Genomic DNA, 144,179 nt, shown 5'->3' with positions numbered 1-144,179 from the left:
CACCTGCGCCTATCCCATGGTTCAAATTTGCTTCCCATGTGATTAGTTGTTTGAAAAATTAGAACAATTATGAAACAATGGATTTTCTGAGAACAGCTGATGAAAATATTCCACATATTGCCACCTATGTTGTATCATAGGTGAAGGACTTTGCATTGTTAATGTTAATTACCTACATCAAAAGGTTTATATAAAGATCTTCACTCATTAACAAAAACAAATAAAAACCAGCATGCTGGGTGTTGACAACTGTGAAGAAAACAAATATGACAAAAAAAAAATTGCGGAAACTAATCTGGGGGTTGGGGAGAGGACTTTCAGAAAATTCACAAGATCCGATTTTCCTGCCATAACTTTCAGGAAAATGGATACTCTTTGCTCTTTCACTCTTTTGCTTGTTTCAGCCATTTGACTGTGGCTATGCTGGAGCACTGCTTTTAGTCGAGCAAATCGACCCCAGGATTTATTATTTGTAAGCCTAGTACTTATAGTATCGGTCACTTTTGCTAAACCGCTAAGTTATGGGGATGTAAACACTCCAGCATCAGTTGTCAAGCGATGTTGGGGGTCAAACACAGACACACAAACACACACACACACACATACATTTATATATGTATATAAATATATATATATATACATATACACGACGGGCTTCTTTCAGTTTCTGTCTACCAAATCCACTCATAAGGCTTTGGTCGCCTCGAGGCTATAGTAGAAGACACTTGCCCAAAGTGCCACACAGTAGGACTGAACCTATGAAACATGTGGTTCGTAAGCAAGCTACTTACCACACAGCATTGAGTTTTTTGTACGGAATCTCACATTTTTGGTCATGGAGGATCCAATCCTGAAAAAAATTTTCAAAAATCGCATTTTCAAAACTTCAACTCCTCTCCCCTTCGTTTTTCACTTTTTCAGGAAAGTTTTTTTTTTTTTTTGCAAAATACGTAGAAAAATACAAAGATTAGGATTCTGAATAAAATTTGTCTGTAAAATTTCAATTTTTCAACAAAAAAGAATATATATATACCCCCAACCTCCTCCCCTCCGAATTCTAAGGCCTTAGTCTTCAAGCAGGCTATCCACATGCTAGAAATAATTGCCAAATCTCAGAAAACTGCAATACCATAATGAACACCTATTAGACAGTTTTTGGGGTTTTTTCCCGTTTTACTGACAGGACACTGCTGTGATCCTTTTACTGTTTCACTATAATGCATGCAGAAACAGACAAAACAACAGAGTAGATTGATTACATATTTCTGTCATTATGTTATTGCAGTTTTGTGAGATTTGGCTGTTATTTTTAGCATTGGATAGCCTGCTTGAAGGCCAAGGATTGAAATTTTGAAAATTTATTTTCCGAATTGGATTCCACGTTTTCCAAAAACGTGGAATTCTGTAAAAAAAAATATCAATATCTATCCATTTTCCTGAAAGTTAAAATAGAAGAATTGGATCTTGTGAATTTTCCAAAAGTCCCCCTCCCCACCCCCAGGTTGGTTTGCGCAAATTTTTTTTTGTCATATTTGTTTTCTACACAGTTGTTAACACCCAGCAGGCTGTTTTGTTTTTGTTAACAGGTGAAGATCTTTATATTAACCCACCAAACTTCTATGACCATCATCATTATAAAGACTGAAATCATAAAGTACCAAACAAATCCTATCAACTAAACAGGGTTACCGTTAAAAGCTCTTGCTCTCTCAGCTATTCATAACATTGGTTTCCTTCCTTTATCGTCATATAGGCTGGTTCCTCTTGTAACTCACAGTTGCTATGGGTTGAGTTTAAACCATTCCTCACTTTAGGCAATCTGACTTTATAAGCATGTAGTTAAAATTTTTATAGCGTAATATTATGATGAAAATGTTTTACTAACAGACAATATTTTATAAATAAAATCCTGCTTCAGAAATATGTGAATTAATCTGCTTATACTTTCTACACAAAAAGGTTGAGTGTATCAATGAGCTTTGCTCTTATTTGGAGGAGCAGTCAATATGAAACATTTCTGCCAGTTTAAAATATTACTACATTTTATTTTTAAATTTTAACCAAATACCAAGTAATTAAATAGTCATCACTGGAAAAGAAATAAACTGATATCATGGCAGATATTAATTATCCAACTATTTGTAAAATAATGTTTTATAAGTGAGCTGACACAATGACAGTTCTCATAAACTATTATTCATTGCATTAGAAAAATATTAGAATGTGATTATAGATTACCACATGGCCTCAAAAATAATCATCAATACATCACTAAAAGCATTGTTCAGTAGATTGTTCACTTATAGTGAACAATGACTATTATCCAGTAGAAGTTTCATATTACAAAATACTCTTGGGAAAAGTATGAATGCTATAAAATCTTACTTGTTTAACTAATACCATAACTTTATAATCTTATACTAATGTACATAACCAATATATTATCAATAATTCTGCTAAAATTCTTAAGTATGTTAATAACCATTCTGCTATCAGTTTACTATTGTAGAAGTCATCCATCCCTATTTTCACAAAGACATTTTTTGTTAATCCTGCTACTTATAGTTTACTGACTAAAATCCTCATACAAGACCAATGGTTCTCAAACTTTTCACAACATTTTATGTGCCATCCCCTCACAGTTTTTTTGATGATTTGCAACTCCCCTATAAAGTGCAGAAGAATCGACATGGAAACAAATGACATACATTCATGTGGCATAATTTCTAGTCTATGAAGCACACTGCCCATTGACCCACAACCCTGAAAATCACAACTTAATCCAAGCAATGCCCCATTAGGATACCATAAATACACATGCACATATGGGGAATCAGTTGATCAATTAGTAACAAAACAAATGAGAAACAAAAACAGTCCAAAAATATCTTGAGCATCCTATATTGACAACTGCAGAGAAAGAAACCATGGGTCATGCACCAAAAACTACAGTATATATACGTACATGACAGTGGTTCTTGGACTTTTGTCATCACCTTCTCCTTTCACCATGTTTGGGACGCTATCCCTCCCCATTTTCAGGTCACTCCTCGTACTGATTATCCAAGAGGTGCATATAAACCAAATTTCAGCAGAAGAATTATAATAGCATCCAAAAATGTACTGAAGTTTCTGCCAATTGGACTGCAAGTATGCACGGAAAATTACACAATTTGAATAGAAGCACCATCTTCTCCTCCTCCTCCTCTGAAGGTTTGCATTCCTTTTCCTGAATCCCTAATACATAACATGACAAAAGAAATTATATAAGAAATTATTTATTCACAAAATGGACCATCTATCATTTTATATACAGCAAAGTAACCAGCTCTGTTTAAGAGAGAGCAGCCTTCATTTCTTGTGTTACATCCAGTTGGTTTTATGACATCCAATTGATTTCATGATTTCCTTTTGAATGCAAGGAAAGTGGAAAATGCAGTTTCATACTCATAGATGGTTGGAAATAGCATCAGTACTTTAAGAGACATCTTTACACATCAAGATATGACCATGCCATTTCAATCCAACAGTCAGAACAGCAGTTTTCACAGGGAAAAATCATTTTGTATGTCAGCCATGGACCAAATCAATGAACTGCTCTTGAATTAAATTGTCTTCTGCTGGCAGATCGCTAACAGAGAGTACATAGGGGCTCCTGATAAAGTGGAAGTATTTGTCAAAGTCATGAAGATCAGGAAAATAAAGAGAATTTGGCTCTGCCAAGAATTGATACATGTTGTTGCATGAGTTCATGAATATCGTCATTGACTTGAAGCTTGTTTAGGAAAGGATGCAAAGTTCTTTCTATCCGACAATGAATAAAAAAATTCAAACTTCGTTTTGAAAGCAGTTAGTTTTTCATGAGAATGAAACATGGTTGTATCTTTCTCTTGCAATAAAAGATTCACTGACTCGAATATGACCACCAAAAATGCAAAGCAGATAAAATGAACATCAGAGAATTTGGCATGCAAATCTGGCTTGGCATCTTGTAAAATATCGTGGACTTCTTTTTGTAGAAGGAAGACCCTTTTGATTGTTTTTCCTCTCAAAAGCTATCTCACTTGTGAATGCAAAAGAAGCATTTCAAATTTAGAGCCACTTTTTTTACACAGCTTAGCAAACAGATGGGAGTTGAGTGCACTCACTTTGATGAAGTTCACCGCAGTAATTACGTAATTCAGAACATTTTTAACTCATCAGGCACAGTTTTTACTAATAGTGTTTGTTGATAAATTGTGCAGTGTGTACCAATAGCATCTGAGGATTTTTCTTTCACCAAAGTATGGAAACTGGAATGGCAACCAAGCATCACCAAGGTGCCAATTACATGCTTCCAGTTGATATCATGTGCCTCAAAAAATTTGTCCACTTTATTATATATTTCCCTCGTGGTAGTTTTGCTACTGAGGGTTTCACAAAACAGGAATTCGTCCTCCAGATGATTGTTATGTACATAACATACATAGATGCAAAGTTGGGCTAAGTTGGCAAAGCTGTCATTTCATCAAGCTGGATTGGGAAAAAGTTCAAAAGCAAATTGTGAATCTTAGAGATCAACTGCAACAGAATGTCATCAGACAGCTCAGTTATTTGCCTGCTAACAGTATTATTTAAGAGAGAGAGAGACATACTTTAGCTTCTGAAGTTCAGAATTTCCTAGCATATTCGATATGATATCCTTGCAGCAAGGCAATATCAACTCTTCGCTGATATTGAGGGCTTTTTGGCAACAGCTAATTTCTTTGAAACCTCATAGGATGTTTTCAAACCAGCCATGATGTCCAGCAAAAACATTTCTGTGTCAGCAAGTTCAGATTTCATCAATCTGTCAGCTTCACATCTGAAGAAGTCGACATTTCTATTTATTGAACAAGGATACTTCATTTCAAAGTGCCTCTTTAATTGCTGGGCTTTAATGAGATAGATGCCAAAGCCTCAGAGCACAAAACACACTGTGGTTTCCTTCTCCATACCAACAGCACATGCATGACCTACCAATATATCCGCATGCTTTCTATTGGTCAATCACACTTATTGTATGACAAGTGTGATGAGCCAATGAGTCTGTAGGAGTGGCATGAGTTTTTGAGGCTAATGATAAAAAAGTATGATAACATGTGAAAAACATGAAAGTCTTGAAATTTTTAAACTTAACTTACTTGTTTTCATGATACTTCACCGTCCCTTTGCAGTCCTGCTAAAATTGCTTCATGGTCCCTTAGGGGACTATGGACCCCAGTTTGAGAACCACTGTACAAGACAATGAGAGTTTGAGAAACCATTAAGTTAATGGCACACACTCAGGTTGTAGTCTACAAATTTTGTGACCTCAATGTACTGCCTTTTGACAGTGAGACCTGGATCTTCCACTCTGGACAAATGTGTCATCTCAATACCCTTGGCCAATATAGCATGAGTTGGATTCTGTAATTTAAGTTTACTTCCTGAATCATGGCTTGTGCACAGGCATCAGAACTGTGCACAAGGCAACAGTGATGCATTCACTGGCTGGGCCATGTTCACTGCTTGTTAGTTAGGAAAATCTCAAAAGATTTGCTGTGGGATTGTCATTTTACAATCAAAACTCAGCTTGACTCTTCACTGAATTTAATATAAATAGATTTAAATTCTAGGGTTGCCTAACCACTCTTTGTTAATCAAAATCAGTCATTAAGATGATGTTAGTTGTTTTCATCACTACAGATGTAATTTAATTTAAATATAGTTTCTTGATTCATTACATCAAATATGTTAACTTCCCAATTACTAAATGTGTGATATATATGATATGGTTCTGGAGAATCTATTACAACAAGAATGATTCAATGAAAACTCAACTTGCAGGAGAAATTAATCAGAACTACTCAAAAATTCAAAAATTAAGGAGATTGCATCAATGTCAAGAAATGGCAAAAGTAATTCATAAATAACAATGATGTACATATTCATTCTTGATATGTTCCAACAGATGAGAGCATGAATATGTTAATCACTGTTGTACTTCATCTTTGGAGAACAATTCCTCTTTTCAGTTGTTTATAAGACACTTGATTACCTAAATGAACTGAGTGTGATAAAAACATATTGTCTGAAATACGAAGTTTGTCTCAGAAGACAAACTGCAACAATGATTAGCCTCTTCACATTCAAATCTGCCAGAATATTTTAAGAATGAATATATACATCATTGTTTTGAGTCTCACTATTCTCCATGCATATGACAATTTATAACAATTTATAAATGCACTTGAATAAGGTTACTGTTATGCAAAGGAAATATGTTAACATACCTTATACAAAGCAAAAATGCTATAGACTAAAACAAGAAACAATGAAGGAACTCAACGAGTATATAATAGAATGTGTTGATGTACAGGTTGATGTAGCAGAAACAAACAGAGTGGAATATAAGAGAAATGATGGAATTAGGACAACACTATACGATCAAAAGAGATGAAACAATAACAGAAAAGCTATGTATCAAAATAAAATGAAGTTTACTGTTACTGTTTAATGTGTTTTACTTTTCTAGTGTTTACTGGCACTCTAAAATACAAACTAAAAACCAAATCACTTAAGTTAGTGCTCTACAGGTTTAAATGCATTTTGTAGCTTGGCAAGTGAGAAGAATTTCTTGACATTTTTATACTGTATGCTTGCTTTCCTGCTCACTACTTCAATAGCAGCAAAGTACTTTTGAGATTTGTTTTTCATATCACAAGACAAGTTGGAAATGTTTTTGGCAGGTGTCGATTCACTGATCACATATATCGCAATTACATCAATGTAGTAACTGCCAATATATTCCAGTATGCCATGTTAAATATAACAGCTCACTTCTTATAAATACTCTTTTTCCATTTGTTTCTCATTGATTATGGAAAGTAGTTTAAATGTGTTAAATTTAAAGAGAATAGTTAGTTGCATTTAATTTCAGTGTTAGTACCAATTCCAAAGAGATTGGCAAGGGGAGTGGCACTGAATGAGATACAATAATTCAAATATCTTTAGGAGAGATCATTGTCCAAAAACCAGTGCTGCTTAGTTCTGGATTCATATTAAGCAAGTGTGAGATAAATCTTAGACTGGAAAGAATGATGTTGTATAGTAGGTTTTATTTGCATAATGTACACACCTAAGAGCTAAGTAAAGTGAACTCCATAGAAATGACTTGCCTGTCCAACCATACAACAAATTTTTGGCATTAGATATTTAACGCTCAGATATTTAACTCTTTCCAATTTACACACTACTATATGAATAAATAAGTAGATAAAACATAAAAGAATACTGTAAGAATTTCTTAGAAAGTTCTTTCAACAGTTTACATATGTTTACATAGTTTCATCAAGTCTGACCAACGCTGATATAATTTTTACAATATAACTGTGGGTCTCTTCAAAACGAATATATCCAACACTAGTTCCTGAAATTTACTAAATTTCAACAAACCATAGAATAAGTGGTAGACTACTATTTAACAAAAATTTAATAATAACACTATTGGTTTCAAATTTTGATACAAGACCAGCAATGTTGGGGAGGGGTAAGTCAATTACATTGACCCCAGTGTTCAACTGGTACTTATTTTATTGACCCTGAAAGGATGACAAAGTCGACCCTGAAAGTATTTGAACTCAGAACATTAAGTCAGAAGAAATGTCCTGGCTAAATTTGAAGAAGAGCTGTGGAACATAGTTAGGGACATCAAGTTCCACAAACATTCCATAAGAAGGAACCTGCACCTTAGGAAATTACACTAAATAATTGAAGAAATTAAGAGCAAGCCTGGAATATTAGTGCACTAATACAGGGAATGTCTACCACATGGATTATAATGATTACAACAACCTAATCACAAAGGAAATTGTAAAGGATTATGGCAGAGAATACGTTACTTCTAAATTAACAAGGCCAACAAACAGATTGTGTGAACTTTGTATAGATGATAGAACTGAACCATACAAACCTAGGACACTGAGGATTATTTTAAAAGACCATGAACCTAACTTTACCACTAAAGACTTGGTCAGGCTTATTTGCCCTTCTAAGTTGGACATAAGAAGACTAAGTAAACTGACAATCGACATGTACATACCCATATTTAGAAATAGGATTATGCTGGATTTACAGTCAAATTCCTTTGTGGTGCTTGTGGTACTACACTAGAATGAGAGACATTGGCCAAAATGGGTATGATGCCTAAGGGATAAATGTAAATTATCTTACCTACTTTATTGTGTGAGTGTGCATATATATATATACATAAGAAAAAAATAGGATTAAAACATCCTGGCAGATATCAATAAAGCACTCAGTATTAAAAGAATTTGGTTATAAATGTTCTACAATCAGATACAAGTAAATGTAAGTAGAATACATATCCCAGGTAAATCCTCATGTATGACATGTAAATCCAAATATCCTTTTGCAGGATTTTGAGAAATTCAGAGTATTTAACTTCAAAAACACATGTACAGAGAAAAGTATATCTTTATTACAGATCTCAACTTATAAAGCTGACTATTATTTCTATTGCACTAACATATATATATGTATAAACACACACACACATGTATATAGAGGGAGAGAGAAGATATCATTAAAATTAATATTAATATCGTCGAAAATATATGTTAATACAACGTTATCAAGGTTATCCAAAATTAGTGAAATTCCAATTTAACATCTGAAAATTTATCAGTTTATAAATGCTGAAAAAAAGAATGCCTAAATCGACTTCAACCTATAACATTCCTTCTTTCAACTTATAGTCACGTGACTGGATAATGAAAATGTTTTATAAAATAAAACAAAAAATAAACATGTTGAAGAAAAGTCATTCAACTATTCGTGATAATGAAATAAAAACAGAAACAAGAATTCTACATTAATATTAATATTAATTTCCCATATTTCCATAAATCCAAAATTTAATTTTAGTACTTATGGGAGCAACTGTCTCTGAAGACTCATATTATCATTCAATGGTCGAAATGAGGAGTAGATGGACAGCCAATAACTGATAAAGGGTTGTTCTTTATGTTACTTGTCCTGTTTTACATTTGTTTCTCTTGTTTGCATATTGAACTCATTTGTTTACATATTTCAAGTTTACTGTTGATGACATCCTGTACCCATATATGCATATGTGTGTGTATATACATACATACATATATATATATAATACTTTATAATTGTATACATAATTATAGCAAGGTATCAGCTTTATACTTCACCATGCACTGCAAGAAATAGATGCTAAAGCCCCTATTACACCCTTAAAATCTCTGAGAAAAACACACCATATTGTAGGTGAGCAAAAGAAAAGTAATGAATGAACAAGGTTCAGTTAATTGCGTACAAGATCATGTTTCAAGTTTAAAGTAAAAAATATTTTACCTACTGTTCTCATCGGTGACAGTATTCCATAGGGTAAATTTTCACACTGACCACCTGGGGAAATTATTATTGATTCTACCCTTTTATTATAATTAATATTTGTATAGATTTAGTCCATGATCAAAATTGTATTTACTGTGGTCTAGATCTTAATACACTGTACATAGGTATAAAAGAAATATGTAAATTCTACTTGGCAGTATATTTTTACACGTGTGGATGGATATTGGTCATGTGATGTCACCAATCGCATGCATATTTTGAGATAGTTGTAAATTTATGCTATGGAATACTGATGAGAGCAGTAGGTAAAATATTTTTACTTTAAGCTTGGAACATGGTCTTGTATGTAGTTAACCGAACCTTGTTGATTCATTATTTTTCTTTTGCTCACCTACAATATAGTGTGTTATTCTTGGAGATTTTAAGGTGGTAATAGGGGCTTTACTGTATATTTCTTGCAGTGTGTGGTGAGGCATAAAGCCAATCCCTTGTTTTAATTATATATATAATTATAACATATTTTGTAAAATTTACCGATAGGGTTTTTATTTCTGCACTGACCACATGGTAAAATTATTATTGATTTTACCGTTTTATTATAATGTGTGCATGTATATATATATATGTGTATATATATATATATATATATATATATATATATATATAATCATATATATATATAATCATATCAAAGGGAAATGGAATTTAATTTAAATTAAAAACATTCAATTAAAATTTACATTTCCAGTGGTCTAACGTGTAAAAAAAATTTTAGTCAAAAAGACTATATATTCGTCATACGATATAGTGTATATTTAAACACATAGAGATTCCACTTATAGGGATTCTACACGTTAGGAAGAACAGCTAAGTTCTATAACCATAAAAAATTCGGGATAAAATTCGACAGGAATAAATTTGGAAATGAAAAAAATTTACCATCTAGTTTCCTGGATCAATTGGTTTCTAATCATCTTTTAGTGAGTCATGGAGAACTAACAAGGTTTGATTTTCTTCAGCAGGTCCAATCTAGTGTTAAACATATCCACACGAGACAAACAAGGCTATCTGTCTCGTGTTCATATGAACTAACTTTTCAAATTTACTGCGCAGACACAGTCCTTCGTTGGCTACAATGAAAAACTACCAACTTATTAACTGAAAATTATCCAAAAACTTACAGTATTTAATCATATCAAAGGGAAATGGAATTTAATTAAAATTGAAAACATTCAATTAAAATTTACATTTCCAGTGGTATAACGCATAAAAAAAATTTTAGTCAAAAAGACAATATATTAGTCATATGATATAGTGTATATTTAAATACATAGAGAATCCACTTATAGGGATTCTACATGCTAGAAAGAACAGCTAGGTTCTATAACCACAAACATTTCAGGATAAAATTCGACAGGAATAAATTTGGAAATGAAAAACATTTCCCATCAAGTTTCCTGGACCAATTGGTTTCTAAGCATCTTTTAGTGAGTCATGGAGAACTCACAAGGTGGCTTTGTGGTTATAGAACTTAGCTGTTCTTTCTAGCACATAGAATCCCTATAAGTGGATTCTCTATGTGTTTAAATATACACTATATCGTATATATATATATATAATATATATATATATATATATATGCATATATAAAATATAAATAATATATATGCATATATATTATTTATATTATGTATATGCATATATATTATTTATATTATATATATATATATATATATTTCATATATATATATATATTATATATATATATATAATATATATATATATATATATATAATATATATATATATTACATATATATATGTATGTATGTGTGAGTGTGTATATATATATATATATATGTACATGTATGTGTGTGTGTGTATATATATATATATATATATATATATATATATGTATGTGTGAGTGTGTGTGTATATATGTATATATATATATATATATATATATATATATATATATATATACACATGTATGTGTGTGTATGCGTGTATATATATATATATATATAGTAAATGAAGGACAGAAGATGGAATGTATAAAAATTTTTAATATTTATCATGACAATTGTTTCTAGCATCCTCACTGTATTACATCTTCATTTCTTTTTTGCACCTGTGATTTTATCTTTGATCTTCTATATACATGAAGATATTTCCTACAATTTGCTGATACATTGCTCAACTGTTATTTTAATGATTTGCATCAATTTATCACCCGAGGAATCACATCTGCATCACTGAATGCTCCTGAACCAGTTGTTAAATGTACCACCCATGAAGGATTGATGCTAGATGTGTCAAAACAATTGTTGTGACTAATAATATATATATTATTGTATATTCGATCTTCCGTTTTTCATTTACCATATACATAACAAACACTGTGAAAGTGACTCTGGTTTACCAGTAAGCCACTAAATGTAAACCATTCATTTTATTACACACACACACACACACACACACACACACACATTTTTTGTGCACTGATGAGTACTTTCATATTTGCAAATTCTGATAAAGAATTTAGCTCTATATATGAAACGACTGGATGCATGAATAAACTTCTTACAACTTTTTAACATCTTATCTCCTCCATTTCTGACAAATATGATTAGATTTGTAGAACTTCATTCTATAACTTAATTATGCATTTAATATATATATATATATATATATATATATATATATATATATATATATATATATATAAATATACACACACACATACACACACACACACATTGATAGAAATGGCAAGACAACAAAGCAATGAAAGGGACCTCGATATTATGTAAATAAAGGAATTTATCTGCAAAAATAATATGTGACAATTATTCGGTAGCCATGATAAAACTCCAAGTTTCAGATGTTGGGGCAGAAACCCATGCCCCCATCTCTTCAGTTATTGGGCCATTGAAAAAAATGGTATGAAAAAAATATATATATAATATGTAAAGGTAAGATCAAGATGTAGGAAGTGAGTAGTCAGCAAAATGTATTAAAAAAACTACTTTCAGGAACAATAGTAGTTTATTGACATAGAAGGTTGTAAATTTTCACCATGTCAAAGTTCAGTAAACTGTAAAAAGTTATCGTATAGTTTACAGTTGGTAGCTTGGGTTGCTGTGTATATGAATAAAAATCCAAATTAGGGAATGGAGATGAGAATATTCAAGCTAAATATGTTTCATAGGTAGAAAAACCTTGGAAGTAGTAATTACCCAAACAAGGTGTAGCGTATCTGATATCCTCACTGTTTGAGAAACTCAATAAGAATGATCTCGTTTGAGATTACCGCCATCTTTGGCTGGTTTGACCCTGTTGTGTCCACTGATCTGATTGGTTGGCATCTAGCACGGTTTGTCTCCCTACTTATTTCACACCAGAGTGAAAACTAGCCTTTTTTATAGGGAAAAAAATGGCTTGAAGAAGCAGACCATATCCGAAGGGCGTGATTGGTTGCTTTTCACTCTGGCGTGAAATAAGTAGGGAGACAAACCGTGCTAGATGCCAACCAATTAGATCAGTGGACACAACAGGGTCAAATCAGCCAAAGATGGCTGTAATCTCAAACGAGATCATTCTTATTGTGTTTCTCAAGCAGTGAGGATATCAGATACGCTACAGAGCCCCACGCCTGACATTTTGTTGTAGACAAAATGGTGATAAAAATAAAAGTCTTCTCTCTCAAACATTAGAACGGTTTGTTGTCCTTCATTGATATCTTTTGGCACTGTATTCTATATATCCATGTATTATGGCTTCTCTTATATTTTGTTGGGGATGACTGTGTGACGACAAAAGGAGATATTTGTCACCAACTCCTTACGTACAGTCGTAAAACCCTACAAAGGTAACTAGCTCCCTGTTGAGCCAAAGATACTTTAATCAAATGAAAGTTACATTACCATTAAGGGATCTCATGTGAACTCACAAGATATTTGATATATATTTCCTATCATTTATCATTCACTTGTTTCAATCATTAGACAGCAGCCATGCTAGGGCACCACCTTGAAAAGTTTTTAGTCAAATGAATCAAGCTGAGAACTTTTAAAGCCTGGTACTTATTCTATCAATCTCTGAAGCCAAACTGCTAAGTTATGCAGACATTAACACACCAACACCAGTTGTCAAGCGGTAGTAGGCAACAAACACACACATACACATGTACGATTGGCTTCTTTCAGTTTCTGTCTACTAAAAGCACTCACATGGGTTTGGCTGACCTGAGGCTATAGTAGAAGCTGCCATGCAGTGGGACAAAACCTGAAACCATGCGGTAGGGAAACAAAGCTTCTTACTACACAGCCATGTCTGCATGTATATATTTATTATATACCATTGTTTTTTCTAATTTCTTTAAATTTTGAAATTAAAAAATATTCTGTTTATTTCTTTTTACTTACTTCTTTATTTCTTATATTTAAGAGTTTTTTTAAATGTTTTAAATTTTAACAAATTTTAATTTGCTTAAATTTTCATTTTAATTTTCAAGTTTTTAATTTTAATTTTTAATCTTTTTTTTCAATGCTTTAATTTCTAAAAATTATATTTGGCCTTCAATTTTATTTGGTTTTAAAATAACTCTAGTCCATTTTATGTTATTTTTGTTTTTAACTTTACATTTCTGTCTCTATCTCTATTTAAAGTACGCTCTTACCAAAATGTTCTCTGCCTTCCCATCTTCATATAGTTACTGCTGCTTTTCCATTCATTTTCCTATTACAATTTCCTCTCTATACTAGTGACTAACTACTAAAGATTTAAGTTGACCATGTGAGTAATTTAAACACAATATCTGGATATTATTTGACCTGATGACAATGCAATTCTTTTCGTGTGTGATGACTATCCTTTTCTCAATGCTGGCCATTCCTGTCCCTCTTTCTATCAAATGCCTCTCCTACTGTAGCCTTTCTATTCCTTCCTCTCTTCCTTTCTTTCCTTGTCACTTTAGTCCTTCTTTGCGAAATTGTCATTTCTCTCCCCTTTCCTCTTTATCTTTCTTTTGCTTACCTTATACTTATTCTTATTGCCTCTCTTTGCTCCTCTTCACATACCTGCACCATTCCTTCAGTGTTCTGCTTGGTTATAACCAGAAATGGCTCAGACGAAACTAGCATTAATTTTCTAGGTTGTTCAATTTTTCTCAACCAATCAATGGGCCGGTTGAGTTAACCTATCAATAAAGAACCTAAAAATATATAATGACCATTATATACATGCATCATACATACATGCATACATGCATACATGCATACATACATACACACATACATACACACATACATACACACATACATACATAATACATACATACACACATACATACATACATACATACATACATACATACATACATGCATACATACATACATACATACATACAAACAAACAAACAATATTGACCCTCTCAAGATATAACAAGATATAACAAGATTTGTTTCAACACATGAATTCACATCTAGAATCTTGCAAACCAAATACAAAGTTGGAATCTGAAAATATTATCTAGAAAGTATGACATCCTAATCAAATTTAACTACAAGAAAAAAACTCTAGTTATTGAGAAAAAATATAGCTTTGCAGCCATTTAGTAAAAGACCACCTCATAGATTACTTTATATTCAACTAAGTTATGAGCCTAGACAGTGTCTTTATGTAAATACTCTTTTAGTCCCACTGCCTACTTTTTCAAATGTGGTTAGAAGGAGGGACCAAAAATATAATCAGCATAAATTTTTTTAAAAACATTTACCACAGACTGTATACGAAACATGAAGTACAAAATAATTTCAGGTAGTGCCAGACACTTTAAGCATTTATCCATTGTAAGCACATGCACTTTCTCTATGCAATCCTAACCATTCTTTTATTCTTTTATTTGTTTTAGACATTTGATTGTGGCCATGCTGCAGCACCACCTTTTGTCGAACAAATCAATCACAGGGCTTATTCTTTGTAGGCCTAGAACATATTCTATCAGTCTCTTGTGCCAAACTGCTAAGTTATGGGAACATAAGCACACCAACGTCGGTTGTCACGTGATAGTGGGAGGACAAAGACAGACACACAAATACATACAAACATACATATATATATATATATATATGTTTGGATTGTATTATATATATATATATATATATATATATATATATATTTATATATATATATATATATGTATGTACACAACAGGCTTCTTTCAGTTTCCGTTTACCAAATCCACTTACAAGGCTATAGTAGAAGACACTTGCCCTAGCTGCCACACAGTGGGACTGAAAATGGAACCATGTGGTTTGGAAGCAAGCTTCCTACCACACACCCACTCTGTTTATTTATTCAATTTTTTTAGTAACATGCAAAAAAGAATCTTACTCAGATAAATTCACATGACTAGAATTGCAGACATTACAATAAGTAGAGAGAAAATTTTTTTTATTTGTTCAACATGACAGAATTATGTTTTAAAATATGTTTGAAGGATTTGTAGTCTTACAACTGAAAATAATTGCAACAGTATCCTTCACTTCATTTGAACTGATGCTGTTTTAACTGATTGAATTTCATAGACTTTTGTAATATGGCTTCAATTTTTAAATGTGAGTTGTTATAGCCCAAAGCAGTTTATTCAATAACACCTAAACTTTTAGCATATTAAATATTCAATATCTAAAATATAAGTTCAAAAATGTTCATAACATATAATAGAAGATATGTTATAGAAAACATGTCAGATTAGATGAAATAACAGTTTTGAATGTAACAAATATATTGCGCAAGATGATCTATACTGGCAAGAAGAGAAGTGTAAAATGGTTATGATAGATATACAGAGTACAAAGAGATTTGGCCAAAGGGTTGAGGTTTAAAATTTAAACAATATCTCACAAATTTAATGATCTAGGATGAAGACACAGAAAGTAAAGAGACAGATATTATGGTACAGTAGTATGAAACATTATCAAAAGCAAAGAACCAAATGTACTGAATTGGGCACATACAAAACAATGAGCCTTTTCTTTTATAAAAACAGAGTAAGCATAATTGGTAATTTTTTATAATAGAAAGATTTTCACACAAAAATGAATTTGAAAGTATAAATGGTTCAAACAGTGGAATATGTTCTGTGGTGTAAAGAAGAGAGAAGTTCTTATAAGTAGGTCATGAAACTCCAAGCGACAAAAATAGAGAAGCAGTATTGAAGAGTAGATGTGGACAGAAGGGAAGATATGGGTAAAACAGCAGTGTGCAATGATGTAAATAGGATGGGCACTATACAATATGGGAGGAAGTAAAATGTAAGTTAAGGTGCGATCATGAAAGATGTAGGTCTGTTGAAATGTCAAGAGCTGGTGGATAATGTAGAAGATGGGAGAGAAAGGTGGCTAAGAAGATGAAGGAGCTAAAGATGAAGGTTCCACTTCATAATAATATGGCCGCACACACAAACATGTTGAGAAACTATACATTTTGTTAAATGCACCAAAGAGCAGTTGAGCTAATAAAGACAGTGCCAAAGTAGCTTTAACATTCCACTTTGTGCAGTTTGAGAACATATTGTTGTGAGTAGAACCCAAGGGGAAGTGAAAAAAAAAATTCCAGTAACATACTGTAATCAGTCCACTCCAACACACCATATAACAAGAAGGTTATTATTGAGTCAAGATCCACTTCTATTAAGGGAGCCAAATCAGTTTCATTATTAGTCAAGAATAATAATATTTTCACCAAAGAATCAGGAGTAACAATTATTTGTAGAGGATAGTTAAAAAGGTATGGTACATGCTCATTAACCCAGAATGAATGTCCCACCAGAGCTTAGCAGGCATCCAAATCAAAAATATGTGAATAAAGATACAAGAAATGGTTATAACCATAACTTAGTTATTTTTGTCAATTTTCTCTGTACTTGACTGTCAATTCTAATTAACAAATTTTATATGGTACTATGCCAAACATTTCATGAAAGTGCAGAGTGGATTAAATCTACCCCCTGTAACTTTGCTGGTTCTTATTTTATCAAACCCAAATGAAAGAAATGTAAAGATCACCCTGATGAGATTTGAATGATGACAGTAATGGAGTGTAACTAAACACCATTCTGCAATCCTTCACCTTTTCTAACTGCATGCAGACATAGTATACACACATGAATTGTAAAGAAGAGTCACAACTTCATAGATTCTTTTGTAAAGAGACTTCACTCTGGTCAGGCTGATTTCAATGCTCTTGTAATACTTTCTAGAAACCAGTAACACAAACAGTGTAATTTTCTCATAATTTTCTTCTGAAGATACAAATGGAAAACTTACAATATACTAGGTAATTCTTGCCATTTGCTACAAGAGACTGCCCTCAGAAAAGGAACAATGTTCTACTACATTGCAATATTATATGATGATAACGTTAGTGGCATCCTATTTTGTACAAAATGTCCTCCTCCTTTTTTCTGCCTCCTCCTTTTCCTTCTTCTTCTCCTCATCCTTCCTCTTCCCAACTTCTTTCTCCACATTCCTCTAAATGTATTTATTGCAGCTACTGAATAACCTGGCCACCAACTTCATCTTTCTATTGGAAACAACCAATGCAATAAATGGGATAAAGGTTAAAAGTTCATGTGTTGCTTCAATTATTAGACATGCAGCCAGTTAGCCCACACAGCGATGACCTTCTGCAATACAACATACACCAACAAGCAACCACCATGACATTAGACAAAGCAGTTTTACAACAAGATTGAGAATGGTGTGACAAAAAGTTTAGTGAGTAATTACCATGACTGGCGACAAAGGGATTCTTTCTTCAAGTGACAGCGGATGTTGCATGATGCTTGTGCATGAAGTGTGAAGTTGTACGGGGACTAAACAAGAGCAAGGTATGCAGTGGTATCTGAAGTTTGGAAAGAAAAAGAAATGGGTATGCTTTCCAGATGTGAAATGTTAGCATACATGAACAACTGAGTCCATGTATGAGAAATTATAACCATAGGCTTGGGAACAGGGAGTGCAAGTGGTATAAGTGTACCCCCTATTTTTTCAGTAGAGATGGCAATGAAAATGCTCTGAGCATTTTCCTAAAAAGTTCATCACTAAAATGAACAAGCATAGAAACATTTTTGGACTTTGAAACAATACTTTTCCATCAGTGGATTTATCTTATTTCATTGATATGCAATTGTAATAATAACAATAATTATTATTAAGGCAGCAAGCTGGCAGAATTGTTACCACATCAGACAGAATGTTTAGTGGTATTTCTTCCAATCTTACATTCTGAGTGCAAAGAATACTGGGGTTGACTATCTTTCATCCTTTCAGGGTTGACAAAATAAATACCAGTTAAAGACTGGGGTTGATGTAATTGACTTATCCTCTACTCTGAAATTGCTAAATTGCTGCCCTTGTGCCAAGATTTAAAACTGATAATGATAATTATTATTATACCCATGCTTTTTGATATCAAGATTGAAAAAAATTGACATTGTTTGTAAAAAATTGGGGACCTGGGATTGTTCTCCCCTAAGCAAATTTCATTCCCATACTTATGACTATTACTGAAGTGTGTAAGAAAGGTGACTGAAGCAACACAAGCATTTGACACAGGTAATCAAAGTATAAGGAAGCTATGGAAGAGTAAAGGTTATCTTAGAGACTGAACTTCATAAAAAAGATCCTTAAAGGGGGTTGCAAATAGTAAGCTGCTATGCTGGAAAAAGACTAATCCTGCCCGCATAAACAGAGAAAACATGAAAATGAAGTGATTCTACATGTATAATAATATAAAGATTCATCACCAGTAAACATACTTTATACATCCGTTCCTCTAAACCTGCATTTGTAGTATTATTTCATATTTTATTTTAAAAAATCATGTTGCTTACAAAGAAAAAAATTCCAACTGATTTGTGAATTATGATTTATTGCTTTTTAGCATCTAATCCTTCTTTCTCAGTATATATTACAATGTCATTAGCTGGTTTGATAATATTAATACTAACAAATCTAAGTTTACCTAATTCAATATAATCAAAAGTTATTCCACAATTTCTAAATCTCTATTCACCAGCACCTTAAAATAATAAAGTTGGGAATCATACAACAGTGCATGGCTTTTGTTCTTGTCTGACAGAACAATATCAGTTTTGCTACGTTTACCCTGAATTGATGATTTTATTGGGGTGTTGCACCAGCATTCTCTGTTTTTAAAGGTGTGCATACATGCTGGTTCTGACATGCCTCAGGGCAGTCCTTCTTGTGAATAGCATTGTAAATAGTCTTTACAATAATGTCAAGCCTCAGGGGATGGTGGTATCTTGTAGACATTTTGGAGCAGATGATGATGATGTGAGTGGTATCTTCCACACTGGTATAGCAGTGAAGGTTTGATGGTATCTTTGTTCCTCTTATTTATCAGGTATTTAGTAGCTATCTCCTGTTCTTGGATAGCAAAGGTATATCCTTCTAGGTGGGACGTAATGTATCTATCACAGGTCCAGGAGAGGCTACTCTTCCTGTCTATGCAGTTGTTACCTGCTAGCTTACAGGGTATATACCCAAGTATTGTGTTTTGTTGGTATGATGCCTGCTTCTCCTCTGAAATTCTAGTGAGGTAGGCCAGTCTAACCTCCTTTGGGTCACATGAAATAGTTGTATTCTCAGAGTACCAGCACAATAGTTCTCCAGCTCTGAAGATGTTGTTGCTCTCACTTTTGAGTGTGCATGGAATGTATTCATTTTTTTCAGCAGGTATTGTCTGAGTGACACAATGTGATATTTAAAGGCTGTTTGGACTGACCTAATTATCTCTAACATTGTGAGATATGGTCTTGTTACATGTTAAAAGCAGACAGCTCTGAGTTCCATATTTTCTGGAGTCTACAGAAGTACTCTTTTGCTATTCTAACTTTAGTCACAGCACAATTGTATGCAACATTCTCATTGATTCTAAGTTATTTGTAGCTTTCATCATCAGAGACAGGGGAGATAGACACGCCATTGATGTACATGTTCTCTGCCTGGTTAACAATTTTTCCTTAGTTGACTATCTTGTATGAGCATTTATCTTGCCCAAACGCCATTTCTAAATCTTGTGAGAATGTTGTGACTAGTTCTAATTGTCTCTTGATCTTAGCGATATTACCAGCATATAACTTTAGGTCATCAACAAAACTTACATGGGTAACATTAGCTTTATTCGTTTCTGCATATCCCAGCATGTAACCTTGGCATTTTGTTAACAGGGCTGACAGGGGAGTCACTGTTAACGCAAACAACATTACAATAAACTATCACCCTTGAATATGCCTGGTGATAGCTTAATCTTTTTGTAACAATAAGTGTTGCTTTAGTAGTTGTCAGTGATAACTGTGTGGACGTTGTTGCAGTCAGACTTTCAATGGCATTCACTATAGCAGCCAATACTTTGGCAAGGTGTAGTGTTCTATCCCCCATGAGTGAAGCACAGTCAAACACCTTCTTGTAGTCCAGTCATATCGTTAAGAGATTATGGTGAGGTTGCTTGGAGGAGCTGTTCAGCACAACTCCAAACTCCTTTCTTTTCTCCTTGCCTGTTTATCAGTAGCCATACCATTTGATAGCCTTTGGACAGTTTATACATAACATTTAGGTATGCTATGGGCTTATAGCTTTTGTCCACATGAGTCACTTTGTTCTTGGGGATAAGAGTATTCCATGCAACAGTTAGTCAATCTGGTATATAAAGCTCAGTGTGCACTGTTTTTTTAAACAGGTTTGTAAGAATTTCTTCGTAGAACATGAGCTTTTTGTACCAGTAGCCCACTATCAGATCCCTCCCAGGTGATTTTCCATTCAGCAGTTTCATAATAACCATCAAGAGTGTTTCACTGGTGATGTTATATGTTTTGGAAGAGGCGTTTATGCAGTGCTCACTTCATAGGTTGTTTAACCATGCTGCATCATGGCTGTGTCATTTGATTACATTCCAGATTCTCCACCAGAATGACTTAAAGTCTTCATAGGGAGGAGCATTTACTACCTGAATGATATCACCTTTCATACTGTGATATGCACCTTGTAGGTTTTGGGCAAACTTTCAGTTTGTTATTTGCCATTCGTGTAATTTCTTACTATAGCAAAGGTTTTCACTTTACCACTCATAGATTGTTAAAGAGTGATGCGTTTTCTTGTGAGTGTTTCTCAGTGGCAGTTCCCATACAATTTGGAGAACCTATTATACAGTCATGAACTCATTTTTAGCCTTGCATTTGATGTGTTTGTGTGTATGCATGTACATATGTACATATGTACATTTGTATGGCTCCAAGGTGGCTATAAGATGTTGCACAAGCACTTATCTCTCTCTCTCTCTCTCTCTGAGTGCACTACTTCTTATAATAGAAACAGCTGTTACAAAATTCCTTCCCTCTTATCACTTGTTAATGCATATGTGTGTCAGATAAATTCATTCATTTTTTTAACCCATTAATTTTAATTTCTATTTTTCAGCAACAATTTTAACAAATGGGTCAATAATGTTTTCCCTTCATTGTTCACAACTTCTTGTCAATGTTCCACATACTTATCCATGCATTGGTAGTAGAAATAATTGGGTCTTGACTCAAGGAATTGATCAAGCCATATTTTCAGGATCTATGCTATTATTGAACAAAACACCTCACACACTTTTGGAGAGTGATTGTAAACGATTATAATCTGAAGGAGAATACAATGGGTGCAGACCTTCTTAACCAAGATCTTGAAAAGCATTTTTCGTGAAATTAGCTATGTAGGGGTGAGTGTTGTCATGTTGAAGAACTACATTCTGTTGCTGGTCAGGTCATTTGGAACTAACACATCAAATGAAAGTGACAGGTAACAGTATCATATGACCATCTCTTTAGCTTGGATTGGATGAGCTATTTCAGTCGATCTCCATTGAACTGAATAGGCTGACCAGAACATAGTGTGTCTGTGTGACTGAATTTCCCCTCCTTGAAACAGAAAATCCATTTCCGTACAGTTCTTTCTGTAATAGTGCCTTCTCTGTACACAACACAAAAGTCTCAAGCAGCTTTGGTAGCTTGGAATCTTGACTGAAAGTGAATGGAACCAAGTGCTGAAAATGCTCTTTTTTTTTCTGCTTAGCACTCCATCATCTTATGTATGAATAGCAGTAAAATTTATTCAAACTTCAAAAACAGTAAAAAAAAGAAAGCTAGAGAGGAAGAATTTGAGCTACAAAAAAAATATAAAACACTACAATGAATTTTTTTGTGATAATTCAAATAACAAATGAATTTATCTGACAATCTAATACACACATGCACACACACATGCACACACATGCACATACACGCATACAGACACACACACGCACACTCACACACACACATGATAAGAAATTAATGGCTTCTTAAAGAGTGTGTAAATTATATTTTACATGCTAAATATATCACCCTAAAAGTGATTATCACCATTAAGTTAAGTATCATAAACGTGTCAGATGTTGCTCTCAATGCTACACAGTAAACACAAACCATATAGCAAACCTAATGAAAAGCACACACATGTTAATATAGACTATTGTTCTTCACTCATAGTCTTTACACACGTGATAAAGAAATGAAAAAATATTCTTTAACTTGTCATTGAATACAGAAATCTTCAATAAGGCAACCCTATAACATTAAAACGCTATCAGATAATGGATTCAAAGTAGGAACAATAACAAATGCTGCAACATTATCCCCTTTTCTCTTAATCTTTAAGTTATATTGTTAAAAATATCCTAGCCATAATTAATAAGCATTTCCACATTAACCATTGGAAAAACTTAATATGGTATAAACCAAATAAATTAACAGAGTCAAAATTTACATGTAACTGATTCCAACAATGGATAGAAGATTCTTGAAAGAGAAGCATTACAGAAATTGTACAAAAAGTTGATATTATGCATAATTGAGAAAGATTTCATACTCCAAAACCATCAATAAACTATTTAAATATTTAAATCAGAGATTTTTTTTCTGAATGTCACTTTAAGTGTAACACTTGAAGCACTGGCGACCCATTCCATCACAGGAGTGATCTGATTAATGTTTAGCTGTTTACCTGGAACAATCACACAATTTCTCTATCCTCACTGAATAAGATTCCAGGAAATTGTGTCAGTGATCAAGTCACAGAAGTGTGGTAATTCCTTTTTGACACTACACAATACACAGAAAAAGAAAAAAATGAATGTTAACATAACAACTTTTGCATGTGCTTAAATGGCTAAAATGATATTGCTAAGAAACAATTAATAAGTAGGATTACCTGCATTGTTTCCAGATGTCCAGTGGTTGAGAGAGTGTTAAATGAGTAGCTACTTCAAATTGAAATAATTTTATAAATGACTGTTGTTTCATCAACCCCTATAAAAGTGAGAAAATGAAAATGAAATTCCAAACAAGGTCTTTGTGAGTTCTTGATTGTGTAATTGAAACATGAGTTATGTCTTTATGTTCAGACAAATAGTGCAACTGTTTAGCAATATTAATGATCACTTCCATTTTATTTCAAATAGTCTCCCTTGATATTTGAAATCCTTCATCATTTTAAATAAAAGAATAGAATTTATTCCAAATATCTTTTATATTTTTCACAGCAATTTTTACTAAGGCACTTTTATAACTTTTAGTGCACCTAAAGCTGTGAATGATTTTATAATTCTTTTAGTATTCAGCTTTATTCCTTATTAACTGAAGAAATGCATGCCAAAACTGATATGTTTAAATGTTGCAATAATGCCTTGGTCCATTCTTTACAATAAGTATTTGGTGACATAAACACTAATCTGTCATTTTGATGGTAATGTAACAGAGATTGGTAAAGTACAAAATTTATTATCTATGATCAGTAGTACATGAAATAAAATGTTTTCACCTTCATAGTTTTCCTTTTTTAATTCAGGTACAAAAAGATGCATCAATCAATCTTCAAAAAGTGTAACCTAAGTACTTTATGTGTATATGTGCTTTCAATAGGATGGGAAGTGAAACTTTTATGACACCTTTAAGTACCTATAAATTGTTGACACTCTACTCTTGAGTGGGTCTTAGTTTAGTATTTAGTAACATTAACTTCAAACACTAAAGTTAAATCAACTTAGCTACTTAAAGATCGAATTTTGACGACTTACCTTTCCCAATAAGATTTCTTGCTGGTAACATACTTCCAAAATAAGCAGATATAATCTACATTCATTGTCTGTGAGTGCATGTAGCCATATTATTATAGTATCTCTTCCAATGGTTTCAGGAATAAATTTTCTTGGATGTCAGCACTCCTTGAAAATTTATATTCTGCTATGTAGCTGCTTTTTTTAATATTCATAAAACTTGCCCCTACTTGTATTAAATGTTTCTTTCCAACTGTCTTCTTTTCTTTTTTTTTTTAAATGTCATAAAAATAAATGAAGCTTTCACACAAATAACAACTTGCATAATAGGCACGTTTATACGTTGCTTAGATCAGTTATCCATGAGGATAAATTTGGGGAATAAGTATGATCCCTCTTGCATTACAAAGATTTGTAGCTTGCAAAAACTACAGACATATAATTTTATTTAAATATTTTTTCTTTATCCATTAAAATCGTAGGTTCAGATGACTAACTCCAAATAAAATTTGAAGGCAAGCATTTAACAGTTGTTTTCTATTTTTTTTCAATTCATCAGAAGGTATTTTTTCCCTCAAAATTCTTGTTTTCAAAGCTATTCTTTAAATTAGCAGTAGCATTTTCTACAGTTCTAGCTCTTTGTGTTGGAATGGTGAATTGATGTAAGTTTTAAAACAAAGTGTTGTGGAATAATTTACAAAGTAACTAAATGACTAAATAGACAAACACTCAACTCACTGACATATTATTGATGCAGATGGCAGTAATTAGGTTTTTAAAGCAATCATTATGAATATTTTCTACAAAAGATTTTTTAAAATGCTTACTTTTATAACCAGAAGAAAACAGAGCTCTTCAAGTAGGCGATCATTAAGCATATATGCACGTGTATGTGACTCTGTGTGTGTATTTAGCATATGATCACACATACACAAACACACTCGTATAAACATATATGCATAGAATAAGAACCAGGCTTACAAAGAATAAGTCCAGTGGTCGATTTCTTCAATTAATAAGGCAGTGCTCCAGCTTGGCCACAATCAAGTGACTAAAACAAGTAAAAGAATAATTTATTATATAAAATCCGTTCTGACTGTCTGTGTGTGTCTTCTAGGACCTCGGGCATCCTCCACGTGATTACGCTCAAATTTGATATGTAGATACCGACGGTATCAGGGCGTGTATAAGTCTTGAAAAAAATTACAAAAATCGATTCCAGGTGAGAATGCGATCGATAAAGCCGTGGGAACGTGCATTTGTAAAATCGTTTTTCTTGGAATAGAAAAAAGTCTATCTTTATTTATTTTGCTGGTGTCTCAAATTTAGATTCAATCAGTGTTTCTCAAAGAGGAGGCCTATGGGACGGTCGGACAAGTTGTTTTGAGAAAATTCGGTTTAAATGTTTGACAACTCAGCACCGTCCATTGGACAGGGGGCGTTTTGCTCGTATTAATATATACATACATTAATCTAAGTATGCAATATTACAGATCCATTACATTACCTGCCAATCAGTTTCCCAGGGATGGCATGTATGGAAAAAGATGTCCATATTTTTTCAATACCTGTCTCCTCTGAATAATGCATTTATTTGACAACACTCCTATTATTTCACGTCCGATGTGAAGCTTAAAGGTAAGATCAATTGTAATGGATTGTTAATACTGATTAATGTATCCCCTCTATTGACAAGTACAAGAGTGGTAATTTTTTTATTTTTTTATTTATGGTTTCTTAGTTGACTGCATATACATGCATGTAAGACGTGTGTATGTGTGTGTGTGTGTGTGTGTGTGTGTGTGTGTGTGTGTGTGTGGTGTGTGTGGCGTGTGTGTGCGATGTACTTGCATAACAAGTGACTTGATCTGAGATCATGTGCAGAAACAAAACAATTGCAGCGTGGAAGATGTTTGTAAGCCATTTAAAAACACATAAAGCCCCTTAGTTTCACTTCAACATTTAAATTTAATTTGTGTCAAAATATTTTCGTTGTTTTGAAACCACAACAGATGTATGTGATAGTACTGAAGACCTCCTTAGCAGGATCCGCGAATGCAGCAACACATGTGACCTCAGCGAGCACATCGTAGATATCATGGATGTGGTATCACTATATTCTTCCATTGATGTAGACTTTGCTATTGAAAAATGCATAGAGTTAATTTGTGAAAGTAATATGATATTTAAAAATGTGGACATAAATGAACTGGGTCTCTTTCTGACCATAACTTGTACCGATGAATATCTTACAATAATCTGGTATATGCTTGTCCCACCGTAACAAACGAGGTAGACCACCAACCATTACCTCAGCATGCAAAAAGACCCACAGTGAATGCTGGCATGACTGGACAAAACCAGACCACTCACCTTCAGATGTACATGACATCAGAACTACTGTTGCACACACTATCAGTGCCAGCTTTAGAACCACTCTTAAAAACCATATTTTAAAGTTTAATAGTAAACTATACAAACAGATGAAAGGTGGTGCTATTGGCTTAGGATCACCAGTAATGTTGTCAACCTCTTGATGGTTTGATAGAACAGATATGTTAAGCAGTGCCTAGTGACCCGTAACATCCACTTAGCTATGTACTCTCAATACATTGACGATATTAACCTTGTCGAGAAAAGAAATATGCATATGAACATTTTACTAGATGAAGAACCGATGATGGCAACTATACAACACATATCTAACACTATCCATAGTAGTATAAAGGTTACTGTAGACTACACCTCTAAACACCCCCCAAATAGATTACCTATCCTAGATACTGTTTGTGGATTATAATCATCAGAACTGTTAAACCCTGTTTTCTCCACTAATGCTCTTATAAACCTATGGCTAATCCATTGGTAACCCGCCGTGACTCAGCAACGTTCGGTTCTACCAAAATCAACATCCTAGTGGCAGACTTAGAGTAATGAGGAACATATTCCCACTATGCCAATCACAAAAATGACAACTCATCCAACTCTACATATTCCGAATGCAATGTTCCGGTCACACTCAGTACGATAGAATTAGAGTGTACAAAGGAGCAAAAACAAGATTTGAACGCATTCTAAAAGATGACGGAAACAGTATATGCCCACTACATTGCAACAAGTTCTGGAATAGGTTTTAGAGAGACACCAACAAAAGAAATAGAAATAATACTTGGTATGATAACAAGAAGTTTCACAGTGTACTGTTTGTTGACGCTACACCTATGAATGAGTTAAGTTGGACAATTAAGAAAATTCTATGCGCAGCTGGCCTTAAGATCAAAATTGTGGAAAAGACAGGTAAGATTATCAAATCTATATTAAGTATGTCATACCCATTTGATAGAATCACGTGTCGAAATAATTGTGTAATATGTTCGACAAACCCACATGTGAACTGCAAAACGAAGAACACTGTATACGAGATTAAGTGCCAGGAAGGGGCTTGGAAAGTTCTCCCAGAGTTCTATATTGGTGAGACATCTAGGAGCATCAATGATAGGTTCAAATAATATCTGGACAACTACATTGAGAAAAAAACCAAACTCCATCTTCTATCAGTATGCTGTAGTATGTCGTAATGGCACCTGATGAAGACTTAGATTAGGCATTCTATCTACACATGCCTCTGAAGCAATGCTGAGACAAGTCACTGAAACTGTCTATATACAGGAATACAAACCCACCTTCAACCGTAAATCTGAATGAGGTAATACCCAAATTCCACTCGAGTGTACCCATCTATAATCACCCCTTTCTCTCATTTACAAGTAGAAATCCATACATGTATGTTAAGATGTGTAAGGATCTTTTGTAACACATCACACAGCTGTTACAATAAAGAGTAATTAAATAGAGCCAGATGGAAAGAGAAACAACCACATAAGAAGGATTAAGATTGCATTTATTGATATGATAAAATGCTGTGTGTGCGTCATGATGTACACAGAAATGATTGAGAGGATGTAATGAGAACAAAATGTATAGGTGTGTGTGGGCATAGGTGTATGCGCGCGTCAAGTACATTTACGGATGGCAATAAGAAGAAAACAGTGAAAATGTCCATGAGCCATCGAAGTGAGAAGTAAGTTCATAGACACAAGAAAGATGACAATACCAGTTCATGGTCAGTCGTTTTGTATTTTGACTGTAGCTATCTAAGGATAAAGTTATTGTATGTATCGATGGGTAAGGAATATAAATTTCTGGTTTTGTCAGAGAGAATATAGATATTATCAGAGTATTATGTTGGGTAGCTAATTCTGAATATGATTTGAAGTTTTTGTGAATTTTATATTCTTCACTAAACGAAATGTTTTTTTTCGAAATTCTCTAGGTTTTTAAGTTGAATAGAATATCTATGGGTACCAAATTGTTTTTAGTAACGTGGCGTCTATATTCTACACAGTTTCGATGAATAGTGGTTTTAAAGGAGATATATATTATATTAAAGGTGCCCTATTCAAATACAGATAAGGAGAGCTTTTTCCAAACATAGCTGAATTAGGTATTGATATGTCGCTTGAAAAAATCCCTCCCGAACAACAGGATCCCTATCATTTTAGGAGACATCCTAGTTATCCTAACACATATAATAACAATAAAAAGCATAGGCAAACTGGAAGAAAAATGACGAGAAAACGGGAAGCTATATTGTTTAACCTTCCCCTATCTTCCTTCGGGTTAAACATCTTCCTAAGATGTTTTTAGTATCATTGACAAGAATTTCTCTTTAGGCCACAATATCACTCTATTTTTAATAGATCCTATCTCAAACTCTCATATTCTACTAGACCGTATTTAGGATCAATAATCGCAGGGAGTAATAGATTTAAACTTAAGAATAAAGGGAATAGGGGTAGCTCCAGAATAAGAAGTAATGATAATAATATAGATAATGAACACACAAGGGCAAATAAACGGAATAAAGCCTGAAATTGTCAGAATCGTGATTCATGTTCATTTAAGGGGCTCCTGCTTAAAGAAAAAGGTGGTATACAAGACTGAGGTTGTGTCCACCAATCAACATAAGGAAGTATACATAGGGAAAAATACAGACTTTAAAACGAGATATAGAAGGCACATCAGCTCATTCTCAAATCCAGGAACGAAAAATGCAGCTGCACTGGCTACGTTTGTTAATAAACTGAAAATATAGAATAAGGAATTTAGCTTAAATTGGTTAATTATATTGGAAACCACCCTATACAGGACGCAGACTAGAAAGTGTAAATTATGTACTAATGAAACAATCAGTATAATTCGTACAGATAAGAAATTTTTAATTAATAAAATCTTAGATGTTATAATTGTATGTAGGCATAAGTATTCAGCTACGTTTAATTTTTTTTTAAATGTAGGAAGCCTAGAATTTGAACTTATGACAATGGAATGGCCTAAAATAAATCTTTACATAAAAAATCTTCGTTTTCTACCTTAGTTCAATCTGATCAACTTAGTATTTGAAATCTAAACAATTTTATTAATCTATTGTAAACTCTAAGCGTAAAATTCTTTGTATTTGACATTTTAGTGATTTACAATCTTAGCGTCCAACTTGAACCCATAAGCCTTCTATGTAAAAGGTTTTGAACTTTGAAATCGTTATAAATTATAAATTATAAAATATTTACATTAATTTATTATTCCCACCAGCATTCCATGTACATGTGTTCACTCTGTGATTGATTTGACGGTTCAGCAGTTTGTTTAAACTGTTAACTTGGGTTCAACTCAAATTATTGTCCTCATTACTCTTATATGAAAATGTTCATCCGATTTAACATTCACGATTTTATAGAACTGTACACTCTACTTTTACAAATATTTTCATCTTTATTTGCACAAATATTCTATTTTTACAAATATTTTTTTCATTTTACTAAGACTTTTACAATATCTTTAGAAACTTTTCAAAAGACCTATAACATTATTTTGAAACGCCCCGATGCTCTGTGAGTAGATAATATTTTAAAACCATTAAAAAAAATCACTTAATGTATCTCTGATGAGGGAAATGTGGCTATTTGTATTGGTTGGAAGATTCGCCCAGTACAAACACAATTTCCTTCAACGATCTTAAGTATATATACGTTATTATATACTACAGCTCAACTAACTTCATTGTTGACTTATAATACTGGAATGCTTGACATCTAAAAGTTCTGGCGAATCCGCATCATTGTATTTCGTATTCTCTCAATTTATATTTCAAGATTGGTTTGATACCATATATGACTTTTGATAAAGGAATTTAGCCTATGAAAGTTTGTCCTCCACTTTGCTTTGTTATTATTTGCTCATATAGAGCGCATTTTGGCACTTCACATTTATTTTAATACATTTTATTACATTTAAATTTCTATCTTACAATTAACTAAATTTGCATAGAATAATGGCTTCGTATTTTTTTTATAAAGATCTAAACTGTTAATATATAAAGGCAAAAGAGATAATTGGATAACTGTAAACCTACTTTTGGGCCATCCTGTATATATATGGAATAAGGCTATAATTGATCAGATTTTTAACCTCTTCTTCAATGAAGGTGCATATTTCAGTATTTAAATCTACACTACTTTTTTGTTATCTTCTTGTTAATTCTGGAGGTAGATAACTCAGGCTTGACTTGAAGTAAAAAGATCTTAATTTCTATACAAAGACTAATTAATATTCTTATCTTCTTAGCCAATAGCACATAAAATTGAGATGTAAATATTAAAAAATAGAAACAGAAAAATGTTTCATTAAGTTAATGAACTGAATAGTCTCATCAATTATAATCTTGTTGATCATTTCAACAAGTGTTTCTCAATTGGCTTGACTTTTTTATTACACTAGAGATTAAATAAAAAGAAATTTATTTGAGGACTAGAAAAGAAAAGAAAAACTCACTGATAAATGTCAGAAAATAAGTTATGAAAAGAAATATGTTCAAAATTGGAAACAATTTGTTTAAATGTTCGCTACCTTGTTTTATTAATTATATTTGTTTATAACAATACATTTTTATTGCATTAGTATCGATTTTCTAAAACCTACTTTCAAAAATTCTCAGCATACTTAGAGACCCTTTGCAATGTGCCTGCATACTGCATCACACCATATGAGAAAGCATGATTTAGAATTTTAATCAATCTGTTTTGAAATTTGGGACCTTAATGTGGTAAGCCGAAAAATGCTTATTAATTTATTATAAACTGAATATGGACATGCATTAAAAAGTGGATTTCAGTCTTTTATAGAAATACATAGGTATATATATATGTATACCTATGTATTTATATATAAAACTTACTTGGGAAAGGATGCGTGGCGTTCGATCATATAATAATATAAATATATGCATATATACATACATATATGTACATACCTATATATATATGTATATATACATGCGTATATAGGTACAGGACATCAAAAGAAACGTTGAACCCAATGAGAAACGAAAATATAAAAACAAAAACATAAAAACGAACTTCTTTCAAACAACGAAAAAAACAGTACAAGACATACAACACAAGGAATATCCCCCTTCTTCAGTTGTCCCTGTTTCATCTACTCCGTATTTCGAAGGTAAATATATATATATATATATATATGTACCTTCCAATATATATATATGTATATATACAAACGCACACATGTGTATGTATGTATATATATAAATATATAAGAGATACTGCTGTCATTGAGACCCAAAGGTGTCAGGTAATGATGAATAAGTGCTATAGACAGACCATAGTTAAGTTCCAGATTCGGTAATATTGCGAATAAAGGGTTCAGCGTGTGTATATAAGAATTTTTTGCGTATTAAGATAAAAAAACAAGGCTGTATAGATATTAGAGCATTTATAGATAGAAGGTCTTACAGCTGTTTCTAGGATATTAATTAATAATATCCCTTCATCGGACACGGTGTGAGAGGAAAGTTAAGTCATAGTTAGTTTAGATGTGATAAAAAATAGAGAGTGAGGTGGAGGAAAGAAAATAGATGCAAGATATGTATGGGTATTGAAGTTGTAAATCCGTTTTATAGGCATAATGGTATATATGCAATATTCCGATATCCTTTGAGTAAAATCCAAAAGTCCAACAGAGTTTAATAGGAGTCCTTCCAAATATAGAGTTTATAAGCAATGTAAGATTCCCATATGATTGAGATCCAGCAGATATTTAAACTTGGTCATTCCCAGTAGGAAATTTATATACAGTGTTGCAGAGTCAAAGATTTGTATTTAAAATGACCTAGAAATAGGGAGTGTATTAGTCTGGTCAAATTGAAAACAGGAAGAGAGGAATGAAAGAAAAAAAGGAAGAGAAAAAAGAGGAGAGAAAGGAAAAATGAAAGAGAAAGGAGAGAGAAGATTAGTAAAAATAACCAAATAATAAAAATAAAGAATAAAAACCCTGAAGATAGGAATAAATAGAATAAAGAAAAATTAAGATATAGATCAGTCAGTGGTCAGTGGAGATAATTTGAAAGTAGGAGCGGGGATAGAGAGAGAGCAAGGTATTATAGTGTAAAAGATAGAGGAATGGGGGGGGGAGTTAAGAGGTAAAGGAATTACCAATGTGTAGCAGTATAGTCTAATTGTGGGGCAAAGATATGAAGAACTAAGGAAATAGCAGTTCAGTGCTTAGTAATCTGAGAAAATATATATGTGAAGATGTATATACATGTATATACCAGATAAGTTACATATACAACTCTTATTGGCATGCGTATGCATGTGTACATATGTTTACATATAGCCATAAGCATGCATAGACGCATACCCTCACTCGTACATATATACGCGCGCATGGGTGTGTGTACAAACATACGAATATAGTCAGATGGTTGTGTATGTGAGAAACAAGATAGGGATTATGAGTTAGAGTGTAAATTTATACGTTATTGGGATTACCTAAGGATTATTGTGGAAATATACTGTATGGTCATTCTGGCATTTGGATTTGTGGTAGAATTTTAATGTGTGATAAAAGCGGTGGTTGCATGTGCTTAGTGCCTCGTTATGTTTATTAAGAAGTATTGGAGAGTTGTGCTTTAATGTTTGGAGAGCCTCCTTCAGGCAAAGCTTGCAGATTGAGTGTTGAGATGGGTAGGGAAGTCCTGAGTCCAATATGGACCATGATAGAGTATAGGATATATTTGCATTTCTGAGATGATGTATGTGGTTGGTGAGTGTTGCAGATTTACTATGTTTATCGTATCTAAAAGAGTGGAGATGAGTGGCATATCGTTGCTTAAAATTTTTTGTTGATCCTATGCATATGGCTGTAGAGTTGTGTAAAAGGTTAAGGACCGTGCACTTGTAGAATACATTATATCTTCTGCAATGGGTTTGTAACGGGCAGGTGGTTCCAGGACGGCAATTGCAATTCGGTGAATTTTGAGGATCGTGTTCGGTAACAGAGGAGGTAGTATCATCAGAAGAGAGGTTATAGAAGGGGTGAAAATTTCGATATAATTATTATTATTATTATTATTATTATTATTATTATTATTATCATCATTACTAACGTCATCATTACTATTGTTACTATTACTTCTGTTATTTGTCGGGGCATTATAGATTGTGGTGGTGTTCCGGGCAGTATCAGCAGAATGGGTTGGGTTGTGGTTGTGTCCAAATGTAAGGGTATCTATGCTGGATATGTATGTCTGTTGATTATTTGTATTAGTAGAGTTGCAGTTATGTGAGTTTTGATAGTAAAGAGAGAGCTTTTGCTTATTCGAGGCTGCTACAATAGATTCAAAGTTAGGTGAGTTAGAATAAGATAGTTTCAGGGTGGATCGATTAAAGATAGAATGATATTTATGTTGTCGAGGGAAGTTAGAGTCTATTATTCTAAAGAAGGATTTAGCTAAGTTCTTAACGTTGAGAATGGTGGTGTGCACCATAAAATAGAGCGACTGCCACTTTTTTAAGAGGTCTGAGAATAGAGCTATGTAAGTTGTTAGATAAATGAGTGTTATCTATCTTTCTAAAGGTGTGTGGTAAGCGAGGCCTGTTATTGTTAGTTGTTTTATTTGTTTTAGTTTTTGACCTATTGTTAAATGAATGTGTGTGGGATGTAAATTGTCTCGGTGCATTGGCTTCCATGGTCTCATCAACTGTGTGTGTTTCGTTGCGGTTGTGGTGGTTGTTGCGTGTTTGAGATGTGATTTAAGATATGTATTGTCTGAGCCTGGTATTATTGATGTATTCTATTTGTTGGGAGAAGCCGCTAGCATCGAGTGCTTGATTATAATATGGTGCGTGATTATTGAAGATTTCTTCAGTGGAGGAGAGGTCAGATATGCGGGTTGAGATTCCATTGCTTATATTATTAAAAGTGGATATGTGGTGGTGGAATGGATGTTAAGGTATTTAAGGTATTGGTTAGGTTTGTGGAAAGGAGAGTATTGGGGTGTTGATAAGTTTAGGGTTGCGTCCAGAAAGTTAGCAGTTTTGTGGGCGTTTTCGAATGTGATAGATAGGTTTAGGTTAGAAAAGAATGTATGTAGATCCTTTCTAGTTCTCTCTAAGGAGGATTTATTTATGCTTTTAGTAATTAATAGAGCATCGTCCCTATGTAGGCCTCCCTTGATATTAGGGAAGTGTCTGTGGAGCTAGTGTAGTATATAAAGTCCAACTAAGTCAGTGACCTGAGCTGAATCCGAGGATCCCATGATTATGTTGAATAGGTTGCTACGGTTGATGCTATGGTTATTGGCCCGGCACTATAGTTTGCTTTCAAAAGAAATAAGGGTTTTACGGGCATTAAGTATAATGTTAATTTTTAGTGGGGTTACGTTAGTAAAGTTCCTAGCAAGAAGAAGAGCTTGATTAAGTAGTTTAGGAGAAATAGAAGAGCAATAGTTGTTTATATCAAATTGTAAAATTGAATATGCGATTTTGTTATTTAGAAGATGGAACCGTGTAATCAATTCACCAGAGTGGAACCAAAGGTTAACATTTAATTTATCTTTAACGATAGGTACTACTTTGTCCAAAATGCTTTTGCTTACCCTTCTTAGGTCTGATTTGGTGGGACATATTAAGCGTATTCAAGGTTTGGTGATAAACTCCTTCTTGTGATACTTAAGATTAAAGTGTGGAGATGCAGGGCAATATGGTTCCGTTCGGTCATCTAATTGCAATTTCCTCATAAGTTTGAGTGGCTGTTGTTGATATTGTTCAGGGCAGATGTTGGTGCCAGCTTGTATGATTTAAGTTCTTTCCTTATCAGTATGTTGTATTCTTCAATGGTGATGGGGTCCCCTTTTTGTCCGAGAAGATGTGTAATTTGGGGTATGCAATGATCCGTTTAATAGTGTTTGAGAGCTTGTTTTGAAAGGGGGATTTGTATTTGAGAATAATCCCAATAACCTATAAATTTACACTCTAACTCGTAGTCCCTATCTTGTTTCTCACATATACAACCATCTGATTATATTCGTTTGTTTGTACACACACCCATGCGCGCGTATATATGTACGAGTGAGGGTATGCGTCTATGCATGCTTATGGCTATATGTAAACATATGTACACATGCATACGCATGCCAATAAGAGTTGTATATGTAACTTATCTGGTATATACATGTATATACATCTTCACATATATATTTTCTCAGATTACTAAGCACTGAACTGCTATTTCCTTAGTTCTTCATATCTTTGCCCCACAATTAGACTATACTGCTACACATTGGTAATTCCTTTACCTCTTAACTCCCCCCCCCCATTCCTCTATCTTTTACACTATAATACCTTGCTCTCTCTCTATCCCCGCTCCTACTTTCAAATTATCTCCACTGACCACTGACTGATCTATATCTTAATTTTTCTTTATTCTATTTATTCCTATCTTCAGGGTTTTTATTCTTTATTTTTATTATTTGGTTATTTTTACTAATCTTCTCTCTCCTTTCTCTTTCATTTTTCCTTTCTCTCCTCTTTTTTCTCTTCCTTTTTTTTCTTTCATTCCTCTCTTCCTGTTTTCAATTTGACCAGACTAATACACTCCCTATTTCTAGGTCATTTTAAATACAAATCTTTGACTCTGCAACACTGTATATAAATTTCCTACTGGGAATGACCAAGTTTAAATATCTGCTGGATCTCAATCATATGGGAATCTTACATTGCTTATAAACTCTATATTTGGAAGGACTCCTATTAAACTCTGTTGGACTTTTGGATTTTACTCAAAGGATATCGGAATATTGCATATATACCATTATGCCTATAAAACGGATTTACAACTTCAATACCCATACATATCTTGCATCTATTTTCTTTCCTCCACCTCACTCTCTATTTTTTATCACATCTAAACTAACTATGACTTAACTTTCCTCTCACACCGTGTCCGATGAAGGGATATTATTAATTAATATCCTAGAAACAGCTGTAAGACCTTCTATCTATAAATGCTCTAATATCTATACAGCCTTGTTTTTTTTATCTTAATACGCAAAATATTCTTATATATGTATATATATGCGGATTTAATGAGGTTACATTAATATTTCTTGCAGTTGCAGAGCCTAGCATGTATCCAATTTTTTTTGTAGCAGGAATGATTATGTATTTACGTATGTACATATGTATGTATTTGTATGTGTGTGCGTGCATTTATAGATTGTTTGATGTGATGTTCAGATTTTATAGGATAATTTTTTTATTAATGCCCTTTAATAACTCACAAATGGCATCTAAATTAATGATATATACAACCTTCAGTATTTACAATATACATATATATTTACTCATTAACTTTACTGTTTTCTTCAGTGTTTTACCACCTTTCCTTTCACTCCACCACAACCTCCTTTCACCTACAATACAATCACATCTACACACCATCCTCCTACACCCCACAATCCCACACACCACATTCCAACACTTGTTCATTTCCAGTACCTCAATAAACCATATGAACTCCTCACACATCTCCCCCTAAACCCATTCCTATATACAGATACCCTTCTATGTATGTACACACCTTTCTACCTAACTCTTCTCTATAGAACCACATTTATAGTTAGACCCTAAACGTTTTCTTTCTTTTTTCCCATCACCTTTCCTCTTTCTTTAATTGTTTCTTTCTTGTCCTTTTAGTTTTTGATGAATGCCAAGCATCAGAAACGTCAAAAGTTCTTTCCTTTTTTTCAAAACAATAAAATATTAACAACTTTGTTAAAACATGTCCCTCTCATTTCATTTTCTTTTCTTTCTCATTACCTGATGTGTATGTATGTCTGTGTGTGTGTGTGTTTACTGAATTACAAATTGTGAAATCATTTGCAAACTCTGCACTTTTGAGGATGTGAGGATAAACAGAAAAAGTTTAGTTATAAGAAGGGCATCAGTTTCAAATCAATGTTTCCAAAATATGTATTCATCTAACCCAAACTAGCATGGACAATTGGCCATAAAACGAACATATATATCCATTATCTTTTACTTGTGTCATTCATTAGACTGCTGCTATACTGAGGGAATGCCTAGAAGAATTTTAGTTGAACAATTCATCTCCAGAACAATTCATCTATCAGTCTCTTCTGCTGAACTGATAAGTTATATAGATGTAAACACACCAATACTTATTGATAAGTAGCAGTGGGAGATAAATACAGACATAAAGGCACACACACACACACACATATATACAAAGGTCTTCTTTCAGTTTCCATCTACCAAATCCACTCACAAGTCTTTGGTCAGCCTGCAGCTTTAATAGAAGACACTTGCCCAAGGTGCCAGGCAGTGGGATTGAACCAAGAAGAAAACTTTTTTACCACCAAGTCATGCTTGTGCCTAAAAAAAAAGTAGCCAGCAAGACACTTCAGAGAATCGATCTCTGTTCCTCTCAGATTCCAGCTCACACACTAATATACATATATACATATGCGATTTGTTTTATATTAGTTGAACAGATTTATTTCTGTACCTCAAATAAATGCTTACAAGAGTGTAGTGTACTAATGCTTATATTACTTTCTTACCATATAATTTACACACATACATATCTATGCATGGACTCTCACAAACATAGCCATTCACAAAAACACACATATACATGATGAAGCTAACATACATATATAGCTAGCTAATATGGTGCTACTTCAGAATGTCACCTAGCTTTCAAGAATAATAAATATTTAGTATTAACTAACATTCTGGTACTTTTGTCAGAACTTTCTCTGTTGCCTCATCAATTCATCTCCTGTATAAGAACCACATGGCTTAGGTTTTTGACTTGAAGACAAATGAGAAATTTTAATAGATATCAAACTGACAATTGAAGTGGTGAAAAATAAAAACCTACAATGAGTCGCCCAATCAATTCTAATTATATTGCAAGGCACTGTCTTTGAAAAAGAAAGGATGAATTAAAAGAAAATAGAGGAAACTACGAGTTGAAATTTCCCTAAGTGTAGATGTAGAAAGAATAGTAATAACAATGCTTAACTAAACAAAGAAACAAATACTGAAAGCAGAAAAGAATGAAAAAGTAATTTTTCCCAGTCTTTCACAGCCGAAAGTAAATTTTTAGCCACAGAGTAATAGTATGACTTATTTATGTTTTGTTGTTTCTATTTTGGTAATTCAGTTTGTTGTTAGAAAAAATGTGTAATGAAAGGAAGAAATGAATTCTTTAGGAATAGGAATGGGGAAATTGCTTCAAGACTTTCATTCATTTTAGGCTAATTTTATTTTATTTTTCTTCAAAATATTATTGAAATAAGTGGCAAAAGAAAGTGATGAAAAATTAATTAGAAAAAGTACTAAGTAATTTGATTTCAAGGGAAGAAAAAGAATGCAAGCTAAGCCTATGATAATTATTTCACTTAGTTTCTCATAATACAAAAGAATCAAATGAAATACAAAGCAAAAAAAAAAAAATAAATAAATAGATAAACAAAAAATATCAAAACTATGACACAAAATGTAATTCGAATTTCATTTGATGAGAAATATAGATTTTTGTAAACATTCTTAAAGGTGAGATATTAAACTATATTAATATTGTTATACTCAACAATAATGAGACATTTGTACACTTGTAAAAAAAATCAGTTAATATGTAATACTTTTTTTAATGTAAAGCATAGTTACCAGTTAACCATTGTTATATTGCATGTTAAATAAAAATACGTGGAGAGTGACTAGCATACCAAGATATTACATTTTTATTGTAATATAACTGAATTCATGATGATGATCAAATAAATTAGTGTAACTTCCATGTAGCACTTCATGGTTACATGAAAATTCGGTAAATCAGATATTAGTCATCAAAATAGTTATAATTAAAGTGATAATCCAGAAATTCCTTTTACATTCTTAAGCTCTATGATTTGAATGATCATCTCTGGCATTTCAGACCAGGACATTGAGAGAGAAAATGGGGGAGGTTAAAGTTCCTTGCTATGTAAAACTTTCAGTGTTTTAAAATTTCCAGTGTCCTTTTAAAAGATTTGTTGTCACACACAATATTGGAGGAGATGGTATAGCTTGATTGAAAATAAAAGAAAACTTTTGATTTCATTAAGAGAACCTCTTTTTAATTACTTAACCAGCAAGAAATAGATGTGAAATCTTCATTACATCATACTCTGATATCTTTGAAAAATGACTTATTAGACAAGATAACCCTGGATGTACAAAAAGAGTGGGTAATATTGGATGAAAATGATTTCATAAAACAGCATAAAAAGTTCTTACCTGGGGCTACACAACAACATGAGCATCAAGTCTGATTTCATGTTGTGAGCAAATAGTTTGACAAACCTGCTGGTTTCTAAAATCATAGGTATTTATTAAAAAAGATTTTGCATAAAGGGACATCACTGAATGAAGGTGCTCAAACATATATTAAATACACATCTCCAGAACTAATTAAATAATCTTTTAAAGCTTTATTTCAATATCAGGTTATCAGCATATTTTGCCTTTATTTTAATATGAGGGTCTCAAAATATTTCAGCTTTTGTTGTGATTAATGAAGAAAAAAAATTGAACCTAACCTGCCTGTTTAACACATTTTATAGATGTTGTCAGGGGCTACAGAGAATAGCTTTTATTTCTAAAGTCAACCACAGCTTCTAAACATTATTTTTACTCATTTGTAAAAGTCATCAGAAATTAAAATGCTATTTTAAAGTCAGATAAATGATGAGACATAGAGAGGAGATTTTTTTATGACAAGAGAAAGAAAGATTTGATATGAAGAAAGAGAGACAGGCAGACAGAGATGGAGAGAAAGAGGAAGAGAGAGATTCTGTTAAGGGGAAATTAAACTACAGACAGAGAAAAATACCATAAAATTGCATTCATTGCTGAAGAAACACTTAAGAACCGATGAAGTAGCAGTAAAGAAAACCAGCCTAATGGTAATAACTAGCATGATGGTGAACACACATATTATGTTCATCATTATGATTGTCAGAACTACTATGATGGGGATGTCTAATATTAAGGTGACAATTACGATGATGGTGATAACTAGATGTTGATAACTATTATGATGGTGACAATATGCATGGTGATCATAACCAGTAGTATGTTAGTTATTGGTGTGTTGACCACAAATAGTATAATGGTCATAACACGTATGTTTGTCATGTTTAGCATACATGATAGTGATAACAAGTATGATTAAACATCTGTTGAGTTATTAACTCTGCATACAGAAGAAAGGCTATAAAATGAAGTTGTTTTTCTGTCTAGCCATTTATTCTATTATGGCTAAACTATAGATAAGATTTTATGGCTACACTAACAAATTGTATTATCTTTCCAAATGGAATCATTTTATGACTGGCTGACTACTACAGCCTTATCATCTTTTGCCTTAGGCCACTCACAAATATCAATTTAATCACTTATCAATCAATTTTTCTCCATGTTTATTTACCGTTTTATCATTTCCATTCATTTTCATTACTATGGATATTGCTACAACACTAACATCTTTTACTATCTTCTTTCCCTCTACTTGCTAACTCTTTCATCCACTAATATTTATCTTTATTCTCCTTTATTTACAGTTACCCTTTTGTCTTCTGTTTTCACTCCCCTTCCCTTTCTCTTCAACTTTTGACTCTTCCATTTTCTCTCTCTTTGTCTTTTCTTTTATATTCATCAATTTCTCTTATACATACTAACAAATGTGTGTATGAGTGCATATGTATGTGTGTGTGTGTGCATTATATACATATAGTATTCCATCACTTCCACTTGCCTTTTCACAGATATTTCCCCCACACTGATATAAATGTAGGATAACTATGTAAGAAAAGGTTTGGGGTAGGTGCATTATCCTGTGTAACCTGTTATAAATGGAAATTGATTCTGACAGTAAGTCATTGAAGTTAAAATGAGCTTTCATGTCATTATGGAGAAGCTCAAACAAGTCAACAAATTGATTTGGGCTTCCAAGTTTACCAAGATTTGTCCAGAGAGCTCTCCTATTAACAGTATTGAAGGCATTTTTTAATTCAACAAAGAACTGGTAAAGAATAAGTAATGTTTGATACATTTCTCCTAGAGTTGGTGAGCAGAAAAAATTCATGTCCATTGTACCTGATCTAAAGCCACATTGATTCTCTGGAATGATAGAAGGGAATATCAACTTTGTTACCTGCTCAAGTAAAAGTTTTTCAAAAACCTTACCAACTACTTCAAGCAGGCTTATTCCTCTGTGTGTGTGTGTGTGTGTGTGTGTGTGTGTGTGTGTGTGTGTGTGTGTGTACCCCTTTCTTGACATCATGTGTAATTGAGTGTAATTGAGCAACCTTGCTTTCTTCCAGTCTTGCATGCACCTGGCCATGGGAAAATATTATTTTACATGAGAATAGGTAACTGTTGAGGACAAGAAGAGCATTCTGTTATGAAAAATCTACCTCGCTGAATTCCATCTGCCCCATGCAAGTAAGGAGAAAAGGAGGCTAAGTGATTAGGATGATAATAATTATAATATAATTTGTGTGTGTGTGTGTGTGCATGTGTGAATGCAGGCATTCGTGCATGCATGTCTGATGCAACAATTGTAAACAAGCACAATCTTACACATAGTGCTGTTTGTTTCCAGTTTTTCAGGAAAGCATATCTGATGATGGGAAATTTCCCCTTGCTCAGGAGCAAGTAAGGATTGGCAACAGAGAGAGCCTCTGGCAGTAGAATGTCTCTATCAACAAATTTTAACTGACTTGTGTGGGTAATGTCAGTGTGCATATATGACAAAGTATATTTGTGAGAAAAACTGGGTATTCATAAGCATCAGTTATAGTGTGCAATAGAGAAGACTGCACTTGTTTGGCCATGTAATGTGGATGTATGTAGTTGTATCAAGAGGCACTGATTTCTAAATTGTAGAGGAAACATGTGGAAGGGGTAGACCCAGGAAAACATGGGACAAAGTGGTGAGAAAGGATTTACAGATGGGACTCACAGAGGGGGATAACAAAGGATTGAAACTCCTGGCAGTTTGCTGTGAAATCACACCAAGCTAAGTAAAAGCATGGTTGTCCTTATCTACAGGTTGTTCCCTGCATCTCTCTCCAGTTAAGCATTCATAACCTTGCAGGCTTGTGGGTGCTGGTGTCACATAAAAAGCACACATACTGGTGCTGTGTAAAAGCACCCAGTACACTCTGTAGAGTGGTTGGCATTAGGAAGAACATCCAGCTGTAGAAACCATCATACCAAAACAGACACAGAGCCTGGGCAACTCTTCAGCCGGCCAGCTCCAGTTAAACAGACACTAAATGATGATGGTGATGACATCAACGACAACATATGTATAAAACACATGACCCTGGTGCTTTGCAGTGAAACTGAACCAAAAACAAAATGGTAGCAAAAGCAAATGTCTTAACTGCACATTCATACCTGTGCAATATGTTACATAAATTTGATTGCTGTAATGAGTATAAAATTTAATAATTTATGCTCTTGCTCTCTCTTCAACTGAGTTTAGAAAATGAGGAATATTTGTGCCTGGACAACAATACTAGAAATGAATGGCAAATCAATTCCTCTACTGTTGCTTATGTAACAAATCCATTTTCTGCTCTTTATTCAAAGACAAGAGCCTAAATTGTCTGACTTTCTTTACATTACTGTTACTGAGTACATTCAACATATCATAAACTCATCTTTTGAAATAGGTGATGTCCCTAACTTGCAAATATTCAGATATTTGAATATAAAAAAGAAATATCCATTTCAACTTCATATCGCCAAACTATAGCTAAACAAAATCATTAAATATAGTTTTATTATTTTATTATTCAGATATTATTTTATTGAATCTACAAGTGCAAAAGAAAGAAATACTGACCAGCATCCATTGCTACAACAATAAGGTCAAATTATACCAACTATATGGCTCAAATGAAAAACATGTTTCAGTTAACCAATCAGATCAAACAGCTTGGAATAAAGTCCCTTGCTGGTTCATTTGAAAACTAAGTTATTCATATTCTAAAAGGAGAATAATAGGGAGTTGTGAAGTTCATATTTTAACCATAATGATAAGTGATGCAAGAAGATTTCTTTTACAAATCAGAACAAAGTTCTAAAATCTCCAAAATATTACAATTCCTTCCCCTAAAATAAAAGTAAAAAACCTGCAATGAATAAGAACAAAGTCGTACTAAAGAAAAAGAAAGAACATTGTATAATATAATTCTTTGTACAGCAAAGCTAAATAAAAGATGGAATAGCTTCTTTGGAATATGACTATATGTCTAAGACAGTGAGCTATCAGAATTGCTAGCACACCAGGCAAAATTCTTAGCATCTATCTTTATGTTCTGAATTCAAATTCTACCAAGGTCACCTTTGTCTTTCATTCTTTCAGGGTCAATGAGATATGTACGAGTTGAGCACAGGGATCAATGTAATCAACTTATCCTCTACCCCCAAATTGTTGGTCTTATGACAAAATTTGAAATCTGTAAGACTCATTCAAGGTTCATTTTAGGCTAAACAACAATAATGAAAATAAGGTTTTCTTCTGTATTCATGCAGGATATATTAAACAAAATTTTGTTCTTATTGAGTAGCTTTGGTTAATTATTAAGCAGACCTATGCAAACAAATTAAATTATGACCTAAAATTTAAAGCATAAAATATATGATCCCGATATTTAAAAAAAAATATATATATATATAAATATATATAAATTTTATCTCTGTGATGCAGCACGGAATTTTGTCAGTGAACAGGTCACGGTCACAAAGCAATGAAAATATTTTGGCATATTAAATTTAAATGTTGAAGTGAATCTAATGGTTTTTGTGTGTTTTTAAATGGCTTATAAACACCTTCCATGCCGCAATTGTTTTCATTCCAACACAGGATCTCAGATCAGGCCCCTTGCTATGCAAGTACATCTCTGTAATATATATTTTTCTTTTAAAAAATAATTTTAAGATGTGATTGAACATAACAAGTATGATTACTGCTTGATGGATAATAAATATATGTTACTGGGGTTATGTACAGTTCTATACTGTATCACTTCCACACTTTGAACAATAAGATTATAGTGCTGGTGTTGTATACCACCTTTACATTCAGCAAGTTATTTGTGTTGTCTTGCACAAAGCTAACTCTGATTGAGTAGAATAAGATCAAAAGCATTGTCATCGTAACAATTCTGACATTTTAAAGGCATCTAAGACTACATTATCTAATGCCCTCTTTTCATTTTCAAGATGGTGGGACTATAATGTGAGGAGATTTGGGTGCTATTTATAACTGGATGACTGACTATGTAGAGGCTGGCTTTGTTAGGATGAATGATAATGCAACATTTCCATTGACATTTAAAACATAGAAAGGTTTATAAATAAGTATGTTGACTTCCAACAAAGTTTGCTTCACATCCACATGGTTCCGGGTTCATTCTACTGCATAGCACCTTTGACAAGCATCTTCTACCATAGCCCCAGATGTATATATAATATATATATATATATATATATCAAAGTATCATTAGAGACAGAAATCCCCATAAATTCATCAAATCATAATATAAATTCAACCATGTCATAGAATATTATATTTAATACTTACTATTCATGTTCAAAGTTGTCGACTACACATGTTTCATGAGGTTGTATACTATGTTCTTGAGACACACAGTCTCTTACAGAACCTCCCCTTACATACAATCACAATCTTCAGGTCCACCTATCCCCTATTTATAATTTTATTTATCATTATATATTACAACTTAAAGGTATATCAAATTATACAGATGTATAAATAAATTTCTAGTATGTCAAAACACATAGATGTGTAAATAAATTCAGTGAACCCTGCAGTTTTAGCCATGATTAATTAAGAATTAAATGTGAATTACGCCTAAAAAAATATATATAAATGAAAAATATATACGAATGAGAAAATGTATACAAATGTGGAAAGAAATATATACTAATGAGAAGAAAATAAAAAATTATAAGAATAAGAATTAAAAAGATATATATATCCAAATGAAGGGGATGAATAAGAAACGAATGGAAACTAATACAAATGACAAAAATTCAGGTGAATGTTACGCAAAAAATACGAATGAAGATATGAAAAGATATGAAAAAATATATGGAAAAAAATATAAAGGGAAAAACATTTAAAAATGAAAAAAATATGTATGCAGGAATTAATTTATAAATTAATATAATTAGAATTAATATACTAAACTTAATTAGTAATTTCTAACTGTGTGTCTCAAGAACATAGTATACAACGTCATGAATCATGCGTAGTCAACAACTTTGAACATGAATAGTAAGTATTAAGTATAATATTCTAAGATATCGTTGAATTTATATTCAGATTTGATGAATTTATGGGGATTTCTGTTTCTAATGACACTTTGGTATATATGTATTTATTTATTGAGAATAAGTCAACTTAATATTCTTAAGTTGAATATTTCATCCCTGTGATGCTGGAATTGATATTCCCTTATTATTATAAAAATATATATATATATATAACATATATATATATAAATTTTTGGTGTTGTATATAGTAGTGTGCTGTACCACTCTAAGGACAATGATTATAGAGTCCTGTGTAAACTGTGGTATGCTGTGCAACTCTATGGTGATAAATGTACTGTGCTGATGTTGTATACAACACAATGCTGAAACACTCTGCAGAATACATTTATAATGTAGGTCTTTTGAGCCTGTGAGAATTAAGTGTCATAGCTATATGCATAGCAATATTCTGATGGCGAAATATGAACAGTGAATTCTTAGTCTTAGAAGCAGATGCTATTTCAACGCAGTTTATTACAATTCTGTGTCTTGAAATTGTTTGGATTATGTAAACTAACAGTTTAAATGAGTAGATGCAGGTATTTTGTCCTGGTCTCTTGGTTGAACGTAATATCTTCTTCATCCTATCAGTTACAGAGAGCATGGTAAAGAAGATGGTCACTGACTTGTTTCTTTTGATTAAACCATTAAAAAAGTAGAATTATATTTCACCAGATCAATGACAATATTGATATTGTTACATTAGGAAAAGAAATAGAGGAATTAATATGATAAAATGTGGTTGCATTTATCGTGTGTGTGTGTGTGTATGTGTATGAAAAGTGTGTATGTATGTGTGTGCATGTGTATGTGTGTGTATAAGAAGTGTGTGTGTTACAGGTGTATTTAATAAATAAATGGCTGTAAGTTAGTCATACAAATGTAACTCAGTAAACAATGTTCATAAACACAATATTTGTCATAAAATTCCAAGCTAGGTATCAAAAAGAAAGAAATACTTGAATGAAAGTGCAAAAAAAAAAGAAAAAAAGAATTAATTTAAATACATTTTTATTCAGAATTGACTTAAGGAATGGTGAATACTGAATTGACTTTGAAATGCTAAAACACAGCACTACATCCCCACTCCCACCATAAGCATCCCAGAGCTTCTTTATATAAGTGGATGAAGTGACATAGAAGTAAAATATCTGGAAGTGACATGGTTAAAATGTCTTCAATTCATTGCCACATTATATCACAGTCAATGCCAGCTGCTTTTTGAATGGCGCCACTTGATATGTTAAGTTGGTCCACCTTTGAACAAATAAATATTGACAGACATTCAATACAATATTTTATTAAGAATATGAAGTATGATAATAATGACACACATGTTAACTATGGAGCCAAAACATTAACAGAATGGTCTCAAGATGAACAAATGTACATAACAATTAGGTGTCTTCTCTATTACAATCTACTTTAGAAGTACAGGCTCCCTTACACAGTCAGTAAACTCACAATCATAACCTTCTACATAAACAACATGAATGTTTACTCAACTCATGCATTATCTATTTCATGCTATTGACTTCCATCATCTTTTTTGGGGGCGGGGGGAATTTAAATGGTTGCAAAGAATATTATTGTTTTCTTCTTCTGGGAATCTGTGAAGTATATATAGAAAAATTTGGTAGATTGTAGCTTCTTAGAAATTCTATTTTACTTTCTTTCTTTAGATTTGACTTTCTTGAAAACATGAGAAACAGTTTGGTTGAGTTTTCTATTCTTTTCTTTCAAATGCAAATAACACTGAAGTTTAGTTCAGACAGTTACAACTTCTCATTCACAAAGGCCTTTAACTATATTTAAAGGCCAAACACCAGTATTCAGCAATGCTAACTAGTCATTTGTTTTGCTTTGCATGAATGTCAGCTTTTCATGAATTAATCATTATATTTTTAAAGCTCAACACTTATACCTCCTACACATATGCACTAATGTGTGTGTGTGTACATATATACATATATGGATATGCATTTATATACATGTTTATGTACACATGCACACACACACACACACATAAATGTGTGTGCAGTTATATCTAACAAGTATGTGTTTACACAAACATGGAAAGGCCATCACTGCAGAAATTGTCTCTGGAAAGAAATTCTCCTGATGTACAATGTCGGTGTGAGCTATGAATAATGTCAACAGACCAGTGGACATTTGTTTTTGCATTTATTATGCTTCATCAGTTATAAACACCGAATCCATCATTCACAGCTCACTAAGGACTATCTTTCTTATATGATATTTTAACATTAGCTTGCACAAACCAGTTGTTAACTTTTGGCTTGTCACCAATTAGGGACCATTCTAGGCATTATTATGTCAAACACACCACAGGATCAAATGATTCTGCTGGGGTATTTCAGTTGGTCGTTTATTGTTTTAGAGAGAAAGTTAATTGCTATATTTGCAACATCAAATTTTCTATTTTAATGCTTAGTTGGAAAAAGGTGACAAGCTGTCAGAACTATTAGTATGCCAGACAAAATGCTTAGTGGCATTTCATCTGTCTTTATATTCTGAACTCAAATTCCACCATGATTGAGTTTGCCTTTCATTTTCTTGGTGTTGATAAAATAAATACTAATCAAGTACAGGGAGAATCAATGTAATCAATTTCTCCTTTTCTCTAAAATCTGGAGGCCCTGTGCCAAAATTTGAAACCAGTATTAAGTCTAAAAGATTGTTTGCAGTGAAAGCAAATAAGAAACTTACATGAGTGCTTATATTTCACTGTGTGATGATAATATGTATGTTTTTTTGTGTATACCAGCATGTAATATATATTCCTACCTCCACCTTTGGCCCTTGTACCATCATTTCCATGCACATTCTCCACAATGTTTTAACCAGTCACTTCAACAATAACTCTATTTGTGTTTGTTTGATATATTCTACATATCAATCTGCTCCTTTCATTACTTTAGCCATGTCATCTTCACTATTTTTTTTTTGTGTGTGTGATATGTATATATTTACTTTTCTGTCTTCTTTCATTAACTTTTTTGGTTTCTCCTTACACAACCCTCGTTTTGCAATCTTTTTTCTTTCCCACAAATCAACCTCTCAATTTCAGTTTTATTTGTAATTTTCTTCTCTTAAATAAGAGTCCAAAGAGACGAAATATTATATTCTATATACTTTATGACATATAAATTTTCTTTGTCTTTCAAAATTTATACTGACTGATTTTTTTTTACCGTTGCAGATTATTATGTTTCATAAAATCCTGGGTGTTTCTCTTTTCTTTTAACTATATATTACATAAACCATATTTTAATGAAGTAATATTTCATTGTTAAGCTGAAAAAATATTTTATACAGAAATGTGATTTAAATTGTACTTGCTTAGTAAACCAACTGTTAAAGCATGGGATGCTGAGCAAACCAGCTGGTTAGATATAGCAACTTATCCAGGTACTATATAACCATAGTGAAAAATGCATTAAAAACCAGAAACCTAAATGACTATCTCTGAAGAACTGAAGGAAATAAATGAAACATAGAACTGCTAAGATTAAGGACAGTTATGTATTTATAGTTAGTTGTTTTTATAGCCTTTGTTTTTTTTTACTTTGGCTATGCGGTTGTAATGTGCCTCAGTAGAAATATCTACTGGTGCACAGCCAGAGATGACCCTGAGTACAACTATGATCATAAGATATTGTGTGAATATAATAAATAACCTGTTACCTTATCGACACCTGAGTAGAGGTAATACGGTTTAATGTAATCAATAAGTGATTAATAATAGAAGAATGTATGTTATTATTCTCAGTGTAAAGATGGTACATAGTCAAAGAAAACTATCAACGTCAAGGTAGGATCAACAGATCTTCACCTTACATGGCATTCTTGATCTCATTATCAATAAACTGTCCTAGTTTTCACATAAAAGTATTGATATTTTGTGTGGCTTTGATATCATCAGATAAACCATTCTATGAAGAACATGCAGCAAAATCTAACATGTTTTCCAATCTATTTAGACTAATCCTGCCAATGAACATTTTGTTATGATTTCAATTTTCCCTACCATTCACTTCGAAGTTGGTAATTTTCCTCACTAAGAAAAGCTTATACATATCAAGCTGATGCTTATGGGTGAATAATGATAGCTTTTTCATATTGATTTGGAAGCTATCTGCAATCTTTTATTTTTTAAAAAGAGGACCAATATGTGCTAAAGGAGGTGTTCCTTCCAATATTCTCAGGGATTTCTTTTAGATGAAGTAAAATTTTGTTTATTAAATAATTGTTCTTATTGCACAATACCACATTTGAATAAATCAATGTTGGATATATCATCGAACTATAGAGAGATAGTAATGCTATTATTTACATAGGGTCTACTCTTGAAGGCAATAACCAAGAGTTGGGACAGTCTCATATTGATATCCTCTATATTATTTTTCCAGTTTGGATTTCGTTTATTGTTAAGCCCCAAAACTTAACACAATCTACCTTCTTAAGTTTAGAATTATTCTTCATCAATCCACTGACCATCTCTGGAACATTTTTAATGCAGATTTGAATATAATGTAATTAAAAGTCTATTTAAAATAAATCACTCTGTGATATTCATTTCATTATTCATAATTTCAGTGATTTCTTCTGAAGAGTTTTCCCCTGTATAAACACTGGTATCATCTGCAAACATATTTTACACCTTTCATTGACAATGACATTGGGCAAGTCCTTTACAGAGATATTACAAACAGTATTGGTCCAAGGATTCATCCCTGTAATACCTCAATACCTATGTTCCCCAACTGATGACATTTCTTCCTTAAAAATACACATTGCTTTTTATTTTGTAGGTAGCCTCTGAATAAATCCAATTGCTTTCCTCTTATTCCAGTATAGTTTGATTTTTGTATCAAAATATTGCGACCAATTGTATCAAAAGCTTTACTCAGATCTATGAAGATGCTAAGGTTAAAGTCATTATTATCAGCAGATTTGTATAAATTGTTCATCAAACATCCTAATGCTAATTCAGTGTGAGTACCTTTCCTAAATCTAAATTGGTCTTCCAAGAAGATACTCTTTTTTTTTTGTTAATTTTGTATCAATTGTTAATGTCAAGATATTTTACAAGTCTTTTTTTAAATTATTCTCTCAAGAATTTTTAACAAGTATGGTACAATTGAAATGGATCATAATTTGACATGAGATACTTTTCATTTTTTTTAAACAGGTATTTATTTTTTGTTTATTTCATTTCTCAAAGAAATTTACCGATTTTGATACATTGATTAAAAATTTTATTTAATGGGTTGACAAGATATTTTCTAGAAATACTATCAATACTGTCAGATTCTTTTTTGTGTTCTTAATTAAAGATTTTACTTCAGCTTTATCATTCGGGGACATATACACTGAATTCACCACCCTTTGTTTCATGTAGCTCAAGTTCTGATTCCCTTGAAGAAAAGGAATTTATTTTTCTAATTTTTCTCCTACCTTTATAAAATAGTTACTGAATGCACTGGCTATTTCTTTGTTATCTTTAATTATATATATACTTTTTTTATATTTTCAAGGAAAAATTTACCAACTTCTTCCTTAGTTTATTTCTTATTATATTATTTAAGGTGTGCCAACGTTTCTAGAGTTTTTCTCTAATAAATTTGCGTAGTGCTGTTTTTTAGCCGTTCTTAAGCGTCTTCTGAGTATTTTATCATACCTCTTATAATAATCATGTTCTGCATGCTCAGATTTGTTCTTATAACAGTTTCAGTAAAGATGATTTTTGTACTTTATTGATTGTAATAAGCTTTTTTATAGCCAGGGTAAGTGCACCTTTTATACTAAAAAGAGCTTCTTAGCTTGAAAACATGAATCACTCCAAGATTTTATTACTTTTATTCATTATAATTTACATCTGGATCAGAACAACTCTTAACAAAACCAAAGTTGTATTGTCTTGTGAATTCTCTGAACTCATTCTTGCTACTATTATCTGTTTGTTTGTATATAATATATTTCCTATTTGTACTTTTATCCTCTAGTCGTCCATTATTAGTTATTGAGAATATTGGAATGTGATAAGATGCTTCAAAAATAATTGTACCACCTGAAGGTTAAATAAATCATTGCTATTTGTGAAAATGTCATCTATTAACATGCTGCTATCCTTAGTTATTCTTATTCCTAGATCACTACATATTTGAAGGAAGAATGCATTACTCTTCAACGCTTCCAAAAGCTGATATTTAACACTAATATTATATTGTCATCTATTGAATTTGTTATAATCACCAGCAACAAAACAATACTAGCTTTTCATTGCTATTTTGTGCAAAATGGAATTGAATTTAATGAGAAAATCATTTAAACTTTTGTTCAGGAGCATATAAATTGAAGACAATAAAAGTGTAAACATGTAAAACTAAGTGAAGAAAATAATATTGCAAAATCCTAGTTTCTTTTGGGTACCTCCCTCGTATATCATTGTTCTTGCAAATAGATGAGTAATGAACAAATTGTGGCATGTATAGGGCTATGTGTTTTCGTCTGCCATCACTTCATCAAATGTCTTTTTGTTCACGCCTTTTGCTCCGATGTATTTTTGTATGATAATTTTTTTGTCTGACTTTTTGTCGAATATAAATAAACTCTTTCAAAAACAAGGTGAAATATCTGATAGATTCACAGAACTATACCGAGCCTCATTATAGGATTGTCCTTGTCATTCTTTTTCCTTCTCAGTTAACAGTTTTACTTTCTATTTTCCCTCTCTCTCTTAAGTATGGTGCTGTTTATAGAGAGTGCTGCAAACTTAGTGTACACATTTTTAATTTACCCATCCCAAAATGACAAAATCCGTAGTATTGACCAAAAAACAAAAGGAAAGTAGTTGATGAAAGTAATTACATCTACGATTTTCATTCAAACAATACAAAACTAAGAAAAGAATACTGGATATGTGAGAAAACAAGGCTATGTTCAGTGCAAAATCACACAGTAATGGAAAACATAGCAGCAAGTTTGTGTAGTATAATAGCAGCTAACAGGAAGTACTCGCTCTCAACTTCCTCCTTTGCCTGTACTTTCAAGGACTATTCAAAGATGCTGACAAAAGAATTCTGGATTCCCCACTAATCCAGGGGCTAGAACTGGTTTTGAAATACCCAAAGAATGTTGTAAAGTTGATAATAGTGAACGGTTTCTGAGATATGATTCGGATACCGAGGATCAACAGTGCATACTAGTATTTGTATCAGAAAGTGCTCTTCAGGATATAGCATCATATCACCATTGGGCATGTGATGGAATGTTAAAAATTGTGCCAGAACAGTAGTTTCAACTGTTTAGCATTCATGTACAAGTTAAAGGTAGCAGTTTTCCATGGGTCTTTACATTACTGCCGAATAAAACAAAGCAGACATGTGAATTATTTTTTAAGCAATTGAAAATTATGCAACCTAATGCATATCCACTTGATCTCATGGCAGATTTCGAAGTTGCAGTTCATAAGGATATTTAATTCATCATTCCTTAATTCATATATAGTGGCATGTTTGTTTCATTTGAGCCAATCAGTATTTTGAAAAATTACAGATTTAGGCCTCAAAGAAAAATACAATAAAGACTCTGAATTCTCTCTTAAAATTCAATGTTTTTCAGCATTAGCCTCCCTACCGTTGAAGATGTTGAAGATGCCTATGGAGAATTAATAGACAATGAAGAAATACCTGCTGAATTTATCACTTACTTCAACTTGATTTACATAGGCATTGTGAGAAGACGTAGTGCTAGACGAAGGAGAGAACCATCTACATTCCCGATAGCTGAATGGAATGTTAATCAGTGTATTCTTCAAGATCTTCCCAGAAGAAATAATGCTGTGGAAAGGTTTCATTCTGTGATAAAGCATTTGGTGGGTGAAGCACAATTGAATATTTGGAAATTAATCAAAACTCTGAAGGAAGAGGAAGGATTCATTTAAAGTAAAATGACAAATTCTTCAAAGAGATCCATCAAATTCATATACACAATATCGAAGAATAACTAAACACCTAAATTGGTTATTGAATATGGGTCAACAAGAAAAATTGATTTTTTGAAGAGTGTGGCGTATAATTTGCATCAATTTTAAGTGATCATAATAAATCCTTAGTTATATCTTATTACTTTTTTAAAATGACTTTTTTTTAAATACATTTTACCACAGTATTTTACTCAAAACCTATCAATAAAATTCTCAACGGTTATTTGATTTTGATGTTCACCTTGTTTTCTAAAGAGTTTATTTAAAATTGGACAAAAAGTCATTGGACAAAAAAAATCATCAGACAAAAAGACGTTGGACCAAAAGACGTGGACAACGTGGTGTTAGACAAAGTGACAGTGGATGAAAAGTCTGGTCATGAGCATATATAACATGATAATGCTAAGTCGTGTAGCAACTTCTCAAACCTGCAAAGATTCTGCCATTTTGCACTGTTTCGTTTGCAAGATTTGCTGAACACTTAAGAACATAATTAATATCTCTGTATTTTTGTGTTTCCTTAAATGTACAATTTGAAGGAGTGGCAACTCATCCATCATTGATTTAACCTGATCATGGTTCTTTTCTTTACATGAAAGAAAATTACTGGAAAACTTTCTAATTCTTCCAAATTTTTCTTTTAAAAAGTGTATTGAAACCATTTGTGGGGAATTTTTTTATCACAGCTGTATCATACTTCTAATGTTTTTGTTCATGACCTCAGGATCAATGTGGTGTAACATTAATTTCGGTAAAAGTTTTTCTTGTATTTTTGTAGCGAATTGATCCTTTGGCAATGCATCAAGGGCATTGTCTGACTTTGTCTACAAGGAAATTTACAAGAATGGTTCCATTTTGATGTTGCTTTGTCTTTAGCATTGTATTTTGTATTTAAGACTTTGACTTATTTCTTTTGTCATGTTGTCAGAATCATTCGTAGATTATATCGATAAAGATGACATTAGTTTACTAGATGGTTTCTCCCTTTCAGTCATAGTTTTGGCATAATTTGTTTTGTTTTTAATTGCATCTGATACAACCTCATTCATTTGATTCATTTGCATCTTTAACTTCAAAATCTGACATGAACTATTCTTCTTTCAGCGTTTTTTCTAATAATATATATTAGTGATAGAAGCAGTATTACCACAGTAAAGTTTGTACTAACAGAACATCCACATTTAAGTAGGAATAAATATTTTCTAGCATTTGGACTTTTTCAACGAAAGTTGTCATGTGACCAAAATGAGTTTGTTTTTTTCCCCTCACTGCTTTTTCTGTTATTGCACATATCTTGTTGCTGTCTATCTGCACCTTGAAGTTCCCCTCCTCATGAGGGGTTAGCTCACACAAGATGTCAAGACTAGAATATAAAACATCATTTCTCATATGGGGATTTTTGATCTCATGACACAGATTTTTTAATGCAGTATTCATAGAAAGATAAAGCCATTTTTATTACATTGAGCACCACAATGTAATGCTTAGAGTTAAGCGCTGCAATGCAAAGGATATGCCCATTGTTGATGCAGTATTTTTTCAAGAGATATATTCCAGTATTAGTGATGGGATTGAAATCATGAACTCTTTGGCTAGTAGGATAGCAATTATTTCTAGGGCAACTTTTACAATGTTTCTCTTGAAAAATTATACTTATTAAAAAAATTTAGCAGTTTGCATGAGAAGTTAAGAAAAGAAAAAATATATATATAAAGATGTCTTTCAAAATCAGGATATTTCATAAAATTAGATACAGGAAATTATCAAAGCAATGATATTAAGTGGATATAAATTAGAAGATGAAAAATCTTACAATATTTTATCAAATATATTGGCAACTTAGATTTTTTCTTCCAGTTATTTTCCATCACTTAGAACTATTTTCATCAAAAGATTAACATCCTTATTTCCTAATATTAATTTAATTTTGAATAATTTTTGTTTCAAGACTAATCCAAAAGAGTATATGCCTGGAAGGTAACATTAACTCAACTAATTAGAAAGAAATTAGCATTTCTTCAAATTATGAAGGAACTTCAATAATGAAAGCTTTATAATTTGTTTAGATTTCAAATCTAATAGTTTCAACATCTTTAAATGCTGGTATCTGTGGAACTTAGGATCAATTTCCTTGAATTTCATATTTATGGCAATATTCAAAATACTTTTCAAGTTGAAGTAAACAAACTACATTTTTCATAACAAATAATTTTATCCAGAATTACTAATAGTTTGTTAATCATCAGCAACGTGGTTGTTAAAGCACGGAGTTAAGAAAACTTGTTAGTCTGCATTAGAAACATGTACTGTCATTTAAATTTGCCCAGTTTCATTGATCTGGTCCAATATTCTAATGCCAAATATCACATTTATTTCACTAAAGCTATAGCATTTGTAATATTGCTAATATTTTTATTAATAATTGGCAGAAGTTACTGAGTTACTCAACGGCTGAGAGTTTCAGGTTTTGGCACTTAACAAACTTTTTGCAAGTGAAAGGGTCATAAGTTTACATAACAATGATAATGGCACTTCCAGATTGCTCTGAAACAAATTATAATGACAATTACAACGTCACATAGATGATGCAAAATGTTCAGATACTTAGCCTGTAATGCCTTTTCCACAAATAAGTAGAGAAATAAATAAAGAATACACAAATAAGGAAAAGTTAAGGGTATAAGCACATTTGTGCATGTAAAAAGGAGTTTGCAGATGAATATGAATGCAGGCACATACACATAAACATACACATATTCAGATTCATGCATGCATGTTCATCAATTCATACACACATATAAAACATATAGAAACAAGGTATATAAATATACAACAATATATACACACACACATATATGTACAAACATCCATACCTGCACTTTAGGAAATTGCATATCCATATAAAAGATACCTCAATAAAGAAACACCTAAAGAAGTACCAAACCCTGAATTTTTAAGTTTTCTTTGGAACAGCCAAATGCAACAAGGGCAATTTCAGAATTATGGAGGCCCTCCTCATCAACAAATTGAAACCAGCCATTAACAACAGGAAGGAAGTACATGAAGCAGACTGGTTGCTGTAGCAACACCAGTATGCACATACCACCTTCTTCCTTCCTCCTTTCTACCCCACACATCTAAGCAACAACTTTTTCCGACTACCACGTTTTCCAAATGTCCTGAAGAAGAGGTCATAATACCAAAATATTGAAATACAAAGAGGTCAAATTGTTGGTGCTTGTATGGCAGGCGCTAGCATAACAAAAGTAGCCAAAATGTTTAGTCTATCAAGAAGTACTGTCTCGAAAGTAATGACAGCCTTTGAGAAAGAGGGAAAAACCTCCTCATTGAAACAAAACTCCAGAAAAAAACCAAATAGGGTCCATCGGATTCTTACACCAATTGTTAGAAAGGATCACAAAAGTACAGCTCCCAAAATTACTGCAGAGCTTCATGATCACCTTGAGAACCCAGTCTCCACAAAACTATTTGCTGGGAGCTACACAAAGCCAAATTTCATGGGAGGGCTGCAATCAGAAAACCACTACTTTCAAAAACAAACATTGGAATGCGTTTAGAGTGGAGTAAAAACCTACAGAATTGGTCCCTAGAGCAGTGGAAGAATGTTATTTTCTCGGACAAGTCATCCTTTATCTTATATCCAACCACCATCTGAGTATAAATGTGGAGACAACCAAAAGAAGCATTTCTACTGTTAAACATGGAGGATGTTCTGTGATGATCTGGGGGGGCTATATCTTGGAAATCCATTGGCCAATGGTTTACCTTCATGGCAGAATTAATAGTCATGACTATTTAAGCATTTTATCTGATTAAATTCATCCTATGGTTTCAGAACTGTTTCCAGAGGGAAACACAATAATGCACCAATTCACACAGCTTAAGTTGTTGCTGAATGACATGAGGAACATTCTAGTGAAGTTGAACATCGTATCTGACCACCACAGTCCCCAGATCTCAATATTATTGAACATTTATGGTGTATTTTAGAAAAACAAGTAAGGAGTCGATATTCTCCACCATCATTACTACAAGAACTGAAAGCAGTATCTTTCATTCCAAATCTTACCTTACCTGGAAACATTTATGGTTTGGTAACAGGAAGGGCATCTGACTCTAAAAGTCTGCCTTAAAATTCTGCCTGAGCCATATGAGCATTAAATCCAAAGAGTTTTTTTTAAGAGTAGATAGATGTGCTTACTGTCTGAATGAGTGCAAAACTTAGAAAGGAATGAAGTAAGCAGTCTCTGTTAGATGTGTGATGTTAGCTGGAGCACATGGGGGTAGAAACTGAAAAAAAAACAAGCATAAGAGGAATCAGTTGAAAAAGAACCTAGTAAGAACATATGATGGGTATGAAAGCTAATATTTGGTTGGAGAGAAAGTGGTGAGCATTGGTTAAATGCTTAGCAGCGGTTTGTCCATCTTTACATTCTGATTCAAATTCTGCCAGGGTTGACTTTGCCTTTTGTTCTTTCGAGGTTAATAAAATAAACATGTCAAGCACTGGGGTCAGTGTAATCAACCTACCCTCTCCCCAAAAATCACTGGCCTGGTGCCAACATTTGAAATTAGTATTTGGTTGAAGAACTGTGAAACTGCTGGATGAGTGACCAGGGAAAATATAGAAAGATGCTGTAAGGGCTGTTCTCCTGTTGCTGATCTCACAAAATTGCTGAGAGGCCACAACAAATCCAATGCATGCAGGTTAGGGGAAAACAGTTGAGAAAACAATTGTAAAATGACGAAGCTGATGGCAACAGTGGCGATGATGATGATGATGATGATGATGACAAGAAGAATGAGGAGGAGGACAATGACAATGAGAATGTTGCTAATGTTGAGGATTGCATTTCTTCTTATAAAATCAATTTTAAGTTCTTTGACATAATTGCTAAGATAAGAAGTAGGATAAATTTTTAGAAGTACTTTATAAAGATGGAAAAATATTCAAATCTTCTTTTTATATATGTCTGCTTACAACTGAATCAAAGATAAAACTTAATGTTTTTCTTACCATAATTTAGATAACTGATGAAAAATAATTTTTCAGTCGTGTCTTTAAGTGTGAGCTAGTATCTTGGCAAGCATATTTTAAATGTAAAACTCTGGTCTATAGAAAACATCAATAGTTTTTATGAGTTTGAATGCAGAATGGGTGAGAAAAGGCATTTACCACATTCTATTTTCCAGAATACAGAATCAGCAAAGAAAGAAGGTAAGTAGAACATAGATATCATAGTTAATTAACAACCTGGAAACACTTGGTAGATGAATATTGTGACTTGCTTAACATGTAACATTAACTGAGATGGATGCACCTTTTCAGAGCTGGAGACAATATTTTGTCTAAAAATATATGTGGCTGTGTGGTAATAAGCTTGTTTTCTTACCACATGGTTCTGGGTTCAGTCCCACTATATGGCACCTTGGGCAAGTGTCTTCTACTATAACCTCGGATCATCCAAAATCCTTGTGAGTGGATTTGGTAAACAGAAACTAAAAGAAGCTCATTGTATGTGTGTATGTGAGTGCGTGTGTGTATGTCTGTCTGTCTGTCTGTGTCTGTGTTTGTCCCCTGTCACTGCTTGACAACTAGTGTTGGTGTGTTTATGTACCCATAACTTAGTGGTTCTGCAAAAGCGATTGATAGAATAACTAGCTGACTCAAAAGAAAAAATAGTACTGGGATCAATTTATTCAACTAAAAATTCTTAAAGATGGTGCCCCAGCATGGCCACAGTTTAATGATTGAAACAAGTAAAAGATAAAGGATAAAAAATTTGAAGTGTATTAAAACTTGATACTGTAATGTTTACCAAAATATGCAAATAAATAAAGTACTATCTCTGTCATATCTGGACTATGATTTATTGATGGCTAAAAGTTTTCATAATAATGGCTGAATAATAGCCTGGAAATAGAAATACAATGACTATAAGGAAAGGTTAAGAAACTATTGATCTCAAGCATATGAGTTTAATGATCTTTTATTGAATCTCTCTGAAAAGCAATTTTTAACTTGTTTTACTTATCTGAATATCAGATTCTGATCCTAATTCACAATTGAGTAGTTAACAATATAGAAGGTGCTCAACTGTAAAACCAATAACTAAAATATCTCAACTATGAAGAAAGGGAATAACCAATATAAAGTAGCTTGAAGTAATGAATATTTATTTCAGTCTAAAAAAGAGAAAAGAATTTTAATTTCCCATTGATGGGAATTTTACATAACTAAAACTATTTTGCATGCAAGAAAGGAAGGGAGACAAGCAGAGAAACCCAAATGAGTTGATAGCTCTTTTGTCTTTCACAAAGTTTATAAAATTGAATTAATCTATCTTGAAATACAGGAAATGACAACATAATAAAATATAAGATATATTCACACTCGTTTAAAATTATGTCATATATTTTTAGACAATTATCCTGATCTGAAATATCCTCTATCCTTAATTACAATGTTATATCACACAAGCATAGACAGAAAATTGATTATGGACACCAGCTGTGTAAAAGCTCTGTTTCTCACAATAAATGATTAACATTTTAATTAACTGAATTTCTTCTGACATAATTCATTAACATATTAAAGTGGCAGATGTATCCATCTCATGCACATCCAGCTTAGCATTTTTGTACCAAGTTAATCTGAGCAAACAATTCCAATCTCATACAATAGATATAGACTTAAGGTTTTAAACAAAATATTGAGAGAGGGAAGAAGAGAGAGAGAGAGGGAGGGAAAGAGAGAGGGAGAGAGAGAATAGGAGAGAAAAACACATGGCTTTCTATGAATTGTTTCTAAAAGAATTTCAAGTAAAATGCAAATATGCACTTTAGCAACATCTTATAATCAGATTTTATAATTAAAATTTGACAAAAATTATTCTGTTCATTTATTATCAATTCAGTTGTATAATATCATACGCTAAACTGTTGATAATCTCTAACTTTAAATACTACTATGTGAGAAGTAGAGGGTGAAGTGTGTTGGTGTGCGACTTCAAGACAATTAGTCAAGCGGGCTTACTTGAATGAAGTCTAGGATGTTTATTTGTGTATCTGTAGCACCATTCCAGGTGAGGAAGCAACACTCAGTCATAGGTCTTATCTGAACTTTGTTGCAGGTTAGTTAATGCAGAGAGCTGAAGTACATATTAATGGTACACATGCAAACACATGTGAGTGACTGCATCACACACACAAACTCACACAGATGCACATGTGTATATGTACCATCATCCTGATGGATGCAAAGCGTTCCAGTGTTAAGAGGTGGCAGAATCATTAGCAGATTGAGAAAAATGCTTAGTGGCATTTTGTCTGTCTTTGCATTCTGAGTTCAAATTCTGCTGAGGCTGACTTTTCTTTTCAACCTCTCAGGGTCAATAAAATAAGTACCAGTTGAGTAAAGGTGTCGATGCATTCGACTTACCCTTCCTCCGAAATTGCTGGCCTGGTGCCAAAATTCGAAACCAATATTATGATTGGAGTTGAGGCAGTGAGCTGGCAGAATCATTAGCATGCCAACCAAAATATTTAGCAGCATTTCATCCATCTTTGCATTCTGAGTTCAAATTCTTCCAAGGTTGACTTTGTGTTCCATCCTTTTGCTCTGTGTGTGTGGGGGAGAGGTCTTTGCTTGGGATTGTTGGCCTTGTGCCAAAATTTGAAACAAAATATTATGACTGAAATTATAGCCATGTAGCTGAGAGGTTTGCTTTGCAACCACGTAGTCTTTGGGTTAGTCCCATTGGGTAGTGGTTTGGGTAAGTGTTTTTGTCAATAACTTGTTAAGAAGCTCATATTCTGTGTGTGTGTGTGTGTGTGTGTGTGTGTGTGTGTGAGAGGTTGCAAGAGCCAGTCTTTATGACTGCCTTTACTCTGACACAGTCTGCTGCAAAACAGTGCCTGTGTTTATGTCTCATAACTTAAAAGGGTGACAGAGGTCACCAAAATAAATACCATAAATGCAAAACTTTAAAATAAGTACCAAGGTTGATATTATGGCTGCAAGCCAAGCAATGAAAGTAAAAGAATATGAATATTACTACATACATATAAATGTATATATGAACCACACTATATACTTACTGTAAGTATGCCATGTATAACGCAGCAAATCTAACAATATATGTAGCATTAATATTCCTTACCTTTTCACAATTAGATTTAGGACTAGAAATGCTTGAGTATACATTTATGCCTAATACAGGATCTATGCTGGAGATGTTTAGGGTGTTGCAGACATGACTGTAAAATTGTGGTTTCAATTCCTGGACTGGGCAACCCATTGTGGTCTTCAGTAAAACACTTCATTTCATGTTGTTCCAGTCCCCTTAGCTCAAAGATGAATAATCCTTCAACAGACCAGTATTCCATTGAGATGAAAATATAAAAGTCACAGAATCCAAGAAACTAACCTTATGAGCTGGTTTCCCAAATTCATGGCACAGGAATGACTGCTGATACTTTTTATTAATTTTTTTTTTTTGACAAGTTCTTTGGGAATTAGTTTCACTTGACAATGAAAACTGGCAAGCTGATATGTCTTACCAAGAATTTTCATATCACTTGCTATGATATACAAGTATTATAGAATGTACATCTATTTTCATTTGTAGATTGTTGTGCGAGTGTGGTGGGGGTGCATACTGAAACTGAAAAAGAAGAGTGAAAAAGGGAGAAAGAAACTAATGGGGAATGAGAAGCATAGCTGAAGAGAGAGAGAGAGAAGGAGAAAGAGAGAGGGAGAGAAGGAGAAAGATAGATAGATAGAGATAAAAAGAGAGAGAGAGAGGGGATAGCAAGATTGCTCTTGACAGAGGTAGAGACCCTAACATGTTTAATATGCTAAGTCACTTAGAAAGAGCATACAGTACAATATCTAACCTATAGATTAGAGAAATAAATAACTATTTTGTCAGTGTGTTAGCTTTGTTTTTATGCATGTCATAGTTCCATTTTCATTTGATTGTTAATTTTATATTGATTAAACATAAGAAAAATATTGAGAAATAATAAGAAATAACTGACTGTTGATCTCTCCTATTTAATCTGATAAATATTGTCTGATTTTTAAGAATAACATTCTTTAATTTCGATTTCATTTTTGTAACAAGAAATTTTACGCTTAAAACAGCATATCAGTAAACAACTGATTAGTTGTGCTTATTGTATTCTAACATTAAATTATTACTATTTTCAACTTTACGATATCTAAACAGGGAGATAGAGTATAGGAGATTTTGTTCAGAAACAACATGGCTCTAGTGATGAGAGAAACATTTATAGTTGTATTTAATCTGTCAATAAAGATACTAAATATATATGAATAAGAATCAATGCTGAGTAAATGGTTGCAATTGACTCCACGTCTTTCTGCATTAACTACTTTGCTTCAGTCACTGACTCAAATACAGGAATGAGACAGACAAATATATTTTTTTATATCCCCTATCTGAAATAGTCTGTTTTAAATGTAACATAGATGTATGCTCTCTGGCAATCAATGTTTACAATTTCTTTTAAAAATGCCATCTCTGCTTTCTAATTCTCTCTTTCAGTTTAACTTAGGAGCTGTCAGATTATCACCTAAGCCATGACTATTCTTGAGATGTTTCGAAAGTTTGAAATATTTTTTGCTATTAGTATTTTCAAATAAGTACATTAATAAGAAAATTACTTTGGAACTATTTGTATCTCAAGGGAATTAGATATTGGCTTTAATATTAAGAATTGAAAGAAAACTAAGCCATATTTTCTTTTGTTACTTCACTGTCACCTTCATCAGACTTCCATACACCAAAAATATATTTATATCAAGGAGATATTAATTCCTCATCCAATTTTTTTAAAAGAATTCATAGGAATACATTTTTATTGCCCTTGAAGAACTAATAATGATTCTATTAAAATGAATGTGTACAGCTCTCATGGGGCCAGGAAATGTATTTAAATGAATCAATGAATTTCATAGAAATAGCATTTATATTCAATGCATGAGGATAAAAAGTAAATGACTAGATATGTGCTTGATAGCTATTTCTGACATTATCTACGAAACATGACAAGATGGTAGTAATTTTACAAAGAGAAAAGAAACATTCTGATAGTAGAAGAGAGAAATAAACGTCCAAGTTTCTGTTACTTGCTGGTTATACCATACACATACATTTATCTGATAATGACCAGAAATGCAACAGGTCTGTATTTTTTTATATATATTGATAAATAGGAACAAAAGCAGAAAAATAATTACTATAGTTCACCAAAACTCTGGTATGATCAGTAATAGCATCTTGTCAGTAGTATTTGAGGGAGAGGGGCAGAGAAATGAAGATACATTAGATTATATAATTTTTAGTAATAACATTTTGTCTTTAACCTGAAAGAAATATATTCATTAATATTCATTGATAGAAAAAACTTTTACATTATATTAATTTGCCAAATTCCATGGTTTGATCATTTCCTTTCTGTTTTTATTTATTCACATCTCTATCTTATCTATCTATATGCACACACACACACACACACACATGTTTGTACACATATATATGCGTGTGTGTGTGTATGTACATATATATATGAGTGTGTGTGCATGTGTGTGTGTATTTGTATTCTTACCTTACTGTTCTTTGGTCTTAACCATTATGAGACATTTACTAAGTGTCTTAAACAGTATCATTTTAGGTTATCAGATAACGAAATTATACCTCACAGAAAAAAATACATCAATTCTTGCATTATCTTTAAAAGATCTGATTTGTCATCAATTACGAAAATTGGTAATATTATCAAATTCACTTAAGTGTGACTGAATGCTAGTTGAGTGCAAAAACCTATTCCAGTAATAAGCTATTTTTCTTGTAATACTCTTTCTTAATATGAACAATGAAAACTAATAAGTAAGCCAAAATATACGCACAAAACAGTATTTTAGCACATTTAAGAGAAATGTTAGCAATCATCTTTGACTTGATATATATGATCGAAAGAGTACTTCTATATCAGTGCATCAAATTTTGTAGATTTTATTAACAGCTTTTTATTTTTATTTTTGTCCTTAATAATTTTGCTATCTCTGTAATGATTTTCTTGCTCTATAGATAATTATAACATTGTAACACCCAGGAAGTATTTCAGGATTACATCTTTATAACGTATCTGCATAGCAAATTCATGTATTATGGAAAAGTGGCACATATTCTGCATAAGTTTGCAAAGGTGTCAGACTTCACAATGAAATCTCTCATCATTTCTATACCATCATCAGTATTCTTTTGTATTCAAAGTCAGTATATTTTAGCTGCTAAATGGTTCAGTCTACTGAGATGTAAATAGATACTATAGACTGGAACCCATTCATTGCCGCAAGTATATGTTGCTCTATGTCATTGGCAAAATATTGGTAAGCTTCTAGTGATCAAACTAATTCCTCTTATTTCTGTGAATGAGAATGGGAGGAAATGGTTTTAATAAATTGACTTTCCCGAGATATGCTACACAAAAATATATGTTACAACTAATGACCTCCATCCTAATTAATTAAAAGTTACAGAGACATGCAATTTCAGTTCATGTTGCACTTATTAAAACCAGCTTCTTTTATAAATATATATAACATTAATGCAAAAGGTGGTGAGCTGTCAGTGTCAATAGCATACTGGGTAAAATGGTCTTTTACTTTTTTACTCTTTTACTTTTTTACTCTTTTACTTGTTTCAGTCATTTGATTGCAGCCATGCTGCAGCACCGCCTTTAGTCGAGCAAATTGACTTCAAGACTTATTCTTTGGAAGCCTAGTACTTATTCTATCGGTCTCTTTTGCCGAACTACTAAGTGACGGGGACATAAACACACCAGCATCGGTTGTCAAGCAATATTGGGGGGGACAAACACAGACACACAAACATATACACAAACACATACATACATACATACACACACACACACATATATATATATATATATATATATATATATATATATAATATATATATATATGTATGTACATATATATGCATATATATATACATATATATATATACACACACACATATATATATATATATATATATATATATAATATATGCATATTTATGTATGAGTTACTGGACATTCTGTGAACATTTAGATATAGAGAAGTTAGAATTTAAAATGTATTTATTTTCTGCAGAGTAAGAAGTTAGTTGATTCTCTTAATATATGCTTATGTTGCAGTAGATAATATGCCTTGACTTCTTTGATGCAAGTTAGGAATTCATTGATTAGTCTGCTTAGTTTACTTTATTAAAAGATTTTTTGTTTTAGTAAACATAGATTAAAAACTATAATTGAATTGAATTAATAATTCTGAAATTAGTTCCAAGGCTGAGATACATATTTATAAAAGCAGCTAATTTCAATAAGACTAGTAAAATCTGGAATTAGAACTTTATTGAAAATTCTACAACTTGGACACTAATTAGTGGTTTAAGGAATCAGTGATTGATGCAAAATAATCGATTTTGTACAGCACAAAAATAAAGTTCTTGAAAACTTTATATGTTTCCATCATTAAATTTTCTTTTTCTTTTAGTGTGTAGGTAACAAACTGTCATGTAACAATCATCATAGCATTTTTTCAATTTTATGAATAACTGAGAAGAATTTAGATCTTGTGTTACTAACTCTCTTAAGTAAGCCTGTAGAGCAAGAATATTACTGTGGTTTCTGCAACAGATGTAAACCAGTACACTTAATATTCAGTCTTTAGTAAATAGTACTTAACTTCCACAAGTAAATTGGCAATTTGCATCCCACATTTATAGATCTGATAAAAGTGTTTAATCTTGTCAACAGATTTCATTGGAAGATAATGAAATCTATTTGTCTTGACAAATGTGTTAGGATAATTAGGAATTTTCATGATGGCATGATATCCTAGATATAATGGTAATGAGAATCTAAATGTGAGAAAGTGTTAAACAGGGCTATGCTTTCGACCTAGCATTATTCTATTCAGAGCAATTTCCATTGATACTTTCTCAGATAGCCATCTTTGCATTCAAATCAAGTATTGAACTGATAAAAAAAATACTTTACAACTTCCAAAGCCTACAATTTGTTGCATAAAGGAAATGTATTCCAATATCTGAAACTGATATGTAATTAGCTATCAAGAGGTTTTCAATAGTTTTGCTTTGAACACACCATAAACACAGTAAAATCAGAAATGATCTTTCAGCTTAACCAACAAGCAGCATTTAAAATCAAGAATAGCTTATAAAAATAACATATCTTATGTAAATCCCTTGAACAAGAAGATAAATTAAATTTCAGTATGGTTAAAGAAAGCAACAATTGTCTGTCAAAAGCCATTTCACCATTTGGGAAATTGTAATCAAATGTACTACTGATATGAAATGAAAGATGACTGATCTTTTATGAAATACCAAACATGTCTTTTATAGTGTTCATTTAGCACAACAAGGATGCTCTCAAAACTCAGTAAATTTATTGACAGCTATGTAGCAGGTAAAGAAATTTGTCTGTATGGTCATGAGTTCAAGTTATAATACTACAACTTTGGCTAAGTGCTTCTGTAAAGAGCACAAAATTATTTGTCTCTGGTTTACAAACAAATTCTTCTTCTGTTTTAGAGTTGCATGTTTATCAGAAAACAGAACATCTTAAAGTAATAGCAAGTTCTCAAACAATATACAACTGCCCAAATTCTCTCTCAACCATTAACTCGGAGGACGTAATTTAAACTGTAACAGAAGTAATAGCAGAATCTGAAGAAAAATGGGATGTGGAACAGTAGGAAGATTAGACAGATTTTATATTCTGTTATTCTTTTACTGGCTTTCATCATTGGATTGTGGTTGTGCAGGAGTAAAACCCTCAAAAGTTGTAATTGATTATATTTATCTTTGTAATTGTGTTAGAATGATACTTAGTTTAATGATCTCTATTTGTTGAAGGTTCATTACAGAACATAGAAAATTACCACACAGACAACAGTGCTTGTTTTCAGATTGATGTAAACATAAACACAGACACACACAGATATATCATCATTATCATCATCAATTTCATGACAATTAGCAAAACAGTATAGTTCAACACACACTTTAATTATAAAATACCTTCATGAACTTGGCAAAATGTCTAAACTTGGTCAGATGGTCTCTCATCATCTGACTACTTCTCTGCTTAATCAAAAAGTTGCCTTTTGCTCATCATTGATGATAAGTGGGTTCTCTTTTAACATCATCATAATCATCATCATCATTAGCATTATTTAACAGCCATCTTAAATGCTGGCATGGGTTGGATGGTTTGAGAGGAGCTATTTAGGCAGAAGACTGCACCAGGCTTCACTATCTGTTTTGGCAAAGTTTTTACGGCTGGATGCCCTTCCTAACACCAACCACTTTACAGTGTGGACTGGATGCTTTTTATGTGAAACCAGCAGTGGCAGGGTCATACTTTCAGTATCCTTTCAGTATTTGATGTCTTCAACATTGTTTACCTCACTGTGAGCTCTATGTTATTGTACTTAGACATTTCTGATATGCCTTGATTGTAATGAAATCTTATAACTAAACTGTAGATGTCATCATCATCATTTTAAGTTCCTATTTCTGTGCTTGCATGGGTAAAATGAAATCTGTTGAGCAGATCTTCTACAGCCAAATGCCCTTTCAATTGCCAACCCTCACATGTTTTCAGCCAACATAATATTCCCAATAACTAGACATGCTTTCACAGAAGATTGGATATAAAGGATGACACTATTTGCATGATGGTGAGTTTCATATACAAGTAACACATGAAGTTAAAGGAAGGAGACAGTAACACACAAAATACATACATACAAATATATTCAATGGGATTCTTTCAGTTTCCATCTGCCATAATCCACTCACAAGCTTCGGTTGGCCCAGGGGCACAGTAGAAGACACCTGGTTGAAGTGGCATTCAGTGGAACTGAACCTAAGACCATGTGGTTTGGAGGCTAACTTCTTACCACACAGCAACACCTGTGCCTATCATCATCATATATATATATATATATATATATATTATATATATATATATATATAGATAGATAGATAGATATAGATAGATAGATAGATAGAAAGATAGATAGATAGATAGATAGATACATACATACATACATACATACATACATACATACATACATACATACATACATACATACATACATACATACATACATACATACATACATACATAGAGAGAGAGAGAGAGCGAGAAAGAGGGGTGCTACCTAGCACATCAGTCACAATCAGTGACAACTGAATTTTTCCTTTTTGATTTTATATATATATATATATATATACACACACACACACATACACATATATAAATGTAGGGCTAAGCAAGTTAGACAGATCAATAAAGTTTTACTATATCAATACATGAACTACAAGACATATTTACAAAAAAAATTTATGTTATATATTATACTAGCAGTATAATCCGGCCTTGCCCGGGATTAAGTTACGATTATTAAGCTAATCAAGTTCTTTATTTAAAATCAAACTAAGTAACATAGATGTCAAATTTGGGTGAAATCCGTTGAAATAAGTTATATATATTATATATATATATAATATAATATGAATATATATGAGCAACAGACACGAACACACATACACACACGTACGTACGTACACCTATTGCATGGTTTGTGCAAGCTTACATGTTCATAAACAGAAATGAATGGAAAAAATGTTGTTAAATTTGTAGATTAACACTTGCATGATTTTCACTAAAGTATATATACTACGATTATAAAATATAGTGTCTTTCAAAAACAAAAAACAAAACATTTTGCATTTTATTTTTTATGAACGTCATAACTTACTCTCTCTCTCTCTCTCTCTCTCTCTCTCTCTCTCTCTCTCTCTCTCTCTCTCCCCCTCTCTCACTTTGTCTTTCCCGTGAAACTCTCTGCTTCCTTCTTCCACTTTTCTTTATCATATTTTTTTTTGTTAGACACTGGCAAAAAAGCTAAGGCTGTTTATGAATGTTGTCATTTACTCTCTGTCTCTCCCTCTCTCACTTTGTCTTTCCCGTGAACCTCTCTGCTTCCTTCTTCCACTTTTCTTTATCATATTTTTTTTGTTAGACGCCATCAAAAAAGCCAAGGCTGATATTTTTCGTGGCTAAAAGCTATGTCTGAAAATAGATATTTATGCTACCCATGGGTCCCTTGGGGAAACAAATAAGATGACAAAACCCAGATAGGATGTTGACAAATGTCCTCCTAAAATTGGAGCGACATGTATGCTAATTTGTGGATGTGCATAAATTACAATCATGTACACACGCACACGCATCCTCCCTTTTATAGATATGACTAGCAGTATGACCCATCTTTGCCCGGGATTAAGTTGATTATTAAGCTAATCAAGTTCTTTATTTCAAACCAAACTAAGTAATATAGACGTCAAATTTGGGCGAAATCCATTGAAATTAGTTATATATATATATATATATATATATATATATATAATATAATAATGCAGGAGTGGCTGTGTGGTAAGTAGCATGCTTACCAACCACATGGTTCCGGGATCAGTCCCACTGTGTGGCACCGTGGGCAGGTGTCTTCTACTATAGCCTCGGGCCGACCAAAGCCTTGTGAGTGGATTTGGTAGATGGAAACTGAAAGAAGCCCATCGTATATATGTATATATATATATATATATATGTGTGTGTGTGCGTGTATGTTTGTGTGTCTGTATTTGACCCCCTAGCATTGCTTGACAACCGATGCTGGTGTGTTTATATCCCCGTCACTTAGCAGTTCGGCAAAAGAGACCGATAGAATAAGTACTGGGCTTACAAAGAATAAGTCCCGGAGTCGAGTTGCTCGATTAAAGGTGGTGCTTCAGCATGGCCGCAGTCAAATGACTGAAACAAGTAAAAGAGTAAAGAGTAAAAGAGTATATACATAATATAATATAAATATATATTTATATTATATATAACAATTACAATATATTTATATTTAAAATAAGTATATTGTAATTGTTGTGTGAGAAAGTATATATACTATGATTATAAAATATAATGTCTTTCAAAAACAAAAAGCAAAATATTTTACATTTTATTTTTATGAACGTCATAACTTACTCTCTCTCCCTCTCTCAATTTGTCTTTCCCATGAAACTCTCTGCCTCCTTCTTCCACTTTTCTTTATCTTATTATTATTGTTTTTTGTTAGACGCTGTCAAAAAAGCTAAGGCTGATATTTTTTGTGGCTAAAAGCTATGTTTGAAAATAGATATTTACGCTGCCCACGGGTGCCTCAGGGTAAAAATAAGTTAACAAAACCCAGAGAGGGTGTTGACAAATGTCCTAAAGTTTGAGCGACATGCGTGCTAATTTGTGGACATGCATAAATTACAATCACGTACACACATGCACACACATTCTCCCTTTTATAGATATAGATATATATACACAAAAACGGCTGGAGATTTGCAATACTTTTCCTCAACCCCTTTAACCCCCCTATTTCATTTGTATTCTGTGTGAGTCAGACCCTTTTTGTATACTTTTATGTGGAGTGCCACAATACACTCTGTAAAGTGGTTAGCACTAAGAAGGTCATCCAGCCATAGAAACTAAGCCAAATCAGACTGGATTATGGTGCAGCTCCACAGCTTGCCAGCTCTGGTCAAACCATCCAGCCCATGCCAGTATGGACCACAGATGTTAAATGATGCTGATGATACATATATACATACATTCACACACACACAGACAGAAACACATACACACACACACACACACACACAATTTACTGTTCTATAAAGGTAGGATTAACAAAAATGTTCTCCATACAGTGAGAGATAAATAAATCTGCCTAACCTCAGTGTCTCTATGACAATAAACTATTGTTAGCTCTTATTTTAAATAATGTGTACATTAAATTATATATATATATATATATAATTTCAACAATTGAGGGTAAAATTAATTAATTAATTAATCAATTTCACCAAGTATTCAGTATGCAAAGGGACCATTTAAGGCGAATTCAAATTATTACATTATATAAAAGGGCTTAGTAAAATAAATTACTTTGCCGCATACTGAACTCATTAGAAATAGCAGCTAAAAAACTTTTTAAAATATTTCTAATACTTAAAGAAAAGTATTAGAAATAGTTTTTAAAAAAGTTTTTTTAGCTGCTATTTCTAATGAGTTCAGTATGCGGCAAAGTAATTTATTTTACTAAGCCCTTTTATATAATATATATATATATATATAAAGAGAGAGAGAGAGAGGTGGTATTGTGGGTGGCACTTTGTCTTTTATCATCCTGTGATTTTGTGGTTTAGCAAAAAAGGATATATGTACCAGATTAAAATAAATACAAGTGTTGAATTGATTTATTAAACTCTTCAATCAGCCATAAACATTGTTGAATGACTAATCAGTACAGGAGTATAAGCATATATGCATGACAGGCTTCTGGAATTTCTGGTTACTAAGTTTTAGTCATAAAGTATTCTTCTTCTTCTTCTTCTTCTTCTTCTTCTTCTTCTTCTTCTTCTTCTTCTTCTTCTTCTTCTTCTTCTTCTTCTTCTTCTTCTTCTTCTTCTTCTTCTTCTTCTTCTTCTTCTTCTTCTTCTTCTTCTTCATCACCATCATCATCACCATCATCGTCAACATCATCATCACCATCATCATTATCTGATGTCTGTTTTCCTTGGTGGCATGAGTGTGATGCCTTGACAGAAACTGGCAAGGCCAGGGGCTGCATTGCATCAGGTTTCATAGTCTGTTTTGGTTTGGTTTCTATGGCTGGATGCCTTTCCTAACACCAACCACTTTACAGCATGGACTGGGTGCTTTATACATGACACCAGTGCTTTTTTTCATGTCACCGGCACCCACACCAATGCCTTTTAAGTGGTACCTTGGTATTAGGATCTCAGTTCTGTAGTGATGGGCATGTCTTCTTGAGTACTGCAATATGCCAGCATTTTGAGATCAGCCTTCACTACTTTGCCTCATGTCTTTCTGGGTCTCCTTCTTCCACACCTTCTTTCCACTTTAAGTGATCAGCACTTCTTTATGCAACTATCATCATTAATCATAAGGTTTAGTCTCTAATACTCCTGAGTACAAATGTTAGATATGTCAACTCTTCCTTCTATCACATAATAGAAGAAGGAAATTTATGTGGTTTACAATTAAATATCACCTCATCACAAGAGGAATTAGAGTCTAGTCATAAAATATCTTAATATTAAAACAGAGTTTGTTTAAGTTCACACTAAATGTGTGATATGTGTGTGTGTATTAGTGTGGTGTGGGTGTGTATAAGCCTGTGCAAGTATCTGTGTATATGCCAGTGCCATGATATACCTCTATATCATGTGCCAGTATCTCCATACATTCCATATCTCTGAATTTTGGTGTGTGTATGAATATATTGATGTGTATATGTTTGTATGTATATAATATTTCCATATAGGGAATATGATAGTGTATAGTTACCTGCATCATGCGTGTATGTGTGTGAATGTGTGTATGAATATGTGTGTGTGTGTGTGTGTTATAATTTCATTGATTAAAAATTATTAGTTTTTCTTCTTGTGTGAACGAATAGCCATTATAACAACAGGTGGTGAATACTGTTCGTATTGAAAAGCAGGAATTTGTCAGAGAAATTTCCTGATTACACAATTTTCCTAGTTAACTGAGTAATTAAATTTTGCATTTGTCTAATCCAATTATAGAAAGTGGCCAGCTAAATTGACTTTTTCTGAATATCTGAAGTTGCTACATCATTGCCACATTTTGAACTATTTAGGGATTATGCCTTAGTCAATATGCTACCACCAATTTAAATGCACTGAAGCTTAAAAGTAAACCAATGAAAGCAATTTGATACACTTCAGTAGCTCAACTGGAGAGTGAAAATATAATTGAATCATATCACAAGAAGAGTTAACTTCTCAATATATCATTGATAGTTAACAAGAGTAAAACAAAGGGCTGTGGTAGCTCAGTGAGTAAAGTATTATCAGTTCATTTTAAAAGACAGAAACAGTTTGTTTCTTGGTGATAGCTTTAAGTTCCTTGATGTGCAAGATATAGAAGACATCTCCTGACATAGTTTTCTTTAAAAAAAGAGCCAATGAATAGAAAGAATGAGGGGAAGAGAGAGAGAGAGAGAGAGAGAGAGAAGGAAAGAGATGGAGAGAGAGATGGAGAGAGAGATGGAGAGAGAGATGGAGAGAGTGAAGGAGAGAGAGAAGGAGAGAGAGTGGGATGGAAAATAAATGACAGATGAGAGAGGAGGTTAGGCAAATCTAAGTTATTTTCTGGGGAATGTTGAGGAATTTAGCAAGCTAGGATGCTGTGTTCAAGATCTTTCTTCTTTCTCAATAGAATGAAAAATTGAAGAAGATGCAGAGCTACAGAATTGTACACTATTTTCAACCAACACCACCACCACCACTGCTTTCATCATCATCAGTCATCATCATAATGCTCAATTTGCAAATCTCCAAAAGAGTCACCTTGTGTTTCTCTATGTACATGAATATATACCTGTCTTTTTATGCATAACATATCTGTCTTCATGCATGTGTGAGTGAATGTATGTGTGCTTGGGTGAATAGGTCTGTATTTGATTTTGTATGCGTGTGATTGCAAATCAGAATCCCAGTCATCATTACTATTCTATATCACGTTACACTGTTTAATGTCTCCATTACCAACAAGGAGGTGTCTTAATTTAATATCAAGTGAAATAAGACTGCACATAACATGATATGTTTGGTCCTGGACCCTTAGGGGAAAGTAGAATCATTTACCTTCACTGAAGAGTGTTTGGAAATTTAATCATTTTTATCTGTCTCTCCATAACTGTTTATATATTTTACTCTAAGCCATCATGAGAGTCTCTGTCTGGTTAATCAACTTGCTAGAAATGGCAACCAAATCTTTACAAAATCATTCTGCCATTTTATATAAAAGATGGACACAATGGATTAAGTTGACTTATCTGTATTGATGCTTAGGCAAAAATGCAATGAACATAACTGCAAAGAATTTGATCTCAAGTTGCTTAATCAGGAATTTACTCAAGTCAAGGTAGAGTTAAAAAGTAGAATGGCTTTCAGATGATCTCCCAAAACAAGTTGATGGAAGCTTTTGAGAGTGGCAAAGCATTCAAAAGGGAATGCTTAATATTTAATACTGAGTAGGTTGGCAAACTAGCAGAATCCTTAGCATGCAGGGCGAAATGTTTAGTGGCATTTCGTCCATCTGTATGTTCTGAGCATAAATTCCACCACTGAGGTCGACTTTGTCTTTCATCCTTTCAGGGTAAATAAAATAAGTATCAGTTGAATACTGGGGTCAATGTAATCGACTTACTCCTGTTTGCCAAACTCGCTGGCCTTGTGCCGAAATTTGAAATCAATATTTAATACTGAGTATTTGGTAAGAAGATAGGTAGAGCTCAAGTGCAGTACATTTGCTGTAAATCGTAAAATTGCTGTAGAATTTTACAAACATACATCCTTGGAAACAAATAGTTTTAGGCGTGCTGGCAGAAATGTTGGCATGCCGGGCGAGATGCTTAGCAGTATTTCATCTGCTGCTATGTTCTGAGTTCAAATTCCATCGAGGTCGACTTTGACTTTCATCCCTTCGGGGTCGATTAAATAAGTAACAGTTATGCACTGGGGTCGATATAATCGACTTAATATGTTTGTCTGTCCTTGTTTGTCCTCTCTGTGTTTAGCCCCTTTGGGGTAGTAAAGAAATAACAAATAGTTTTAGTTAGAGAGACAGAGAAACAGGTATCTTACATACATATATATCAATATATCATTATCAGTGTTTCAACATCCACTTTTCCAACCCCAGAAGGAATTTGTTAAGGTGGATTTTCTATAAGATGTCATTTCTTTCACCAACCTTCACTTATTTCCAAGTAAGGTGATGCTTTCATTCAACCAGACACATTTCCACAGAAGATGCAAATGAAGAAGACTGGATGCATGGTGGTGACACTCGTTTACAACCATTATGCAATGTCAAAGCAAAGAAACAGTAACACACACTTATTTCAGTTTCCATTTACCAAATTCATTCACAAAGCTTTGCTTAACCTGGGGCTATGGAAGATACATGACCGAGATCTCACACCATCGGGCTGAGCCAGGAACCAAGTGGTTGAGAAACAAATTTTTTACCCCACAACCACACCAGCACCTATATATATATATGTGTGTGTGTGTGTAGAGAGAGAGAGAGAGAGAGAGATTGTATGAAATAATTTAGTTACAAGAAAATGTCTGGAAGGTAGTTGGTAGTAGGGCACAACAAGAAAACTGCTAGAAGGAAAGCTAGGCATCAGGCATACTTGGTATTTAGAGAAGATGAAAGAAAGAAAATTATGCATGTTCCATGAGAGAAGGATTAAAGGCATAGAGTGTTCCAGATTGTAAGACAGTGAGTTAAAAAGAACTAAGATGTCACTGGAGAAAGGTGTAAATGAAATGATGGAGGGGCACTTTCTATTGCTGCTGATGACAAGAAAGCTGCATAGAAATGCTTCTATGAGAGCTTGTGAATGAAGAAAATTAGGGGATAAAAATGGGTAATTTCTTTCTGACCCTACTGAAGAGTCAGAACGTCTAATAGCAATACTGTTGTAGACAGAGCAATTAAGGAAATGAAGGTAGGAAAATCTATTTGTCCTACAGGATCATAATTGAGAAGCTGAAAATGTCTGGTTAAGTAGAATATATCTTAATTATTGGAAAAACTAATCAAGTAATGCAGGAAGATGTCATACCCCATGACAGGCATAACATTATCGTTATAAACTGTTACAAATGCAAACTAGATGTTTTAGAGGAAGGCAATTACAAGTTGTCAGACAAGGCTATGAAAGTGATGGAGAAACTCACAGTTCAACTGATCAGGAATACATTTAATCTTGACAAAATGCTGTTTTGTTTTGTCCTTTGGAGGGGTGTCGCAAATGCAGTCTTCATAAAAAAGACAACTATGGGGGAAACACTTAGTGAAGAGTCAATCACTATGCTGAACCTTCATTGACCCGATGAAAGTCTTTGACTAAAAACTATCTGTAATCTGGTGATCACTAAGGAAACTAGGTGTACGTGGATGGTTTGCCGAGGGTTGTATAAGCAGTGTAAAATGATGCAATAAGTAAAGTAACAGGTAACGAGGAGATCTGCAATGAATTTAACATGAAGGTAGAGATCCATCAAAGTTCACATCTCAAGCAGGTTTATTTTTCAACATAGACCCCCTTGTGGTCTACATAATCCTTCCATCGATGTTGCTGTGCTTAAATCCCATTAGTGAAAAATTTTTCATCTTGCTGATCAAAAATCACCACCAGGAATCACTGCAATACTGGTTCCTAACCAAATGTTCTTTCATGTGGGGGAACAGCTAGTGAGATGCAACTAAATGAGGAGAATATGAAGGTGATCAACCGGTTTAAAGCCACAGTTACACACAGCTGCCATTGAAAACCAGGACTTGTGTGCTAAAGCATTCTCCCCATGAAACATGAATTCCATAGGGAATAGACAGCTGGAGATATAAAGATTAAACAAAGAGATAGTTTTGAACAACAGTTGTTTTCAAATTGAGTTAAAAGATCAAAAGACCTCCAAATACATTCTCTCAATAAACTGCACTGAAACTAAAACAGTAGTCATGCCTACATAGAGGCACATACATATAGGCATTTACATACTAAAAAATATGCAGCCAGGTGTATATTCATACATCCACGAACAGACATACATACCACACAGTGACATTAGTATACACACAAACATATGCATATAGATGTACTTCAGTATGAACACATATAAATAGCTAAATTCATACTGAAACATACATACATATACACAATATGACTACAAAAATATGATTATACATATACATGAACATAAATCATAACAACATACATCAATATAAATGCAATATGATTATACATATACATGAACATAATTATACATATACATGAACATAAATCATAACAACATACATCAATATAAATGCAAACACACTGCCGATTATTATACAAATTTATATATACATCCATACATTTTAACAGATATAGATACATATATGCATATATACATACATATTAGAATAAAGGTATGTATATACACACATGTATACTTATAGGCAAACATATAGGTACAAATATATATTGGGTTCCCACTGTTTTTTTAATTTAAATTTTTTAGATGGTTTAATAAAAAATAGCAACTAATTAATCAATAATATTTTCAGCCTTGTTTACAACTTCATCCCAATGTTCAACAAGATTTTCAACACCTCGTTGGTAGAAATCCCCCGATTTCAACTCGAAAAATTGATCCAACAAAGCTTTCAATTCTGCATCAGTATTGAACAAAACTCAATGCATAGCATTTGAAAGAGATTGAAAGAGGTGGAAATCCGTTGGTGCCAAATCAGGAGAGTATGGCGGGTGGGGCAGCACTTCCCAGCCATGCATTTGAATGGCTTCCTTGGTTATACTGGTGAAATGAGGGTAGGTGTTGTCTGGCAGCAGAAGAACTCCATGCTGCCGATGAGGTCTTTTCTCTTGAATAGCTGTGTTGAGTCATTCCATCTGTTGAACATAGTATTCTGAGTTGACCATTTGGTTCTGTTCCAGCAATTCATAATGGATAATCCCTTCCCAGTCCCACCAATATGCACAACATCATTTTACACAGATAAAGATCTTGTTTCATGGACGGTTTCACTTGTTTACCGGGACTAAGCCATTCCTTACGCTGCTTCATATTGATGTACAGGCACCATTTTTCATTGCCAGTGATGATTCGGTAAAGAAATCGTTGCTTGAGTTGAGTGGTGATGAGTAAGCAAACCAGCAGAGATTGTGGCACGTTGATTTTTGTTGTTGTCTCTTAAAGCATGCAGAACCCATGCTCCATACTTCGGAACCTTTCCCATCAAGTGAAGATACTTCTCTACAGCAGTGTGGGAGCATCCCATTTTCTCTGCCAGTTCCCTTGTTGTTTGACAAGAATTTTTGTGTGAAAGTTAGTTTAATCGCTCTTCATCAAACTCAACTGGATGACCAGAACGAGGTGCGTCTTTGAGGTCAAAATTTCCATTTTTGAACTTGGCATACTAATCATGAGTGGTTCTTTCAGCTATGGCACCCTCTACATACACAGCACAACTGTTGTGAGCAGCTTTTGCAGCCTTAGAACCTTGATTAAAAGCAAAAAGATGGAGATGTCGAAAATGCTTGTTTTTCTTAACTTGGCGTTCCATTTTAATTATCTGAAAATAAACAAAAATTAACTAAAATTAACTAGAAAAAACAAAATAGATTCCAAAATAATTCACAAATAGAATTCTTGAAAAAAATAAATTCCAAACTTTAAAAACGCAATAAATTCCGATATTTTAAAAAACGACGGGAACTTAGTTGCGAACCCAATACATGCACATATCAATATCTTAATATAACAAGTATTTATACAGGTTCATATATGAGCATATGGATATAAATGCTATAAAGTAAACACTTCAATTAGATTGAATCTGCTAAACTTGATTATAAGAGCAAATTTAATTATGTATATTAATAAAAATGAAATGAGGTCTAAAATAGATGCAAACAAAAGTACATATATGTTTGAAGGTGTAGAATAACAGTATCATGCAGCCATTATAGGGTTGCAACTTCAATATACAAGAGATGGTTAAGGCATTAAATATAATAGAATGTTATTTGTCAACAGATGTAAAGTATCTTACAAATAGCAGAATGTCTAGATATGGTCTAGTACATTATCTTTTACTAAGGTGAGACCAAATTACAGTTAACCAAAATAACGAGTTGTTCATTTGTATTGATGTAGGTTAAACTTTATTAGAGTAGGTTTAATAATTAAGTGTTAGATTAGGTACAGTTGGCCTTATATAAGGTGCTAGCATCAGTGGGAAATAACTATTTTTGCAGACAGCAGAATGTTTGAACATGGTCTTTTACTTTATATTTAAGGTGAAAATAAATTAAGGTCTCCCTTAAATCATATAGCTTAATACATTATTAATTAAGGTAAGACTAAATTATGGCCAGCCAAAGTAAGGAATTAGCAAGTATAGATGGTGTTAATGGGTTATATGTATTCTTACAAACAGCAGAATGTCTGGATGTAGTCCACTACATCACCTATTATTAAGGTGGGACAACATTATGGGTAATCAAAGTAGGGAATTTATTCAATAACATTGGTCTAAACTATAAAACATTTTAGTATAGGTATAATAATTAAGTATAAGGCTAGGTATAGTTAGAATGTAGGAATGAGTTATATCTAAAGTGCTTGTGTCTTACAATCAATTCATCATGCTTATTAATAATATTCAATTTAATTTCATTAATATTGAATACCTCAGCTATACAGATCCCATACCAACCTATGCCACCATCTTCATCTGCATTGATTTTTAAATGTACAATCATATTGTACAGTGCATAGCATGCATATTGGTGCAGACATGTAAAATAATGAGTTATATTCTGAAATTAGTATTACATGACAAGGGCTGTGAAACAGCTTTAATCATCATGATAACAAATGGTTAAATGAATATATTCACCACTCATTATCTCCTGACCGTTTATGGTCTATATACACCTCATAAAATAATTCCATTGATTGGATCTCCTGAATATCAGCTGCATAGAACTCTGAATTATACTCCTCCCTGTTGGATTACTGTGTGGTATTATAGCCAGATCCTCTAGAAGATCTTTCTGTGATAGCCACATGACTATGAATCCATACAGTGCACAACAAATGTATGTGTGTATACATATATAGGGAGAGTCCATGAAAAAACAAAAGACGAAGACAGGTGGTGTACAAAACAAACAGATGTATAAGTATAACGCTCAGGAATTGAAAAAGTCTTTTACATTTTGAGCCTACGCTCTTCTAGAGAAAGGGACACAGAAAAAAACAAGGAGAGAAAAAAATGTGTGTAGTGGCTACTGATCTATCAGGGCGACTGCCGGACAGAAGGGTCACACAGGAGAGAGAAGAAGTAGGGAAGATAACAAAGTAAAGATGAACCCCAAAACAAAGGTACATGTGTGTATAAGAGAGTACGTATGTGCATGTGAAAGAGGTCTGGTGGTCTTGACGTGTGCGTGTGTGTATGTGTAGGTGTGGAAATGAGGAGATGGGAATTGGTCAATGCTGGTGTGTGGGTGGTGTGTTGTGATGCGATGTGTTGTGTGGTATGGTGTAGTGCAGTGTGGTGTGATGTTGTTGGGAGGTGGAGGAGGCGAGAGTGGAGAAAGCAAGGGGGGTGTGGGTTAGGCTGAGGGTTGGGTAGAGTTGGGGTTTTGGGGTAGGCAGAGGGTAGGCATAGAGATGGGGTATTGGGAGAGGGTGTAAGGGTTGGGATGGGGTGATGGGAAGGATAGGGAAGGTGGCGTAGGAATGTGTAGGGTTGGGGTGGGCTTATGGGGGAGGGTTGACGATGAAGGGGAAAGGGGAAGGTGGGTATGTGAGAAGAGAGAAAGTTAGAGAGAGAAGAGAGAAAGCGAGTAAGAGAGAAGAGAGAAAGAAAGTAAGAGAGAAGAGAGAAAGAGAGTAGGGGTAAAGAGAAGTAGGATTCGGGCAAGAGAGGAGAGGTGGGTGGGAGGAAGTAGAAGTGAGGGGGAGAAAGGCAAGGGGAGGAGGTTAGATGGAGAGGGGAGGAGAGTTGAGCCCAAATCGCATAAAGGAGCGAAGAGAGAAGATTAATCCCTGTCCACGGCGCAAACAGGAGTCAGGGTGGCCTCTGTGCAAGGACAATTTGAACATGGACAAGTGTTGCAAAGAGTGACTGGTAGAGCGGAAATGACGTGAGACCGGGGTGTCATTGCCGAGGCGGATGTCTCAGAGGTGTTCTGCGAACCGGTCAGCCAAGCAGCTTCCCGTTTGTCCAATGTACAGAGAATGGCAGAGAGAGCAGGAGATGATATTGGTAGAGGTGCAGGTGAAGGAGTCGGTGATGTGATAGGGTCGATGATGGGTGCCAGTGAGGAAGGTGGTGTTAGAGAGGTAAGGGCAAGTGCAGTAGTGTGGGCAGGAGCAGGGGAATGAGCCAGGTTGGGAGGTAGGGTTGGGGAAGAAGCTGTGGACCATATATATCTTTTATCTTTTACTGGTTTCAGTCATTTGACTGTGGCCATGCTAGGGCACTACCTTGAAGGGGTTTAGTCGAATGAATCAACCTTATGACTTATTTTTTTTAAACCTGGCACTTATTCTATTTGGTCTCTTTTGCCAAACTGCTAAGTTACAAGGACATAAACACACCAACACCAGTTGTCAAGCAATGGTGGGGGACAAACAGACATAAAGACACACACACACACACATATATATATATGTGTGTGTGTGTGTATACACACAACAGGCTTCTTTTGGTCCCCATCAACCAAACCATTCACAAGACTTTGATGTCAGCCCAAGGCTAGTATAGAAGACATTTGTCCAAGGCTCCATGCAGTGGGACTCAATCCAGAACCTTGTGATTGGTAAGCAAGCTTCTTACCATACAGCCACATATACATATTATTTTAAGTTTATCTCTGCAAATTTTCTATCAAGTACAAGAGCAAGCACTGAACTCTAAACCGTATTGAAAATCTGTTGAGATAAATGTAAAAATGAAAACTATTCACTGCTAACACAATGGTGGTCACAATATTGACCTATAGACCTTTAATGTCATTGGTAGTGTATTGGGTTGCAAAGTGGTTGAACAAATCAACCATTATTTTTTGTTTTACATTTTAAAGCCTAGTACTTATTCTGTTGGTCCCTTTTGACAAACTGCTAAGTTATGGGGATGTAAACATGCCAACATCAGTTGTCAAGTGATGATCACAAACTCAGACACAAAGTAGGGACATATACAGATACAAAGCCACACACATTCACACAAATATATATGTGTGTATATATATATATATATATATATATATATATATAAATAATTGAGTAGTTGAATGAATTATCTTATTATGGATAATTCGGTTAACCAATACCTGAGTAGCAAATTCATGTCAGAAAAACACGGTTGAAGCTACATGTCTAGGGCAGAGATCACGTGCTATCGTGTGGAAATTTGTGTGTTTTTTTAAATACAAATAAATGAAAGAATGGAGTTGAATGACAAAGTAACAAAATTCCTTTATTTTCGACATATGTTTCGAAGGCTGCATATTCCTAATTTCGAAGGAATAAGGGGTGCATTATGCCGCCTTCTCATCAGGAAAAACAAGGAACTTATGTCAGCATCAAGATGCACAAAAACTTTTAGATGACTGCCCACACGGAGCCCATAGCGATAATGAGTGTTTCTTTAAAATATTCCGTTATAAAGTGACGTCAAAAATGGATCCATTTTTGACGTCACTGCTTATAACGGAATATTTTAAAGAAACACTCATTATCGCTATGGGCTCCGTGTGGGCAGTCATCTAAAAGTTTTTGTGCATCTTGATGCTGACATAATTTCCTTGTTTTTCCTGATGAGAAGGCGGCATAATGCACCCCTTATTCCTTCGAAATTAGGAATATGCAGCCTTCGAAACATATGTCGAAAATAAAGGAATTTTGTTAATTCGTCGTTCAACTCCATTCTTTCATTTATATATATATATATATATATATATATATATATATAAATATATATATATATATATACAACAGGCTTTTTTTCAGTTTCTGTCTACCAAGTCCACTCACAAGGCTTTGGTTGGCCTGAGGCTATAGTCAAAGATACTTGCCCAAGGTACCATGCAGTGGGACTGAACCAAGAACCATGTGTTTGTAAAGCAAACTTTTTACCACACAATCACCTTGACAGTCAGGCAAGCAGGCAGGTATGTTTGTGTGTGGGTGTGCACATGCATGTTTGCATATTAATTGGTTGTGATCCTGTCAGTCATGGCCTTAGTTCAGCAATAGCTTCCAGCATGTGACTGGCTGGTAGAATACTTTGAGGGAATATTACTAAATTAATTAGATAATTCATCAAGTAATAACATTTCATTCTTCCATTATAAAATTAGAACAATTATAGAAAGATAATAGGTACTTCACAACTCCATTCCTAGAAGTAACATAAGTTACATATAGTATGTGATAAAAATTCAATCAGTTTCTGTTAACTGAGCAGTTTAAAAGCCTAGAAATGTGGTACATATTTTATGATGTAAAAAATATATAACCGATGCAAATGCTTTAATACTGAAACGTGTGGCATAGATTGAACTGCTATTATCCATTCTTTCAACTGATACACACTTACACATCCATACCCACATATACGTACACATATAAAATCATTACTGAATCAGTGATGAGAACAGTATTAATACCTAAAGTGATCTTTATTTCCTACTTAATGAGAATGTATTGTTTGAGCATCAAATACTGTGTTATTTACAGTGAGAGAAGCTCTCCTATGGATGCATGGTGCATAAATGCACACACCTTCATATAGCTAGCTGATGAGAAGAATCACCGTCTATGGACGCTGAGATATGAGTTCAAAAAGCTCTGTCTCTTCAGTGGCAGATGCCCAGTAGCTACATACAACCAAATTTTACTGCTTGTACTATATAGAATTTCAGTGACCATTCAGTCACTGATGTCCCAAATAGCCAACAGACTTATTAAAAAATAATTTTTACTGACAGAAGCAGTATTAATACCAAATGCCAATCTTTATATCCAACTTAATGTGGATGTATTGTTATAGCACCAAATACTGCATAATTTACCATGGAAGTTCCTCTCATATGGATGTATGGGGCATAAAAGTACGTTGGAAAATTTCTTCTTATCTGCTTCCCTTCTGGCTAAGAAAACTTGTTTCCTAGCATCCTGTCTGGCTATTTGATACAGTTACCTGCTACCACTACACTTCCAAGCCTTCCATGCCTGTTCCTTTTCCCTAATGGCCCTGTTAACTACATTGTTCCACCACCATATCATCTTAGGTTGAGAGGGGACTTTGCACCAGCAACAGATCTGGTGAGTAGCCCTCAACAGGTTGTCCCATAGGAACCACCAGTTGTCCTCCACACTATGTGATGTTACTTCTTCCGCTTTTTTATCGAAAGTTTCAAATAATGCATCAGTAAATCTCTGTCCATTCATACACACACACACATTTATATATATATATATATATATATATATATATATCTATACAATATGTTACATTACTCGGTAGTCAAGATAAAACTCTGAGTTTCAGATGCCGAAGTGGAAATCCACAACACCATCTCTTCGGTTATCTGGCTATTTGAAAACGTTATGAAAAAATACCGTTAAAAATGAAGGAAAATTACTCTGTTATAACTCTGCTTTGCCTGCGTACTTATACATCGCTCGCATTTTTCGTCATAAAAATTATATAAAAATACATAAAAATATATAAAAATATATAAAAATATATAAAATCTTCTTGGGACATAACACAGAAAGCATGTTCTATCCGTTTTCTTTAGGGGACCAAAAACGTAACAGAAATTTAGTCACATGTGGGCATGATCCGAAAAGCTCTGTCCTTGTATTTAGACATGTGGTAGGGTCTAAGCTGCTTTTCCAGATAAGCCATCTCTCCATGTCGCATAAACCGCACCTTCCGCTGCCATTAGCTATCAACTTCCATTAGCTATCAACTTCTGGCTGTGCCTCCATCTTGCGGTCCCCAAAAAGCCAGCAGAAATCTGGAGTTAAGTATGATCCCTGGTTTGAGTGAGTCTTTTAGGATTCTTGTGCATTCAGCTATGCATAGTTTGCAGTGTTTCATCCTGTTGATGTAGGGAGCAGGGTTTTCAAGGATTTTCCACGAGATTCAGTGTGGAATTCTGTTGTCTTTTAGTTGCCAGACACGGCTGGGCAGCGATGTTATATACCTCCTTTCTAGGATGATTGGAAACACGTTTCTTGAATGAACTGTGGATGCATGATGTCGGTGCTGTACCCATTATTATTGTTTGCTATTGATGCTGCTACGGCTGATGTTGTGGTTGTAGCCACTGATGACGTTGATGTCACCGATGTTGTTGCTGCTGCTGTTGATGTTGGAGCTGGAGCTGCTAGTGTTGGTGCAGCTGGAGGTGGTGGTTGTGTCAGTAATGTTACTATCCCTGCATGTGCTGCCGGTAATGCACTTGTTGATGTTGTTGTTCCTAATGCTGTCAATGTTGTTGCTGATGTTGTTGTCGGTGTCGATGTTGCTGGAATTGGGGCTGTTGGTGTTGGCCAAGGTGGGGGTGGTGGTGGCATTGGTAATGCTATCACCATTGGGAGGTGCTATAGTTGCTAAAACTGTAGCTAAAGCTGTTGCTATTATTATTGCGGTCTTCACTGATGGTGTGGAGGGGTGGCTACTACTGCTCCTAGGGGTGTCATTAGTCATGCTTATGCTGGTGCTTCGGCTAGGGCCACTGGCATTTTGAGAAACACAAGATGGCAGCACTGCTGGAAGTTGATAGTCATTACAAAGCGAGATAATCCCCTTGCTTACATTTGCTTTTGTATCCAGACTTTTCCCCTCCATATTTTAAAGATGTCTTAGGGATCAGATGATACTCCATAAAGTTAAACCCTTTATGGACAAGAAACCCAGGGTAACCCCATAAACTGGCCTTCACCAGAAAAGAACTATATATATATGTGTATATATGTAGTATGTGTGTATATATATATTTATATATAAATATATATATATATACATGTGCATGTGTATATGTGTGTGTGTATATATATATATATATATATATACACACACACACAGACCTCCACACACTCATATATTCTTATGGTATTTTTTCTGAATCAAATTTATAATTACCTGAAGAAAACTTTTTATGGTGTAATCAAATGACTCATTAATAAAAAATGCATCTGAAATGGTAGGTATGCAAACACTATACCTGTAACCTTCCATATGTTGGGTCTGGAACTTGAAGTGGATAGTGAACTTACATGCATGGGTATATATTTCCATGTATTCATATATTTTTATGTATGTGTGTGTTATATGTGTGCATATATATATATATATATATATATATATTATATATATATATATATATGTATGTATGTATATGTATATACATATATGTATATATATATGTATGTGTGTGTATATATATATGTAAATGTATGGAGATTTTCATATACAAATGTATATACAGATGTATTTGTATGTGTTATATGCATACATTCTGAACTCGACACTTTCCTGTGTCCTGAATGTTAAAATAACTTGATTCAAATCAATTCTACAATTAATTATATATATATGACCATATCAAATTGAATGTACTGGTTCTCATCCAATCATTGAAGTTAAGTAACATCGAGCCTAGTGAGTACTAAGGTGAGGGACAATGTGGGAAACCTGGGTGCTGTAAGCACAAAGTGAATGGAAATTGTTGTGTCTAAATGTTAATTGAAACTTTGTTGCAACCAGCATTAACAGGCTTTGGGGTGCAAGGCAAAGGAGAAGAGCTGGAAATATACCACCTGCACTGACCTGTAATCCTCATACTTGCAGCATCTGTGGCCATCTTTGCAAATCATTGGCAGGATTTAAATGTCACATACAACTTAAGCATTATGACTGACAAAGAAAGAGTACGTTGTCAGAGCCTCATATGTCAAAATTGTCAGGAGAGTCCATCGTGTGTGTGTGTGTGTGCATCAATAAAACCATCAGAAAATAATTCTTCCTAAGTCGAAGCCAAACAAAGCTGGTCACCCAGATTATGTAGTATATATATTACCCCACTGGAATGGGTGCTGGTCTATTGACGGATTACTCACTTTTGCCAGGTGAGTGGACTCGTGCAACAACGTGACATTAAGCATAATACCAATGAAAACAATGCATCACTTGGTCCAGGAATCAAAACCACAATCTGGTGATCATGAGTGTGAAAGAGTAAGAAGTATAGAGTAGAAGCTGAGGATTTCTTCTACCACTGTACAAGGATTCAGTGTAAGAAGACTGACTTCTTAAATGATTGCCACAATCCCTATATCAGGCTTCCAAACACTTTTTGCCGACCTAGTTTCACTCATAAGGCAGAGACTGATCCACGTCTATGGTAATGACCATTGCCCAAAATGTTGTGCAATGGGACAGAACTCAGAATGTCACGAATCCAAAGTGAACATCTTAAGCAGTCAATCATATCTGTACACATACATATTTCATGCTATGCACACGCATTTACACACACGTGTGTGTGTGTATACACACACCTACACTTACATTCACTCTTTTCAGTGATAGGTTGAGTAGGATTGGAGAATATATATATATATATCTTGGCATTATTTTTAAACAAAGAACTGTATATGATATATGAAACAGCTTTCACATTATATTAACTCTCAAGTTTGTCATGGGCATCTGCACAATACATTGCTTAAACTCTGTAAGTTGAGGCACACACATATACACATATATGTTCCTACACATATACACATGTGTACACACATAAATCACCATCTATCAAAAAAACAAAACAAAAAAAAGAAATATATATATATATATATATCTTCCGATTAGCAATCACTTCTTTTTATTATTATATTACTTTCAGTGTTGATGAATTCCATTAACATTTTAAGATAATCTTTTATTAGAAAATTTCTCTTAGACTGAACATATTAATGATTATATTATTGGAATTAATTGAATGTGGTCTTGCTATTTTCCACTCTCGATATAAAACAAAGTTCTATGATAAGATAGTAAGGGAGCCTTTGAAACAAAAGAGGGAACCTCTAATTGGTCCCTTGATCAGCTAAAAATCTTAACCATATCTCCCTTAAATCAAATCCTTCCAAATTTTTTAAAAATAGATGCATTTGATAAAACAGTGACAGAAAGAAAATGACAGATCATTAAAAGAATTCTCATCTCTGATAAGTGCCAAAGATAAACAAAAACAAGGTAATGGAAGGGGACATAACTCATTATAGTAAGGAGTAGGATTTCAATGTAATTTATATGAGAAATGTGCAATTATACTGAAGTATCTCATGCACGTCATTGGATGTTAAGCTCTTCTCATTCCTGACTAGTAAGAAGTTATCCTGGCTTGGTCTGATTTGTTTGTTAAATATATTCCAAGTAATGGCATATTTTGTTGTTAAGTATTCTGGATTGTTAAGCACTGAAAATAATTCTAGTAGTCAATAATGTTTTATTTTTGTGCAGATGTATATATATCTATCTATAGTTTCATCATATAATATTTCATATTTTCAGAATACAGCTTTATATTTAGCTCGGGGTTATACTAGTTTCTATTTGTTTAATATAATAGTTACATCTTGGATACAAGGAATAACTTTGTCATTAGTCTTAGATATATGTTATATGAAGATTATACCTTCACTTAGAAGAAAAGATTAGTAATTTATGCATGAATTACTCTAACTCTATCTATTTATTATCTTTTTATCTATTTATTCATTTACCTAACTTTTCTACCTCTATTTGTATCTTTCTATATTTTTCTAGTGTCTTACTTTCACTTTCAGTAATTATGTCCCCTTTCAACTCTGTCTCACAGTCAATGTATTTTTCTCTCTTTCCACCTATTGGGCAAGTATCTAGTTATCATATATATATATATATATATATATATATATATATATTGATAAAACGGTAAGATAACAAAAGAAAGAAAGAGACCTCAATATTATGTAAATAGAGGAAATTTATCTATACAATATGTTACATTACTCGGTAGTCAAGATAAAACTCTGAGTTTCAGATGCCGAAGTGGAAATCCACAACACCATCTCTTCGGTTATCTGGCTATTTGAAAACATTATGAAAAAATACCGTTAAAAATGAAGGGAAATTACTCTGTTATAACTCTGCTTTGCCTGCGTACTTATACATCGCTCGCATTTTTCGTCATAAAAATTATATAAAAATACATAAAAATATATAAAAATATATAAAAATATATAAAATCTTCTTGGGACATAACACAGAAAGCATGTTCTATCCGTTTTCTTTAGGGGACCAAAAACGTAACAGAAATTTAGTCACATGTGGGCATGATCCGAAAAGCTCTGTCCTTGTATTTAGACATGTGGTAGGGTCTAAGCTGCTCTTCCAGATAAGCCATCTCTCCATGTCGCATAAACCGCACCTTCCGCTGCCGTTAGTGTAGGGCTTACATCTGGCCAAAATCTTCCATTGTATGTTATAATCGACACCTTTATCTCTTAAAGACCAAATATGATTGGATAATTGTGTCGCTTTTCTTTTGTTCCAGTGCCTAAAGCTCAAAGTGTGGTTATTGAACCTGGCCTTGAAATTACCCTCTGTCAGGCCCACGTATTTCTTCGTCGAAACGGTGTCTTTAGTGGTTATAGAGTTTACGGTAGCTTCATATATGATGGTCTTGGACATGCAAGCTCCATTTATTGTATTGAGACTCTTCCCCTCCATATTTTAAAGAGGTCTTAGGCCATCAGGTCTTGGGATCTGATAATATGCTATAACGTTAAATCCTTTATGAATGGGAAACACAGGGTAACTCCCAAAAAAACCAGCCTTCACCTGAAAAAAATATAGACTACTTCCTAAAGTGTGCTTCTTCGGATTTGTTTTTCTAAAAACTATATATATATATATATGTATGTATGTATGTATATGCATATATATGTGTGTTTGTGTGCATGTGTGTATATATACATACACACGCACATACACACACACACACACACACACATATATCACCATCATTATCATTTAACGTCCGTCCCACACATGCATGCATGGATGGGACGGTTGACAGGAGCTGGCCAGGTAGATGACTACCTCAAGTTACTGTGTCTGTTTTGACAGGGTTTTTATGGCTGGAAGCCCTTCATATCACCAACCACTCTGCAGAGTGGACTCACTTCCTTTTATGTGGTACTGGCATAGGCAAAGTTAGTTTTGGCATGATTTTTACAACTGGATGCTCTTCCAAATGCCAACTGCTTTACAGTGTGGACTGAATGCTTTTTACATGGCCCCAGCACTGGCAGGGTCACCAAGTAACTCACAAGACAAGGAATTTTGAGAGGGGAAAAAGTATTTGAGGAGGGAACTTGTGCCAGAGGATGAAAGGCTAGATTATGACTGAGAGACAGTGAGGCAGAAACAGGTGTCTGCTATAGAGGAGGTACATGGTTAACCAGTGTGAGAGAGAGAGAGAGAGAGAAAGAGAGAGAGAGAGAGGGGATTACAAGGTGGTATCAAAAAGTTCCCAGACTAGTTCTGTAGCATGCTAACCGATGACAGCACATGGTTGCATGCACAGTGAGAGCTAACAGTGACCTTCATGACGCAGTGTGTGGAATGACGTTGCTGTGTTTACTTCGCAAGTTGTGAAATTTGTGTTTTTGTGATCACATGTATGCTGTAGTCTACGATTTTTGTCATGGACAGGAAGTTGGAACAAGGAGCCAACGCGAAATTTTGCATTAAACTTGGGAAGTCTGTTGCAAAAACATTGAGCATGCTTCAGCAAGCTTATGGCAATGAAGCATTGGGTTGTATGCAATGTTTCAAGTAGCATAGGTGCTTCAAAAGGCACGACAGAACCACAGCTCAATCAAGAGCCTCCAGGGCCAGATCATCAATTGAGAGTTCTACTGCAACATTTTGAAGCATTTGAGAGAACATTTGGTGAAAGCCACCGGATTCCTGGAGTGTGAAATGCACCTTGTCACCAGGCTGTCTTCACTCATGAGTTTCTCACCAAAACAACATGGTATTGCTTCTGCACCTGCTCTATTCACTAGACTTAGCACCTGCAGACTTCTGTTTCTTCTCCAAGATGAAAATGTAGCTCAAAGGGTACCATTTTAACATTATTGTTGGGATCAAGAGCAAAAAACAACAGGTCCTTGACTCGTTTACAGAAAACGACTTCCAGGTTGGATTCCAAAAGTGACAGGCATGCTGGAACCAGTGTATCGTTGCACAAGGTGCCTATTTCGAAGAATTGATGTTAAAAGTTTGGTAAATAAGTTACTTTTTATTAAACATAACTAGTCCAGGAACTTTTTGATACTACCTCATCTATGCATACAGTCATACACACACATACACACACACACACGTATTTATGTATGTATGTATGCATGTATTACACATTCTTTATTTTCTCTCCTTGTCTCTTTCTGTGTCCCTTTCTGTGGAAGAGTGTAGACTCGAAACGTTAAAGACTTTTTCACTTCCCGAGCATTAAACTAATACATCTGTTTGTTTTCTACACCACATGTCTTCATCTTTTGCTTTTCTTTTTTGTGAATTCTCCCTATATATACTTATATATATATATATATATATATCTACGTTGGCACTTGCATAGCTTTATGGTTAAGAAATATGCATTGGAAACAGCTAGTTTTGGGTTTGGTTTTGCATTAGTTTCTTTTAATATATTCCTGACCCAACCAATTCTTTTTAAGAGAATTTGGATTACAGAAATTGCAGATGGTTTTATACATACACACACACACACACAAATCTATGCATGCATGTTTGCATGTGTGTGTGAGTGTATGTGTGCATGTGTGCATGTGTGTGAATATGCATGAACGTTGATATCTCATACATGTCATAGCTTGAACAAAGCAGGCATTGTGTTGTTCCACAATAGGCATCACATTGTGACATTACGAACACTTTGTGCTTTCAAAGAGTTGAGGATATAAAAATATTCCTTTTTTGAGTAACACACACAAACCATTTTTTCTGTTGCTGACCTGGCTCATGTTAACTCTAATACATGTATTAGTTTGCTACTTATTAAACAACTTCATCACACAAACATATATACAAACTTCATATATATACATATATATATATCAACACATAAGTATTTTAAACACATACATACTAACTCTGCTGTGCAGATGTGCATGACGTAGTAGCCTCTTTTATTGATATTGTATTAAAATACAGTATTTGTGTGTGTGTGTGTGTGTGTGTGTGTGTGTCTGTGTCTGTGCGTGTGTGAGAGAGAGAGAGAGGGCTTAAAAGAGAGAGTGAGAGAGGAAGGAAAAGAGAGTTATGAGATATTTATTGTATGTGTTGTAATATTATTAAATTATATGTGTTTAAACAGTGTTAAATATTGCATAGTTGTTGAAAGATTTATTCAGTGGAGCAAAAAATGTTTTTTACTGCACCAACACTGGTGTGTGTGAGAGAGAGAGAGAGGTAGTGTGTGTGCCTGTGTGTATATTTTCTCTCTCTTTCCCTCTGTGTCTCTCTCCCTCCTTCATTCTGTGTGTGTATATATATATATATATATATATATATATATATATACACACATATGTATATATATATATATATATATATATATATATACATATATAAGTGTAGACCTGGAAATTATTGAAATCTAACAGAATTTGAAAAGAGATGTTTTGCTGAGAAACATTTTTCCATCTCCAGAAGAAATTAATGAAAACTATATAACTTTAAAAATCTATTATGAAATGAAACTCCTTTATTTTTTAAGTTAGACAGTTTTTAAAGATACAATAAATACTAGGGAAATAATATACTATGATAGGAAAATGTTATATAAAACAAACAGGCTTGAATTTATTTTTGATACTTATGCTACTTGAAGCAGTGTGTCAAATAATTTGCACATTGTTCTTTGCTATAGTTGTTGCTGCTTAGGATCAGAGTAACTTTGATTAAAGAAACCTATGATCAAAAACATTCCATCCAGGATATTGCTTTCTTAGAATGGGTCTCTGGAGTTCCATTATTGATTATGTTCTTCTTTGATTAATAAAGTAAGCTTTGATTTGAGAGAAATTTGATAGGTTATTTTAGCAAGTAGAGTAACAATATAAAAGTCTCCCCTGTTAGTTGATGTCTGATGGAAAGGCAGTGGCCAGAGTATTTACAGTTAACATGTATAAACTTGACATTCTGGACTAAATATGTATCTGACTTACATACAACAATGTAGACTACTTAAATCTGGGACAGAATTGAAAAATGGGCATTATAACATTGAAAATGAATTTGAAGTTAACAATGGTGATAATGATAATTATATAGAAAGTCTCTGAACAGCCTGTGCTATGATTTTCCTCTTCAATTGAAATAAATGTACAGTGAGTAATCATTGGTGTCTATTCCACTGCATCAGTCTATGATTGTGTTTTACATTCCTGACTTAGTTCATTTATTACATGCAATTTTGTAACATCTTGTTAGAAATGGTTTTTCATCTGTCACTTTAGTTAACAAATTCAGGCAAATATTCACCTCAAATTTTGCATAAAGCTTGGCAAATCTGCCCCTGAGAACCTCAAAATACCTTGCTATGCTTTTGGCAAGTAATTTTTCATTCGAACATAGTCTTTTGAATGACATCTACTTTTAATGACTTGTCAAGTATTACTTCAAAATGATGAGTGTTCAGGACTCCTAATTATTGGCAAAATGTCTGAAAATTTTTGGAAAACAATTATGGACTCATCCATGAAAGCTGTCACTTAACTGTTCATCATTTCTATAACATGGTAGGATTTAGTATATGGAGTCTGCCAGATGTTTGTCATGAAAAACCTGAAGTGTGTCTTCCAGTATTGAGATTTAATTAAAACTGCCACATTTTGATGTGTGCTTTACACTTTGTGAGAAGGTTGATGCAATGTAACTTTCATTTGTAGAATCATGGAAGGTGTTGAAAGTTGAACACATGCCTTGGAATTGAAGAAAAGCAGACTTTCAAACTAAACAGATCTTTTTATAGTTAGAGATTCATAGCAAATTTTCTGGTTCACTTATTTGTTCATTCCATAGCATCTTTATAAACTCAGTTGGCTATAAAAGGACTGCTGCGATACCCAACTTTTGAAGTACAAATGTAAAGCTGACCATGGGAAAAGATGGTATGTCAAACCCAGTTCAATGACTTTCAATGATTGCTTATGAAACTCCATTAACTGTGGAGCATCGTATTTGTTCCAGTGAATCTTGTATTATTCATTCTGAAGTTTGGGAGAATCCAAGTTACAAAACAGTATTAATGGTGCTCCAAGTTTCAACAGCAAATTCTATGGAGGGCTTCTGCTAGTTCAAAGCTATCAGATAACTTGGTTCAGGGAAATGAATTTGTCCACTGATTTATTGCATCTTTTCTCACTGAGGTGCATCTCTAGTAAACTTCTGTCAACATCTCCTATAGCCACAATTTTGCTGCTAAGATTGCTTGCTTACAGAATCCTTTTATTTAGGATCCTTTTATCATATTTGACCATTTGGAAAGGTTGTGGCTTTTGGTTTCTGTTCTGTTTGAAATGACAACTAAATTCAGTCACCAAGGTTCCTCTCAAGAAATTCATTTCCCTTCTAAGTAGCTGCGTAGAAAACTCAACAGTCAGTATTATCACTATTGAAGTATGGTCAATTATTACTAGTAAAGTGTTTTAAGTAGGTTTTGATCTAATCAGCTCAGATTCCTCAAAGAATAACAGTAAGGACTTGTCTTAAATTACCAGCATGACCTATGTTCATTTGCTCCTTTTATTATATGTGTTTTCTTTCAGATCTTGTATTGTCAGTTCTAAGACTTCAACAACTTGATGGCAATTTACGCTGGCTTCATCCCTCATGATCAATTTGTATCTTTGCTGAAGTTTGGCATTGGCTGACTTCTTAGCACATATATATGTTTCTGAGATGAGGAATTAATATTAGGTACTAGTTGGAGTGGTGTCCTCATCTTGATTGTTGCTTTTAGCTGGACTAATACATAATACAAAAATCCCACATCTCAGAAATATATGACTGTGTTATGCAATTGGAAAGGAATAGACATAAAACATCAATGGAGTTTTATAAGCTTTCACAATTCCCTCTGACAGTGTCTATGGGCTTAGTGTAGTGCATAAAAGTGCTTGATAGTGGAATGCTGTCACCTAGAGATTCTGAGTTTAATCCTGGGTTCACTAAGGTGAATCACAAGACACTTGATGAAGGCTAGAGTGTACACAATCAAAATATAGTGAAAGCAACAACCAAGATAGAGACACCACTCCAACTAATACATAACTTCTTAATGTTTCACAAGGGTTGGTCATGTTATATAAGATCTAAGAATAGCTTTAACATATGCCACAATGATACTGCAAGAGTGATATGCAGGCCTAAGTGAACTTTTTCAAGCAGATTTGTATGAAAGATCTTTCCTTTACCACTAGAAGCATCAATGAGAAGAGTTTTCTTCTTAGCTCCAAAGCAATTAATGATGCTGTAATTTATTTTTATCTACAAACTGATCCAATGCTTGAATATCATAGTTGATTCCTTAAAAGATATACTGATACTACTGTAGTGGAACATTTCTCTCATTCAACTTCCATTTCTTCCTTTGGCCTGGGCATCCAAAAGATGCTTTCTGCCAATGTACCTTGGGGATCAATACCCCCAAATTGTGCTGATTCTGTGGAGATTCACCCAACTCTTGCCGACATGGAAATCAAACTAAATCAATGATGATAATGATGATAATGTGATAGATAAACGGATGGATGGATGGATGGATGGATGGACAGACGGACAGACAGACATACAGACAGACATGTAGGAAACTTATCTATGAAATGAACTAATGCTGCTCAGTTTCAATTCTCAGGAGTAACTTTATACATCAGTTATATTGTAAATGTTCTTGAAAAGGAATGAGTAACAACTTATAATCTCTCTCATGTTGTGGCAATGTAATATTCTAAGAGAAATTGCTTTCATAACAAGCTAACATAATATTAAATGAAAGATATGTATTCAAGCAAGCTGTGAATAGAATATATTGCCATTTATATTTGTACCCACAATAAAGCACCATATTCACCCTTACTGTCTTGATACTGCACTCTTTCAATAATGCTTTTTCCTTTTTTTTTTTATATATGATCAACAAGAATATATTGATTAAAGTCTCATCTGTAATTACCAAGAGTATTTTGAAATTCTTCCCTAGAGATGAAAATTATTTTAATAACATTTCTGCTAGTCTTGATATTTTGCCAATTCATATTAATTTATTCTGCAGCAGTTTGGAGAAATGAACAAATTTGAAGCATCAAATGATGTTTAGCATATTTTTGCTTTGCTCATCTAATTATTGAATTTTTCTATTTTTCTATTTTCTCCCATAAAATACATTTTAAAATTATCAGTGTAGTCATGTGCTGAAAAAGTCATTTGCTCTATTTCCAAATCTAAAGCTTTTCTCCTTTCATTTTATTTCATTCTTTATCAATATATCTTAGATCATGTCTCCTCAAGTATGTCTCTTTTCTTTCTTTTTATTGCCTTTTCCAGGCAATCATCTGCATAGAAATTTTCTCCATAAATTACCTGACTTATTCATGGATTTACTGAAGCAGTTGTGCTATGCTCTGCTTTGTCAAACATCAAGTTAGTTTGACATCATCACTTGACTCCAAGTCACTCTTATAAATTTATTTAGAGCATTGAAACAATAGAAGTAAATTTTATTTTAGGCTGGGACTTCATCTTAACTTTTTGTATGTAAGCAGCAAAAATTTCACTTTACTAGTTTTATCATTCCCCTTGAGAAATGCATGAATGTTACAAAATATCCTCCTCCAGTGATAAATTTGAGGTTCTGAAAGAAATCTCAGAGTCAGTATGTTCAGTATTTAAACAGAAACATTATTAGCTCTGCAATTGCTATAAGAAATCTGCACAAATTCAACCAGACTGCTTGTGTCGCTTTTATAATTGATATGACTGTTGAGTTCTGATGAAAATTAGTTAAACTAAAATTTAAAATAGTTAAATATGTTTAAGAGCCATATACTGTATTGTTTTTCTTCATATACTATGTTCACAAGTATCAGTGATTATGAGCCATCACTATCCTTTAGCTTTCTACTTATCACTAAATTTTCATGGATTTGTCTCCTGTCCTGAAGTTCAGTTAAGATAGCCTCCTATAGTTTTCTGCACATCCTATTCAATATCTGTTTCTGTATCTGCAGTATTGATAAGCTTTTGCACCAGTTGATGTTTAAGTTCACATAACAATATTTAAAACTGGGAGCAGTGTATGCTCTTAGGTCTCTTTTCTACACTGGTATTGATAACTACTTTTTCAACAATATATATTTGATCTTAATAAAAGCAGCTTTGATCTGATCAACTTCTTTTTTATTGTTAAGATGTAGGATTCAAAGTTGTCAACTTGTTTCAATTAATTATACTTGTGTTGGATTACTGTCTCAACATTCAGGAGCTAATTCCATCTCTTGATATATTTCACCAACAGTTGCACACACTTTATGTTGACATTGCCATTGTTAATGTCATTGTTGTCATCATCATCATCCTCATATTCACTACCACCATCAGCATCATCGTCACCATCATTTAACATCTGCTTTCCATGATAAGCAATTTGACAGGATTGACAAGTCAGAGGACACATCTCACTTGAATATTTCTGTTTTAGCATGGTTTCTACAGCTGGACACCAACTACTTTGCTATATAGTTTGAAAAGAGATGCTATTTTCCATCTTCTAGCTATCAAGAGAGAAGTAGTTAGTTTAAGTATAACCCCCACCACCCCTATGCAATAAATCCAGTTCTGTTATAGAAAAGGGAGTTCTAAAATAAAGTAGACTAGAGACTTCTGCCAGAGTTTCAGAGACATCAATTAATAATAATAATAATGGTTCCAAATTTTGGCACAAGGCCAGCAATTTTAGTGGAGAGGATGACTCAGTTACATCAACCCCAGAGTTCAGCAGGTACTTATATTATCAACCCCAAAAAGATGAAAGAAAAAGTTGACCTTGGCTCAATTTGAACTCAGAATATAAGGCTGAATGAAATGCGACTAAGCATTTTGCCCAGCATGCTAATGATTGTACCAGCTCACCACCCTAAATCAATAATAACGATAACAACAACAACAACAACAACAACAACAATAATGATAATAATAATAGTAATAATATGAAGAAGAAGAAGAAGAAGAAGAAGAAGAAGAAGAAGAAGAAGAAGATAAAAATCCTTCCCAAGTCATAGGACCATTTTCCCAATTTCTGTGGCAAATATATCCTCCCTGGACAGGATGCTGATCCATCACAGGTTTACTCATTTTTACCAGCTGAGTGAACTGGAGCAATGTGAAATGAAATGTTTTGCCGTGTTGCAAAGTCAAGGAATCAAAACTACAATCTTACAATAATGAATCCCAAATTTTGGCACAGGCCAGTAATTTCACTCAATTACATCAGAACCCAGTTTTCAACTGGTTCTTATTTTACTAACCCTGATAAGATGAAAGCAAGTAAACCTCACCAGAATTTGAACTCAGAATGTGAAAATGGACAAAATGACATGAAGCATTTTGCCTAATATGCTAACGATTCTCTCAGCTCATCAACAGGCTCTACATGAAGAGGGGTAAAGATGGACATGGGCTGATTAGCATACAGGAGCATGTCAACTGTGAAAAAGGAAATATGGCAGAATATTTGGTAAACAGCGAACAAGACCTGCTACACTATGCTGCTAGTGCAGAAGGATTTAACAAAAATGGGCTTGAGAGTGCTCCTGAATTCCAATCAAGAACAGCCAATGAGAAAGAAGAAACCCTATTCCACATGGAATTACATGGTCAGTTCCACTGTGAAACCAACAAATTAAAAGACCAGGAAGCATCGTGGAGGTGGCTTAACAAGGGTTACCTAAAAGAGAATACTGAATCATCGCTGCCCAGGAGCAGGCATTGAATACCAACTCAGTGCAAAGATATGTCACACAAGTGCAACAGACCTCTGTAGAATGTATAGGAAGTGGGTCAGACGCATGACTCACATTGTTAGTGCTTGTGAAAGTCTTGTGCAGAAAGAGTACAAGTGTAGACATGACAAAGTAACCCAAAACCTCCACTGGCTATGCCATAAGCATGGATACGAGGCTATGAGTGCTTGGCACCAACATACACTGGAAAAAGTAATGGACAAAAAGGAGAAGGCAAAAATTCCCTGGGGCTTTGACTTCCAGACAGACAACATGAAAGAAAGAGAAAAGGTTGATAAATATGGATACCTGAAAATTGAGATCGCTAAGATGTAACAGCTATGAGAGTCAAACATAAAGGTTATCCCTATTGTCATTGGAGCATTGGGTTCAATACCACTCAGTCTGAAAAAATATCTGAAGACTTTAGGCATATCCTACAATCTAGGTGTATTGCAAAAGTCAGCATTACTTGGAACTGTACGCATATTGCGTAAAGTATTGTCTGAGGTCCTTGTTGTGATTTGACAAACTGTACAAACCCCCAGTAGACACAATATCTTCAATCAAGAACCTCATGATATTGTATACTGTGTGTCATCTATAATAATAATGATGATAATAATTCACAAGACGTGAAATTTGGGGGAGAGAGAGACAAGTTGATCATATCAACCTCAGTGCTCAACTGGTACTTACTTTAGGATGAACAGCAAAGTGAATCTTGTCAGAATTTAAACTCAGAACATAAAGAGCTAGAAGAAATGCTATTAAACATCTTGTCTCATGTACTAATGATTCTACCAGCTCGCCACCTTAACAACAACACTAATATTGATAGGTTGTCTCTGAATGTTCACATTGACTGTTCATATATATAGTCACAGTTTATAGTATCAAAAGTAGATCACCTAAAAATTGAGATCGCTAAGATGTAACAGCTATGAAAGTCAAACGTAAAGGTTATCCCTATTGTCATTGGGGCATCGGGTTCAATACCACTCAGTCTGAAAAAAACATCTGAAAACTTTAGAAATATTCTACAATCTAGATGTAGATTTCTGTCCTGAGCCATTGTGACGATCATGCAATAAAGTCCCATGTTTAATCTCACTGAGCTGTGTTTAGTAATTCCTTGCATACCTAAACTATGAATAGTGTAATTAACCTAGTAATTTAACTTTTCCATTGTTTAGGCATATCCAAGTCACCAAAAGTTTTGCAACCCCAATATCTCTTCCACAATGGGAGCTTGCCTTTCTTCAGGATGATAGTGCTCCTGAAGTTGTCATTTTTGTTGCTGCTTAGGATCTACCTCAGATGTCTTATATATACATGCAGATATATTTTACCTGTTTCAGGAAGGGTAAGTAGGTATTTTGAAAATACCTCATTGAGTGATAACCATGCCCTGCATAGTTGCAGGCTGCCCTTTGGCAAAGCATGGTATCCATCCAGCCACTCTGCAGTATGGCAGATTGTGAAGAGGTTATGGAAGAGCTCAACTAGGTCAATGGTGCTTCTTATATTGATGCTGAATGAAGGAACTCAAGAAGATCAACGGTCAGGATCACCAAGCTCTATCAAGAGAATAACTGCAATGCATCTATAGAGGTAGCATCCATGGTTGTGTAATCAGCTAATGAAAGATTCACTATGACTCAAGATCTCGATTAAAATTCATAATAATGGAATTGGATTGCAACAGAGAGTCATGGGAAACTGAAAAAGGAATGTAAAAAATAAATGTACTATTTGAAGGAGTTGATAGGATTGTATACTAATCTTCATCAAGCTGGACAATATTTACCTAATGCCTTGCAGAGTAGAGGACAAAAGATAAAAATAATAGTCATCCATAATAACTGCTTGATATGCTTTCGCTAATGCTGTTTCTCAGATACCTTTCATATGTTCTCTTCATAGCAAATAAGAACTATAATGTAATCCACATTTTCATGATGTTGCAAAACATGAAACTACTTGAATAGTTTCTTTCATTTTCTTCAGAGAAATTCAAAAGATAAAAGCATGACCAGAGGAATGAGATCTTTTAGTTTATTTTAAACATCTATAATCATACATTATACAAGATTCAACACTGCTTTTAATCTCTCAAGTGTTTATAAATACTAGTAATTCTAGTCAAGTCATTTTCTTTATCAAAAACTACAATACTTACCAAAATGATATTACTGGTTCTGGTAGCTGAGTGACAAAGTACAAATTCCTGAGTCTTTTTGTTATATGTTTAGGAAGAATGTATTAACTCCACAAACCTAACATATTTAGCTAAATAAATGCGTACCTACAGCTTTAATAACAATGGTGAAATTTGCTTTTGCTGAATCCTTTTTTTATATTTTATTTAACCAATAATTCATGCACAATGGCTTTGAAGTTACAGCTACAGATACTATATATCAAATATTATACCCTTTCTACTATAGGCACAAGGCCTCAAATTTTTTTGTTGGGGCTGATCAATTACATCGACTCCAGTTCTTAGCTGGTACTTATTTCATCAATCCTAAAAGGATGAAAGGCAAAGTGAACCTTGGTGGAATTTGAACTCAGAACAAAGAGAAACAAAATGCTGCTAAGCATATTGCCCAGCTCACTCACAATTCTGCCAGCTCGCCACCTTTATACCAAATATTACATCAATCATCCAATAGACTGATATGTCTACCTGACATTTACTATTACCATTCTAGTTACCAGTTGAACTGTTAGTGATATAATGAGTGAAAAATATCACATTGGTTACATTTTTCTTAACTCACGCTAATAAAGTTTGAAGAATTCTCTGTTGGTATACTATGATATATAATTAGATTCTACTTCACTGTTAGCATAGCTCGAAATGGGTGGTCTACCCTGGGCAACAAATTTTGGAAGGTGGCACTCTTGCTTTAAGGCAATATAAAAAACTAAAAGCTATTTTCTTCCATCCAAAGAGTTAAAGGCTCCAGTCAATATTTTTCCCACAAAAACAAATGGAAACAAATTCCTGGTTGCAGTACAAGTTATTGTTATACTTGGGTCTTCGTTTCAGCGTCTTCATTATTATTATTTTGGTTTCTTTGTCAAAGCTCTTTCACCACACATTAAAATGGAATAAGCAGAACAAGAGGAGACATGTAGGATAGAGAGTCACTGAAGAGGTCATAGGATGTATGATGAAAGAGCTTTGACAAAGAAACTAAAATAATAATAATAGAGCTGAAAAGAAGACCAATATAGTGAGCATGTTTAATTGGAAAAATATGAACATCCCCAAGTATAACAATATCTGTTTGAACTCTTAGTTTTCCAAGTATAAATTATGTTGTCTTGAAATTTAGCTGATGCCATCAACCTCAGCACTTGACAGAAACTTTATTTTATTGACCTCAAAATCATGGAATTTCAAGTTGACCTTTGTAGGATTTGAACTCAGAATGGAAAATTTCAACCACCTGCTATTTCATCCAACACTCTACTAATTCTACAAATCCTCTGCTCTGTACTTAATTAGTGAGGTCAGGGTAAAAGTAAGGTAAAGACCCCCTTCGGTTACAGAGAATCATGAGATTGCACCTAGAAAGTCCAGGCAAGATTGTTTGTGGAAGACCACCAGTTGCCCATGCATACCATCCCAGCCTCTCTGTAACACCAATGTTGTGCAAGCAAAAGGCAAAGGCTGATACAGCTTGGCACCAGAGTTGTCACAGCTCATTTCTACAGCTGAGTGTACTGAAGCAACATGAAATTAAGTGTCTTGCTCAAGAATACAACATTCAGCCTAGTCTGGGAATCAAACTTGCAATTTCACAATTGTAAACCACTGAGCCATGTGCCTTCAGCCCAATTAGTAATAACATAGATATAATGTTTATTTCTTAGAGAAGGGAATTAAATATTTATAATAACACAGGTCTACTAAATAGAACATTTTGAAAATTGCTGTGATAATTTCATGTTTTTTTAATATATTTTTGCAGTGCTAGCTGAAAATATCAAAAAAATCTCTTTCCCATTACCTAAGGTTTTCTTACAATTTAATTATGGAATATACCATAATCTATAGGTAAATCCACATATAGTAGGACAAAATGAAACTAATAAAAATGAATTTGGTACTTTACTTAGCAAAATAAAATGGCACAAATGCAACTGAATGGTGAAAAAATAGACTTTTACAAGGTTTCCATTTATGTTTTAGGTTCAGCACCCCAAAATTTCATTTTTAGCACATGGAAGCTATGCCTGGAACCGTTTTACTTGAGATCATTTGAGGGACACTAACAATGCATCATCCATGAGTAGATGGCCATCATACTGACATTCTACCTACCCTGAAATTTCCCTTCCATCTCCTTTAGGTCTTAATGAAAACTTTCCCCTACTTCTCACTCACATCTCCCACATTTTCCAGAAAGGTATCCAAACGAGCATGTAGGAAATGAATTCTAATGCTCATTTTATGCTTGAAAATTTCCCCGTATTCTTCACACTGTGTCTTTGTAGTTTTGATCCTTATGAATACCCAAGAAATTCTTCATCACATCCTTAAAATTAATCCAAACATGTTTTCAGAATCACCAAGAGAGTTTTCACAATTCTTATCCTTGATGAGATTATTTATATCTGGTCCTATAGATACACTCACTCTAACTTTGGTGTCTGATAGAACAGGAAACATGCTACACAAATACTTGAAACCCTCTCCATCCTATGGCAAAGTTTTTATGAATTGCTCCAAAAGACCAAGTTTTATATGTAGAGGTGCAAAAGAACCCTTTTAAGCTCAACCAAACTCAATTGAAGGATATTCTTTGTTCCTGGTGTAAGTGTATCCTTCTTTGGTTATTCTTTTTTTTTAGATCAATGAAGGTTCCTGGATCTACTGTCTCATTCACATGAGAAACAAGGAAACTTTGTACCCTGACAGTTGTCCATGTGAAATGTAAAGTGCTTCCTGGTGGTTATAACAGAAAATGGCTAATCACAAAGCAAATTGTGAGGCTCCTCAGAGCAAACAGTTGTCAGTTCATTTCTAACTGAATCTTGGTGTTACTAAGATGTCACAGAATGTAACAATTCATGGCACTAAGAAACAGTCAGAAATATGATCTCATGAATATTGTGTGTAAAATCTTTGTGATATTTACATCTTTCATGAGAGACACTGTCTCCTAAAATGCAGTATATATTTTGAAGGTGATAAACATTTCATTCATACCTCTTCCTGGACTACAAAGAAGTGAATTCATTATGCTTAATCATTCCTTATCTAATTCCATGCAATTTTCACTTTGTGTGCTAAAAGTGAAGATGAAAATGCAATATCATCTATTCTGAACCAGAGCAGCAAGAAATTAATGATTAGGTCATCTTTGTTTTTATATTATTAAACCAATGTTTTGCAGATGGAGAGAGAAAAAGGGAGTGGTACAGCTTCTAAAAACAAAGGAAAGGCTTTGCAGTAAGTATTGAAATAGATTGAAGTGGGTGCAACTGAAACATCTCAATCCAAAAGGAACTATTATTACTGAAACTGAAGTAGTTTCTGCATTCAAGCAATCAGCAGGGATATTTTCAACTTTTATCTGCTTTAAGCAATGAAGACAGCAAAATAATTTCTGGCTGTGGACTTAGATGATGTTTGCTTATGGTTAGGAAAGATTAATGATGACACACAGATCTTACTAAGTTGTCAAAGATCATCTATGGTTCAGCATTTATATTCTGATTTCAGTAAATTGATACATTAAGGTGTATTAGCCAAAGGATAAACTAACCATCTAACACATGAATATTCTTTTAATTCTGATAAATGGAGAACAAATCTTGAGATCATTTGTGGTGGACACCTTTTTCAAAGAAGCTATTTACTACTTTAGTTTTAGTCTATTGACATATAGGGTACGGTGAATAAATTGTCGTCTAAATTACACAAAATTGAAAATAATACTGACATAATATTTTAATTCATATATTAACCAAAATTACATAAAAATATCTTGATATATTAAAGAGTAAATTCACTCAATAAAATCGCCATTGGCTTCAACCACAGCCTCCACATGTCTTTGGAACCTCCCGTAACTCTTCTGGATGGTCTCATTGTTATGTTGGTGAATGCTGCCATAATGCCTGACTTCAGTTCATCTTTGGTGTTACAAGGAGTTTTGTTGGTCATTCACACAGCTGCACCCCACACATAAAAATGAAGGGGGGTTGCAGCCTGGGGAGTTAGGGGGCCAGATGTTAAGGGTGATATGGTCACAGAAATTGTCTGACAGCCACGACTAGGTTCTCCTGCTTATGTAGCATGGTGCAGAGTCCTGTTGCCAAACATAGGGTTTTCCATCAGCCACCCTCTTGACCCAGAGCAGCACTACCTTCTCCAGGTACGTGATGTAGGCCTCTGTGTTGGGTCTGAGGCTGTGTGGGGAGATGAATGGAGGCATAACATCACTATCACTAGTGATCACTCCAAGCACCATGATGTTGACTGGATGTTTGATTTTTATTACTCGCGGTACATGTTTTAGGAAAGCCAACAATTGTTCTGTGTGTTCACCATCTGATCCTGGCAGAAATTTTTCTCGTCTGAGAAAAGCCAAAGCATGTTTGGTTGATGTTTAAGTTTGTTCAAATGCTTTGTAGCATGAACTTTCCTCTTGTCTTTGATAGCTTGGGATAAAAATTGGCCCTTTTCATCTTGTATGAGGAATACCGATTATCTTCATGCACCACCTACCTGATAAGAAACTCAGACATTCCTATGTCCCTGGTGATGGACCTGATTGACTTGGAGAAATCATTGTCAATCATGGCCTAGATCTCACTGACAAATTCAGGAATTTTTTTCTTATCAGAATAATCAAAGTGAGTTTCCTGAGCTGCTGTGCCTTCGTAATCACCATTAGACTCATCCAACTCTTTCTGAATCCTCTGCACTGTCCTCAGATTGACACCCAAACACTCTGAAATCATTGTATTGGAGCTTCTGGTGTGAATGCCAAGCAGTACAGCATGTCATTTCCAAATTTTTGGCGGAGTGAATTGTGTCATGGTGTTGTTTTCTTTGCAGACAGTGCCCCAGTGATGCTACTATACTGTGTAGCTGACAAAATCAAAAAACAATCAGTGCGCATGCACTAAAATTAGAAATATAAAATGGCAAGAATTTACCCATCGCACCCTGTACAGATGTTATATATATTGTAATTCAGTGGATGGATTAAGGATGTAATAGAAACTGAATTCTCAAATATTTGAACATCAATACTGTGTAGCTCATGTTTGGACTTACACGCACAATGAAAGGAATTGGAAATCGGGATTGCTCACAGAGAAGCAATTGTTACATAAGAATAAGAGATTGTTGAAAAAGTGGGGGGAATCTTTTAAGATTATTTGATAGCACTGGATTCTTAGTTAAATAGAACTTGGCGTTTTGGTGTCACTGACATTGAAGGTGAAGCAATAATAACAGAAGAAATATTTTAGCTTTACTTTGCTTGATGGTAAAATACAATCCATGAACATCTTCTCCAGGTAAATTTGAGAATAATGTTTGCTGCTGCTAACATGTTATTCACTATTCAAAACTACTTTGCAGAAATTTTTGGAGAAACATAAGAAGCAAAGTTATTCAACTGCACTCCTGATATTTGTTGTAGGAATTAAGCAATATACGTTTTATGCTATATTAAGATTCTTGAAAATAAGGTTAAGATTGTGGCATCTTTTGTTCAGATTGAATCAAAAAGTAAAACTGTCAAGAACATTAGAACTATGATGTTTGAAATACTAGAAAATAATGGAATTGGTATTTAGAATTTTTATATCCTGCTACAGGTTGGTACTTTGCAAGACTACCAAAATGCTCTGACTACTACCAACCACTACTATTTATAAGAGTTCAGCTAGTCCATTCTTCTTATCCCCTAGGGGTGTCAATGACTCTCGCCACAACATTTTCCCCTTTGAGACTGACTTCTGTTAGAAGTTAATATTACTTTTATTTATTTATTGTTCTAGTATCTTTTACACAATATCAGCCTTTTCACACAGTATCGGCCTGGAATTTGAAACTAGAAATTTAAATTTTTACTTCATTGTGTATGACTCCTTCGTGTATCACCTGGTTAACTATACAGGTGACTAGACTACAGCCAACACCGCCAGATATTTTGAGCATCTCTGCAGTGATTTCTGATGGGCCAGGGGCTTTCCCTGTTTTCATACCCTTAATTGATCTATCTACCAAGGTACAGTCAATTCGGATAGCTGGTCCTTCTGTTGGGTCGACATGTAGCAGACTCTCTTTCTTCCATTCATTCTCTTTATTGAGCAACCTTTCACAGTGGCGTCTCCAAACCTCTCTCTTTGCAACCTTGTTTAGTGCAAGTGAACCATCATCCATGCAAACACATTTCTCTCCTACCACATCACAATTCTCTCTCACACACTGTCTTGAAACACAAAATACCTCAAGCCCTTGGTCCACACAGTGCCGAACATTGGCAAATATTTTTCTGATCTGCTTCCCCTCTGGTTAAATAAACCTGTCTCCTAGCTTCCCTTCTGGCAGTCTAATGCAATTCCCTGTTACCACCGTTCTTCCAGCACTTCCAAGCCTGTTTCTTTACTATAATAGCCCTGTCAACAGCATTGTTCCAGCACCACGTTATTTTTGGTTGAGAGGGGACTTTGCATCATCTACAGATCTCGTCAGTGGCCCTCAGCAGGTTATCCTATAGAAACCTCCAGTTATCTTCCACATTGTTTGAAGCTATATCCCCTTCTATTTTGTCAAAGGCTTCGAGTAATACGTCTCTAAATCTCTGTACATTCACAAGATCTTTAAGCTGCCAGACCCTTGTTCTCCATGCTGGTCATCTTCTGGACATCCATTTAGCCCTGATCCTGAAGTCGCTAATTACCAGTCTATGTTGTGGGGCAAATTCTACACCTGGGACTGAGTTTGGCATTTATAAGCAGCCATCTTCCCTTTTACTGGCAAAGGTGTAGTCAATTTGGCTAGTGTGTCTGCCAGAACGGTAGGTAACTGGCAGGTTTCCTGAAGTTAGTATTGCAAACCATAAGATCATTTTCATCACAGAACTCCAGCAGCCTGGTTCCCTCCTCGTTGTTGGAACAAAAACCATAGCCTCCATGCGCACCATGGAAGCCCCCTGTATGTTGTCTAACATGTCCACTGAAGTCGCCAGCCACAAAGAGAAGGTCCCTGTCATTCGTCAACGAGGTAGTTTGCAAGAGGGTGTCGTAGAATTGGTCTTTCTATCCATCAGGTAACCCCGGTTGAGGGGCATAGGCCGAGATAATGGTTGCTAACCCATAATAAAGCACTAATCTAATCTTGAATATTCTGTCGCATACTCTGACTATCTCGATTACCTTATCCACCCATTTCTCCACAAGAAGTATACCCACGCCCCCAACCCCATCAGTGTTCTCTACCAAGAAAATCTTGTACCTGCGTTCTTTGCCTGTGAGGAACCTAGGGAAACCTCCTCTCCACCTTACATCTTGGAGGCAGCACAAATCGACACATCTCTATTCAAGCATCTCAACAATCTCACCAGACCTACCTTTCAGTGTGCCGATGTTCAGAGTGCCAACCCTGAGGGTGTGGGCCCGTGAGAACCTGAGATGGGGGGGACAGCAGTGTCATGTATCTGAAAAGAAAGCCCGCATTTGGCAGAATTCATAAACAAACAATAGCCTTCAATTCAACCTGCATACACTACACAATTATATAAAAGTGAAAAGTTTTAAAATTCCAAATTTTACAATTTGTTGGGGTGATTAATCTATCACCATTGTTCAACATTTCCCTTTTTCTCTTTCAGATGACCATACTTAGGCAGTTCCATTCATTCGTCGACTGTTTTACAAGCATACTGTGTGACAGTCGTCGACTGTTTTACAAGCATACTCTACAGTCGTCGACTGTTTTACAGTCGTCGACTGTTTTACAAGCATACTGTGTGACAAGTATCTCTTCTCCATCTGGATTTTACTATTGAGGTGGTCATCATTATCATCATGATCATCGTTTAACGTCCATTTTCCATGCTAGCATGGGTTGGACGGTTTGACCGGAGTCTGGGAAGCAGGAGGCTTCATCAGGCTCCAGTCTGATCTGGCAGTTTCTACAGCTGGATGCCCTTCCTAATGCCAATCACTCCATGAGCGTAGTGGGTACTTTTTACGTGCCACCGGCACAGGGGCCAGAGGAGGCTGGCAAATGGCCACGATTGGTTGGTGCTTTTATGTGTCACTGACTTGGACGCCAGTCAGGTGGCGCTGGCATCTGCCATGTTCGGACAGTGCTTTTTACGTGTCACCAGCACGGGTATCTTAACTACAATTTCCATTTGATTTTTATTTTTGATGTTGGTGTTGACGTACTTGACTCAATAGGTCTCCTCAAGAACAGCAGGTCACTCTACAATCCAAGGTTAGCACAGGAGGCCGTTCTACAAACCATGAACTCACTTCATATCTCAGAGGTCTCGGTCTTCGTCATTTCCTCTGTGAGGCCCTACATGCCACCGGCACGGGTATCACAACTACAATATCCATTCAATTTTTATTTTGATGTTGAAGTACTTGACACAATAGTTCTCCTCAAGCACAGCAGCTTGTCCTGCAAGCCATAAACTCTCTTCATTTGTTGGGTCTTCGAAGTCACAGCATATCTCCGGAGGTCGCGGTCTTTCGTCATAGCCTTAACCAACCCTTGAGCAGAGATGACGGTACCTGTTGCAATTCCTCTTTGACAAGTTCTCAAAACTGTCTCTTTTAGCCTGGCTACTACACAGAGAAAACAGGCCTTCCTCTCCCTGTTAAAGGAGGAAGGTGGCACAATATTGATAATAGATTCAGGTGATAGCTGTAATCTTTCCATTGTAGGCAACAGCTGTTTGATATAGGCTATCAGTTCCTTGATTTCTGCACACTGCATGAAGGCATCCAGAAAACTTTTACCATCCCACCCACACATCAGGCATGTCAGTGGGATGGCAAAACCATGCTTCAATAGCTTTTCTTGAACCAGGCCAGGGATTTCTGGTAATTACCTGAAAGTTCTTCTGAACAGGTTGATCAACTGATTTCCGTCAAACCCATAGTCTTTTCCAGGACATCATCAGATATAAACTCTACCAGCCTGCTATAGAAACCCGCATCTTTAATCTTCATTCTGTCAACACCTCAAATGTAAACTTCTTCCCTGAAGATAGGGGCTGATATTATCCAATGATAGAATCAATTTTCAATCCTTATTTTGGACCACCAACCCCCCAGAGACAGCTGTTGGACTCGTAAAAATCTTTTCAAACCCTTTAATTCCTGATATCATTATATCTGTGTAAAGTGGACCTTCTTACATGTAAATATGTGTATATTTTTGCATTAAATGTATTTAATATTTTTTTTGTTTAAAACAACTTGCCTAACTTGCTTAGCCTTACACTTTCTCCTCTACCCACGCAAGTTTAAGTCTCTTGAGCACAACAAAGTCTATTCTATGCAGGGAATATCTGTATCTCATCTCTCTTCCCCCTCTCTCTTCCCCTCTCTTTATATATATATGTGTGTCTGTGCGTGTGTGTGTGTATTTATGGATGGATGGATGGGTGTGGATGTGTGTGTCTGTGTTTATACCCCCATCACTGCTTGACAACCAGTGTTGGTGTGTTTATGCTCCCATAACTTAGAGGTTCAGCAAAAGAGACCGACAGAGTAAGTACTAGGACTTAAAAATAAGTTCTGGGGTCAATTTGTTAGACTAAAAGCCCCTCAAGGCAGTGCTCTAGGATGGCCACAGTCAAATGACTGAAACAAGTAAAAGAATAACAGAAAAGCCTGTAATAAAGCAATAACCTATTTGTGATGAATGTAACTAAAAATTGCACATCACTATCAATGGAGATAGAAAAAAAATGGTTTGTGATGCAGCACAACATACTGAGTTTAAAATAACGTTTCCTTCTCTCGATACAGTGATCCAATAAATAACATTGAAATTTTGTTATCATGAACTTGTTGAGAAATTTGCTTTTCTTTGCTTGTTATATCTTTTAGTTATTATATTGTTATATGGGTATCAACTAAATTGTGATCATGGAGACACTGATAAGAAAGAGTTCCGCATTGTTGCCGCTGCTATGTAAGACAGAACATATGTAGAAGAAAGGCTTCTTTTAAAATTTTCTGTTTATTAACAAGCATAATTTTCAGAACTCTGTTACAAATGGCGTAATACTCTATTGATTTTTTTTCCTCACAATTGCCATTAAATTTGTCAGTTGTGTGAGGGATTTTATATATTAAGAGTGATAAATAATTCCTTGAAAGCTGCACAGAATGCCTTGTATTTGGGATCCTGCCATGCTATCAATAGAACAACAATGTCTGACAAAATAAAATTAGACGTTGTCATCAAATATAGAAAAGAGAGAAAAATAACTTTGTAGGTTGTGAAATAAACATAGTTTTCTAATTTGTTTCATATCTTTTTCTACACATGTCATTTTCTTTTTTGCTTTAGTTTGATGTATATTATGTTATCTTTTATGTTAGGAACAAAATTAAGGACTACCCTAGATGGCACAAACTCTTGCTACATTACTGCACTATATGTCATGGTATACTGATGTCCATTTCATCTGTTTTTTATCACAGGCAATCACTAGCTTATCATTTCTAGTGGTTAATCTATTTTGAGCTCAGCCTGTTTTGAAAATTATTTCTAAACATCAAAAGACCTTAATTATATCTTCAAGAAAGCTTGTACTTAGCCTGCTAGAAAAAGCAACCAAATATTCCACAAATTTTATCTGACATATTTGAAAAGACAAGAAGGCAGTGGATATTGTAGATGTAGATGTACAATGTCCTGAAGGATGCAATAGTTGTGGTCATAGATCTTCTCAGTCAGGTTTCAAATGGAGCTAAACAATAACAACAACAAAAATTTTCCTACCCTACAATTCTAAGACAAAATATAGTCACTGGGAAACAAAATGCAATGTGATGCACATCACCAAAGCATTTCTCTAAATAAACTAAAACTTCTGTTTAATAGGTTATCGTATTATTTTATAGGCCATTTCCTACTCATTTCATTTAGCTCCTACTCTCATTAGATAACTTACACTCTCATTAGATAACTTTTTTGGTGGGAAGAAACTAACTTTCATAAAGTGATTGTAATTTTCTTTCACACTTGATGCCATTGGAGAATTTCTGTCAGGGAAAATCAGATTAAATTTCACTGCATAAGAGCTAAAAGCAATTTAAAAAGGTATTGAATCCTTTTTTTATACTATTGCAAACTAAGTTTGTTAAATTACTTACATTGCAAATCAATTTGTTGATTTGACATTATTTACATCAATAGGTGTTTCAAGAATGGAAAATTTAAACTAACAATCAATAAAATAAATGGTCATTTTCTTTTTTTTAGAATTTCTTTTCTTTAATTATGTAGAATTAAATATTACTTCTGAAAATTTAATATATTTAGCCCAAATTTTCTCTCTAGATTTGCGATAATGTTTGTTCTAATGGCCTACTTATAAAAATTTGGTATTTCTGCTTTAGCTATTGATTTTTGATTTTTTTCTTTATAAAAGTTCTGGCTACCAAATATTGATCTAGAACTACAAGACATAATCTCATCATTTGCAATCTTCTTACTGACTCATCAATATCTGTGAATCTGTCTGTCTATCTATCTATCTATCTATCTATCTATCTATCTATCTATCTATCTATCTATCTATTTACCTACCTATCAATTTATATCAGTTTCCTTTGTAATGTATTTGTGCATATGTATGCATGTGTATGCATGTATGTATGTGTATATATATATATATATATATATATAATACAAAATGGGACAAGAACGCAAAGGACCCGGACAACTAGGTGATACAAAAACAAAGATGGATCATTCAAAGCTTTCTATCCTCAGTCTAGAACCAGGTCATCCTCACAATTTCAGCTGATTAATCTTGAGATTGTTCCAATCTGACCAGCCCCAAGCAAAAATTAAGCTAATAGCATTAGGTTCCTTGGAAGAAAGCATAAGATTAATCAGCCGAAATTGCAAGGATGATCTGGTTCTTGACTGAGGATAGAAAGCTTCGAATGACCTGACCTTGTTTTTTTTGTATCGTCTATCTGGATGTTTTGTTATCCCTTTTTGTATCACCTAGTTGTCTGGATGTTTTGCATTCTTGTCCCATTTTGTATTTTACATATATCTATATATATAGATATATATAGATATATACATAGTAGCGTACATACACTTTGTTCTCTCTCTCTCTCTCAATATATATATGTAAATACACATATGAATGTGTGTGTGTGTGTACCACTAGATTATATTAGTAAAGACTTTACAACATGAGTACCACTTTCTGAATCTCTGAGATTAGTACCTGGTAACAGGTACTAATGACCAATATTAGCATGAAGCTGTTTTACATTAGAATATACCTCTCCTGCAAAGATGCTGTGACAATAGTTAAAGATCCCTCACTTTTTGTAGATTTACTTGGATAGCCATTGAGTTACCTGAATCCTTCTGCTCTTCGAAGGTTCTTGTTTTGCATCCTGGAGAATGTTCAAAAAATTCCCATACTCACCAAATTAGGCTTAGTCCCATTGTCCGTTTATTCACCAATAATGCAACCATGCAGCAAGCTGTATTGTGTTATATGATACCAGCAGCACTTATGAGAAACTTGAGGATTCATTGATATGATATTCTCTGTGAGACAGATACAAGAGAAATGCATTGAACAGTAGGTGTCTTTATATCAAGATTTTGTTGATTTAATGAAAGCTTTTGATACAGTTAACAGAGATGCACTTTGGAAATCCTTGGAAAGTCTTTTCTTAAATGCATCTTATAGGTTTACTCTTTCAAAGACCGGTGTACTGAAAAAAATCCTTTATATGGAAAGTGGGTAAGGGTTGGCAAAAGTAAAAGCATGTAATCAAAGAATCTTACCTTAAATAATTCCTTGTCCAAATCTCTGTTAGCATAAGTGAATGAAATACACGTGTACAAACACATTAAGTGTGTGTGGGTGTGTGTGTGTGTGTGTGTTGTGTGTGTGTGTGTGTGTGTGTTTGTGTGTGTGATTTGCGTGTATGTACGTATAAATTAGATGTGTATCTTTTTCACTTGTGCATTGACTTCAGTAAAGGGGAAAATTGATAAGATAGAAAAAGCATAGTACAAAGAAATAGAATTTTGATTTGAAGCATCATGTGCACGTGTGTGTGTGTGTGTGTGGAGGGGTGTATGTGTGTATGTGGGTGAGTGTATTGAGTGTGTGTGAGGGGTGCATGGAGTGTGAGTACATAGGCAATGAAATATTCAAACCATATAGTCTCACTTTGTCTTACTATGTTAAACATATAATTGAACATATACACCATTGTGCAAGAGTTACTTGAGCCATAAAAGTCAGTTGTAAATGACAAAAGTGTCATCAGCAGCCAGACTTTTTGTGAAAGAAAATATTCATTACATTATATGTGTCATCTGTCTGCTTACATGTATGCCATAGAGACAAAAGTGAAATCTACTAAGAATTATTGAGAAGATACAAAATTTCTGGTAATAATAATAATATAAAATCAGAGAAATATCTATGAGTGACAACAACACACTTGGTAACATCACAAAGAAAATAAATAACAGTAAGGTAAGAGTTAAAAATATTTTTTTTGTTTGCATTACAACATGTTTATGTTTGCTGGATATCATATAATAAAGAAGCAGGATGATCTAACAACAATCACAGAACACTATAGTAAAATCATTGAAAAAATTATCAACTGCAGTAGTAGCATGGTTCTGGATTTTATGCCACTGCATGGCCCCTTGGGCAAGTCTCTTGTTACAGCCTCAAACTGATCCACTATGTTACAAGTGGAATTTGGTTAATGGAAACATAAAACTCATCATATATGTGTATATATGCATGCATGTATTTGCACGTGTATTTTGCAGCATTCCGCTAAATCATCCATAGATTTTTATGATAAATACATATGCTGACAGGCAGAATTAGCTGAATATGTGATGTTCAAGCGGTACATCTAGTCTGGGGATTTTCAAGTCAGTATGAAGTGGTTGCTTCCCTTGTCAGCATGTGAGTACGTCTGCACGCTTCCTAGGGCATTAAGAGTATTCCTTATTTCTAGCAATGTAGGTGCATTGTCACATTTAGTGACAATTGAATTTTTTCCTTGTGGTATGATATTGCACCTAGCTGTTCATATACAGGATGTTCCAGAAGCCATGCACCATTCTGGTTTACATTTAAAATAATTAAAGCATTTTATTTTATTATAATTAATTTCAATAAAGTGTTTTTGAAATCAATAAGCATGTATTCTTTTAAAAAAACAGGTTAGTGCACAACTTCTTGAACATCCTGTATATATATATATAAATACGTATATATATATATATACATCATTATCATCATCATCGTTTAACGTCCGTTTTCCGCGCTAGCACGGGCTGGACGGTTCGACCGGAGTCTGGGAAGCCAGGGGCCGCTCCAGGCTCCAGTCTGATTTGGCAGAGTTTCTACGGCTGGATGCCCTTCCTAACGCCAACCACTCCGTGAGTGGATTGGGTGCTTTTTACGTGCCACCTGCACAGGGGCCGGGGGGTCCGGCATTGGTCGCGATCGGTTCGAGCTTTTAACGTGCCAGCGGCACGGGGGGCAACTGGGTCCGGGGTACTTTGGGGATCCGGGGTACTTTGGGGATCCGGGGTACTTTGAATGGGTAGGGGGTATGTGGAATTGCTGCAGAAAGCAGCCCGGGTCTTTGCAGTCACAGCATATCTCCAGAGATCTCGGTCTTTCGCCATTGCCTCAGTGAGGCCCAATGCTCTGAGGTCATGCTTGACTACCTCATCCCATGTCTTCCTGGGTCTACCTCTCCCCCTGATACCTTCAACTGTTTGGGAGTGGCACTTCTTCACACATCTCTCTTCATCCATCCGCAGCACATGACCATACCATCGCAAGCGTTGCTCTTGCACACCACATCTGATGCTTCTTATATCCAGCATTTCTCTTAGGATGCTTACAGTCTGTCTTGCGTGCACACTGACACTACACATCCAGCGGATCATGCTAGCTTCATTTCTTTCAAGTCTACACATGTCCTCTGCAGTCACTGCCCATGTTTCATTACCATGAAGCATGGCAGTTCGCACACATGCATCATACAATCTACCTTTCGCTCTGAGGGAGAGACCTTTTGTTGCCAGTAGGGGTAGGAGCTTTCTGAACTTTGCCCAGGCTATTCGTATTCTAGTGGTGATACTCTCTGTGCATCCACCTCCGCTACTAACTTGGTCACCCAGGTAGCGGAAACTATCAACTACTTCTAGTTTCTCTCCCTGGAGTGTGATGGAATCTGTTTTCTGAGTGTCTGTTGTGTCTATTGTCCCTGTGCATCTGCCGCACATGAAAGCTATCTTATCTGTTAATTTCCCTTTAATGTTGCTGCACCTCTTATGTGTCCATAACTTACATTGGGTGCATCTTATGGAGTTTCTACCTGTACCTTTCCTACAGATTGAGCAGGGCCACCTACCCGAGGGGGTGTGTGCTGAGTACCTCTTGCTGCTTACTAATACTTTGGTCTTTGCTACATTTATTCTAAGGCCCTTTGATTCCAACCCTTGCTTCCACACCCAAAATTTCTCTTCTAGTTCCGGTAGTGATTCTGCTATGAGAGCTAGGTCATCGGCATAGAGGAGCTCCCAGGGGCATCCCGTTTTGAATTCCTCTGTTATTGCCTGAAGGACTATGATGAATAAAAGGGGACTGAGGGCTGAGCCCTGGTGCACACCTACTTCTACCCGGAATTCTTCACTATATCGTTGCCAATCCTAACCTTGCTGACAGCCTCTCTGTATAGAGCCTGTACAGCCCTTATTAGCCATTCTTCAATCTCCAGTTTCCGCATCGACCACCAGATGAGGGAACGGGGAACCCTGTCAAAGGCTTTCTCCAAGTCTACAAAAGCTATGTAGAGGGGTTTATCTTTAGCTAGGTACTTCTCCTGCAGTTGTCGGACCAGGAATATAGCATCAGTGGTGCTTCTACCTGGTACAAAACCGGACTGCATTTCATCTAAACAAATTCTCTCCCTAATGAGATGGGTTATGACCTTCTCTGAGACCTTCATCACCTGGTCCAACAGTTTGATACCTCTGTAGTTATTTCTATCTAGAGCATCACCCTTACCCTTGTAGCAGTTGACTATGGTGCTGCTGCACCAGTCATTGGGTATGACTCCATTGTGAACTACCTGGTTTACAATGCGGGTGACCATGGTATAGCCCACATAGCCAGCTGTTTTAAGCATCTCAGCAGTGATTCCTGATAGGCCAGGGGCTTTGCCTGGTTTCATATCCTCAATTGCCTTATCTACAAGGGAGCTGTCTATTCGGGTAGCTGGTCCCTCTACTGGGTCAACATTTGGCAGGCTCTCCTCCTCCCATTCATTCTCCTCATTCAGCAGTCTTTCATAATGGCTTCTCCAAGCCTCTTTCTTTTCACTAGCAGTAAAAGCAAATGCCCCATCATCCATGCGGACACATTTCTCTCCTATAACATCACTATTTTCTCTGACACACTGTCTGGCAATCCGAAATACTTCAGCTCTTTGATCCTCGCGTCACTGGACATTGGCAAACTTCTTCTTTTCTGCTACGTCTTTGGCTATGTATACCTGCCACCCAGCCTCCCTTTTGGCTATCTGGTACAGTTCCCTGCTGCCCCCATCCTTCCAGGCTTTCCAGGCCCGTCTCTTTTTACAGATGGCTTTATCTACTGCACTATTCCACCACCACGTAATTCTAGGTCTGGAAGGGACTTTGCACCATCCACAGACTCGGTCTGTGGCACTCAGCAAGCTGTCCTGTAGGAATTCCCAGCTACCTTCTATGTCTGACGTCTGAAGCTCCTCCTCCCTCTCATCAAATTTCTTGATGAGTATGTCCCTAAATTTCTGACCATGTGAAGGGTTCTTTAGCCTCCAAATCCTTCTTTTCTGGATTGGTTTGTTTCTTGGAGTCCTTCTGGCCTCAAGCTTAAAGTCACTGATGATTAGTCTATGCTGAGGGATACATTCTTCACCCGGGAGGGTCTTTGTATTCAAGAGCAACCCTGCATCCCGCTGTCTGGTGAGGATGAAGTCTATTTGGCTAGCGGAGTCTCCTGACTGATATATATATATATATATATATGTGTGCATATATATATATGCATGTATATATATATACATATATATACTCTCTTTACTCTTTACTCTTTTACTTGTTTCAGTCATTTGACTGTGGCCATGCTGGAGCACCATCTTTAGTCGAGCAAATCGACGCCGGGACTTATTCTTTGTAAGCCTAGAACTTATTCTATCGGTCTCTTTTGCCGAACCGCTAAGTGATGGGGATGTAAACACACCAGCATCGGTTGTCAAGCAATGCTAGAGGGACAAACACAGACACACAAACATATACACACACATACATATATATACATATATACGACAGGCTTCTTTCAGTTTCCGTCTACCAAATCCACTCACAAGGCTTTGGTCGGCCCGAGGCTATAGCAGAAGACACTTGCCCAAGATGCCACGCAGTGGGACTGAACCCAGAACCATGTGGTTGGTTAGCAAGCTACTTACCACACAAATATTATGTGATATTGATAAGGTTTATGTTACTGACACCTAATTGTTGTTTTACTTTACTGTAAACTTAATTCAGTTAGTCCTGGTGTTCTTCTTGTTGATATACCTAGATTCTTAAGAATCCTGTAGATAATATGTAAGTATATATATATATGTATGTGTGTGTATGCGTATCAATTTAAATACACAACCAAAGCAGCTACTAATAGTTTGATGCTATTATGATACTTGAACAGGCACTTTTATAAAATTCACAATATATCTTAAAGCAATCTTTCAGACTCTGTTTATGTATTACATATATTTTAAAAATAAGGATATATAAACGTAAACCTAATTTACATAAACCTATTGAATATTATACTCACTTTTCTATATTTCCTACTAATTTCATAATTGACTCCTCAAAAATATATTCTTTGTTAGCAAATATATTTTGAGCAGTAGGATAATATACTACTTTGCTGCTCCCTGGGAATAATACTTATCTAAAAACCTTGCATAATTAAACAAGTAATTTGTGTTACACTCACTTTTTGTAATGCATTTAAAATTTTCAAAAGACTTTCTTAAAAATTCTTCAGAATCCATGTTTTAAAGACTTTCGTTATTATATTGATCCTCTTCACACTAATAAAGCGATCTGTATGAAGCCATTCATTTCCGTTGGCTTGATTGTATATAGGATCACTCTTCTCATTAAAATGTCTTGTTCAACAACTTACCACAACTAAACACAAGTGTTTCTTTATCATAATTGTCATCCAAAGACATCATTGTAAACTTCTTTCACTTTCAAAACTTTCGTTCTTTGTCCTCATCTCTTCACATTGAAGAAGCTCTTACTTTTTGTTTTGCACTCCTTATTAACTACTTTCAAACCTTCTAAGAGTCAAAAGTAACAAGTAACTAATATTATGAACTCAGAGATCATTGCATAGCCTTATGAAGAACAATTTTTCATCCCAATACCACTTGCAACATGTCATATTATCAATTAACTGAATGTGAACAGGAACACACTGTAGTATTTGTGAAACAAGAAGTCTTTATATATCTTAATACTGTAGGCAAAAAATTGTCAGAATCCTTAAAGAATAAGAGAAGATAGCTTGCAGTTTTTGTTCCAGATGTCTGCGCTCTAAACACAATTTTATTTTTACTTCTTTTGGGATCAATACAATAAAGTACAGTTTTGGACAGCAGATTGGAGAAATTATGACTGTTGCTGCTTTCTAAGCTTTTGAGGGGTTTACTTAATACATCACATGGTTTAACACCTCTATCACCTGATTCTTGACTACCTTTAGCAGTGTTCATCCCTTGGCAGGATAGCACTCCAGTTTAAGAATAATTCACTCCCAAATTTGCAACAATCTTAGACACTCTGAAAAGATTTCATAGATACAGGCTTTTCTTTCCTGACTAAATGAAAAAAATAATGTAAACAAATAAACAGGTACAAGATATTTTTTGAATCTCCCTTGAATTGATACATATTTTTTAATGTCAGAATGAAGGCTGTCTCCTAATCTTTGCAGAAGTCTTGAGACCATTTTCTAATCTTTTGAGAAGTAGTTGAATAATGACCGGACTCATCCTTTTGCATAGTGGGATACTTGTCTTGTGAGAGACTTTTACTTGGGGATCCAGTCCCATAATTGCATTCAATAAATTATACTTCTAATTTTGCATTTCATTCATAGAGAGAACAGTAATGTTAAGGTGTCACTACCATTGATGTTTTTATCAAGACATCATTTTTAGGAGGTTGCTAGTCAAGATGAAAGAGACTCTCTCCTCTTTGTAGTAAATCTAATCCTGAAAGGGCTTTCTTTGTTGGTTTTCATTTCAGGGTACACATTATCATTATTACTACTGTCATAAGACAGTTGCACTGTGGAAAGTTAGTAATAATGATAATGAAATAAATAAATAAATATCTATTTGGATGGTTATTGACTTTCTTAAGTTCATCCATTCACCCATATTTTCCATCCTGAAGAGTCTCCAAAAACAATTAAAAATACACCCACCTCACTGAGTATGATCTGTAGGGTTGCTGGTTTAGTTGCTGATAGCCCAATGTTTATGGCATGATTGCAGTTTCTTGTCTTCTACCATGGTGCTGGTGGAAAGGTGAATGAACAGTGTTGGAAAGTGACAAGGCTCTGGAAAAAACAATGGGAGAATCATTAGTGTTAATCAGTTGTCTGTTGTTGCAATATTTAGTTAAAGTCCTTCGTGTTCAGATTACAAATCCTGTTCATACAAACTTTGTCTTTCATCCCTTACTATTTATTATTTCTTTATTGCCCACAAGGGGCTAAATATAGAGGGGACAAACAAGGACAGACAAAGGGATTAAGTCGATTACATCGACGCCAGTGCATAACTGGTACTTAATTTATAGACCCCAAAAGGATGAAAGGCAAAGTCGACCTCGGCGGAATTTGAACTCAGAACCTAAAGACAGACGAAATACCTATTTCTTTACTACCCACAAGGGGCTAAACACAGAGAGGACAAACAAGGACAGACAAACGGATTAAGTCGATTATGTCGACCCTAGTGTGTAACTGGTACTTATTTAATCGCCTGAAAGGATGAAAGGCAAAGTCGACCTCGGCGGAATTTGAACTCAGAACCTAAAGACAGACGAAATACCTATTTCTTTACTACCCACAAGGGGCTAAACACAGAGAGGACAAACAAGGACAGACAAACGGATTAAGTCGATTATGTCGACCCTAGTGTGTAACTGGTACTTATTTAATCGCCTGAAAGGATGAAAGGCAAAGTCGACCTCAGTGGAATTTGAACTCAGAACGTAGCAGCAGACGAAATACCACTAAGCATTTCACCCGGCATGCTAACGTTACTGCCAGCTCGCTGCCTTAGTATTTATAATATAATGTACCAGTCAATTACAGGATGAATTAAATGAACTAATCAAATTTTCATTTAGATTTGATCATCATTATCATTATTATTATTATTATTATTATTATTATATTATTATTATTATGGAGACGGTGAGCTGGCAGGATCATTTGCACACTGGACGAAATGCTTAGTGGTATTTCACCCATTGCTATGTTCTGGGTTCAAATTCCACCGAGGTCAACTTGCCTTTCATTATTTTGGGGACAATAAATTAAGTACCAGTGAAACATTGGGGTTGATGTAACTGACTTGTTCCCTCCCCTAAAATTTCAGGCCTTGTGCCTTTAGTAGAAAGGATTATTATTATTGATATTTTAGATGACTACTGTAGTCTCTGTTAATACGATTATCAACAAATTTAAAATTCTGACTCTTCTCATATGCAATACATCCACATTTTAAAACATCATACTTAAAACACACATACATACACACACAAGTACACACTTATATACACACAAGCACACACACACATACACACACACACACACACACACACACACACACACACACACACACACACACACACACACACACACACACACACATATATATATATATATATATATATGCAGGATGATTTTGAATACAAGAAATACTATATAATGCAGATTTGAAAGATTGTTTACTTGGGGGCAGAAAATTTATCAGTTGAGAAAAATGTTGAAAATAGACCACAGCAGGTCATTGGAAATTAATAAATTGCCATAAGATTTATTTGAACACCTCTTTACTCATATCTTAACTTTGAATTTTTCTTTCCTTTTCTTTCTAATTTGTGCTGCAACTCTGAGAATATATTCCAGCAAATGAATCAATGTTCATTAAGAACTTCATCTCTCAAAATCAACATTTAGCTGAATATTTGCAAAGTATTTTGATCAAAATTAATGATTTAAATTACTGGCAAAACTGTCCAGTATTTCTGATTCTTAATTAATCAAGTGCCAAATGTGGCCTCAAAAGTGAATTGTTCCATCTCTTGGAACACTTATAAATTGGTTTCAATCCAGCAAGTAATTTAACTCTTTCGGTAAATAATTCTTAACCTGGCATTCATCTACTTCACTAAGAAAAAAGAAATCAATTAAATTATTTTTGGTCAACTTTCAAATTAGGAATAACTATTATATCTGTAAATCTATAAATGGTAAAAGTGGTGAAGCAGTTAAATTATTCGACTAAATACCGAAGTTATTGTTTAACCCTGGCTTGTACTGATCAAAAAAACTTATGATCCCAGTCATTCTATCTGTGAACATTCTGTCATTTTCATATATCACCTACTGAATTATCCAATGTATCTTTAAACTCTAAGGTGTGTTGGAGGATAATTTTGCAGCTATTTCTGACCAGCTATGTATCTGTGAACTGGGATAAGTTTCAGAGCAAGATATTGAATTCTACTTGCATCCATTTAAGTAGCAAGAGAAATTTACCTGCTGTAAATTTATTCTATTAACCATAGCAATACCCAAATTCTATGAAAACTTCTAACTTTTCAAATGAAAATTTTAGCATGCAAAATTACACTGAAATCTAGTACCACACAGTGAAGCTGACTTTCATTGAAGTGGAGATCTTCTCCCTATCAGTCCTAAATCATTATCATCATAAGAGGCAGTATTTTAAACTATGCTGTCCTCTGCTAATAAGGTTTGATAGGTTTATAATATAGCTTATCTTCATTCATCTAGGGTCCATGTTATTTCATCTGTTGCTCTCAGGATGCTAACAGCTGATCTCACCCACTTTTCAGTTTTTTTTTATTTTTATTATTATTATTATCTTCTCTTATTATCTTCACAGAATATATTAATTTTTCAGAGAGCATTCAGTGTCCATTCGCATCATTTCTTTATACCAGTGTAATAATCACTCCTACAAATTTTGGCTGATGATTGTAGTGCTTAGTCATCTTAGAGATCAGAAATCATAAGATTTTTACCTCATTAAATATTACTTTTGATCAATAGCTCTTGTCAGATTCATCTGAGAAAACATACAAGAGGTTACATAATCAGAGAAGCATAGAAGGTGTAGTCATTGTCTTTATTGTTTTCTGGAATAGTTCCTTAATATTTATAACTTAAATAAGTGATCCCATCCTAAAAGACAATTTTAAATGACAAATTTTGCTGTAGTATTAATCGGGTTCAATAACAATGCTGAAGTGCCTTTGCTGGTTACTCTTTTTCTTGTTTCAGTCATTTGACTGTGGCCATGCTGGAGCACTGCCTTTAGTCAAGCAAATCGACCCCAGGACTTATTCTTTGTAAGCCTAGTACTTATTCTATCGCTCCCTTTTGCCAAACCGCTAAGTTACAGGGATGTAAACACACTAACATCAGCTACTAAATATTTTATGCAAATTGGAATTAACTTTTAAGAGAGAGCATTAAGAATCATAGTAATTATACATGAAGCCATCTCTTTTTTCTGTTAAGTCATCATTTCTCCTCTCTGCCAAAGGCATTCTAATTACAAGGATACTTTTATATCACATCCGTTTAGTACTTTAAAGATTATATGTACAAATGTGACTCTATTTTATACATGTTTAATACACTCTCTTTTAAACTCAGCTTGAAATGCTTCTCCTTTTCTTTATTTTTACACACACACTCGCACATGCACACACACAGACACATTGCGCACTCACACACACATACCCACACATTCACAGAACATTTAAATGCAAAAAGAAAACATTCGGAAGTATTGTTGGAAAATATTGTGTCTGAAATTACCAGAAGTTATTAAAAAGAGTAACATGAGAGTTATAAGCAATATTTCCAAGAAAAATAGATTAAATATTTTTAAAAATCCATTTAGAAAATTTTAAAAATGCAAATATTTAGTAATTTTATTAAAGTGACATTTAAGAAATAAGACATTTTCTGACATTGCATAAATCTATAAGATTACTTCAGAATTTTATAAATTGCTTTCTTATTTTTTCTTCCAAAAATCAGATTAAACTTTAATAATCTTTCTGTTTATTGATGTACAAATTGCAAATTAAGCACAGAACATCTTATTGTACAAATCCCTCTTGCTAATTTTTAAAGAAACTTCAATTTTTTAATCAGCCAATAGCATATTAAATATTACTGGCAGCAAAGATCCCAAATGGAATATTTTTATTTGCCATGACAAAGAATTAGTAAAAGGTGGTTGATATCTTTAAACACGCGAAATTTAAGGCTATTAGTTGAAACTACTTACTAATATCTCACAAGTTCAAATTCTACCACAGTTATCAAGATGAAAATAAGAACCATTCCCATTTCTTACTCAAGTGGCATATAAAAAATATTATGTGACTGAGCCAATGAAGGGCCATTTATTTTGCAAAAATTAGCAACCAAATGGCCAGCAAATGATACCATATTATCTTGAAAAGAAGGACATATTAGATAACAATGACTCTAGAATTGCATGAAAAAACAAGAGCATCCAATTATAAATTTTTCCACTCAACATATTCTTTTATTCTTTTACTTCTTTCAGTCATTTGACTGTAGCCATGCTGGAGTACCACCTTGAGAGGTTTTAGTCAAACAAATTGACCCCCAGGACTTATTTTTAAAACCTAGTACTTACTTTATCAGTCTCTTTTGCTGAACCACTAAGTTACAAGGATGTAAACAAACCAACCCTGGTTGTCAAGCAGTGATAGGGGAACAAACACAGAAACAAATACATACACACGTTGATATATATATATATATATAATTTCAACAATTGAGGGTAAAATTAATTAATTATTAATCAATTTCACCAAGTATTCAGTATGTAAAGGGACCATTTAAGGTGAATTCAAATTATTACATTATATAAAAGGGCTTAGTAAAATAATATATATATATATAATATATATATATATATATATATATATATATATATATATATATATATATATATATATATATATGTATGTATGTATATACATATACATATTACCACATATACTGGTGTATAATACGAATGGGTGTACGAGATGACACCCCAGGATTTCTATTTAAAAAGTGGGTTTGCTGTATGAGACTAATCCAGTTCTCTTCAAAAAGTGGCTAAATATTGTAAATTACCTACAATAATACACATCAAACATACCTGGCTGGTGTAAATACTACCATAGTGAAGTCACTTGAGCATCGGTTATTTTACAAGAACTAATATGGTATCAAGTATATCATAATAACATCCTTTACTTGAAATGTATTTACAGATTTACTTACTGTATGTGTAATAGTATATTGTAATATACTAGAAATGTTATAAAGTACACTACAAGTATTTTCTTTAAATTGTAAATTTTATTTTGCTTTACAAAACTGTTGGTCTTGAAACAGCATATCCCTTTTGATGCTGCTCACAGACCATGTCTGCTACATGCTTGTCTAGAATCGGCCAGGGTGCAGTGCCACCTCTCACTGCACATTTTGTCCTAAGTATACTCCTTGATAAGTTTTCCTTTAATCTCCAAACTCTTGCCATCTTCTTGGTTACACTGTATTCTCTCACAGCAGCACAGTTGTGTGACTTGGTGTATGCTACCACTTTCAGCTTAAAACCAGCTTAATATTTCTTTCGTTTATCACTTGGAGTCATGATGGGGTTTTGCAGTTACTGAAAATGAATGTTCACCCAGTGAGAGTACTGGTGCTTATGAGAGATTGACAACTTGAGCCTTTTCAAGAAATCCTGTCTGTAAATGTTTAAAAGTTAGCAGTAACAGTGATTGGTCTGACTGACAATAACTGGCCCATTACAGAAGGTACTGGTACATGCTGCTAATCTGCAGTAACAGGTAAGTTAGTTACTGTAAACTACACTTGTCTTGAAGCCACCACCCCAGCTGGCTGAGCACTGTATGAGAAAGTGCTCTAACAAGACATTGTAAAGATAATGCATTCTGGGTCCGGCTGAACTGGTTGATTGTTTATATTTTCTGTTCGTCTATCTACTAAGTTTGCATTACTGTTATTTTAATATAATCCTACTATTAATCCAGCTTCTCAAACATAAATGTAAGTATCAGTAGGAAATACTATGCTGTAGAACCATAAGATCTATGTGAGTGCTTTACACTGTTCTCCATTGACATTGGTGCTACTCTAAACCACAGGAAGTTATGGTTCAGATTTTATAGAGTATATAAAACGACTCCTAGTTGTAGGGTTAATTATTTTAAAGTTCAAATTCCATCCTGTATGCCTGTTTATATGGTATGTATATATATATATATATATATATATATATATATATATATGTGTGTGTGTGTGTGTGTGTGGTGTGTGTGTGTGTATAAATTTATAAATAATGATAATATCGATATTTAAATATCAATATTATCAAGTGGCCAGCATGGGAATAAATACCATATAAAGGTAATAATTTTTTACAACTATAAATAAGGGTATCTGAGAGACACCACCATGCCGAAATAGCAGTCAAATCCCTGACTCTAAAAACCACCTAAAATGTTCATATCACACCACGAGATAAGACAGAGGGACAAAATAAACTAGCAAAAAGATATTACTGAATAATTCAAGATCCTGGATTTCTAGCTTTGCTTCAAATAAGCTCTGCTTTCATCAGTTGAATATACCAGATGGGCACATAAATACAAATACATATATATACAGAACACACATTATACTTACATATACGAACGTCCATACATACAAGTATATGCATGTATGTACAAGGCCAGATTCAAATTGCCCGCCAACTACCTCGTAAGCGCGATATGGTCAAAATAAACACCCCAGTGAATATAGTGACGAATTATATAAATTTATAAATAAGGATAATATCGATATTTAAAGATCAGGCAATTTGAATCTGGCAATAAATATCGGGCAATTTGAATTGGCATGCAATTTGAATCTTTTTGCTAGTTTATTTTGTCTCTCTGTCTTATCTCGTGGTGCGATATGAACATTTTAGGTGGTTTTTAGAGTCAGGGATTTGACTGCTATTTCGGCATCTCAGATACCCTTATTTATAGTTATATATATATATATATATATATGCATGCACAACAGGCTTCTTTCAGTTTCCATCTAACAAATCACTCACAAGGCTTTGAGGCTTTGGTCAGACTGAGGCTATAGTAGAAGACACTTGTCCAAAGTGCTATGCAATGGGACTGAATCCAGAACCTTGTGATTGGGAAGCAAGCTTCTTACCACACAGCTGACTTCTATAGAATGACTTTACTTGGAGTTTACACATTAAATCCCATTCTACAGAAAACCTACCTCTCAATGTATAAATCAACACCACTGAAGTTAACCACAATCTATCAATGTATAAAGCTGCAACCTCGTAAAAGTGGCATGTGCTTTCTTAGCTTTCATTTATGATATGTAATTAATGTGGATGGGAGAAAATGAAGCTGTCTTTAAGAAAAATAGAGTTAAGTATTAAGCCAGTAGCTTTAAACTGTAAAACATGAAACATTGTAGAAACTAATGACAGCTGAAATGATATTGTCAAGTCAAAGAGTCAGTAATCATTTGGAAAATGGAAAATGCATTAAAAACAATATATAAACAAGACATGATTACAAGACTTTTGTATATAATAAACTGAAATGTCTACTTTTGCAATGTTTCAGTTCAGATCAATAGATAATAATGGTTTTATAAGTCTGTAAAACACAATGTCCAACTATTCTTCTAGATAAACTATACTTTGAATTGAGTGTAGCTCTTTTCATTTAGCTGGACAGTATAGTTAATAGAAATCTCTCAGTATATTCATCATCTCAACTTTAACACCACCCTATAAATGGATGATAAAACCTAAAATAATGCAAACCAGAAAATTCAACTTTCTGCTACATTAGTAGTATTTTATAATAATGGTAATTAAAAGTAATATAATATTTTTAATTAAGTCTTTCAGCAATAAAATGAATAGGCTATTAATGAACCTGATTGGATACGAATAATCTGCTTAGGACTAATGCAATTGCCAAGGTTTAACTTTATGACATTTGGGTTTAATGGTGCCAAACTTTAACGCCTTTATGTACCTATTTTGAAACAATTTAATTTCTAATAAGATGGACATTGATATCAGTTAAATGTATAGTTCTATTAATTGACTTAACTTTAAATGGGTCATTGAATGTTTCCACATAATCTCTTGATCTTCACAAATATAATTGCCAAATCTCAGCCATCTTTAAAACTGGAGTAAATTGTGAAATCCCAGGAAACTGGTGATGGCCTGCTTCAATGACATTTAGTCAGTGGGGGAGAGTTCATAGAAGAGTTTGATAAGTTTAATTGTTGTCATGATGAGTGTAGAATCTAATATTTCAAACCCTATTCTTCATCTGAAAGCGAAGAAATTAAATGGGAACTTTAAAATAGGGAAAATATTTTAGTACTGAATTTTGGGACAGCATACAATAAAAACTGATTGACCATGAATAAAAATGTTGGTTGAATGCAGCAGTTAATCACCTGTGTCTATTCAATAAGTTTGATAAGACCGGAGCTGACAACTATAATGACAATCATGACAGCAGCTACAATAACAACAACAATGACAACAGCTAATTTCAAGTACACTTGGCACATTAGGACAGTTTAAACCTATTTGTTTGAAGATCTTGAAGAATCATGCTAAAATATAAATTGACATCATGAAAGTTCACATTACCAGCAATACCAATAATGTCTGTAAGTAATCAACAGTTGGGTCCCAATCCTGGTGGCACAATATGCTAGAAAAGGCATCAGCAGCTTCCTTAAATCAGGCTTTAAGTTCTTAGAAAGGCAAGGAAACATTAGGTAATGTACTTCTAGATAAATTATGTCAAACAAAAAAAATGGAGAAACGATGGCTGGTATGTCTTTGTTCTGCTCTATCATGGCTGACATGAGGCTAAATAACAACAATGGGGAAAACTAACATCATGAGATTTAGAAGGGAGATCAAGAATAAGTAAATAGAAAATTGTTTGTTGATGGCGAACTTGGAATTAAGTTTCTTCTTCAAGAGGAAACAGTATAATTTCATTAATTACTATTTATTCATCAGCATCAAAACTATTTCACCAAGGACAACTGATACCTATATTAGGAATAAAACCTTCTCTGGATTTGATTATTCTGATTATCTCAGAATGTTTATTAGTTCTAAAGGAATGAGAGATTAATGTGGAAAGAAAGCATGAGACAGTATACTACACTGTATTTAACCGAATCCTACCCCGAGTGTTCTTTTGCAAATTTCATTAAACAGAAACTATACTAAACTCCAGAAATATAACCAACACCCTTTCCCATCTCAGAGCTTGAAATACAGGAATAAACAGGTATAAATAAACATGTAAATACATAAATAAGTAATTATAAATATATAAATTTATAACAAAATTTAGCAAATTATAAAATAAAACATTTTTCTTTTCTGTTTATATTTGTTTATCATCTATTGCTATTGAATTGGTATTTCATTTCACCTTTCTCATATTTTCGATGGACATTTCTTTAGAATAATTTAATCCAATATTATTATCATGGGATTATACAAGTAATTGTATTTTTCTTTTGCTTTTTTATTATTTTTTTAGTTTCTATTTGAAATTGTGTTTCCTAGGTTATATTCTGCAATAATTGCTGAACACAAAAAAATATAATGAAATACAAAAATTTATTTTACCAAATGCAATAGAAAGAATGTTCTCACATCTTTGATAATTCTGAATAAAGCTAAATAGATAGAAGAGAAGGTGGGGACCAAGCATTCATGCATCTCCTTTGAGAAGGCAATAAGTAGTCAATTGAAGTGATAAAAAAATTGACACCAACCAGTAGTTAATAGCTAAAAACAATTTGTATCGTTAATGTGTGAAAACAAAACTCCTGATGGCTTTTCAAGAAATATTTAACCTTCATGGGCTAAGTCACGATGGCTGTCAATAACTTCCAAAATGTTCAATAGAAGCAATGGCGATCAATGTTGACCTTTCAAATAAATTCTAATAAAGACAACAAACTGATCGAAAGGCAATATTCAAAGTGGCTGTGGGAGAACATGTTGACTAATGATCAACTGAAAATAAAAATACAAGAGCAATGAATTCATTATTTTCTGAATAAGGGTTTAAACAGTCTGTAAAGAGACTAAATTGAAGATAGGGTAATGTACTGGAGTATGAGCGCATGAGATACATGTTCAAATCTATTACATGTATGTTCTTGTTTCCAGTCATAATTTTTATTACTTTTGTTTCAATATTTGCATAAATTGAAATTTGCAGTTTTTTATCAACTGTTGCACTCAGTAGCAAGGAAAAGCATTTTAATTGACAATGTGAGAAATTGGTAGTGAAATTTCTTGGACAGGGTATTATTTTTTTCAAAAGAACAAAACTTCAGATGAAAAGTGGATATATAAATTTGTGTAAATTCAGATTTAAAAAGACAACAAAACAATATATGTGGAAAGGTTCAAATGCAAAACATAGAACCAGTTTAAAACTTTGTTTACTTAAAAACTTACTACTACACGATATATTTTGAGAAAAGAACTGAAAAATAAATTAAATCAAAATTTTGTGTTTTTCTTTTTAATTATGGATTTCTTTTTTGCATAATTTCTGATAATTTCAACAGTCATAGTTTATCCCAAGTGAAATTCTAGAGACAAGAAATGATGTCACATCATGTAATTTGCAGAGTTATTTCTTTATGGCATTCTTCCATAAAACAGAGTTGATTATTAAATATTATATTGTTGCCTCTCCATTTCTTTGTTATGGTATGGCTTGGTGGTAAGAAGCTTGCATTCCAACTACATGGTACAAGGTTCAGTTCCACTGTATGATACTTTAGGCAAGTATCATCTACTATAGCTACAAAGTGACCAAAGTTTTGTGGGCAGAAACTGAAAGAAGTTCATCATGTGAATATGTGTGTGTGTATGTGTGTGTGTGCATGCATATGTGTGTGTGTCTTTGAGTTTGATTCACACTGCAATTTAACAACCAGCACTGATTTGTTTGTGTCAACATAACTTAAAGATTTTGTTAACAGGATACGATAAAATAAGTACAAGGCTGAAACAATAAGTACTTGGGTCAACTTGTTTTACTAAAACTTTCACGGTAGTGTCCCATCGCGACCACAGCTGAATGACTGAAATAAGTAAAAGATAAAAGAATTCGACAAGATGCTTCAACAAAATAGATGCCACTCAGCTTCTTGATTCTATATCAATTCTTTTACAAGCTCAAGTCTTCTGAGATCTACCACTTCAGTTAATCACTTCTTATCAGGCCATACTCAGTTTCTTTACATCACCTACACAGTACATTTTCCTCTGCATAAACTATTCATTCATATTACATGACCATACCAATAAAGTCATATCACTTCTAGTACACCAGTATTTGCTATCCTCTTACTTAATTACATTCCATATTTCCATCAGTTACACATTAATGGGATTAAACCATCTCATTCCAGTCAAATTCATTCAGGCTGCATTACACTTCTCATATATACCTTAGGTAGCATGCTTTTGATAAGCATCTTTATACTACCCCACTCCCTTAAAAATCCAAGTATGATATTAACATCAGCTTCCCACTTAGGGTTAATAATCTAACATGTTATGATTGTAAACAGAACTTAAACTAATTCACTAATTTATCTTCTGTGAAATAAAGCAAAATGAAAGAGATGAATATTGAATTGTAATGCAAACAACCATCTAATATAATAAAGGCAAAGACTAATTTCTGTGTCAGTGTGTCACACTTTGACCCCCTCTCTCACTATTCAATGACATTTCCTCATGTTTGAGTGAGAGTAATTGTAGGCATAGAGATGGTGAGGGTGGTGGGAAAGACAGAGAGAAAGAGAAAGAAAGAAATGGAGAGGGAGAGAAAAAGAGACAAAGAAATTTAGGAAGAGTTGATGATGTTTTATTAAAATCAGTAGTGCTGATGGTGACGACGAGAGTAATAATGAGAGAGAGAGAGAGAGAGAGAGAGAGAGTGGGTATGTGAGAGAAAAAGGAAGATGATGTACAACTTTCTTGGACAGAAATTCTTGTGGCCAGTATACTGAACCAGCTGACCACTATCATTTTTATTTTATTTTCTGCTTTCTTTAATACATACATACATACATACATGTGTGTGTGTGTGTGCATATATACACATACACTCACACACATGCGCACACACTCATGCACACACACATAAAATACACCGTGACTGAAATACAGTTTCCACAAAATTAAACATCTAATATAATAAATGCATAAACTAATTTCTGTGTGTCAGCATGTCACTCTTAGACCCCCGTCTCTCACTATTCAATGACACTCCTACTATTCCTCATGATGGGATGAGAGTAATAGTAGGTATAGAGACGGTGAGGGCAGCGGTAAAGACAGAGAGAGAGAGAGAAAGAAAAAGAGAAGGAGAGAAAGAAAGAGGTTAGATAGAAAAAAATTATTTTCTTTACTCACCTATTTTTAGTTTCATTCATTTTCAATTTCTTGTATAGTGCTTTATATATGCAATCTTTCATCCTACACAAGCCTGATCTTCCTACTTCTAATAATAGCCGGTCTGTGGCATTTTTTACATACCCTGCTATGTTGTTTTCTTCTGCTCTAATGCTGTGTTCACATCCAATAAGTCCTCTTCCCCCTCTTTTTCTTGTACATACAGTCTGTCTGTGTCACTTTTTGAGTGGAGTGATCCATATCTAGTTAGCAACTTCCTTGTCTTTCTGTCTAAGCTGTTTAGTTCGTCTACTGCCCAGGTGATTACCCCTGCTCCATATCTAAGGTGTGAAACCACCCAGGTGTTGATAGATTCAATCTTATTCTGTCTGTTTAATTTCACCTTAAGGATCAGTCTCAGTCTGCACAAGTATTCCACCTTAAATTTTTCTATAATTTTTTTCTCCATCAATTTATCTATTCCCCAAATCCCCATCTCTACTATTTGCTTCATAACCTTCCCCAACGGTATCATTAGCCCATTCAACATTTGATTTTGACTCTCTTCAAGACTAACACACCACACTTTCTCAGACCAAACTCCATTCTGATATCAGCACTGAAGGTATACACCATATCAACGAGGAAACTGACTTTGGCTTCATCTTTACCATAAAGTTCGAGATCAGCCGTGAATAGCAAATGGTTGACTTTTTGTTTGTGGCTTTTGAATACATACCCAGTTTTTGATTTCCTCAGAATCAGTGTTAGTGGTATCAAGTACAACACAAAGATCAGTAGGTACAGGCAGTCTCCTTGGAAGATGCCCCTCCTAATTTCTACTGTCCCTAAACTTCTTCCATATCCTCCAATTCGTTATACTTTTCCCAAGCAATAACTCAACATTTGATGCAATATCACTCCATAATTTAAGAATGTGGGATCATATCGTATGCTTTATGGTAGTCAATCCATGACATGGCTAAGTTACTTTTCCTCCTGTTGCAGTCTCTAAGTACTGTTTTGTCTATCAGGAGTTGATCCTTGGTACCTCTGCACTTATGCTTGCAACCCTTCTGCTCATGTGGCAGGACTCTATTATTTTCCAAACATTCTTACATTTACTCTGCACATATTCCAGTCAGTAACTTCCACATCAATGGCAGACAGGTTATCAGCCTCTAATTGTCTACTGTATTGACTTTTTTTACGTTTATCAGGCACAGCACTGTCCTACCCAATGTCAACCACTCTGGTGTTACTTGGTTGGACTTTAACAAGGTGTTGAGTTGCTCAGCTATTCGTGCATGACATTCACCAAAACTTTTGATCCAGTAGCCTTGAACTCCATCTGGTCCTGGGGCTTTCCAGTTGCTCATTTTTTTGCTGATTTCCCTAACTGAAATGACTGATTCTGCCTGTTTTGGACAGACTACTGTTTGTTTCAGTTCTTGCAACCATTCAGCATCCTTCTTGTGCTCCTTGTCTTTGCTCCAGATTTCACTCCAAAATCTTTAACTTTCAATGTTGTCTGGTATCAACATTTCATCTGTACACTCTCCATTTATTTCTTTATATCTGATCTACTCTGAATAACCTATTCTGGTGGTAATCCTTCATTCTTTGGTCGTATGCTACCATCTTTGCTTTCTTTGCAACGAAGCACTATTTCAGTTCCTCCATTACTACTTTCAGGACCTTTGTTTCAATATTATACTTCCTTTTCAGTGCCCTGTATTTCTGTTCGCTTTTAAGCTCTTCTTTCTCTTCCCTAATACAGGGATTTCCTTCGAGAGCATATCTAACCCTGCCTGGATTCTTCTTTTCCACTATGGATCTTTTCTTTTGTCACTCCCATTATGTTTCTTTTTCTTGACATCGACTCCCACATTTTCTGCTACAACAATACTTGCTGCCTTGATCAAATTATTTGTTTCTGTAATGTTGTTTGTTCTGATGTATTTCAGAATTTCATTGACATTTTTAATTTCTTGGTTCAATTTCCATTGATCAACATTTTTAAGGTTGCAAATAATGTCGCTATCATTTTCCTGTAGTCTTACCTTTATTCTGTCATAGATTGCTTTTTGTTCATCTGTCATGTTGCCATTAGTTTTATTGTCTTCTTTTAGATCATCTATATGTCTCTCATCAAATAAATACCACTGCTCCTTTCCTGTGCTATGAGATTACTCTTATTAGTAAGAACTGCATTTTCCTACTTATCTATGCTGTTATTGTCCATGACCCGTCTTTTGATAGCTTCGAGCTCTACTTCTGTGAACCAATATTTTTTTCTTATTGCTCTATCCTGATCACATAGTCTCTGTTCCGGGAATTGAAACAATCCCTTTTCTCTCCAATTTGAGCACCATGTTCATCTACCGGGCTGCTCAGGTAGTAACACTCCATGACCACAGCGTTAATTTGCTTGCTCCATCTACGCCATACATGGTGGTTCCTGTCTGGATATCAACAGGCTGGAGTCAGACCAGAATCTCTGAGCCTACCAGGTGTAACACTGTCACCATCATTGGCTTCAGTTTCATTACCACCGTTATTCACAACATATTTTTTTCCTTGTCACTCATATGAGGTAACAATTATCAGGTTGCGCAATTACCAGTGTTTTTATTGTGATACCATCACTAGATGTATCATTAATCATCCCTTGAGGAGGCTCCACCTGTTTCCTTTCATTATTATTATTATTATTATTATTATTATTATTATCATCACTGCTATCACTAACATTATTGTTTTTATGTGTAGTAGCAACAGTGGTTGCAGCAACAGCAACGGTAACAGGAGTGGAGTAGGGGTAGTGGTAAGGGTGGCAGTTGGGCCTCATATTTCTGTGCTATCATAATAGTAGTAGTAGTTGTAGTATTATTGTAGTATTAGTAGTATTCAGCATTAGCAGCTGCAGCATATTATTTTTATTTTTATTTTTATCATTCTCACCATCACCACCACTACCATTGTTGGAGGAAATAGTTGGGTAACAGTTTGGTGGATAGATCCTATTCTACAGGTCTATTAATAGATTCGATAGATGATGGGGAGGTCAGCCATAGAGACAAAAGAATCTTCATGCCCTTTGGGTCAGCAGAAATCAAATGTGTTTACTACTACCAGTGGCCACTGAGAGCACTGCCTTGGAAAGAAGCAATTCAACCTGTTCTATTTGTAATTACTGGTAGAAAAAACAATAATATATACACACACACACATATACACACACGTATACTGATATTCATGTCGTTGAATTTTTTAATTCCTGAATTCAATTGTGTTGCAATAAAAGGTGTGTTTACGTATTTGGGTAATATATTAAAGTTTTTAAGTTTTCTTAAGATGTTCGTTTGTCTGTCCTTTGGGGGATACAGTAGGACTTTTGCAATGAAAAGGATGTTTGTATTTTCAAATACTCAGGAAGAGAGGAAAGGATAAGTATTCACACAGTAGTGGTAGATATTAAAGTTTTTTTTATAAAAGCTGATCGTTTGTTTACTATTATTATTATTATTATTATTATTATTATTATTATTATTAGTGTTGCCGTTGTTATTATTTTTTGTTGTTGTTATTCAATAATGCCATTCACATTTAGAATATATTAGAAGAATATACTAAATGTGCTTCAGTACTTGATCAATTCTTCATTTTATTGACCACTAGTAGAATGAAAGGTAAAGTTTACATTTGCAGGATTTAAACTCAGAATGAAAAAGCCATAACTAAATCTTCCAAGCATTCTGTCTGATGTTGTAACAGTTCTGCCAATCTTAAAAATAGCTTGTGAATTCAATTTATCAGAAGTGTTTGGACTCAGTTTACTATAATAAAATGGCCATCAATATGAGTAATACATGTTTTTCATTTGCTCAAGTATGAAACCTTTTTGTTTTGTAATAAATTCTGATCAGTCTGATTGTTCATGTTTATATGGCTTTCTTTTGCAATATTTCTGACAATAGCTGATTAGAAAACTAGACAAATGTTTTGTTGAAGATTTATATATTCATGTCATGTTATGCATGCAGGGCTGTGCCCAAAGTAAGTCCTAAATCATCTTTGTGTCAGCAAATAAGAACAAAGACAAAATGAGTGCAAGACAGCACACTAATCTAACTGCACATTGATGATTGATGAGAAGTTTTATAGTCTACAATATTTGGTAGCCTACAATATTAATAGGAAAATTTAGAAAATTAGAAAATTTTCCCAGCCTGAACAATTTATTCACTTCATAATGTAATGTTGGATATTAAGACATCAGTGGTAAGCAATAGCACATTCAGTAATTCAAATCAACAAAGGAGCCTGTGTCTGGTCATTTGGCTTGTTAGTAAGAACAGCCAAACGTCCATCATCACACTATACCATCTTAGAAAACAACAAATATTTTGGGACTACTTTCCTAAGGCAGGAATTAGTTTTATAGCATTCCATAATAGTTTTTATCCATTTTTACTCACTACATCTCCCCTCAACAATCCTTGCCCATAACTTTGCCCATGTATTCCTCTACTTCTTTTCATATTCATTTCCACATTCCTCAACTTCCTTCCATACCAATTTCCATCATTCCTCTCACTCAGTCACTTTCAGCTTTCCTCAGCTTCCAACCCAGTCATTTCTTTCTTGCTCACACACCAAACCATTTGCATTTGTATTTTCTTTAACTTTCTCTCCTACTCTACATGCATCACCTCTTTGCTCTTATAAATCATGAAATTCTCACATATTAAACATAAATTATTCCTTTTAGCTTCAGCAACACTACCTTCCTCATTAACACATTACTTGGCACCTTGAAACTTTTACATGTATGTTCCACCTTCTCTATTTAACACGTCTCCTAAATAATAAAATTCCATCATCACACTCTCAACATTTCAGTTTAACATTCCCTCCATCTGCAGCTTTCTTCATATACAGTTTAAATTTAACTGACACATGTGAAAATAACCCACCTACATCTCAATATTTTCAATTGAACCTGCCTAGTGCATATTGTACATTTAATGAAATAAATGCCATACCTTCCCTGGGCATTGCACATGGCCAAATCCCTGTTCTTTCAACCTCACCACATACTTCATACAACTTAGTACATTTTGTCACCATACATTCCTTCCATTTGTCTCTTTAAACCCATCCATATGCTTTGTTAACACAAGGCCATCTGCATATAGTAATCCCTGGGGCAAACCCTCTTTTACATAACAATACACTCTAGAAACTGTAAATATTGTATACAGTAAAACTCAGTGTATATCCCAATTTCAAACAAGTACCATAGCTGGCAATATACTTGACTATCTATAAGCAATACAATTGGTGAATTATATCAAAATTTCAGTTTCAATTCAGACCTGCGTAATACATCAAGTAAGCATGTATAGAGTGGTAATATCTATCAGTCTTTTGGCTGAAAGTTTGCAGTGCCATTCCATAAAAGATTTAAGAATAGTGACTTTGAATATTTTAGCTAAGGTAAATTCTTTGAGATGAGGTGCTCAGCTGACTTGTACAACAAATGCAAGCCTACAGCTAGACTATGTGTCAACTATTTTGAGGTTGCCATATACACCAGGTTTACATATGCACATTTTGTAATACTGAGTTAAAAGTTTTATAATCTTCAGTTTCTCATACCTTTATGATAGAGAAGTGAGTAAACAAGATAATTTCAATTGAGATTCTTGAAATAACAGCACTTCAGCTGGACTACATTTGTAATAACTTTATGATTAATTATGGTAATGGAGAATAAAGAATGTTATCCACTTTCAAATATTAGGCATTTCCAGTAGAAATTCTTACATTTATAGCAAGGAGCCTGATTTCATATTCCAGGAGAAAAGTTTTAAAATTAGTTATAATTAACTAAAATATTAATGATAATGCATAGGGAAATGGACATAAAATATGAAGAATACAAATATCTGTTAAGTCAGAAGGTGTTTACAATGATTTTATAGCTTTAAGTGAATGAGACATAATTTCCCACTGGTACTGAATTGGCAGTGTTGTAGGATAAAATGTTTTGCTAAATTTGCATTCTGAAATCAAATCCTATGGAGGTCACCTTTGCCTATTATCCTTTCCAGGTTGATGAAATAATGTATCAGTCTAGGGCAGCAGGCTAGTAAGATTGTTAGAGCATCAAATGAGAATATCATGCAATAGTTATTATGGCACTTTGCATTCTGAGTTTTTGGGTGGTAGACTTAATCTGTTGCTTAGTTTAACAACACCACTAGGTCATTGATTGCCTTCAGTGAAGTTCAGTCTTTGGAAAGCTTCCAGGTTTATGCCTTCAGTTTTAGGATAATGACCATGTTTATTCCCATCCATCTCAGAAACTTTGACAAAATAAAGGACCAATGATGCTGCCACTTGCTCCCTGGATAAATAGTAAAAGAAAATGGATAATCTGGTACTTAAATTTCAGGTTACCTGACATTTAATTTCAACTGCTTCTGAACTCAATCCATAGAATTAAGTTTAGTGCACAAATATTCAATAATTAGTGATTTAGTTTCTCTTAGTTATGAGTTCAAACCATATCAGGCCACCTTTATATTTCATCTGTTTAGGGTCTTACACAGTAAATATCAATTTACAGTGGATCTCATTCAGTCATCTTCTGTGCAGGAATAGAAACTGCACACGGATGCAGCCTAATGGTAAAACTAAAAAATAGAATAGGAGAACAACAGTATGTGTAAAAAATCCAAGACCAACTGTTTTTATTTAGACAAGTTTTTGAAATAAGGGGGATTAAATAAAACTGAAAGTATTTCACTGTCCCTTGATAAACAACTTGGGAAGATGGAAATTAAATCTGCTAAGGCAAATACCAGGAAATTATTCAGTTCATTGACTGATTGATTCTATATCAATTTTAGTATGCCAGAATCTACCAAAACTAGATAACTATCAAAACTTTGTTACTAAGAAAAATAAAGAATTACTTTTGATTTATATATATAGATGCAGGAGTGGGTGTGTGGTAAGTAGCTTTCTTATCAACCATATGGTTCTGGGTTCAGTCCCACTGTATGACACCTTGGGCAAATGTCTTCTACTATAGCCTCAGGCCAACCAAAGCCTTTTGAGTGGATTTGGCAGACAGAAAATGAAAGAAGTCTGTTGTGTATATATATATATATATCTGAACGTGGGGTGTAACTGGCCCACTTATGAGTACCTCTCATTCATCAGACAATGAACTTTGCTTGCGAATACCTATTGAGGCAAGTGTAAACAAATCAAAATCGCTGACGTGGCCAATGATAGTACCACCTGATTGGCACATCCGAGTGTGATCATTGCCAGCGTTGCCTTACTGGCTCCCATGCAAGTAGCACATAAAAACACCTTTTGAGGTGGTTGTTGCCAGAACCACTTGACTGCCCCTCATACCAGTGGCACTCACTACAGTCTTAGAGTGGTTGGCGTTAGGAAGGGCATCCAGCTGTAGAAACTTTGCCAGGTCAGATTGAACCTGATGACCAGTCCTCAGTCAAACCATCCAACCCATGTCAGCATGGAAAGTGGACGTTAAACAATGATGATGATAATGATAATGATATATGTATGCATATGTTTGTGTGTCTGTATTTGTCACCCCCCACATCACTTGACAACCAATGCTGGTGTTTTTACATTCCTGTAACTTAGCAGTTTGGCAAAAGAGACTAATAGAATAAGTACTAGGCTTACAAAGAATAAATTCTGGGGTTGAATAGCTCGACTAAAGGTGGTGCTCCAGCATGGCCACAGTCAAATGACTAAAACATATAAAAGAATAAAAGAAAATATTCTTTCTGGAAAATTTATATTTTATCAAGTTATTAAGTGCATGGCCTTGCTCTAATTAATGTCATATTAATATGTCAATTTTCAATAAAGAAAACAAGTGATCAAATGTTATATTTAATTGAAATTTAATCATCAATGTACTTTCCCTGATTATCTATGAATTCCTTCCATCTATTTACAAGCTTTTTAATCCAATCAGTGTAAAACTCTTTTGGTTTCAAAGTGAAGAACTCTGAAATGTCAGTTTCGACCTCCTCCTGGTTTGCAAAAGTTATGTCCCCCAAATGATTCTGTAAACTATGAAACAAATGATAGTCTGAAGGAGCAAGGTCGGGAGAATAAGGTGGGTGGTGAGGAATTTTTTCCCAACCAAGCTCTTCGATATTCTGTGATGTGATCCTGCTAAGTTACAGTAATGTAAAAGCACCAGCATCAGTTGTCTAGTGATGTTGGGGGTACAAACACAGACACACTCCTTTTCAATTCACTAAACCCGATCTTTTTTTCTTCAAAGCTTGGTTCAAACGCTCTAATTGCTGACAGTAGACTTGAGCATTGATTGCTGCATTAGGTGGTAACAATTCAAAGTGAATTACTCCTTTGCAATCCCACCAGATAGAGAGAAGAACCTTTCTCCCATGAAGTTTCCTTCTTGGTTGTGGTTGAGCTTTTTCCCTTTTACCAAGTCACTGTTTACGATGTTTAACATTTCGATAGAAGATCCATTTTTCATCACCAGTCACAAGTCTATCCAAAAAGGGTGAAATGAGCTTGTGAGAATGGAGAGAAGAGCAGATGTCAACTCGGGATTTGTGGTTGCTTTCAGACAATTCATGAGGCACACATTTTCCAAGTTTAGGAACCTTTCCAAATTGTTGAAGAAAACCTGGCAAGTAAAGTGAGATCACAGCCATAGCCTACACCAGTGTCATGCTTGAGGAAGCCTATTGAGTCAAAATCAAAATCAAAATCAAAATCAAATCAAATCAAGTCAAATCAAATCACAATCAAATGGAAATTGTAGTTGTGGCCGATGCCAGTGCTGCCTGACTGGCACCCATGCTGGTGGAACACAATAAGTGCCATTCATGCGTGGGTCATTGCCAGTGCTGCTCGACTGGTGCCTCGTGCCAGTGGCATGTAAAAAGCACCATCAGAACATGGTCGATGCCAGTTCCCTCGCCCCAACTTGCTCCTGTGCTGGTGGCATGTAAAAGACACGATCCAAACGTGGCTGATGCCAGTACCGCCTGACTGGCTCCCATGCCAGTGGCACATAAAAAGCACCCACTACACTCTCGAAGTAGTTGGCGTTGGGAAGAGCATCCAGCTGTAGAAGCATTGCCAGATCAGATTAGAGCCTGGTGCGGCCTCCTGGTTTGCCAGTCCCTAGTCAAACCCTCCAATCCATGCCAGTCTGGAAAATAGAAGTTAAACAATGATGATGATGATGATGATGATGATGAAATGTGTGTGTGTGTGTGTGCATGTGTGTGTTTGTAATAAATAAAGTAAAATAAAAATCAATGAAACAACTATAAGAGGTGTAGGAGCATGCAAGCAATCACTGTAAATTTTTGTTCAAAACAACATGAATCATGCAAGGCTATAATAATTACGGAAGTAACCTCAGACAGTAACTGCAAAGACTCACATGGTTGTAAAGATCCACTCTTAATCAACAGAACCATAATGGAAGGCTGCAAAAGGTAAA

Source organism: Octopus sinensis, linkage group LG12, assembly GCF_006345805.1.
Source record: "Octopus sinensis linkage group LG12, ASM634580v1, whole genome shotgun sequence".
Classification (NCBI taxonomy): Eukaryota; Metazoa; Mollusca; class Cephalopoda; order Octopoda; family Octopodidae; genus Octopus; species Octopus sinensis.
The sequence above is the reverse complement of the archived record's forward strand: the minus strand, read 5'-3'. Positions refer to the sequence as shown.